Below are 132,715 nucleotides of genomic sequence, written 5' to 3'. Positions count from 1 at the left end.
AGAAAAGTATCAGATGACCCCCCATCCCTCCTCCTCCCCCCCCCCCCCCCCCCCCCGAATATCAAATTGTCGTCCCCTAAGCATGCGTAGTAAAAGCTGAAAATACAATATCCGGAAAAACATTCTATAAATGTAAGAGGGGGTCCATTAACAGGTTAACAATTTTTGATTATGCTCAAAAGAAAACAGATAACAGTAAACTAAAAATAGTGATATCCGATAACAGCAATTTAATTATCTTAAAATGAGGAAAACAGAAAACAGTGAATTAGAAAATAAAAATAAACAGTTAGAGTGGGTGACGCATATTCGCCGCAAAATTCGTTCGTTTCCACCTACATTCGAATATTTGAAACTTTTTATGTAGGTTTCAGAAAGTTTACTATATGAAAAAAATGTTTGATAAAGGAATTCTCTTCAAAACATTGGTTAAATGTTTTAAAAATGAACGCAAACTCAAGAGGAAATCAAGTTGTTCTTGTACCATGGGGGACACTGTGACATTTTCGCCGCAATGTATGATATGACCATCCTCATTATCCTTGTATATTATAAAAACAATTGTTTGCAATTGCATGAATTAGCTCGAGAGATCATTCTTATACGATTTTTCTAACAGATATTTACTTTATGACTGCGCATGCGTGCCATATAAATCCAACATAATATGCCAAAATCGTTCAAAAACTACTGCGTATTTCTTTATATGTGCGAATAACATTGGAAATGGGGTAAAGAGGAATATATACAGTTCGAACATTACAAACAGTGTTTAGCATCTTTTTATGCAAGTATTGGGAAAAGGCACACGAAATTTACAGAAAAATAGCAAAAACGGCGAAAATGTGTCCACGGCGAATATGCGCCACCCACTCTAGATCTAAGACCTCAGTTGAGATTGGTTATCAAAAAAGTTTTAAAAATGCATAAAACACCTTAACAGAAAAGATCTTGCCCCCATGTAAATATGTAAAGGGGAATTTTGTAGACATTGCTTCTGCTAATCATACTTGTTCTACATTTAGGGAAAATCCCATTTGACGTCACTGCACGTCGTTCAATTGACGTCCCTTTTCATTGGTTAGTTGAAATAAATTACAGACTTCCGTCAATAAGAACATGCCACTGTGAGCAGCGAGCAACTGAAGATTCGTTAAAATGGACAGTCATATGAGCAATGATTTCTTGATGAATTATTCAGAGGTATTTTTGTCGATTGAAAGTAGTCGGACAACATATTTATTTGTTAATCACAATGAATGATGGAAATGGTATGATGGATCAACCGAAGAATTCCATTGGACCATTTCAGAAATTTAACTTCCGACGTTCCCTGCCAGTCTCAACGTCCTCCTAAATGACCTTATATTGACTTGTGCTTGAAGTGCACTGAATTATGTTTACAAAAAACTTTTCATTGATAAAAATCTACGATATGGTGGTGTATGACCGTGCCATTAAACAATATTTGACTGATATACAAATTTCTCAAATGTTAATTCTATATTGGATTCAAGTTTTCTGTCCGTATTTTTTTGTGGAAAAAATGTGGAAACATGTAAATAAGTGAATGAGTCAAAGAATGAGATTGTTAAAAGATGTAAACCAAATTAAATCAATGCGACCATGAAAAACTAACAGCAATAAGCAAAACCAATACCACATAGAGTGAGAGACCCATATTCGCCGCATAATTCGTTCATTTCAACTTACACCCGTCCTACATTCGAATATTTGTAACTTTTTATGTAGGTTTCAGAAATTTAACTATATGAAAAAAATGTTTGATAAAGAAATTATCTTCAAAACATTGGTTAATTGTTCTAAAAACGAACGCAAACTCAAGAGGAAATCAAGTTGTACTTGTACCATGGGGGACACATTTTCGCCGCAATGTATGATATGACCATCCTCATTATCCTTGTATATTATAAAAACAATTGTTTGCAATTGCATGAATTAGCTCGAGAGATCATTCTTATACGATTTTTCTAACAGATATTTACTTTATGACTGCGCATGATTGCCATATAAATCTTACATAATTGCCAAAATCATTTAAAAACACCTGCGTATTTCTCAATATGTGCGAATAACCTTGGAAATGGGATAAAGAGGAACATCAACAGTTGTAATATTACAAACAGCCTTTACCATTTATTTAGGCAAGTATTGGGTAAAGGCACACAAATTTTACAGACAAAAAAGGAAAACGGCGAAAATGTGTCCAAGGCGAATATGCGCCACCCACTCTAGTAAGCTTTAAAATGCCCCGAAATGACAAATGATGAGGATGATTGATGGCTGCTTAACGTCCAGCGGCAATTCAATATGCATATTCAGGACGAGAACATGTTAATGTAATATGAATATTTACCCTGCTTTGTAAACTAGACCGACACGCTAAGCCGGATTTTTAACGTTCTAGAGTGGGGTGCTCATTTTCGCCATAATTTTCCATGTTTTCTGCAGTTTATGTTCAGATCTTTAAGTTTTTGAAGTATACTGATATTTCTATATGAAGATAACATCAAAAGCAAAATATTCTTAGCTTGAAAACGTGTTTCTCTGAAAAAAAAAATCATCTGAAAAGTTAGATTAAAGGCTATTTGAAATTTTCTGATGTTTTGTCATAGGGGACACATATTCGCCGTTTTTACACATCTTTTTAAAACCAAATAACTGCAGCTTTAAACAATATTTATCAAATCAATTTCATTATAGATGAATAGCAGACATTTCAAAGGTGTAAAGAACTGAAATTTAGGGCAATCAGTCAAAGAATTAGTAAGAAATACTCCTTTGAAATCTTTTTTCATTCAGGAAATTGGCCGAAAACCGTTGTCCGTTTTTCGGTCCTTTGCGGTAAGTGCCGAAATTTTTTCAAAGTTTAAAAAATAATCATAATTGTTATAAAAATATAATTTACCGGCATATTTCTTCCATTTCAGCAATCCTTTGAAGTTTCTACACCTCAAAGTCATAAAACGGCGAAATTGTGTCCCCGGCGAATATGTGCGCCCCACTCTAGCTCACAACGTAACAGTCCGTAGGAAGACATGTCACCTTACCCGGACACATTATTCTGACTCCGTCTCCGAGCCGACCAATCGTTTATCTTACTCCTTAATGCCGCGTGCTTGACGGAGAAGCAGCAAATATCGATTTTAAAGTCTTTGGTTTGACCCGGCCGGGGTTCGAACCCACTACCTCCCGCACTCGAGGCGAACACGTATTTACACTAGTATGCAAATATGTCCGCCATTACGTAAAATCACACAGGTTCCCGTAAACTTTGACATCATAATTCGAAACATTTGACGTCATAATTAAAAAGTGATTGTTGCCTGACGTCAAAAGGTGATTCGGAGAAGATCTAAGGTCATTCGGAGGCAACATATAGCTAAATACCAAAAGTGTAAATACAAATGAGCAATGAGCAAAACCCATATCACATGGTAAGCTAAAAAATGCCCCGAAATGATTAATGTGAAACAATTCAAATGAGAAAACTAAACGGCCTGATTTGTGTTATCAATAAACGAAAAACAAATATCATGTACAGCAAAAAACGACAACCACATGGCTTTGGACTTTGAACGGGCACATACAGAATGTGGCGGGGATAAACATGTGTTCTGGCGCCAAAATCCTCCCCTAACCTAGGACAGTGGTGTAACAGTACAACATAAGAACAAACCTGTTATAAAAATCAGTTGCAAAGGGTTTAACTCATCAGATGGATACAAAGCACACAAAAAAAAACTAACAAAAACACAAATGACACTAAGTACAGATCTGAGAGTACTCGCAGTTACTGAAAGCTACAGTGTAGTTCAAAGCCGGGCGACCTATATTTGCGCGAATTTATATTTTGACAGGTATTACGTTTGTGTTTTTACTTGAGTTTTAATTCCGAGTATAACTCAGTGTGACCTGAGTATAACTTTTCTTGTTCAAAGCCGGGCGACTTATAATTTGACAGGTATTACGTTTGCGCGAATTACCTGTAATTTACCTGTGTTTTTACTTGAGTTTTAATTCTGAGTATAACTCAGTGTAACCCGAGTATAACTTTTCTTGTTGGAAAAATGGATAAATATATAATTAGAGATTTGAATTGAGATGGAAACGGGGAATGTTACTTGTATCAAAGTGACAACAAGTTGACAACCCCACCAAAGAGCAGAAAACATCACAAGGCCACCAATGCAGTGATTCGGGTTTGGGTGGGATTGCCCCCCCAAGAAAATTTTAAAAACTTAAGACTCCAAATGCTGCATTATGAGGGTCTCTGCCAGTGTTGAAATCTTTTTAAAAACGCAAGTTTTTAACTGGAAAAAAAAATATTAGAGAAATTGCATTGTTGTCATGTTTCAGCTAGGGGTAAAGCGATAACCATTTGTCTTGGAACTTTCTGGTATTACTTGGGGCTTTTTCTTTTGTTTCGTCCAGCGTGTCGTCTTCAATTTCGGCACGTCGTTTTCAGAAATTCCATCATGATCCGACACCTTGCTGACCTTAAAGCCGATGTTCGTCAGGGTTTTTTTTACCTCCGGGCAGTTTTCTTTTTTTGTTTTCGCCGAACATGTTTACATGAAACTGGTTATTTGGGGAACCAGTCACGACAAATTCGTAACACGCGCCACGATTGGCCGTAAATTAACAACGGAAGTAGTTTATTTTTAGGCATTGGAATTCCGAAACAAACAAAATAGATTTATCGCGGGAGGTTTCTCTGCCGTCGTAGTTGATCGTCGTTGGTCTGATTCGATTTAATTTACATCGGCCATTTCGTCACAAGTAACCAAAAATAATCGGTCACACTGTAAGCTTGGACAAAAAAGTATCAGTCATTTTTGATTTATAACGGTCAATGACCAATGACCGATGGCAATCTGATACCCCGATTCAATGTGTCTTCAACGCAGTGAGAAAATCCCTCAACCGGATATTTATTCGTTTACATAAACATTAAAAGCACTACATAGTCTAGAATAAATTAAGTGCGTTTTTCCCGGAAAGGAACACTCTTAATATTTAAAATACAGTACATGTATGTTCTTGATAGAAATAATCTATAAGTCAGTCCTTTCCTAGTACTTGTACCCCAGCAATTTAAGATAACATTTGCGTAAAAGATGTATAAATACGCTGTCACGTTCGGTCGGAATTGCCAATTGGTGTAGAGAGTGCACTGTTCGTTGTACGTTTAATTTAAAGAACCCCTTGCATCAACTCTTTAAAGGGTCTGTAGGTGGCTTGACGTTGTTGCAAAAGTAAATTTCGATTCCTATCTAATATACCCTCAATTTCCAGTGGTAGTCCTAATTTCCTGCCCTTTATCCCGGTCTTTCCTTATTACAGGACTTACCTTTTGTATTCATTTTAATTTTGTTATTGTCCTAAACATGCATGAAATACATGCCACTGGACGTAAAGCAAATCAATCAATCAATGCAGTTGCAGATGGCAGTATGAGTTGAATCGTTATAATGGATGTCAGGGTTTAACACTAACTAAGTGTATGTACTAGCCTGCAGGGCTAGTGAAATTATTATTCTACTAGTCCTCTTATCAAATCACTAGCCCTCCAAGTGCCGAACACATTGACGAAGGCACTTGGACGGTTGTGCCAACGGCACGACCCTATCTAGGAGGGTTTGGGGGCATGCCCCCCCAGAAAATTTTGATACAAATGAAGCAAAATCCTGTGTTCTGGAGCATTTCCAGAGGGTTTTGAACATGTTTTGTTTCATGAAATTTCACTGGTTTGCTAATAAAAAATACAAAAAAAAAACAAAAAAAAAATCATATTTTAATCATCTATATTAAGAATGTGTTCGACTTATTTTGAAGACCCCTTTAGATCATTACTTCATCATCCTCCTCATTTTACTTATCATTATTACTAGTGCCTTTAATGAAGATGGGTAAGTAAGGGATTTACAAATACACCAACAAAAGAGGAAAGGTTTGCCCTTGCTGTTTTTTGTCATAATTCTTCATGGACTCCTTCTTTTCCCTTGTTGTTTGTCAGTTGTTGTTTTTTTTTTGCAGGACGAAATTTTATTCCTAAAAAACTGTATATTTTTACCAGAGACCTATCATTTAGTATATATTATATGTCAGTGATATTGTTTGCCTCAAATTACATCCAAAATACAGCTTTTTCCCTTAAAGAAAATTCCCAATTACTAAAAAAAAATGGCTTAAAATTCCTCCCAATAAGTTGTACAATTTTCCCAAACAGTGATGGCATCGGTAGTAATGTATGTAAATTTCGTATTCATGTTATTATTTGGATATTCTGAAAGCACTTTTGAGATCCAGGTTTCTGATCAGAATCATCACGGCGTTTGTAACACACATGGTTTTCAATGTATTAAGTACCATCATTGTTTCAGTTCCTTTCCCCTCCCCAAAAAGTACCTTTCATGTTAAAAATGTCTGAGGTGACAATCAAAATATACGTGAATAAACTGATAAACTGTACAATAAAGACAGCAATGGTCAGCAAAAAATGTGGGATTTGTTGACAATTAATATTTTGTAAAATTCCTAGTTATAAACAAAATTTTGACTAGCCCGTCGGACTACTGTGATGGAAACTTTACTAGCCCTCCCTAATTTTTACTAGCCTCGGGCTAGCGGACTAGCGTTAGTGTCGAACCCTGGATCATGTGACTTGAAACGTTCTGGACACTGTTGAAACTGATTTCAATTGTCCATATTGGTCGAGGAAATTAAGACTAAATGCATGGCTTCGTAATTTCAACTAAGCAGTCGGAATATTTTTTCTCGCAAATGTAGGACAAATTCGGGCAAACGTAACGCGCCGTCAAAGCCAATAACAACTAATGAAAAAAATCATGTATCTAATAGATATAAGAAGATGTGGTATGAGTGCCAATGAGACAACTCTCCATCCAAGTCAAAATTTATAAAAGTAAACCATTATTATTATCAAAGTACGGTCTTCAACACGGAGCCTTGGGTCACACCGAACAGCAAGCTATAAAGGGCCCCAAAAATTACTAGTATAAAACAATTCAAACGGGAAAACCAACGGTCTAATCTACATAAAAAAAAAACGAGAAACGAGAAACACTTATGAACCACATCAACAAACGACAACTACTGAACATCAGATTCCTGACTTAGGACAGGTGCAAACAATTGCAGCGGGTTTAAACGTTTTAATGGCACCAAACCTTCACCCTTATCTGAAACAACAGTGTAACATCACAACATAGAAAAACACACTATAAAATATCAATTGAAATGGCTTAACTCAATCAAAAGACATATTAACACCAGTGAACATACACTGAACAAATAAATTTGATCTATGATACAATGTAAATACAAAATAAATAAACTAAGGGAAGAATAATTAAAGTAACATGTTATACCGCTGTGAAATGTTAAATAATTTAAGAAAATAATATGCTTGAACAAATATATCAGCCATATGCAATTAACGTAACATGTTATACCGCTGTGAAATGTTAAATAATTTAAGAAAACAATATGCTTGAACAAAAATATTAGCCATATGCAATTACTTTAAACACAGGTAAATGAAAATAATTTTGTTGTTAGGTATACGTGTACAGTTCAAATGGAGAAAGGAAATATTTTTACAAAATAAATAATTTTGATGTTCATAGTACGAAGAAGTGAAAATTTATAGTAATATCAAACACTTATCAAAGCTACTATATAGACCAGATATAGCCCTGAATAACATTAAATAACGAAAAAAGCATAACAATTAGTATCAACAGGTCAAATAAACAAGAAAGTACGATTTGGGAGTACTCACAGTTACTGACAGCTAGTTAAAAGCCAAAAACAATTAATAATAAAAAATCATGCATCAGAGACTAAGACTATTACAGCAATCAAACTTTTTTTTTCGCTTATCACTTGCCGAAGTGTGTCCCCTCTTTTCAGTCTACTCCTACGCCACTGAATTTTCATCATTCACATTGTTAATTTCAATTTATTTTTCTTAAAGAATGAACATTCAAAATCTCATTTATGATCATTTATGGTAATAAACAACTCTGATTGTTGTGGAAGTTTTTGCTTATTTCCATACATATTGTGTTCCGTTCACATGGTGCATTTATTTTCATCTTGTTATTTACACCACTTACCACTTACATAGGAAGGCGTCACAGCAAAAAATATATAATAGCCTTTCAAGACGTCATAATTATTTTTTAACGTGCTCGCATGTCACTCTACACGGACAAATTATTACGATTCCGATCCCGAAAGTCTCCTCACAATCCTAACAATCACGTGCTTAGCGGAGAAGCAGCAAATAACATTTTTCAAGTCTTTGGTTTGACCCGGCTTGTGGTCGAACCGCCAAGACCTCGCCTCCCACACCAGAGGCGAACATGCTACCACGAGACCACCGAGGCGGTTACAAAATTAAATCATTAGCATATTAATATAAATGGATTGTTTAACATGAAGCGGAAAGTCATTGATATCAATCAAAAATAAACGAGTACCGAAAATGGAATCTTGTGCACTCTCTCTCTCTCTCTCTATATATATATATCTTACAAACTTTCTCTATATTTTACAAACTTTCTATCAGATTTAATATTTGCTTGTTGAACTTCTTGCTCACATGCTGTCTGTCAGATAAGTTGATTTTAATATCCATAAATTTAGCATGTGTTCTTTCACGATTAACAATATTGTCAATGGACTGATTACTGGAATCGTTGCCCTTTTATATAAGAGTGTAACTTGTTACATTTTTTTAATAATACACGAGCTTATATCGTGATGTTCTCGAAATAATGATATAAAGTAAACTTTTTAAAGATTTGTTTTGGTCAGACTGGTGATATTTATGGATTGATTGGTTGATTGATAGATTAATAACGTCCAGCGGCAAATATTCAAGGCATATTTTCAAAACGATAACAGAAACTAAAAAAGTTGTGCAAGTTCGTTAGAACCGTAAAAAAAAATGGATTCTCTCTGATAAAAAATTTTAACCTTCAACCTATACATCCGTTTCTAGTCTAATAAGACTTCATCTGCTACATGTACCACCCCATAACATGTACCATATGTATTATAATATCATGATGTTTGTCTCTCTGTTTCTGTATACCATTGTATCAATAAAGGTTTTTCAGTTTAAAATACATAAGACGCCATAAAAGAACATACACATTTGTGAACTGCATTTCTTCAGAACAATAAATTTAAATTATAGAAAAAATAACACGTTAGTTAAATTTGAAATAATAAATAAAAAAGGAGTCCCAAGACTACAACCTTGTATATATTATGTATCAGACATTATAATATCAATTACCTAACTTGTTGTATACGTTCAAAATTCTTTAGGTTTAAGTATTCCTCCTATGTATCTGAAGATTATTTACTGTCTTCGCAACATAACCTTTGTACCTTTATTTAAAAAAAAGTGGAAAAATATAATATGAAGTGCCCAAAATTTGAACTGATGGTTAAAACTATGTACGTTGGTTTATGGAGTAAATGAAGGTGATGAGAACAGCTGGAGTGAGCTGTTGCCTTTAGTCAACTGAAGAGGCAGTAACTGGTTTTGTTGGAAGCAATTTCATCGGGTTCTAGAATATGGGAAAACAAATATTTATATGCATTATGATCTTTTAGTTTTGTAGCTGGAATTTGTTTATATGTGAATTTATGTTTTTTTTTGTGGGTTCTACTGTCAGATGGTATAAGATTGGTAGATGGACTTCATTATTGCTACGATTTTATTGAGTATTTTGTAAAACAATCTTGTGCGTAGTCTCATTTCTTGTCGTGTTGGCCAGTCTAAGGTGTATATCATTTATGTTACCTTTCTGATGTTATGATATCGGTTACAGGCATATCTGTCTACTCTTCCTTGGGACCATCTCAATTTTTGTAGTCTATGTTACCGAGTTCTCAAGGGTCCCATACTGAACATGAATATTCTAGTTTTGATCGATAGGTATGCCTGACTCTTGATGACTTGATTTTTAAAAAATTTCTTTTGAAAAGCCTTATGAATTATTGTCGTTAGGATTGAGATTATCTTTTATGTTTTTTACCTTTTAAGTTGTGTCACGCGTAGTTATTTAGTAGTTAAAGAGACAAGTTCAGGTTGTGTTATTGAGAATAGAGTCGTGTTTGAATGTTTTTTCTTTATTTTGTGATACTGTAAGGACTGTGTATTTGACAATGACATGGTATGGTTTGAAAGCCACCAAACAGTCTCGCTGTTACCTACCTCGGCTGTAGATCTAGATCTAACTGCAGAGCATAGCAGTCATTGTAAAATCTAATGGATTTGTAGATGATACTGTCATCGGCAAACAGTCTACGGTCGATTAAGTATTCTGGTAGACATTCAGAATAGGATTGGACCCAAAACTGTGCCTTAGGGGACACCTGAGGTGATTGGAGCCAAGTATGTCAAGTATCAAACCAATCTAGCCGGATAACAATTTGAAATATATTCAAGTTTTCTCAACAACTGAATTATATGAATAATCAACTACCAGATCAAATCTTTATTTGTATTTTAGAATACAATTCATTTATCTCTCTATTATCTATGCTTAACCATTCATCTTCCAGTTTAATAAGTGCAGTGGTGTCTGGAAACTGACTGCGAATTATTGAGAAGGTAATCAGTCTTATTCAAATATATATATGTATATTTATTAGCAATGTTTCTTTCACTGATTTTGGAAATTCAGGGTAGATCAGATCTGCTAGGGTCTATCAATATCAGGATTACACACATCAACAATTTCATTCGAAACATGACGCAGTGATGATGATGCTGACGATGGCCACTAACGATGAGGATAACGATTATCATTATTGTTATGATTATTACTATTATCAGAGACATATAATACGTGTATGCATTATATGTCTCTGCTGTTATTATCAATTCTCTTCGAAATCTAATTAGAAATAAGAATTCTTATGCCTTAGAATATTGTGTTACCGTCAATTTCTTATTTAACAATAACCTACAAAAATATTTTGTAACTCTTTTTATTAAAGGTAGAAAGAGTTTTAGTCAACAATTTTCCAGAGCAATGCCTTCCACCTGACTACGTTCTCCAACAGTTTGGTCATGTACACAACGAGGAAATTTTGTTTGAAGATGTGATTCTTGTACCTACACATTCTAGCTTGGTTGATTTACCATTCAGGATGAGTATGGAGGACGAAGAGGGACTTTATGCGGTAAGGAGAATATTGACCTAATTAAACGGGCACCTGCCAGCCTGCTGTTGATTTTTTACAGTTGACTGGACAACAATTGTCAATCCAGTACATCAAGTTCTAAAGATGTAATTCAAAAGAATTTATCAACCAACCATTAACATATTAATTACTAACTTTGTCAATCTACCTTTGAACGAACTTCTCCATTTTATGACAATCAGACAAATTTATCAACACTTGTCAGTCCCTGACCGTCTGCTATGACACAGGTCGCTCAAATATAAGGCGACAATAACAAACTTAATAACTAACCAAATAAATCAACATATTAACATTTCTTACAGACTTGATGCACTTTTGTGCAAAAGTATTTTTGTACAGCAAATGTGTATACATGTATCCTATACGGATGTTAATTGGGTACCTCAAACTGTTTTCAAAAAAGAGAACTCAAACCTTTATATACAACTTAGGGGATAACCATTTTATTTTCGGGGGGGGGGGGATGATTTTGAAAATGAGAATTCTGGCATGGTTGGCAGACTGGTTGGTGAAAGACAGGATAAAAATGATTATACTGCATCACAAAATGCAGGAAATATATATGTGTACAAAAGCGAAAGTAAATATTCGGAATGAAAAAAAATAAGCATGATGCATACATGGTGTAGCAAGAGATAAAAATGAATTTTCAAATGCAAAAAATTCTCCTGCCGTTGGTTTGTGATATTTTGGCTGGATTTATTGTTGCATGATAAATTTACCACCAGTGTTTTCCCTAATTTGTCTCTGAAATGAAGTACTCATGGACAAGATTTTAGAAAATAAAAAAAAAAATTAATTCAAAAGTAAAGACATTTCAAAAGATCGGTTATCTAGGTTAGACAAGATGTGGTTTGGGCTTCAATCAGGTTGGAATGAAGAACATGATAAATAGAACAGAATATTTTTTGTAACGTTGTCATTAAACATGTATTGGTGTAATATACACTATGTCTAGCATGTCTGGAAGTAGAAAATATTTGTTTCCCCCCTGTACATGTATACTACATTGTACTAGGGGTTTATTATCATTTGTTGAATACCAATTTTCATGGGTGCATGGGAATTACTGTAAAACAAATTTAAATATTACACGAATTACAAATTTTCTATATATGCGTAGGTGAACTATAAAATAATTGTACAGTGAGATATTCAACATATTGACAAACAAATTCAACAATTCACCTTTTTCATTTTGTATAATAAGTTAATATAATGCATTAATAAAGTTTTATTAAAACTATAAAATTACCATGATAATTTAGGTTCTGAGAATAACAGATTTGGTTTCAGTTTCTGCTTAATTAATTTTTCCTTGAATTGATTATCAGATAAGTCATTGTAAGTACACCTCAACAGTTTTTTATGTAATTTTTTTAGACAGATGGATGAACATATTATTAATTTATTAATAATTAAATTATTTCCTTCCTGTTGTCACATTAAGTCTGGCAGAGATTTAATTGTTAAAAATAATTTAAAAATTTTACTGAAATGTCTCTTGACATTATCTGCAGTCATCACAATTAACTTTTACAGCCACTGGCCTGAACGTAAATTTGGGAAAATTTTGTATTCATTTTATGGGCTTGTAGAAGAAATTCTTACAGGCAGGTTTGATTGAAATTTTACAAACCTAGGCTGCTGGCTGGCCACCAATCATGAATACTGTATCTGTCAGTACTGTTTATCATGAATTGTTTGCAGACTTTAGGTCTGACAGTTTTCCCCCAGTCCAGTTTTTGGACTGATATATGAATTGTTTGCAGACTTTAGGTCTGAAAATTTTTCCCCAGTCCAGTTTTTGGACTGATATATGTATTGTTGACACAGGAACGTGTGAAAAGAATTGGCTTCTACAAAGTCATTAAAACACATATCAAAAGCTCATGTGCTTGTTCTTGTATGTTTATTTTTTTTCCAGAGGAGTCAGGTGGTGGGGTCTATGTGTTTTGTTTTGTCTATTTTATTCCTGTTATCCTTTTTATGATATATCTGCTTACCCTTCCGGAGCACCTGAGATCACCCCCAGTCTTTGGTGGGGTTTGTGTTGCTTAGTCTTTAGTTTTCTATGTTGTGTCATCTGTACTATTATTTGTCTGTTTATCTTTTTATTTTTGGCCATGGCGTTGTCAGTTTGTTTTCGATCTATGAGTTTGACTGTCCCTCTGGTATCTTCCGTCCCTCTTTTATGAGTTATAGAATGTTCTAGTGTTTTATTTGTTTTTACGTTACTATAAACTTGTATAAATATTTTATGAAAATGGAGTTTTTATATTTTTGTTATTCTTTCAGTACATGTATGTAACAAATGTCTTTTGAATGAAAAGATTTTGTCTGTGGTACATGTATGCCCTTAAAGAACTTACAAAGTACATTCATTAATTGACCTTAAGTAAATATTAAGGATATAAAGAAATTAAATACCCAGATTATAAAGTTTATAAAAGGGCTGGATGGATCACTGGACATTTGGTCACTCAGTGGATAATTATATATAATTACTACTAATATTACAATCATAATTTTCTGGTTAGATGGTTGAGTGACTTGCTACTAAATTTTGAACTGAAAATGATAAAAAATAAGGTATTTTTGTGAAGTAGCCGACTCCATGATTTTGGTAACCTTCTGTAAAATGAAAAACATGAAAAAATTCAGCCTTCTGGGCCCCAGCCAGTTTTCATCCCTGCTATGACTACATGTATGTACCTGAAGGCTATGGAAACAAATTATAAAGATATTGACAGAAGTATTAATTTTGACTTTGAGCCTCATGGTTTATAAAATTTCCTTTACACTGTAACTTTGAAGTTTCCTATTATTAAATTTTCCTGAAGACACCACCACTGTAAGTGGCATAACATGTAGACTAGAAAAAAGTATTTCATTGCAGTAATCCAGGATGTTGTTGTCTTTTTATAGTTTCAACATTGAAGTGTTTAAAATTCAATACTGTGTCTACTGTAAGCGTGATTTATAAACTAAAAGCGATATCCATACTTATCCTTATATATATAAGAATCTACCAGACTCATATATATATATTCAATTTAGACTTGTATATATATATTTTTCTATTTGACTTTTCTATTTGACTACCTTAAAAAGATTTTATTTTTTTTAAGAACAAGACAGCTCTGCAATGCTATTTTTGCTACAAAAGTAATATATACCATCGGTAGTCCTCTTTTTGTGGGACATTCATCACAGATGAGTATCACAGAATGACCAAATGGGCAACATGTGGACAAAGGGAGTCTACATGTTATGCCACTTACAGTCTTTATAATAATTTTCAAAAGGGGGAGGGGTAGTCAGAACTCCCTTTGGCTATTGGTATGGACTGATTAAACATTTTCCCAGTTCAGTATTTATTATAAAATACTGCAGATTTCTACCATTCCTCTTCAGAATTAGAAGTCAGTGATATGCTTAAATTTTTTAAGAACAAATTTTTGTAACAAGTAATCCTTGTTTATAGTAGGATTATGTTTAAAATGCATGTTTTTTTCATAGTAAACACTATTTCCATTATAAAGTAGCAACATGATTTTGGAGTTCTCTCCCTTTGTCCACATGTTGCCCATTTGGTCATTCTGTGATACTCATCTGTGATGAATGTCCCACAAAAAGAGGACTACCGATGTTATATATTTCTTTTGTAGCAAAAATAGCATTGCAGAGCTGTTGTTGAGTGTGAGCTTACCTTGTTACTTTATCATTAATATTATAAATGATTAGTCAAACATTAGTTTGAATCTCAACTTTAATAGTCTTTTATAGTATTTTTTGTTTTCAAAAGGGGGAGGGGTAGTCAGAACTCCCTTTGGCTATTAGTATGGACTGATTAAACATTTTCCCAGTTCAGTATTTATTATAAAATACTGCAGATTTCTACCATTCCTCTTCAGAATTAGAAGTCAGTGATATGCATGACTCATCGATATTTGGTAAACAGTTGCATTAATATCCATGTGTCATGGAATAGAAAGTTTTATATAATAACAGTTCCAAATGGAAGAATTATTCTGGAATATTATTTTAACTGGAAAAAATGTGACCGTATTTATTCCTTACAGAATAAAGGGTATACAACATTTGTTCCAACAGGAACAGATATTATAGCATAGTTTTACAAAGTTTTACATTAGCTAACATGATGTCCCAGCCCCTTGACATGCTCCAGTGACTTCAGAATTGAATGTTAACTTTTCTGATTGAAACAATTTTAGATCTGTCACTTATCCACTTAATGTTTGCTGCATACATGCACATGATGTATATGTACATGTACATTGCATGTTTTTGTCATCAATGCAATGAGGCCAAATAAATATATATGTGGTACTGGTTTCCTGACCGACCTTATTTAAACCCAGTCCCTAGCACTTTCATTACCCTTCTGATAAAAATAAAAACTTATGTCAAAGATGATTTTATCTCAGCAACTGCAAGGCAAAGCTTCTAAATATTTGGTACCAAGCTTCATATTACAATTGGTAGCCATAATGTGTGACACATAAATTTATAAAGCATGAAAGATCATAAAAGGTGAATGTCACTCATCTACTTCCCTTTTGCCACAAACATGTAGTTATGTTCTATACATTTGTGGAAATAAAAGAATACCAGAAATCTTTTGGCATTTTTTTAAAGCAGCTACTAGCCAAATCTGCTTGACATCTAGTAATAAACTTAACCATGTGCTTCTTTTCTTTCTGATTTTTATGCCCCTGCCTACAATGGTGGCATTAAGTGTTATCTTCACTGTCTATCTTTCTGTCAGTCTGTCCATCCCATTTTCGTTTTTTTTAAGCTTGAGCGGGGGCATTCGTGTCCTCAGACACATTCTTCTTTTATTTATTTCTGCTTCCACATTCCTTTCACTCAAAAGCAAGAGCAGGAGTATAAACTAGTGAGCAGTAGCTCACAGAACAGGGTTAAAACTAGTGAGCAGTAGCTCACAGAACATTTTATTTTTTTGTTGAACAGGTTCAAGTTCTGATGAAGATTTATGTTAATTTTCCTTGTAGCACTGTTGTATAGATAGTCTGACAATTTATAATGAAGCACTTTAAAAGTAGAAGAGCCTATTTAATATAGTGTGCATAGAAAAAAAATAATCCTTATCAGAGTTTATATCTTAAAGATCAGAAAGTTATTTTGCTATCCTCTTAGTGATCACTCTCCTGTGAACTATATTGGAATTAGTGGTCATTACTGAAATACTTGAGAGGAACACTGACTTTATTAATGACAGTGAAGCAGTTTTCATCTAACCTGGAGCACCTAAACTTAGTCCTATAATTATGACATATTCCAGTGGTCAGGTAGGTTTTACATAATAAGGCCTGTTTAACACAGTCAATGTTCATAAAATGTCAATGGGTACACTGCTAGCTTTATTTCATTACTCTAGAGAAGCTCCTGTATGAAGGTGTGCAATTGATACTAGACTGAAGAAATACTAAAGTGACTTGTTGTGAAAACTTATAGCCACTAATTGACACATTGAAATGATACACTCATACAGATTCTGACAATTACAGAGAATAATATTATTGACTTAGTAGTTAGTAACATGTAGTAAATAAACAGTCTTGCAATAGATAAAAAACTAGCTGTTCTGACATGTTGGTTGTTTATAACAAGAAAGTGGTCATGTATTTGAAATGAAATATACATCTGCAGAAATTGACATATGGAAATGATACAGAAAAAAATAGACATACACAGTAAATGACAAGTCTGGTAAATTGGAAATGGATGTAGCAATTCTGAGATAGAAAGGGGTTATGTTTCTTTAGCTTTTAGTTGGTTATAACGTCTTTGTTGGTTATTCCCGGTTATTCTGAGATAGAATGCTTGTAGCCTGTCATTTTTTTGAGGAGCAGTTTCTATTGCATACATAATTTCTGTTGCTTTTGAACACCTTTATTTGCTTCAAAATACTGTAAACATGGAAATTTTTGATTTTTTCACCTACTGCACAAACATATATATCTGTTACTGTAAATTCATAAATTATTGTGTGCATTTACTATTGCGATTTTTCAGGAATGGACAAAAATTCGAGATTTATTATTGCGATTTCAGGAAAATATGCATACATACATATGCATCAGATATCAGAATGCGAGTTCTTATTATTGCGATACTCAATGAGTTATATATTATAAGGTCATCACAAGGCTTTAGAAGACATAACATAGAAAACTAAAGACTGTGCAACACCAACCCCACCAAAATCTGGTATTATATCAGGTGCTTCAGAGGGGTAAGCAGATTCTACTCAAGATGTGGAATGGGTATATTATAAAATGATTGGCCCAAACTTATGACCATATTTAAATCATTTATATTTTTCTGACGTGTTGAGTTTTCAATATAGTAGCAAAATTCTTTAAAGCTTTGTCACTATACTGAACATATTTCTTTAACTTTTTCTATCTCCATATTTCTGTGGATAATGATAAAAAACATTGATATCCTTTACAAAAGGTCATATGTCCTTTAAGATATTTTGTTTCTAAATATAGGCTGTGAAAAAACAATCAGTTAATGAATGATTTAATTAATCTACATAAAATATATACATGTCATGCGTTCCACATGATTAAATAACTTCTGCAGCCAAAAATACAAAAATACTCTATAAATATTTATTAATGTATAATCATGACTATTGAAAAACACTGAAAAAATATGTGTACCACATAATTAATTACTAGTAACTTCGGCAGCCAAAAATACAAAAAAAGTCTATAAATATTTATTATTAAATGTATAATCATGGCTATCATGACTATTGAAAAACAATGAAAAAATATGTGTACCACATAATTAATTAACTTCTGCAGCCAAAAAATACAAAAATAGTCTATAAATATTTATTAATGTATAAATCATGACTATTGAAAAACACTGAAAAAATGAAAATGATTATTAATACCAGAAACTATCAGAAAGATTTTGTCCTGAAATCATTTCACAATTCAATTCAATTTCAAAAGTTTTTTGAAACATATGTTACCAAATTTAATGATAGATACAGTCAGAGATAAGAAAATTAATTTCTATTTATGGTAATTAAGGCTCTACATTTTTATCAAAATATGAATAAGGAAACGAAAGCAATAATAAAAGACAACTTGATGACATCAGGCAGTTAACTTAGTTTTCTTGAATGAATTGTTTTACATTCGTCATTTCACGGCCTTTTATAGCTTACCATAGGGTATGTGTTTTACCCATTTATGAAGGCCATACTGTGACATATTATAGTAGTTAACTTCAGTTCTATGTCATTTGGTGGCTGGTGGAGAGTTGTCTCATTGTCAGTCATACCGCATCTTCCTTTTTACTTAATCTTTTTCAAAAATGCAAGTTAACCCTGGAAATTGTGACGAAATTTTAAAGACACCTTAACTTAATGCAGACATTATATGTCATATCGAAACAGTTCATGAATATGCGTTTGAATCCTTAATATAATTCTATTGATATGAAAAGATTTACAGACACACTGAGTGATATTCTTTGTGGTATGTGACCCCCCCCCCCCCCTCCAAACACATGCACAAAAAATCTGACTAAAAGTTGAAATAGCAGGTGCACAACTTCATGTCCCATCGAATCAGTGCAAGTTTCTGGGAATTCCTTCAATTTGTTTTCCGGGAGTTGAGGCAATTTGTATTCATAAACGAATTTAGAGGATCTAGTTGAGTAAGTGACAGACGCTTAGCATGGTTTTGGCTAAAAAATATGGCAATATATTTACAAATTATGCGATACAAAAATGTTTTTATTCATAAGCAATAAAAAACCACAATTTAGTAACATATTGTTTTCTTAAATGAATATCTGTATTCAACGGATATGCGATTGCAAAAACAAGATTTTTAAATTGCATACTGGACATGAGTTATACTAAAGTTGGCACTGCTATTTCTACTTTCCTCTGTCTGTCACACAATCCTATAAAACAACAAATCAACAACTTCATTATATTTTGGCTAATTCACCAAAGGACAAGTTAATAAATGAAAAATTGAGAATTGTTTGAACAAACTGATTTAAGTATAAAGTTGAGGTTTCAAATTGTTTCTACTCTAAAAGTCTGAATGGAGTTTGTTGCCTTGGGTATAAATAAATTGAGATCAAGCATATCTTGAATATGATAGCCAATGACCAAACCATATAAACCAGTGTAATTGGTTTTCCAGAACTGTTTGAGTACGGGATTAACAAATAAGAATATATTATAGCTTAGAGTTTTGAACTTTTTTCAAACTGGCTACAAAAACAAATAATCATGATTCATTTCTTTAAACTTCTTGAAAAAAAGACTGTTTTCACATTTACATGTCGACTTTAGCCCTATGGGGCTGCCATTTTGAATGATGCTGTGGTATATTTTGTCAGCATAATATTTTTGAAAATTTGCAAATAGTAAGACAAAACGGACATTGTTTCTATAATGTTATGGCCATAAAAAAAAAACATCAGATTGGTTTAAAAAAAACTAGTTACTTATTTTTATCATGATTCTAAGAATATGTGATTTTGTCAGGAGAGATAACTTTTTTCCAACGTGTATAAATGAATTAAGGGGAGGTAATTATAATTTGATATTACTGCAAAGCAAATCAACCAAACTATACCTTATTTTGTTATATTTCAAGGAGCAAGAATAGGTACACTCAGTGTTTTTTGTTCCATGAAAGGAATTGATTTATATGACCAATCCAGCAAAAAGTTATCAATTTCTAGTGACACATTTTTGCCTTTTATTTGCCAAAAGATTGATTTTCCCCTCTTAGATTCACCTGAAAACACCCCCAGTTTTTGATGGGGTTTTAGTTTCTATGTTGTGTTTTGTGTACTGTTGTTTGTCTTTTCATTGTTTTTTGCCATGGCATTGTCAATTTGTTTTTCGACTTATGAGTTTGAATATCCCTTTCGTGTCTCTCTTACAAATCATATATATGTTTTTCGGATTTCTTTTTTCTAAATATTGTTTGTCTTATTGTATGACCTATATTTTATACACCAATTCTATTGTTAGACACAGTCTGACCATGTGTTGTAAGATGGTCATACAACCCATATTTTACAGATCAGTGGCTGGACTTAAAAACCTTAAAATTAAAGTAACATCCTGTCCACCAAGTACCAAATGAAAAATCTTTTAATATTTTATCATTCATTTTTTCAATTATTTCTGTTTATATGGTAATTTTCTGTGACACTTTGGAGGAATTCACCATGTGGTAAATATTAACTGGATTTATGTTTAATTGAAGTAGTGTCTAAATGATATTCAGGACCATGGTGGCCCAGTAGTCTAAGTTGTTCATCTACTATATATCACTAGCTATATATATAGCCTGTCAACACTGAGGTTTGGGATTTCGAACCCTGCATGTGGCAGGACTGATGTGTTTGACTACAATCTTTAAATAGACTGGGATTGTCAGTTTTCCTGCTGAAGGTATGTGGTTCTCTCCTGGCACGCTTGCTTCCTCCACCATTAAAAATGATTTCCACGATATAGCCAATCGTGCTGAAAGATGCTTTAAACACCAACAGTCAATCAATCTAATATTTGTCGGTGGATAAATCAGTAGACTCTGGTTTTTCAAACCTTTTCAAAATTATATTTTGATATTTTGCTGTGTTGTTTGAATACTCGGGGATAATTTTTTCATCTTCTATTTTTACTTTGGAATAGTTTCCCATATTCAATCAATCTCTGTGAAATTGATCTTTATTATTTTGTTAATTATCCCTTGTAAGGAGTGATTTACAATGCATCATGAATGACTTAACTTAATCAAGATGAATTGCTTCTGATTATTAAGATTTCCGTTTGTACTTTATAATGCCATATTTTGTAACTTCTGGTCATTTCAAACTCAAGCTTTTCTCTGGGGGTCACATTTGATTTACCTTGGTGGTTTACCAATTCCAGTATCTGAAGAGACTGAGTCCTGACTCACACTGCCTTTAATATCAGAAGGCCTTTCCAGTGTCTTGAGAGACCGTGTGTCTCCTTTGAAGTTTGGCATTTGATTTACTTGTATATCAATGACTTTTTGTGTTTTATCACATTTATGGGTCCTACAGTGGCTGAGTATTCTGTGTAACTTTTTTGACATTTATTTCCTTATTTATTGATCAATTTACCAGCAACAGTGGACCTTTTGAGGCTCTGAAGAGGCTGATTGTTCCTTTTTTAGCTGTTTTTTTTTAGTGTCCCAATTGCTGTTTGACATGTGAAGTTAAGTGTTCCAAATAGCTGTTTGACATGTGAAGTTAAGTGTTCCCAATAACTGTTTGACATGTGTTCCATGTAACTGTTAATTTAATTGAAGAAAACGCATTAGCCTTTTAGCATTTCAGTAGGTCTTTTAAGTGTCACCTCAGTGCATGGCTGTTGAGTGTTTCAGCTATCTATTTGAGATTGCTATTTGAGATTGGAGTGTATATATGAGGGGCTGGAAGGGGTTTACAGAAAAGAGAATAATAGGCCAGAAGTACAGAATAAACAACAACAAAAAATAGGGAATAATGGGCAAAACTAATAAAGAATAGAGAATAATGGGCAAAACAAATAAAGAATAGAGAAAAATGGTTTAATAAATTAATGCATAAAGAAATGAATGACCCCCCATCCAAAGCCTCATATCTTATCAGCCTATAAGCACATCAGTAGATTTTCTGAGTGTCAGTACTAGGTTCACTCTAGGTTTCCTCCAACAATAAAACGGACACTCCGACAGCCATGAAATTATTACAATGTGAGGTATATACATGTATCATAATGTCATATGGACATATTCAAAGCTATACCTATATTGTACAGACACCTGTCTATTGTTGATGACTACGTGCTGCCCTCTAGATGTCTTTTGGTTATGTAGATCATTGGGTTGCTGTCTCATTCATGTATAACCAACATCTCCTTTTACTAACAACTTGTGTAAATATGATGCAAGCAATTGTTATTGGGTATATAAATGAATCTGACTTCTGCTAATGACGATTGTGAAGGGGTTAAAAGTTCATGGTACAATGAATGGAATGCAAATTTATATGAAGATGGTGACGGATAGCTCACGGTTTAACATCAAGTGACAAATTAAATGCATTTTCAGGATGAGAACATGATAATGTGATATAAATATAAACCCTGCTTTGTACTAGAATGCTGCACCAGATTTTTCACAAGGAAACAGTCTGCAGCTAGACATTTCACACTACCTGAACACATTATTCTGACCAATCTTTGCTCTTATTCTTAAATGCTGTGTGCCTCAAGCACGCTACCATGAGACCACTGAGGCAGTTACAAGAGGTTCAGAGTAAATGGTAATAAAATGCTCCTCTGGGCGCAGCTTGATACGACCGCAGAGGTCGAACCCTGAACAGTTGGGGCAAGTATGGACACAAAATTCAAGCTTGATACAGCTCTGAATTTGGATTGTGATTAAATATTTGACACAGCATAGCTTTCTGACACAGAATGGATGTGGTCTAAGAACTTAAAAATTTTTAATTTACCTGTTATGGTCCAATATCCAAAATCTAAATACATACATGGTTAGATTCAGCATATCAAAGAACCCAAATATTTCAATTTTTGATGAAATCAAACCATATAATTATTATTTGCTTTTATATATAAATAAAAAATAACCAACTTAAAATGGAAATTTAAAAGAAAAAAAAAAGGAAAAAAAAGGAAAAAAGATCCCCCCCCCATTTTTTGTACCCCCTTATGATTCATCACCCCGGCGGCCCCAAACTCAATCCCAGCCTTCCCTTTGTGGTATGGTACCTTGCAGTACAATTTCAGAGAGATCCATACACTTGAACACAAGTTATTGTCTGGAAACTGTAAAAATGCTTGTTTTTTGGCCCCTTTTTGGACCCAAATTCCTAAACGTTTAGGGCACTTACCCCCAAACTCAAACCCAGCTTTCCCTTTGTGATATGGAACCTTGTAGTACAATTTCATAAAGATCCATACACTTACACACAAGTTATTGTCCTGAAACTAGAAAAATGCTTGTTTTTGCCCCTTTTTGGCCCCTAGTTCTTATAATGTTGAGGCAATTACCCCCAAAATTAATCCCAGCCTTCCCTTTGTGGTATGGTACCTTGCAGTACAATTTAAGAGAGATCCATACACTTGAACACAAGTTTATGTCTGGAAACTAGAAAAATGCTTATTGTTGGCCCCTTTTTGGCTCCTTATTCCTAAACATTTAGGGCAATTACCCCAAACTCAATTCCAGCTTTCCCTTTGTGATATGGAACCTTGTAGTACAATTTCAGAAAGATCCATACACTTACACATAAGTTATTGTCATGAAACTAGAAAAATGCTTGTTTTTTGCCCATTTTTTTGCCCCTAATTCCTAAAATTTTGAGGCAATTACCCCCAAAATCCATCCCAGCCTTCCCTTTGTGATATGGAACCTTGTGATACAATGTCAGAGAGATCCATACACTTACACACAAGTTATTGTCATGAAACTAGAAAAATGCTTGTTTTTTGCCCCTTTTTGGCCCCTAATTCCTAAAATTTGGAGGCAATTACCCCCAAAATCAATCCCAGCCTTCCCTTTGTGGTATGGTACCTTGCAGTACAATTTCAGAGAGATCCATACACTTGAACACAAGTTTATGTCGGGAAACTAGAAAAATGCTTATTGTTGGCCCCTTTTTGGCCCCTTATTCCTAAACATTTAGGGCAATTACCCCAAACTCAATTCCAGCTTTCCCTTTGTGATATGGAACCTTGTAGTACAATTTCAGAAAGATCCATACACTTACACATAAGTTATTGTCATGAAACTAGAAAAATGCTTGTTTTTTGCCCATTTTTTTGCCCCTAATTCCTAAAATTTTGAGGCAATTACCCCCAAAATCAATCCCAGCATTCCCTTTGTGATATGGAACCTTGTGGTACAATGTCAGAGAGATCCATACACTAACACACAAGTTATTGTCTGGAAGTTACAAAAATGCTTATTTTTGGCCCCTAATTCCTTAACCCCCAAAATCAATCCCAACCTTCCTTTTGTGGTATTGGACCTTATGGTAAAATTTCATAGAGATCCATTCACTTAAACTAAAGTTATTGTGTGAAAACCAATGTGTCTTCAGACGACGCTGGACGACGCCAACGTCATACCAATATACGACAGCATAATTTTTTTGGCCCCTAATTCCTAAAATTTTGAGGCAATTACCTCCAAAATCAATCCCAGCCTTCCCTTTGTGGTATATATATATATTTGTTTTATTAAAGTGCAACCTGATATAACATGATAATACAAATATAAAACATATTTTATAATGTCAGCCAGCCTTCATAGGCTTATGATGCACTGTACTTCTAAAGTTCTCATAATTATCTGTTATAAATATCAAATATCAATTTAATTGTACAATAAACAAGTAGTTAATTTTTTCTCATTAATGTTTGTGTTCTAATATTAGAAATGTTAGTGATAAATTTTGACACTATTTTAACACCGGCACTGAGTAAAAATTTGAATGGTATGGTACCTTGCAGTACAATTTCAGACTTGAACACAAGTTATTGTCTGGAAACCAGAAAAATGCTTATTGTTGGCCCCTTTATTTTTATACGACCGCAAAAATTTTTTGAGGTCGTATAAAAAAGAGTGCAAATTTATATGATGATGGTGATGGTTGGCTGTTTAATGTCCAGTGGAAAATTAAATGAATATTGAGGATGAGAACATGATAATGTGTTATTGACTTTGTACTACACAGCATGCTGAGCTGGATTTTTATGCCCCACCTAGGGGCATTATGTTTTTCAGTCTGTGTGTCAGTTCATTCGTCTGTCTATCCGTTCGTTCGTTCGTCCTTCCGTCCATCTGTCCGTCCGTCCGTCCGTCCGTCCATCTGTCCCACTTCAAGTTAAAGTTTTTGGTCAAGGTAGTTTTTGATGAAGACAGACTCAAGTTGATGTCCAATCAATTTGAAACTTAGTACACATGTTCCCTATGATATTATTTTTCTAATTTTAATGCCAAATTAGAGTTTTGACCCCAATTTCATGGTCCACTGAACTTAGAAAATGATTGTGCGAGTGGAGCATCTGTGTACTATGGACACATTCTTGTTAAATTCAAGGTCTGCATAAAGACATGTCGCCCCACCCAGACACATTATTCTGACTAGCAGCCTACCAATCTTTGCACTTACTCATCAATGCTGCTGTTGTAATGTTACACTACTATTTCAGGTTAGGGTGAAGGTTGGCGTCTATTAAAACGTTTAAACCCACTGCATTTGTTTGCACCTGTCCTAAGTCAGGAACCTGTTTCAGTGGTTGTTGTTTGTTGATGTGGTTCTTAAGTGTTTCTCGTTTCTCGTTTTTTATATAGATTAGACCGTTGGTTTTCCTGTTTGAATTGTTTTACAAGTCATTTTGGGGCCCTTTATAGCTTGCTGTTCGCTGTGAGCCAAGGCTTCGTGTTGAAGGCCATACTTTGACCTATAATTGTTTACTTTTTACCCGTTGTGTCTTGGATGGAGAGTTGTCTCATTGGCACTCATACCACATCTTCTTATTTCTATATATGCATGCTTAGCAGAGAAGCAGCAAAAACCAACTTTCAAGTCTTTGGTTTGACCCAGCATGGGTTCAACCCACGATCTCTCGCACTTGAAGCTACACATTATCACTAACCACCAAGGCGATTATTTATTATGTTAGTAATGTAAGTTCACCTGTATTTGAATATTTATATCATTTGTTTTAGTTATGTGAAATAAGAAGACCTAAAGTACAAATATATATGTTAACTTTGTACTTTAAATTTATATATATATACATAATGCACTCCAGTGAGTTTCTGTTTTTGTGTAGTTGGAAAGGACTTTTGAAATGTTTAAAATCAAAGGTCTTTTTAAATTGCAGGTTGTGTTTTATGGAATTTGCATACATATTCAATGAATGAATTACTTCCAGCCAGCTCAGCATATCCATAATATGATAAGGCAATGCCCTGAAATTTAATATCATATTATCAATTTGATTAATCAAAATCAGTGTAAATGAAATGCTTCATTTCTACTTTTTAAATCAATAGGAAGTAAATATGTACCAAACGAATATATATGTACCAGACTAACGCTGTCCAGTCTGGTTTCAAAAGTCGGTCAAGCTATGCTAGGTGATTAAGTAAGGTCTTTTTTTAAACAAGGATGTTGAAGATTCTTCTGTAAATCTAATCAGTGCAACTGAAGGATTCAAATTAAAACTGATTTTGACTTTACACTAATAAATCTATTACCTGCATTAAATGACCTTGTTAACTTTCCTAAGTAATGTTAGATGAATTAAAGCAGATCATTGGTTTCTTCATTAAATATTGATTTTTGATAAGCTTGTGTCATGAAAAACTTACTGTGTTATCAGATTTTTACCAATCTCTACTGAGGGGATTAGCACTTAATACTGATGCCTTAAAATATCTTTGTGACATGAAGGCTTTTAGTAAAGTCATTGACATCATTTTACATTTTTCTGTATCAGACATTGTATCGCTTGAAGCAAACACATATATATATGTAAATGAATTTTTCCCTTTGAATCAAGAACTAAGAAAAAATCTATCCTGGAACAAAATGTCTGAAAATTCTTTTAGTTACGCCTACGTGATTAAAAACTAGCAAATTTTATGTAGATGAAATTTGCTTCCCCTTATTGAATTAATAACAGTATTGGTGATTGTCACTTCTATGCCCCTTTTTGTTCATATATATATCTAAAAGATTCAGCCACAGAAAAGAATTTTTTATGTATAAATAAATAAATAACATTTTTAAAAAAGATTGCATCTAACAAAGAGAAGACCTTGTAATCCTTTTTTCATTGCATAACTTTATTACCCCTTCTCTGCATATATTAATACTCTGACAGAAAATATTCTGGTCTCATGCACCATATTATTTGATTAAAATCTAGATGCTTTTATGGATTTTTATACGACCACAAAAAAAATTTTGTGGTCGTATATTGGTATGACGTTGGCGTCGTCATCGTCGTCTGGCTTTGTCGTCGTCCGAAGACACATTAGATTTCGTACTCTAACTTTAGTTTAAGTGAATGGATCTCAATGAAATTTTACCATAAGGTTCAATACCACAAAAGGAAGGTGGGCATTGATTTTAGGGTGTTATGGTACCAACAGTTAAGGAATTAGGGGCCAAAAAGGGACCAAAAATAAGCATTTTTGTAACTTCCAGACATAACTTGTGTGTAAGTGTATGGATCTCTCTGACATTGTACCACAAGGTTCCATATCACAAAGGGAATGCTAGGATTGATTTTGGGGGTAATTGCCTCCAAATTTTAGGAATTAGGGGCCAAAAAGGGGCAAAAAACAAGCATTTTTCTAGTTTCATGACAATAACTTGTGTGTAAGTGTATGGATCTCTCTGACATTGTACCACAAGGTTCCATATCACAAAGGGAAGGCTGGGATGGATTTTGGGGGTAATTGCCTCAAAATTTTAGGAATTAGGGGCCAAAAAGGGTAAAAAAAACAAGCATTTTTCTAGCTTCATGACAATAACTTGTGTGTAAGTGTATGGATCTTTATGAAATTGTACTACAAGGTTCCATATCACAAGGGGAAAGCTGGAATTGAGTTTGGGGGTAATTGCCCAAAAATTTTAGGAATAAGGGGCCAAAAATAAGCATTTTTCTAGTTTCCAGACAATAACTTGTGTTCAAGTGTATGAATCTCTCTTAAATTGTACTGCAAGGTACCATACCACAAAGGGAAGGCTGGGATTGATATTGGGGGTAATTTCCTCAAAATTTTAGGAGTTAGGGGCCATAAAAGGGCAAAAAAACAAGCATTTTTCTAGTTTCAGGACAATAACTTGTGTGTAAGTGTATGGATCTTTATGAAATTGTACTGCAAGGTTCCATATCACAAAGGGAAAGCTTGGTTTGAGTTTGGGAGTAATTGCTCTAAAGGTCTAGGAATTTGGAGCCAAAAAACAAGCATTTTTCTAGTTTCCAGACAATAACTTGTGTTCAAGTGTATGGATCTCTCTGAAATTATACTGCAAGGTATCATACCACAAAGGGAAGGCTGGGATTGAGTTTGGGGGTGATGAATCATAAGGGGATTCAAAAAATTGGGGGGGGGGGGATTTTTTTTTCCTTTTTTTTCTTTAAAATTTTCCATTTTAAATTGGTTATTTCTGATTTCTGATTTATATATAAAAGCAAATAATAATGATATGGTTTGAATAGGTAAATTAAAATTTTTTAAGTTCTTTCATTCTGTGTCAGAAACCTATGCTGTGTCAAATATTTAATTACAATCCAAATTCAGTGCTGTATCAAGCTTGAATGTTGTGTCCATACTTGCCCCAACTGTTCAGGGTTCGACCTCTGCGGTCGTATCAAGCTGCGCCCCAGCAGAGCATTTTATTTATAAAATCACAGCATAAATATGAAAATTAGGAGATGTGCTATAGTTACCAATGTTATAAGCATAATTTTTATTCATTAGATATTCACTTGAGTCATTGTTGTAACTATTTATCCCCTTGTTGGTGCCTTGGTGGTAGAGTGGTCTAAATAGATTATCTTCTATATCACTGAGGTTGTGAGTTCAAACCCCTCCTCACATGTGAGGTTCATTCCAATCTTAATTGACTCCACCAATAAAAAGTACCGGTAGCCACCTCAAAATAGAAAATAGTGCTGAAAGTGGCTTTATACACCAAAAATGGATCAGTAATCCCCTTGTTTACCAAAATTTTATTCAATTTTTATAAATGATTTTAAGATGTCTTTTTAAAACTACTTAACAAATATGTGAATAATAATCCAATTGTTTTGTTTTAAATTTAAAAAAAAATAACATTGGAATTCATGAATTCAGCAGTACAAGATTATTGAAGTGACAAATTCAGATACATATAGACCAAAAATAAAAGAAGTTGGCTGTTCAAAAGTTATAAACCTCTCAGGGGGTTACTGAAATGACACTAAGTGGTTGTATGGAGTAGTACTTTATAGCAATATTTATTAAGGGAAAATGACAGATGTTTGCTGACCTGTTTTTTAAGGGGTACTACAGAACACTTAAGGCAGTTAACTCTTTAGAAATCAGCTTAACGTTTTAATCACATTCTATTAGTATTGAGAAATCAAGCTTCTCAATGATGTATGTCAAACTGCTATAATTCAATGAAATTATTCCTGTAAATTGTGTGGTTCAAATTTCTTAAAATTTTTATATTTTTGTCAACAGGTCAAAGTAAATATTTTGTCAAATTTTATGAAAATTAAACGAGCCAAATTTATTTTAGTCTATGTGTTGGGTACCCCCTTAAACTTATTTATAAGAAATATAATTTTATATTGGGACCTCTGTGGATTTTCAACACAAATTGTAAAAGAAAAAGAGTAAACCATGCCAACTTTTGGCAAGTCTCCCATGCTATTGTTTATTTTCACTGCTATATGCAATTATTGTACTGTAATGTCAAAAGATTTTTTTTTAGATTAGATATCTTTTCTATGATATAAGTTATCAATCTCATCTCCAAGGGAAATTCTTGTACAATTACTGAAGTTGTCATATATACATTTAAAGATCTGTTTGAGGTTTCAACTTGCCAACCAAACACTTTTTATACATGCACAAAATTTTAAAACTTGCCTTGGTATGAATGATGCACTTAATATCCAGCAGCGCTGGGATAATCAGAATCAAATGTTAAATTAATTTACTTTAGTTTTGGTTTACAATCAACACTTTTTATGAGTTAAACAACAGCCATAGAATACATACAGGGTACAGGTAGTGAACATCATCCCAATGTTTTGTCAATGAAAGGAGGTTGCTAAACAATCGATTGATAGATTGTTGATTGCTAATCCCCCTCCTCCCCCATTTTCTAAACAAAGCAGTTTAAATTCAGTATAAACCATTAACAGGAAATGTGACTGGCAAACATCTCTAATTATCAGAAAGCCATAAGATGTCATCACGACATTTGAAATATAAATAGGTGATTTCTCCTTCTTATTGTTGACTTCCATCAATTCAAAAGCTGATATTTTTTACATTAGTGCTTCTCAATACTACTTATATCTCTGCAGATTATATTCTAATGTACATTTTTTTCTTCCAAATCAAAGTAAATTATCTTGTTAAGCTGTAAACCATTCATCAACTAAATTTTTTCAAATCTCTCTTACTTTCTTATTTTCCACAATTATGTTGTCTATTTATATGGACAAGACTAAAATTTTTACTTTCAGATAGTTGTTACCATAGTTTCCAATCATCCAATTTAGGCGAAGTGTACTTCAATACCTTAAATGAATATTACAGCTAATGTGCTATTTTTAATTGTCAGAAACTTGAAAGGCAGAAAATTCTTGATGTCTTTATACAGTACGGATGTACTTCAATGCTTATTTTAGTTCTAAATTAGAAATGTGTATATCTCTGCAGATTATATTCTAATGTAATTTTTTTTCTTCCCAATCAAAGTAAATTATCTTGTTAAGCTGTAAACCATTCATCAACTAATTCAAATCTCTCTTACTTCCTTATTTTCCACAATTAAGTTGTCTTTATATGGACAAGATTGAAATTTTTACTTTCAGATAGTTGTTACCATAGTTTCCAATCATCCAATTAAGGCGAAGTGTACTTCAATACCTTAAATGAATATTACCGAAGCTAATGTGCAATTTTTAATTGTCAGAAACTTGAAATGCAGAAAATTCTTGATGTCTTCATACAGTACCATGTACTTCAATGCTAATTTTAGTTCTAAATTAGATATGTGTTTGATGTGTTTATTCCATGCCTGCAAATTTATGCAACAGAACTGCAGCAGGAACTTGTAGTTAGTGCAGTTTTACAGGTAAACTTCTAATCATGTTGCAGCATAAACCAATAAAGTATTAACTTCTCTTATTCCTTTTGATCATTCATTCTTTGTGATTATTATAATTCAATATAACTTGAAAAAAAAATAACAGTTTAAATCTAATTGCATAATTAACTTGAATTTAAGGCCAGGGTTTTCTAATTTGTTGGGTTACGGATTTTTCATGTGAAAATGTCGGGTCGGGCTGTCTGGGGGGGAAAAAAACCCAAAAAATTCTTTCAAGGCAGAAAACTTTGTATAAATTTGATAAATGTTTCAGCTAACTAACAATAGTTTTGGTACGCTTTTTCTTAATTTTTAGTATCAAACATTATTGCACAGCTGTTTCAAACGTACAATGCATACCATCGCCACACAAGTTTACTAAAAAGGGGTATGTCCACGGACAATCAGGAAATAAATGGTCATTTCACGAACGAAAAAAAAAGTTTAAACCAGCTACCGGTTGCTTTTTATCAACTTTCAGGAAACATATTAATAAACTTCAAGCATGAAAACACGTGAAATAAAAGTTGGAAGCAAGTCGCACGAAAGTAAAATTTGACCATCAGACTCCAACGTCGTAATCGAAGTAGACCGGTCCAATGGAAAAATGAGGATACCGGTTTCATCCTTTGGCAGTCATTGTCATTTTTTCCCACTTTTGATATCCAAATGGACGATTCTTTTGTTTAAACTATAAACTTGAAGATTCAAAACTGGTCATAGATATTTGTTTCTTTTAAATTGATGTCTTTCACGTTTGGATGGGTCCATTGTCCATTTCATCTATGAGATGAATAATCATACGGAATTATGAAAAAAGGGAAAACGAACTTATGGTAATGGGCTTTTAACATAGATTTCTTTTCGCAAATTTTTTTTGTGTAAACAACATTTCAAGGTCAGTTTTCATTGTCTATTTTTATGCACACAAACACAACAGATTATTTTTAGAGCTTTTAATATTTTTTTAGATGTTTTAACATGCTAAAATAATGCATTTAATATCAGGAAAAAGTGGCTACGCAGATATTTTAATTTTTATTTCAGGGACAATGTATTTGTTAGGGTCGGCAGGAATAAAAAAATCATGTATTGTCAATTTTTTTTCTTCCGAAAATCGGAAAAATAGGGTCGGCAGATCCGTAAACCAACAAATTAAAAAACCCTGGCCTAATCCAAATTTCAATAAAGCTTCTCTAACATTCTGTAGAGAAAATTAGTGTACTACAATTGGAAACAAAAGACATGTCTCAAAACAAAATGCTTGTTGCTTGCCAGTTTGTTTTCAATTTTATCAAGAACTAATTACTTTTGATATTGATCATTTGAGGCAGATTTTTCCCCAGTTGACTTTTATCCTGAATTCTATGTGGCTAATTTTGGGATAAGCACCTGATATATAATAAAAAACGGTTTAATAAATAAAAAATAGAGTTAACCAATTACAAGGAAATTGGTTTACCGGTAATCATAAAAATTATGTATAATTTCTATTTATTATCAGATGCAACTGTTCACAAAAAATTACTTTCTGGCTCATCAGGAGTTACAGTTTTCCTATCAGTTACCATTCATCGGTAATCATCTTTGGCCTGAGCAATAATTAGCTTCCATCCACATATATCAAATGTAAACTAAAGTCAATCTATGTTGTCATGGCATGGTCAGTTTTTTTCCCAACTAATGAGTTGAATGTCCCTTTGGTATCTTTCACCTCTCCTTTCCCCTATGTAATGAAGTAAAGGGCATGCCAGATTTTGTGATTCTAGATTAGTAAATGCTTCATGGAATTTTTACATTTCTATATCTTGTACATGTATCCCTATTTTAGAGATAATTGTCTGCACTGTGAGAGTAATTTCTTCAGAGTCATAATGTAACAGTACATTAAACTTAAAAACAAACATTTGAAAACAGGGATGTCAAACAGTACAGTACAATAATAGAATTTCATAATTATTCCATATGCAACCACTTCAAATTGTCACTCTCTTAAAGCATAATGATTGTTAAGATCTCTAATGAAAATATTTAGAAAGCATCAGACTTCCTGGTAGAGCGATACTGTCTATCCTGAAAATTATAATTTTTAACAATGGTTAATAATAGTTGAAAACCAACTTAAACAATCAGTAATTTTATAAAAGGAAAAATTAAGAAAGAAGATATATTTAGTCGTGATTCTGGAGTTTGTTGTTCAGGTATTGCCATTTGCCCCAGTTGAAAATACTCATGGATTCCAACGAGGATTATTCAGACAATGGGCAAATCTTGTAGAAGACAATACTTTTTCTGAGTGGAATTACCCATTTAGACAGTCTATTCAAATGAAATAGTTCTCATTCTTGACATTAAGGTAGATTCTCTGTATACCGCCATCTTGGATTGTACAATAGAAGTACACAATCGGTCTAGTTCTTTGTCTAAATCTGCAAATTTTGAGAGAGATTTGCAATTTATGTGTAAGAATGTTTATTTGTATAAAGAAAAATAAGTGATTTTGCATAATCCAAAATGTATAAAGAAATGCCAAATATTTGTGTTTTTTAAATCAATTTTTCAACTTAGCCATTTAAGGAGAAATAACTCTTACAGTAAAATTTTTATACTGGAATGATAGTGAAATTTTCATTTTTGTTGAGCCTGCGACTTTTGTCGCAGAAAGCTCGACATAGGGATAGTGATCCGTCTGTGGCGGTGGCGTTAGCTAACTTCTTAAAAGCTTTATATTTTAGAAGCTAGAAGACCTGGATGCTTCATACTTTGTATATAGATGCCTTATGTTACGAAGTTTCCGTCTGTCATATGTCCGTCCTTGACCTCATTTTCATGGTTCAGTGACTACTTGAAAAAAAAGTCAACATTTTTTGTAATGTTAATTTCTTTCTTATTATGAGTAATAGGATAACTATATTTAGTATGTGCATACCTTGCAAGGTCCTCATGCCTGTCAGACAATTTTCATTTGACCTCGACCTCATTTCATGGATCAGTGAACAAGGTTAAGTTTTCGTGGTCAAGTCCATATATCAGATACTATAAGCAGTAGGTCTACTATATTTGGTATATGGAATGATTGTAAGGTGTACATGTCCAACTGGTAGGTGTCATCTGACCTTGACCTCATTTTCATGGTTCAGTGGTCAAAGTTAAGTTTTTGAGTTTTACTCTTTTTTTCTAATACTATATGCAATAGGTCAACTATAAATGGTGTATTGAAATATTTTATGATGTACATGTCAGTCTCACAGGTTTTATTTGACCTTGACCTCATTTTCACGGTTGATTTCTCGGTGTTAAGTTTTTGTGTTTTGGTCTGTTTTTCTTCAACTATAAGCAATAGATCAACTATATTTGATGTATGGAAGGATTGTAAGGTGTATATGTCTGTCTGGCAGGTATCATCTGACCTTGACCTCATTTTCATGGTTCATTGGTCAATGTTAAGTTTTCATGGTTAAGTTTGTTTCTTAGATACTATAAGCAAAAGGTCAACTATAGTTAATGCCTAAATTGATTGTAAGGTGTACATGTCTGTTTGGCATGGTTCATCTGACCTTGACCTCATTTTCATGGTTCATTGGTCAATGTTAAGTTTTCTTGTTTAAGACTGTTTCTTAGAAACAATAAGCAATAGGTCAACTATGTTTGGTTTATTGAATGATTGTAAGGTGTACATGTATTTCTCGTTTGGTTTATCTGACCTTGACCTCATTTTCTTGGATCGTGTTAAGTTTATGTGTTACTTGTAGTAAAGCTTTGTATTTAGGACTATCAACATAAAATCAATGCTTAGTAAAGAAGGCGAGACATTTCAGCGTGTGCACTCTTGTTTACTTGTAGCAGAATACCATTTTTTTATTTATTTTCTTAAAACATATTATAAAACCTATCTTCTCATATTTTATTTCAAAATTCTATCTCATAGATTTCTTTTTATTCACAAAAATGTGTTTTTTCATTTTCATTTCAATCTATGCAAATTTTGGCAATTTTGCACAACTTGTAGCTTGAAAAATAGCATGGTGACCCATACTTTTTATTACATATTTGAAAAAAGCATGGTTAAGTCTTCATTTTGGCAAAGTATAAGAAAATTCTATCTGAGGAAATATATACCGACAATCTACCTTAAGTCTTATTAGACAGGTTGAAAGAATAGATCCAACTACATTGTATGTTTCTTAAAAAAGGATGGCCAAAGTACATTAAAATGTAGATATAAATATTTTGTTTTAGGGAGGCACAAATCATACAGTACTTAGTGCAAAAAAAACCTGTTGATTATGACAAAAAGTTCTCTGTCAGACATCATCAAAATGCATATGGACTTGCATTTAGAAATTGGCAATAAGGGTTAGCTGGGCCAGTAATGGAACTTAACTTTATGACAAACCAGATGTTTTCAATTTTCCCTATATACTTTCCAGTCCTTAATGAAGCAGCATTCCAGCAGCACTTGTTACTCATGAGTCATGTCCAAACTTAGGTGAAAGTCATTTTCATTGAAGGAAAGAATATTTAATTGCAAATATACAAAAACAAAACTCACTATATTATATGGTCATCTATTATGCAGATATTGGTAACTTGAAAAGAAAAAAAACTAAAGTATCAACTGAGATTTATCAACACTTCATATGGCATTGCTTATAGAATATTGCTACCTACATATATAATAAATCTGTATTGGAAGATTGAAATCATCCGTTTTGTTGTAAAGTTTGTTCTCAGATGAGACAACTATATGTATGTATCATATCAGGGATTCTAAAATAATGGTTTTGATATATGTATTATCTCAACTTGAAAACAAACATGTGTGGAAATTAGACTTAACTGTAACATGTAGTGAATAGTAAGGCCATGTAAGGCATTTAAATATATGTCTTATTCATATTAATAAATTTCTAAGATTACTGGGCCCTTTATAAATTAGTATTATTTAACCTCTTTTTACAAAAATACTTTTCATTCATTTGTATGTTTTGTGGTTCAGTTTGGCGTCCATTTTGCTGAACTAGTATACATTATTGTTTAGGGGCCAGCTGAAGTTTGACTCAGGGAGTGGGATTTTTTCACTGCGTTGAAAACCCATTGGTGGCCTGATGGGCTGTTTTTCTGCACTTTGGTTGGTTGACACATTCCCCTTTTCCATTCTCTATTCTATTGCTTATATAGCCTCTATTTGCTCCCATAGTTAAAATAATTTGATTAACTCTCTGATTCAAAGAACTAATATTAACAATTACTTATAACATTGTAATCTATTATAATACATAATTTTTTATGCCCCCGCCGTAGCGGAGGGGGCATTAAGTTTTACCCTTGTCCGTCTGTACGTACGTACGTCCCAAAATTGGTTTCTGTTCTCTAACTTTAGTTTGCCTCAACCAAATGTTATGAAACTTAAACACAATGCTTATTACCACAAAACACAGATCAAGTGTGAATTTTGGTGTAGTCACTTTAACCGTTCTAGAGTTATGCCCCTTTATAAATGGAAAAATTGCAAAATGTTTAGTTTCTGTTCTCTAACTTTAGTTTGCCTCAACCAAATGTTATGAAACTTATACACAATGCTTATTACCACTAAATACAGATTAAATTTGAATTTTGGTAGTGTCACTCTAACAATTCTAGAGTTATGCCCCTTTATAAATGGAAAAATTGCAAAATATTTAGTTACCGTTCTCTAACTTAAGTTTGCCTCAACCAAATGTTATGAAACTTATACACAATGCTTATTACCACAAAACACAGATCAAGTTTGAATTTTGGTGGCGTCACTCAAACCGTTCTAGTGTAATGCCCCTTTATAAATGGAAAAATTGCAAAATTTTTAGTTTCAGTTCTCTAACTTAAGTTTGCCTCAACCAAATATTATGAGACACAATGCTTATTACCATAAAACTCAGATCAAGTTTTAATTTGGGTAGCGTCACTTTTACTGTTCTTCAGTTATGTCCCTTTATAACTATATAATATGCATGCGGGGGCATCATCTGTGTCCACGTGTGGACACAATCCACATTTATTTATTTTAAAAGTACTTTTTTTCAGTCTGAACACATTTATAGATAACCTGACTTGAAATTTACATTACTAAACAGGTAAATATCAAAGCAATTTTAAGTGTTATGGCTGGTAACATTTTTTTGTTATATTCATAGAATCGCATTTATGATACATTTGTAAGTGTTGAAAGAAATGAAAAAGGACTTATTTATAGCTATGTAAGACCTATTTTGAGAAAATGCATATTAGTTTCTTTGTATGGGAAAGCTTAAGGTTGCTTTAATTGCAATTTTGATGTGTGTAAGTTTGAATGGACCAGCTGTTTTTTCTTTTCATTTTGTACTGTTATGACTTATAGGGAAAAAAGTACCCGTAGTATTACATTTCTTGGCTTAATAAAATAAAGGTTGGCCTTTTGTGTACCCAAGGCAGGTGAAGGAAGTCAACTTTATAGAGTACTGTGATTGGATGTATCAGGGTATGATATGTTTTTTTTTTTTATCTATTTTTGAATTACTGCAGTGTGGATATTTACAACATAAATTTTGAAATACAGGGAAATACTTTCTTGAGAATTATTTCTAAAAAGGCTTCCAAATTTTCATAAATGTGATGTAAAATGACTGTGGCCATGGATACTATAAACAAGCTCTGTTTGAGGATGGTCATGCCTCCATTTGACTTCAATTTCTAAAACAGAATAAGAGAGTTAAAACTTATATTACACATTACTCTGTCGTCTAGGTTTTATTATAAAGAGTGATAAATTTACGAAACGTTAGTATTGTCGCCTATGAAGGAAAAAATACTACTGTTTTCCCTATAATATGATGTATGTGGTACCTTTTTTATGCAATATTTGTATCTGCAGTTTTTGTTTTTCTAACTTTACAATACATCTCTATTAGGCAATGCGTTGGTTTATACTATCTTTCATTATTTAATATACTTTGATTTAACAATTATTTGTCAGAAAGAAAAAAAAACAGTAGTTATCTAAACTTCTAAGGTAAATTAGTGATCACCTTTTCTTTTTAATTTCTGTTTAAACTCAACTTTATCCTTAATCATGTTAATAGTTTTGTTCTTAAAATTTTGTAGGACTTTAAGGCTACACCTGGATATATTTCCTTTTTATGTCCCCCCTCCCCCTCAAAGGAAAAAAAAGAGATAGTTCTAAAGCATATTACAGCAGCCTTTTCCTGTCTGCCTATCCATTAGAGAGAAGATACCCAAGGAGATAAAAAACAAATCATAAGTGCAGTACTGGGTTGATATTTCTACCATGCAATGCAGATTAATTCAGTGTTTAATGTTGCAGCAATTCAATACCTTTCTAAACTTTTCATTGATTGAATCAGTCAAGCAGTCACTCAATATGTTAAACTTGAACAGCTATTTCAAATGTGAATGAACTTTCATATAGTTTGAATAACAGTTCTTCTTATAGTACATTGCAGTATGTCATGACTACAAAGGTTTAAAAATTATTAAAAATCTATAGATTTGAAATTTATTTAGGAATGGTCAGCTTTTTAGTGGAAATTATTCCACAATATGGTAAACTGAGATTCATTGTTGTGATACAGAAAATTTCCTAGTATGATTATTTATTTCTAATAATTTTGTCAAATGCACAATGAAGCATGATGAAACTTGTTATCTTAGATTGCCTATAAAATCTCTATGCCTAGTAGTGCATATTATATCACTGTGACTTTCTCTTTTGACTTATTTGATATGTAGGACCTAAGTATCATAATTCACCTTCCCAATCTATCTGTTCAACTTTTTTCTCATGGTTGTTTTGGTCTTGTTGATTTTTACCATAATAATTAACTTTTAAAGTACCTTTTACATTTATAATTTATTGCACTGCATTATATGATCTTATATATTGCTTGAGTTCAAGGATCTTTAGTTTTTTAATGCCTGTTGCATCATTACCCACACTATGACAGCTATGTTTCTGAATACAAATCTCTGTTTATAGCTGTTGTATAGCAGTCTTCTATTCAGACATTTGTATTGAACAGTTACACAGTGGCAGGTGACAAAATATGCTACAGCATAGCAATCTTGTTAGTTTTAGCAAGAATTGGTTCTCTGACATGTTGGATGGTTGACTCGCATAGAAACACATTGTTCATTAATGGTTTGAAATGATTTTTTGAAGCAGTGTAAATGTAAAAAAAACAACAAATTTAACATTTACAGTTCTATATTTTGGAATTGTGGGACCATAATATTTCAGTAATTTAATTTTGTTTTTTTTTAGTTTATTAATAATTTAATATATTGTGACCATATATTTTTGAAGTTTTAGAGTGTAAATTTGACACTTTTTCATCATGAGTCATTGGCTGAGGCTCTGATTCCATCAACTTTGATTTGCTTGATTTCTTTGATCTTTTTGTTTTAATTTCGATCCTTTTTCAATGTGTTAGGTGTTACGATAGGGTTCCCCATTCAAGGATCATTTGTCAGAATGCACATTTGGTGCATCAAATTGGTGACATATAATATAATACTCTTACCTTTGATGTTTGACTGTAAGAAATGTAAGTTCAAGAGGAAGTTACATCCAGTAGCTCATTTACTTAGGTGCTGGCATTGGAAAAAGACAAAATAAAAGAAAAAACTCAGCTAAAAGAGATAGTGACATAAAAAGAAATTTATTTGAAATTCAGGATTATTTCTGTCATGGATTTAGTTCTTTCATTTTCAAGACACATTTGGCTTCTCCTCAGAGACATTACAAGTCATACACATATGCTAAAAGTTTTATATTCTTGAATTTTCTGGCAATGTAAGTAATCCATTAGCATCAGTATTTGTCAAAATTTGTGTCTTATACCTCTGGCTTCAAATCAGGAAAACAGGAATTTCTATGATTTGCCATCATATATGATCATTTCAAAATTAATAGGTCCTAGATTATCTAAGGCAGGAAATTTTCAAACCCTTAACATCAGCATTTAATAGTATACAATTTACATTTATAATGTTGGTGACCTTCTGCTGTTGTCTGTTCTATGGTCGGGTTGTTGTCTCTTTGACACATTCCCCATTTCCATTCTCAATTTTATAATTTACATTTATAATGTCACATTTACATGTGTAATGTCAGCGTGGCTTTATATCATGTAATATAGAGTTCATAAAGAGATATGTTAGGAAAATCAGGTACTTTGATTAAATTTACGTTTCCAATTTCTCAATACTAAAACTGATCAGTTATGACCAATAATGATTTTTTTTAGTATTTTATGACTTTTTTTTGAATGCACAGCTTTAGTAATGAATTATATTGTCATGGATATATGTTCACTATATCTTAATATAGATGTAAAAAAAAATATCAATGGATCTATATTAAGGTCAACGTCCTCAATGGCTGAGTGATCTAAATTATGTATGATTTGCATCAGGACACCATCTTTAAGCTAAGGAATTCAGCTAATACTAGGGAGACATACACAGCTGATGAGGGAAATTGTAACAATCAATATTGAAAAATTCTGTGGTGTTGTTGTTTAGCAGGTCATGGAGAAAGAATCGTAGCAATGTGGGGAATCTTTCCTTCTCAATCGACATCATCATATTCGTCTTATATCAGGTCTAAGGTAAATAATTTTGTCAACTGTGTGATGGGGAATTATAAGACAAGGAAGGTTATTTACATTTTTGTTATTAGTGTGATGAAAGTGCTAATCATGCTAATTGTGGTGTGTGGTGTAAATTGAGGTATGTCATATTTATTATCTCTTGTATATACACATCAGAAGTTCTTTTACTCATGCATTTCTTTTAATTGATGTTTTTAATGCTAAAAAAAATAATAATAAGAATAATTAACTGTGTTCATATTATAAGTTAAATGTTTAAGGATCTAAATTTAACCTTGGTTATAATATAGCACAAAGAAGAAAAGGACTGAATGGGTTGATTATTCTAATAACTTCATATGATTAGAAGATGTCAGACAGTACATTAATTGTTAAAGCAATTGTTACATGAATACATTTGTTGTTGAGTATGATATTACTTCTGTGTTATTACTGCTATTTGTTGGGTATGCAAATACTTTGAAGTGATAAAACTTAATTATAGTATGACAATTTCTGGGGGAGGTCAGACATGCAGGCAGGTTGGGGAAAAGTGGTTACCTATTTTGTTTTAGTCAACACCTACAGACTACAAAATTATAAGACTGATATCTTTGATGAGTTTTTACAACCACTGGGGGAGTCCTCTGCTGGGGGAGTCCTCTGCTGGGGGAGTCCTCTGCTGGGTAGACCTTTTGCCCCCGAGAGACTATCAACTGTTCTCAGACCAGTTGTCAGATCTCGTATGTTGACATCGCATATCATTGATATGTTTATTTTCTTTAAATTTACTGTATATGAAATGTGGAATTATTGGAAACACTAAGGTTTTCCTACCTATAGGTATTTTTAGCATTTTTCCAGACTTTGGAACTTTAATAAATTCATTTTCAGGAAATTTACATAGTCCAGTATCAACATTCAGTCTGGACTTACATTGGATGATCTAGTTTATATCTAACTTTGAAATCTAAATGCTGTTTATGATAATCGATAATGTTTTTCAGTAATCAAAAATTATATTTTTACATTGATATTAAATATTTCTGTTGTTTTCCTCAACATCAATTTATCACTGGTCATTTTTGCCTATCTTTCATTCACCTGGGAAAAAAGGCTTTGTTAATGTCTATCTTACTCCAGCCTTATTGTATTAATGCCTGTTGGCTTGTCTGACTGCCATGGTTGACAAGTTTAAATGGTAATGCAGCAAAAACAAACTATTATTAGTTTAAACTTTAATCATGTTGATTTTGATCAAATGTTTCTAATAATATCTTTTTCATCTGAGATTTATTAAGGAAATGCAATGATTTGAAGAAAAAACCCCAAACAATTCTCCAGTATTAAAATAAAAATTGTTATTTAACCTACTTATTCATGTTGTATGTGCATTCATTGCAGAAAGAAAACAAAAATAGTTCAAAAGTAATTTATCACTATCAAGACATAAATTGTAGACATAGAATAAGAAAGTCACACATGTTACACATTATATATATATTTTCTAAACTTTTTTACTTGACATATTATTTAATCTTGTACATGTTTCTTAAGGCATGTTTACACTAAAATCAAAATTTTGAAGAATTACTAGCCTTTGTTAGTCTTGTATTATTTTTAATTTTAGTTTCTTGTGTACAATTTGGAGTTTAGTATGGCGTTCATTATCACTGAACTAGTATATATATTTGTTTAGGGGCCAGCTGAAGGACCCCTCCGGGGGTGGGAATTTCTCGCTGCATTGAAGACCTGTTGGTGACCTTCTGCTGTTGTCTGTTCTATGGTCGGGTTGTTGTCTCTTTGACACATTCCCCATTTCCATTCTCAATTTTATTTGTCAAATTATCTTTCCTACAAGAACATATATATATATATGTACGTATAATTACATTTTGAAGGAAATGCTAATTCAAACAAAATATCACTTACATAAATGTATAGGAAGCTTTTTTTTTTAAATTTGCAGCAGCACTTTTTACTTCTGGTTTTTATTTAGACCAAAATTTCTTTGACAGCAACAATTCTCGCTTCTTATGATGAAATATGACTTTTCGAAAATTCCAAATTTTTGTACATGTTTGTCAGTTCATCAAGTTGTTTCTTGTAATTCTGTTTGGAACTTGCTGGACTGCAGTTCTCTTGCATGTTTGCCTTTTTACGTTGTGGTTTTGACAACTCATTATGGTTTGTCTGAGTTCCAGTCAAAGTTCATTAGAGTGTTTAGAAAAATAAAATATATTTTTATTCAATCAAAGGCTGTATAAGTTATAGTCTTCTTGATGCAAGTTTACACAATGAGAAAAGTTAATTTGTCAAAGTTTTCTTTGAAAAAAATTGTGATGAAAAACTTTGATTGAGTAATTGGTGTGAAAGGTTATCATTTGATGTTTTATTCTATACATCAAACATCATATCAATTATCATTGCCAAAGGGCTGCTCACAATCACAGCTGCAGACAGCTAGAGGTGTCAGTCACATGAGATTGGTCCATTGGATAATTATTATTTACTAAACAAAATTTCACTAAACAATCATAAAAATATAACTAAAAATTCAGTTCAGACATTTGGTCCAGTAAAAATCTCCTTTTACAAGTCTGATAAGCATTTTATTGATTTTTTAAAATTGTTGGACCAGTATCTTTTGCAATTTCAGCTTCTGTGCAAAACTGTACTTGATGACCTTTATGATTCTATTTATAAAACAAAAAAGAACAACATCTGCTTGAAAAAAAGTAAAAAATTGAAAGTGTGAACATGTGAAGAGAATATTGGTGAAGAGCTTTTTCACTGTGTGGATTTTAAATATCCAAATTCTATGGCCCACCAGTATTAGAATTTTACTGCTTTGCAACAAAAATACTGGCAAAAGATAAGGCGGAATGATTTCCCAGAAATAATTCTTTCATCTGGCAAAAGATGTCCGTCATCACATTATTGTTGCCATGCTAGCATATTCATTTTTGTCTGGTCAGGATGTTCTTGATTGAAAGAAGGTTTCCACTCACCAGTACCATGGATGAGTTCCATAATCAGAAAATCTGAAATGGGGAACCATTCTGTTGAGAGGGGGACTTGCAAAATTAACCAACATTTAATTTTTGTTGCGGGAAAGAACATTATTTCTTATCAGGTCATCTTCAAATTTTTATAAAGGTTTACACTCATCATAACTACAGATGAGTTCGATAATCAGAAAAATCTGGAATGGTGGACTTCTTTTCAGAACGGGGTCTAATAGTCTATTTCATGTGGCCAACCAAGGGCCTTCATTTATTGTCAAATTTGGTTATATGGCACAGATAGGTTCAATAATCAGAAAAGTCTGAAATTTGGAAATATTTGTTTAGAAGGGGACTCCTATAATTGTTTATATCAATGTCCAATGGTCTCATGTGGAAAGGATTCTCAAATGACAATCATGCTACATCTCCTTATTTTTATTCAAGAAATAAATGCTTCTTTTTGTAATTTTATTGGGGTGGAAAAGTGCTTCATTCTAAAAATGTGTGCATTATCAACACTTTTACGGGTACACTCCAATAAAATGACAACAAGTCACAAGAAGCATTTATTTCTTATAATTTACATTTTTATGCTAATAAGACCATGAAAAAAAAGTTTTATCAAGTTTTTCTTTTGTTTACCTCTGCACTTTTTTTGTGGAAGCACGTGTCATTACGAATGTACCATTACATTTTGATATAAAGATTAGTTTTTGAAAGACACGCGATTGTTGTTAGCCAATCAAACTAACAGATTCTTCATGTTAGCACCAGATCCTCTTCAAATTTGGATTAAGGTTTCTACTTATGAAAACCTCAGATTGAGTTTAATAATCAGGAAAATCTAAAATGGGGACTTTTTTCATGTGGGGGACTCAATGTGAGATATATGTTATATTACTTATGTTAACGTTGAAGTGTGGAGTATATGAGCTTGCTTGCTGAAGATTTTTCAATATAACATGATATGACACAATGTAAAACACTGATATAAAACATATATATGTCAATTGTCAAATCTATATTTGTAAGGAATTATGCAATACCAGAATGTTGATAAGCAGGTACTGACAATGCACAAGAAAAGTTTGATTGACAGGTCAGATGGCTACCTATATTGTAGTTCTAAAATGTTGCTGAAATGACTAAAGAATTGGGACTGAATTTTCTGATTATTTAACACACAAACTTATGGGCTACACTAGGTTCGGCTTGCTGCTATCAGTAGTTGTGGAAGAGTTATTCTCCTAGTATCATGTTAGATATAAACAGAGATATCTGGCTTATGTCATGAGTGTCATGCCAGATATTATAAACAGACATCTCAGGCTATGACATGAGTGTCAATGTCAGATATTGATAGAGATCCCTGACTTAAGTCATGAGTGCCGTGTCAGAAATAAACTGACATCTCAAACTTGAGTCTTTAGTCTCATATAAGATATAAACAGAGATCGCAGGATTAAGTTATAAGTGTCATGTCATGTCAGATATTGACAACACACTGGATTGAACATAAATAGTCATCAGTCTCTTGTAGATTTTACACTGCTTAATAGTTTTATAAAGTCTAATATCTTCTGCATTCTATACATAAAACTTAATTATAGCATAAAAGAGGTTGTTGTACCATGACTTATAATTGCTTAAATCGCTTTCATTTGGATAGTTGTCTCATTGGCAATCATACCACATCTCCTTAATTTTATATTTACATTAGGTTGAAAGCTGTTGAAAAACTGTTAATGAGAACTTATGAACGCAAACACTATTCATAAGATAACAGTAGTTACCTCACATTGGTGGATTATAAATTAAATGGCCTTGTTAAATCTTGATCTTTAAGGAAATTGTTCAGATTTATAGTGTATGAAGTGAAATTTAATGATATGAAAGTTACTAGACCATTTTGAAAAAAAGAAGTCAAGGTTATGGATTTCATGGCAGTTAGGCCATGCAAAAAAGATTGTTGCTTTCTCCTAACCCAGTTAGGCCATGCAAAAAAGATTGTTGCTTTCTCCTAACCCTGCTGGGTCTGTTTTTACTCACTGGGTCAATAAAACTAGACTCTCTTAAAGACCATTATCAATGATGCTTTCATTGTCTGATAATTTCTTTAAAAATGTATCATGTATCATTTTTATGCCCCACCTTGGGGCATTATGTTTTTCGGTCTGTGCGTCCTTTCGCCCGTTCGTCTGTTTGTCCATCTGTCTGTCTCGCTTCAGGTTAAAGTTTTTGGTCGTTTCAGGATAAATTTTTGGTCAAGGTAGTTTTTGATGAAGTTGAAGTTCAATCAACTTGAAACTTGGTACACATGTTCCATATGATATGATCTTTCTAATTTAATGCCAAATTAGAGTTTTGACAGTTTTGACCCCAATTTCACGGTCCTGACTCAGAACATAGAAAATGATAGTGCAAGTGGGGCATCCGTGTACTATAGACACATTCTTGTTAAAGTTGAAAATAGCTGATACATTTATATCACAATTTAGATCAAGAATAAAAAAAAAAAATTTGTAATGTCAAATAAGCTTTTTTATGCCCCCGCCGTAGCGGAGAATGCTTTAAGTTTTACCCTTGTCCATCTGTACGTCCGTACATCCCAAATTTGGTTTCCGTTCTCTAACTTTAGTTTGCCTCAACCAAATAATATGAAACTTATACACAATGCTAATTACCACAAAACTGAGATCAAGTTTCAATTTTGGTGTAGTCACTTTTACCGTTCTAGAGTTATGCCCCTTTACAAATGGAAAAATTGCTGAATTTTTCGTTTCTGTTCTCTAACTTAAGTTTGCCTCAACCAAATTTTATGAAACTTATACACAATGCTTATTACCACAAAACTCAGATCAAGTACAAATTTGGGTAGCGTCACTTTTACTGTTCTTGAGTTATGTTCCTTTATATCGTTATATGCAAGCAGGGGCATCATCTGTGTCCCATGGACACATTCCCCATTTATTTTCAAGAATTTCCTGTCAGTGGTTTAGGAAAAAATTCTCTGTAAAGCCAAACTGCATGTACCTTGTTAAATTTTTTACCAAAAAATAAATAAGATAAAAAATATTTCCTGCTTGCCAAGCCTTTAAAATTTTCTTGTGTTATGGAAAACCAACATTTAATTTTCAATGGCCTTACTAAGATTTGTCACAACCTTCGGATTAACTATCAAAATTTGAAAGGCCTTGGTGGCATATGGCTTTATTATGCAGACTATATTGGATGTTAGGAATTTAACATAATATTCAGATTTTTTTATGTAATAGCTATATACCACAATTTTATTTTGTTTTATACATCTGCATTTAAAAAGATTTTCTGAAATCATCAAGAATTAAAAAGGGCTGCCATTATACTTAAAGTGATGTTCTCTACTTTGAAATATAGTACTCCTTTTTCTTACATGTACTAAATGCTTTTTAAATGTGTTAGGTTGTTTAGACAAACAGGCTACATATCAACATGTTTAATATGTGACTAAATGTACTGAATATTCATTTGTAAAACTTCAGTGAAAAATTATTGTAGAAGTACTGAAATTGTGTATAGTTGTATAATGTATTAGTTACAGTTTTGGGTTTGCAATAAACATGATAATTGCTACTAAAAGAAAAGTGGGAATACATTTAAGACATATCCCAATTTCAAACAATAGAAAAGACAAGTTGCTTTTTAAAAAAAAAGAGACAATACGTGAACCTTAGAACTTTTTGATTCTAATTATTAATTCAACTGAATAAGAAATTATATATCAGTGTTATCTTGGCCATGTGTGTGGAGGATAATATTTTCTTTTCGTTGTAAATAATTACAATTTTGGCATGTTGAGAGAAGTGTTAAATATAAAGCAAGGAGAGAGAAAAAAAGATTCCCAGACATATAATTTCTTAAAGAATGATAATAATTCAAAACATGGAGGACACATGTACCTTCGTCCAAAAATTCATAAAATTAATCTAGAAATAAGTAATTAGGCATTGCGAACTCAGTGGTCAGCTAGCAGGACACATAAATGTTCGTTACCGACCAATCATCAATAAGTGTAACTCTCCCTCGAGAAATACTTAACTTGATCTAATTATGAATATAAAAAAGAAGATGTGGTATGATTGTCAATGAGACAACTATCCACAAGAGACCAAACGACACAGAAATTAACAACAATAGGTCACCGTACGGCCTTCAACAATGAACAAAGCCCATACCGCATAGTCAGCTATAAAAGGCCTCGAAATGACAAATGTAAAACAATTCAAACGAGAAAACTAACGGCCCAATTTATGTACAAAAAATGAACGAAAAACAAATATGTACACATCAACAAATGACAACCACTGAATTACAGGCTCCTGACTTGGGACAGGCACATACATACAGAATGTGGCGGGATTAAACATGTTAGCGGGATCCCAACCCTCCCCCTAACCTGGGACGGTGGTGTAACAGTACAACATAAGAACAAACTATAAAAATCAGTTGAAAAAGGCAAGTTAACTCATGAGATGGATACAAACAGAAATACTACACAGAGTGGACGTGGCCGGGTACTTGTATATCCCAACAACAAATAGACACTAAGTACAGATCTGAGAGTTACTGACAGCTAGTTCAAAGCCACTAACAACTAATTAAAAAAATCATGCATCTAAGACTAAATTATCAATAAGTACAAATCTAACATCCAATTATTGAAGAGGCATAACTTTTACATTCAAGATACAAAAAATTTCATTAATAAAATAGAGTCACACGAGGTAAAAAAAGTATGCATTCTTATTGCCTATGATGACCATCATGTACGTCGATGTACACACATGTGATCATTGATAATTTAGAAGAAACTGTTATCAATGCATTAGAATTTAATGACACACAGGAGAATATACTTTAAAGATTCTCAACAAAATAGATTTAACTGCATTTGTTAAATTAATTCTTAGAAACAATGAATTTGAGTTTAATGGACTGTTATACAAACACATTATAGGAGCGCCCATTGTCACCAACATGCACATATCTGCATCTGTCTGCCCTATTCATTAAAATCTTAGATAAGTTCCAATGGAAAGAAAACATCAAATTACACTGTCAATAGGGATGACGGTTTTATGGTCTTCACAGGCAAATTAGAGCAAGTTGAAGATTTCTTTAACCTTGCAAACGAAATTGACCATATACTTAAGTTCTAATATGAGGTGTCGACATCTAGTATGGCCTATTTAGAGGGTGGTAAAGGGTTATTCACGTTCGTGCAACGTTTTCGGCCTTTTTTATTTCACGTGTTTCTGTGTTTCGACGTTTTATTTCTCGTTTTCTCGTGTTTTGTTCGATGTGCGTGTTTCGTGTTTTCCCTTATTTATTTTCCTTGTTTCGTGCCGGATCTCTTATTTTCTCGTGCTTGTCCCGCATTTGATTATAAAGTAAACCGGGACTAATTCAACATCAGCCCAAATATTGTTTTAATTATAAAATAATTAACTTGTCCCAAGATATTTATTAAAAGCCTATTGTATTACTAAATTGGATGCAACTAACGGACGCTAAAAGGTGACCACATGCAGGGCCGCTATGTCCATTTATAATGACTGCATGATCTGCAAGAACGGCTGAGTAATAACTTTTGGTACTTTTTTCCTTAATATTTACGATTTTATTCCTTGGCTCCGTTTTTCCAGAGTGTTTTTTTTCCGTGCAACGTTTTTGTGATTTGTTATTTCACGTGTTTCCGTGTTCAGACCCTCCCTTTTGCCACCCTCTATTTAGATACCGAAGTGTACAAAAGTGAATGATTCCATAATAATGGAATTCTTAATGTTAAGTCACATATATTAAAAACACAGAAACGTATCAATATTTACCAATCACTAGTGCACATCCAAAGCACACATAAATTTAAGAGCATTACAGTGTGTGAATAATATAAGAAATTTCTACTTCAACCACTAAGTGACCACCACCATTTGGTTGACTATCCTGTCACTGTTTGGTGTGCGCTTGCATACTTAACAAGTCCAAAAATAATTTTAACAGAAAGGAAATAACTTGTGCTGTACATAACATTTATACATGGTGCAAATAAAAACATGGGACTTGAAATTTAATGTGCATGCAGTAGTCACTTGAACGAGTCAAGACTTTCTGCAGCGGTCACTGAAATAATAGTGACATCAATGAATTAAATAAACATTTAATTAACTTACAAGATAACTTAATTGATAGAGAATACTGTAAAAAGGAAACAGTAAAAGTTTGTAAAAATGTATATTAACGAACAGTCTTTGTTTTACTTGTTTTATTTTCATTTGAAACAGATTTTTTTTTATCTGATTTGTCAAAATTACAAGTGTGCATAATGATTTTATTGTTACAAATCAAATCCCAAAAGTCCACTATAACTCATTATATAGAAACCACAGCACTATTTTAAAATATCTCTCTGTGAATATTTAGACACAGATGTTTGATACCATAGGTCGTTATAATTAAATCTTGACCATTTAACTTTCACTTGTTTATCAAAGGGTACAACTGTCAACTTTGTTGGGCAACCCTTGCAATGCATAAAATGTAGCTTTACAATAAATACACTTTTGAAAAGGATCTATAGATTGTTTATTATCATATATCAGATAAGTGAATTAGCGATCTGTGAAAATTCTTTATTGCCATGTTTTAAATATCTTAGATATATACGTATGGAGGTGCTCTTAATTGCAGGAAGCTAATACAGATAAGATGAATAGGTGTTCCGAATGAACAATAATTTAGCTTCCGAATATTCCTCCATAGACTATATTTCTAACTAATAAATATGCGTGAACCCTCAGGGGTTCACGCAATAACTCAAGATTAAATTTTACTGTAGTAAGCAATTGAAAAATTGAAAACTGTTAGTAAATCATTTTTATTTGAGGAAACCAATTTTCATAAATTTCATGTGAGTAGCTCCGAACCATGAATCTAAACTTTTGACAAAATACAAATTTCTATAGGTTTAAATAAAAATACATTAAAACAATAATGTCAAGAATCAAGGAAAACTACATTTTTTCTCAATCAACAAACATTGGTATCCATGAAATTAAATGAAAACATTCAGTAAATAGACAAAGGAGAAAGTACATTTTTTGATTTGTTGGGACCAGTATAATCACCCTGAAAATACCAAATTTTTAGTAAAATGTTAGTTGGTCCATCAATGCTGATCACCTTTTTTAAACTTCTAAAGTAGGCTTTCAGAAAATATAAATATTATTATCCATTGCTTTGATTACACAATTAGACAGTAACGTCATAATAACACGACAATGCATTAGGCAGATTTTTCAGATTTTTAATAAAAATAGGTATATTTCACCATTATTTTGGCCAAATTAACATGCAAGCATATTACTGTCAACCAAATTTTATGAATCTTATACACAATGCTTATTACCACAAAACACATCCCCATTTATTTGTCTTCTTGTATGCATCTGGACAACACCACTAGTAAGAAAAAAAATATAATAACAAAATAAAAAACATTTGATAAATATTTTATGTAAAAAGTATATTTTGGCCTCAACATTCAAGTAAAATAATGTTGAGCAGTATATATATATATTTATAAGCATGAAATCCTGAATATCATAATTTTTATCAGAACATCAATCAATCTCAGAAGTCAAATTACAACTCTTAATACCAATGTAATGAATCCATCTGAGGGAAATTTAAATTAATATCTAAGCAATCAATGGAATGTTATGTTCAGAAATAATGAATGACAAAAGATACCAAACCTGGAAGTTTATTTTAAAAATATTTTTGTTAATGTTAATACAGATTGACCTTAACATGTTTTAATATGTACATTTATGAAAAGTTGTACACTAATGTTGTAAATGTTAGTATAAGGAATTCTGTAAATGTTTTTTTTTTCATTGATGAATGATTTCTATTATTTACATGATATTTCTAGGATATGTCATATTTTATAAGGTTATAACCTATGGGAGATTCAGTGCAAAAAGGTTAAACTGTATATATTATTGTTTATGACTAGAGTATATGGCCAATGGCCAGCTTTTGTAAATAGAAAACAGGTTTTGTAAGAGTACATTTATGAACACTGAACAAACTTTTCCATGTTATTGTTAATTTATTATCCACAAAAATGAACCATGTTTCAAAAGGATGACGAGCAGGTATAGGTGAAAGTAAATTATTTTGATGTTATGTGTGATATTTGTACTTTATTGTTCTGTTTTAGAAATTGAAGCCAAATGGTATTGTGACCATCTTCTAACAGAGCTTTTGTTTATGGTATCCATGCCCACCATCATTTTACATCAAATTTTGAAAATTTGGAAGCCTTTTCGAATAATTCTCAAGAAAATATTTCAATGTGTTTCAAAATTTATATTATTAATATACACACTGCAGTTATTCATAAATAAATAAAAATATATATTGTACCCTTACACCAAACACAGCCCTTCTAAGTTGACCTCCTCCACCTGCCTTGGGTACACGAAAGTCTGTCCCCATTACTTATAGAAACATGGATAATTTTATGTCCCCACCCCTACATGCTGGTTTACCTCTTTCTGTACTTTTTTCAGATAAGGCATGATAAACTACCTGTATCCAATCACATCTTATCTTATTTAAAAAGAATTGTAAACAGTACCATTTAAACAGATAAAAATTATTGTTCCATTCATTTTGTATTCATTTTATCCAAACTTCACAACATAAGCACAAATTCAAGATTTTTCTTACTAATCTGAATAATAATCTCCATTCCGTGCTTTAGTATATTCCATTTTGTGGTCCAAAATTTTAGAGAGTGTAATAAAATCCATTATTCTGTCTTAAGATGATAAAGACAAAGATGTTTGACACTTAAAACATTAAATATGCATAAAACACAGCTGTAAAGTTGCCTTTGTTGCCTGTCTTAATCTATAAGAAATCTGAATCATGTCCCTTGGGAGTATTCATTTCCATTATAAGTCCTTTCAAATTGTAGAAAATGAAAAATAAGATATGTTTGATATTTTAAAAGACAGACACGATAAAATAAAGCTCTATTGAAATATTTGCTGCATGAACTGCCAAGAATGTAAACAATTCATTTCGCAGGAGAGTATAAATTCTATCTAAATTTAGCTGCAATTGGGTCCTTTTTTCCTTAGATGGACAACTTTAACACTGAAAATGCTTCAATTTTACCCAAATATTGCCTCACTCCATAAACAGATTTAACCAGACAGTTTCCAATTTCAATAGATTATTTCTTGGAAAATACCTAAGTGGTACATTTGGGGCATTAGACAGCCAAAAAGGCTAATATTTCTGTACAAAATATTTGTTGTGACTTGAATTCTGGTGTTTCCAGTTGAATCAATCATTGCGAAAAGGTAAAACAAATAAAAAAGAACTAGAGTTTGGTGCATTCTATACAATATAGCTAATATTGGATTTCAAGAATAAAGTTTTATATCAGTATCAATCATTTTGACTTATCGTGATGACTCAGCACTTTTCTCAACACACTCACAGTATTAGTCTCTGTGAATAATTTCTATTCTTGGTGATAAAAATCAAATGTACAATTCAAAATCCTTAAAATAGTACAATTTAACTGAACTCTGATTGATTTTGATTTCCCTTGCTATCTTCGGTATTTATTCTTCCAAAGACGACAATTATACTAACATTTTCTAAATTTACCACTTTTTATAATAAAAACCTGGACAAAACAGTTATGTGTGATATAAGTACTTCATTATTCTGTTTTAGAAATTGAAGCCAAATGGTATCATGACCATCTTCAAACGGAGCTTGTGTTTATGGTATATATGCCCACCATCATTTTACATCAAGTTTGTGAAAATTTGGAAGCCTTTTGAATAATTCTCAAGAAAATATTTCAGCGTGTTTCAAAATTTATATTATTAACATACACACTGCAGTTATTCATAAATTAATAAAAAAATGTATTGTATCCTTACATCACAGCCCTTCTAAGTTGACTTCCTTCACCTGCCTTGGGTACACAAAAAGGCCAACCTAAAACAGGGAAAATGTAATACTGTTTTTTTCCTAAATTCACACAGCTAGCTGGTTTTACTATAACTGAAGTATAACTTGATGTTAACTAGACTAAAATATTGGTTTAAATTTACATGTGAAGTGGACTAAGGACATGAAAAAGGGGAAATCAACATGATTTATTGTTTCAGCTTTATTAAAGGAGATGTCAACAACTACGGTTTAATTTACTTTAAATGTATGCCTTTATATCGAATATCTGCTTCACACAGGTCAAGCCTTTCTAAATGGGCAAGCTGGCAGGGAAAAATTGGTACATAAATTGTGTAATCAATTCCTCCTACAGTTTTCACCCATGATCCCTGAAACTTCACAGGAAGATTGCACATACATTGAAACTGTGCAGCTGTTATCATGGAATTGTTTTGGGGATTTTTATCTCATACTTCCAGACTTGGGAACTTAGTCTTTTTTTTCATCAAAAGTATGAAAAAAAGAGGTTTCAAGTTTCGTGTAATCAACTACTCCTAGAGTTTTCAAGTCAGATCACTGAAACTTCACAGGAATATTGTATATATACATTGTATGTTGAAGTTGTGCACCTGCTATTATCAAATAGTTTGAGGAATTTTTTCCCATTTTACCAGACTTGGGAACTTAGTCAATTTTCACCTAATTTTATGAAAGAGGGTACAGTTTTGTGTAATCAACTCCTCCTACAGTTTCTTAGAGAGAAGCCAGTTTCCTGAAATTTCATAGGAAAAATGAACATATTAATCAAAGGTATTCGTGTTATCAGGATTTAGATTTTGTTCATTTGAAAAATAAATGTTTGAATGTTGTACTTCAATTGGACAACAAATTCCGAGAACACAAAAAAAACATTTTTTTCTCTATTGAAGTTTTAGGACATAAATTATTTTTTATTTTGAACACAGTAAATTAATTTATTATATAGATGATAATTCAGTATTTTCTCCTCAGTTTCCTTTGCTTAAAGTGGTGTGTTACTAAGGTACATGTTCCGAGTTTAGTGTTTTGTAATCATATAATCAAATTTGCTGAAATATTGACTTTCAGATTGTCTGAAATGTCAATCACCTCAAAATAAAAAAGAAAGTTGCCTGACACCTACTTCCTTAAAATAAATGAAGAATATAAAATTGAATTAAGTTATGTTTCAGTAAGTTCTTTGATCAAGTGAAGTTAAACATGATCAATAATGCTATATTAGTACACGGAAGACATGTTTGCGTACTTGAATGTCCAAATGAAGGTCATTTTCTTTACACTACAAGATTTCGAACAAGGATTGAAATAAAAAAGAAAATTGTGTTTGCCTAAAAGGTCTGTTTAATTTTAAGCTCAACTGGCCAAAAGTCTTAAGTGAGCTTTTCTCATTACTTGGCTTATCCGTTGTCCTTTGTCGTCCGTTAATAACTTTTCCTCTGAAACTACTGGGCCAAATTTAACCAAACTTATTGGGGTATCTCATTTAAAAACTGTGTCCGATGACCCTGCCTGTCAACAAAGATGGACGACATGGCTTAAAATAAAACATAAGGGTAAAATGCAAGTTTTGTTTATTATCTTGAAAACCTTTACGAATAGAGAAAATCCGACAAGGACAGAAATGTTGATATCTAACTGCTGTCCATTTACGTCAAAACTGTGAGACGGCTTCTTATAGGAGTTATAGCCCTAAAATGTCAAATTTTATCATTTTTTTTTCATTTTGTCTTTTATCTTAAAAGTATCTATATTAAGACTACAACTGTTGTAAAAAATTTTTTAGTAGGAAAAATGATTAGCAAGACAAGATCCACAAATAAGTCAACATGTCTAAAATCATCAGATGACTCCTTGTCGGAGGTTTTGCTCTTTATTGACGATTTTTACCAAATTTTTTTGTGTTTGCCTTATTATCTGAAAAACTGCAATAGGTAGAAAGAAAGAAACTGTCAATAGCAAAAATGATCAACAAGTCACGATCCATAAATAAGTCGAACAAGACGGAAATCGAAGGTTGGCTCCTTATTGAAGACATTGTGCTTTAATGACGATTTTTTCCCATTTTTTTTTTGCATTTTTGACTATTATAAATTTTGAAAAATATAACAGATAGATAAAAACTTTATATAGCAAAAAAATGTCAGTAAGACAAGATCTGCAAATGTCTATTGTTGAAAATGCAGGTGAGTGACACAGGCTCTTTAGAGCCTCTAGTTTATCTATGCTACTTAGTTTTCCTGAATTGTACTTATAGTCCTTTCACTATTCATAGCAGCAGTCTGTTTCTGCATAGGATTTTTGTGGACAGAATATTCCTTTTCACCTGTTACTCGGAGGCAGGCTTACATGATGCATTCCTATATCTTGTGGTGAAGAATATCCATTTAAGCCCTGTCTTGAGAGAGTATATTTATTTTCTATTCTTATCAGTCTATCATATTCATTTCCTTATTACTTTCATCTTCCATCTGTGTAAGTTTTTGTCATTAGTAAATTCAGAACTGATAGATACTCTGTTAACTTTATTCACAACTTCATGAGACTTGGGAAATTTAAAGTTTGTCATATTTTATCAGTCACTTGTCTATTGTTGACCACTAGACCTCATTTAGTTTTTTTGTTTCTAAGCTTACATTGTTGTTTACAACTAACCGTTCTTTTCTTTTAATTAGTTCCTTACTTTTACAAATAAAGCACTAAGTTACTTATAAAATTTTGTAATAAAACATATGAAAATAATGAAATAAATTATTTTTGGAGTGTTTAAGATAAATCAAGTTCTTTAGATGGTCGTTTCAATTAGGTTGGCAGTAACACGTATGTCTTTTCAACTGTCTACACTTCACTTCCACACAATCTTATCAAACAGAAATTTTCTTATTTAATTGAATGGTCCTTTGAAAAGCTGATTGCAAATTTATTGCTGCCACTTTTATAAAGTGTTCATCTGTAATGAAAATGGTAAACATGCTAGATAAACTTACTGAAACTGAGCTATGATAAATGATTAAAACTGTAAATTTTCTACTTGACATTACTGTGATCTATGTACATTTCTTAATGAAGTTAAACTTAGTTTATCAACAGATTTTAGGTACTTCTTTGGGAACCAATTGTGCACCTTTAATAACAGACTTGTTCCTGTATTGTGAATGAATCACAGTTTATGGACAAGCTCAGTTAAGATCTGGCTGAATAACATTTAAATAAAATATAACTCTTCAAAAGTTACCTTGACGATATTTTTACTTGAAATAATGGAGAAATCACTAATTTGACCACGAAAATTTACTCAAGGGAACTTATTTTAAATAAATCTAATAAAAGCAACAGTTGTTGTTTTCTAGATTTGGATATTTTAGTTTCACATGGGAAACTCTACACAACTGATAATTTTCCTTTTTGGACATTGATGTTCCTTTGGCTCGTACTTGTAATTTCCCAACTCGTTTGCTATGCCCTTATCTATTTGGCCTTTTTAGATTTCATTGAACTTAATCTACGTGTAACTGTTAAATTTATAAGTAGGGGATTCCATTACCTTGAATTACTTAAAATCTTTACTAAATTTGTTCATAGATACAAAGATTTGGTTTAGAAGTTTGTCTGTATCTGTATAAAACTTGTTTCAAACAGGATATCACATTCTAATTTTGACGGTGATGTTCTTTATAGAGCCTGTAGATTTTTATAAATAATTCACATAAACTTATTAACCTTTTGAATATATACTTACTTTTCAATTCAACACTGTAGAAAGATCTTTGAATATTGTCTAACTTGGATGCCTTAAATCTATATCTGTCTGATATGCATTGACTGATATATTTGTCTAGAGAAAAACATGATTTATTTACGGTATTAATTGAGATTTGAAAATCTTAGCATTCAGTAATTGCAGTACTCTAAGATCTGAGTACTTTGTGTCTTTTGTCTATTTGTTAGTTGTTTTTTGTGCTTCATACTAATCTGATAAGTTAAGAACTTTCTCAGTCACTCACTGCTTTTTAAAGTTTTATCTTATGTTGTACTGTTTCCACTGTCCTAGGTTTATATGGGGAGGGTTTAGTGCTAACAAAACATTTCTACCCCGCCTCATTCTTTATGTGCCTGAAATTCAGTGTTTGTTGTGGGTACTGCCATATTTTTTTTTATGCCACCGCTAATAGGCAACGGGGAATTAAGTATTACCCTTGGCTGTCCGTCCGTCTTTCCGTCCCATTTTTGTTTCTGCACTCTAACTGAAGTTTTCCTCTTCCAAATTTTATGAAACTCATACACAATGCTAAGATCCAAATCTTGCAGACAGAATTTGAATTTGGGCAGTGATTCAAGTACTGTTCTAGAGTTATGCCCTTCTGCTCTCTAACAAGTTTTCCACATCAAAATTTTATGAAACTCATACACAATGCCAAGAACCAAAACTTGCAGACAGTTTTTGAATTTGGGCAGTGATACTCTTACTCTTCTAGAGTTATGCCCCTTTATAACTAGGAAAATTGCAAATTTTTCGTTTCTGCTCTCCAACTTAAGTTTTCCACATCCAAATTTAATAAAGCTTATACACAATGCTAAGAACAAAAACTTGCAGACAGAGTTTAAATTTGGGTTGTGAGTCATGTACCATTCTAGAGTTATGTCCTATTTAACTTGGAAAATTGCAAATCTTGAGGGGGAGGGGCATTCATGTCGTCAGGCACATTCTTCCTTTATTGTTTACTGTTTGAAGCATAAATAAGATGGTTGTTTTTCTCTTTTGAAATGTATGATGGGGCCTTTCACAGTTTACTATATATGGTTTGTGTTTTGCTGATATGACATATTTTGTTAACAACCTCCTACTTTGGTCTCTGGTGGATAGATCATACTGCATTGATAGTTGTCTTCCCACATTGTATTTACTGTGGATAGATCAAACAGCATTGATAGTTGTCTTCCCACATTGTATTTACTGTGGATAGATCATACTGCATTGATAGTTGTCTTCCCACAATGTATTTACTGTGGAAAAATCATACAGCATTGATAGTTGTCTTCCCACATTGTATTTACTGTGGATAGATCATACTGCATTGATAGTTGTCTTCCCACATTGTATTTACTGTGGATAGATCAAACTGCATTGATAGTTGTCTTCCCACATTGTATTTACTGTGGATAGATCATACTGCATTGATAGTTGTCTTCCCACAATGTATTTACTGTGGATAGATCATACTTCATTGATAGTTGTCTTCCCACATTGTATTTACTGTGGATAGATCATACTGCATTGATAGTTGTCTTCCCACATTGCATTTACTGTGGATAGATCATACTGCATTGATAGTTGTCTTCCCACATTGTATTTACTGTGGATAGATCATACTGCATTGATAGTTGTCTTCCCACATTGCATTTACTGTGGATAGATCATACTGCATTGATAGTTGTCTTCCCACATTGTATTTACTGTGGATAGATCATACTGCATTGATAGTTGTCTTCCCACATTGCATTTACTGTGGATTGATCATACTTCATTGATAGTTGTCTTCCCACATTGCATTTACTGTGGATAGATCATACTGCATTGATAGTTGTCTTCCCACATTGTATTTACTGTGGATAGATCATACTGCATTGATAGTTGTCTTCCCACAATGTATTTACTGTGGATAGATCATACAGCATTGATAGTTGTCTTCCCACATTGTATTTACTGTGGATAGATCATACTGCATTGATAGTTCCCATATTGTATTTACTGTGGATAGATCAAACTGCATTAATAGTTCCCACATTGTATTTACTGTGGATAGATCAAACTGCATTGATAGTTGTCTTCCCACATTGTATTTACTGTGGATAGATCATACTGCATTGATAGTTGTCTTCCCACATTGTATTTACTGTGGATAGATCATACTTCATTGATAGTTGTCTTCCCACATTGTATTTACTGTGGATAGATCATACTTCATTGATAGTTGTCTTCCCACATTGTATTTACTGTGGATAGATCATACTGCATTGATAGTTGTCTTCCCACATTGTATTTTCTGTGGATAGATCATACTGCATTGATAGTTGTCTTCCCACATTGTATTTACTGTGGATAGATCATACTTCATTGATAGTTGTCTTCCCACATTGTATTTACTGTGGATAGATCATACTTCATTGATGGTTGTCTTCTCACATTGTATTTACTGTGGATTCTTAATTTTTCAAGGGGTACCAATTTTTGTGGATATTTGATTTCGTGGTTTAACAAAAGTCTGCATACAAGCCTATACAAAATTTGTACTTAGTTGAATATTTAAATTTGTGATCCCACATAATCCACTGATAATAATATCCCACCAATGATATTCAATCCTCAGTACAATTTGTCTTACAACCCACATCTCCTTATATTCATATTCATTTACATCAAAATAAAAAAAAATTACATGTTAACATAGAATTAAATGATGAGTTTATTTTATTGCTGACTGTGTGTTTTGATTTGTAGTGGTATGACATTTATTCTCTGTTAAAAAGATACCTGTTGTTTGGGTTATGTAAGACCATGGTGGAAAGGTAAATGCATTAAATAATTTATTGGTTGTTAGTGCTTGTGTATGAAGAAATATACAATAATAAGACAAGGATTATATAAATGTACATGTAACAAATCTTGCTGGAATTTTTACTTCTGAGTTGTATTTATGATTGAAGGATTAGCTTGGAAAAAGGTAAAGATGATAGATTTTAGATAGAGTAATAAATCTTATTTTAATGAGGCTTTGCAATTTAAGATTCCATTTTCTGCATCCCTGATACATGTTATCCTTACAGAAAAGTTAGAATTAAGTTAATGCTGGGGTCTTTTGGTGTGTCAGTTCTGTTATTTCAGGGGTGGAAATTAGAAGTGGACCAGTTACGCCCATTTATCTAGAATTTAAGCTGTGATACTAATTTTTTGGTGCTTTTTTATATGACCGCAACAAATTTTGTGGTTGTATTTTGGTATCACGTTGTTGTGAGCGTCGTCCGAAGACATTAGGTTTCTGGACAATAACTTTAGTATAAGTAAATAAAAATCTATGAAATTTAAACACGAGGTTTATAACCACAAAAGGAAGGTTGGGAATGATTTTGGGGGTTATGGTCCCAACAGTTTAGGATTACGGGCCAAAAAGGGGCCCAAATAAGCATTTTTCTAGTTTCCAGACAATAACTTGTGGAACAGTGTATGGATCTCTCTGAAATTGTACAACAAGTTTCCATACCACAAAGGGTGGTTAGGATTAGCTGTGGGGGGTTATGGCTCAAACAGTTTAGGAATTAGGGGCAAAAAAAAGGGAAAAACAAGGTTTTCTTGGTTCATGGACAATTACTTAATTATTATACATAATTTAAAAGCAGTGTAAGGGAGGTGATTCAAACATAACATTTGAATTACCTCCCTTACACTGCTTTTAAATTATGTATAAAGAAATGGTATTGTCTTGAGGTGATTAGCTGTCAATTTATTTTTAGAAGTTACTATTAAAAATGCTGATTAAGGTATATTAATGATTATGTATGTCATTTTCTATTTTAAGACTTTTATGATGTATTTAAATGGGTAATTATGGTTGCAAACTCCATTGGAAATTTGAATTGAGATTATGACCATATCTTGAGGGAAAGAATTTTTTTTTGGAAAAAGGGGGGGGGGGGGGGGGGGGGGAGAGAGGTGAAAAAAAATTGAGGGGGGGGGGGGAGTAAAAAAGAAGTTGTGTGTCCATTTTTGCCGCACATGTTCAGGGTTGGACCTCTGCGGTCGTATCCAGCTGCGCTCAGCGAAGCAATTTATTTTATTGCTTGATCATATAACACTTAGGTGATTGGACAACTAAAAACATTGCTTGGGATTAAGTACAACTTCAGAATTTTTATTTTCATTCCTGTATTTTAAAAATTGCTACTTTCAAAAGACATTGTGGTTGAATTTGTCTCTAGTAAAACCATTTTTCCATTATTCTTCATTTTAAGAAATTTTTTGCGAAAACAAGATTTCAATAATAATGTCATCTTTAAAATAGTACTTGCAAAACCTTTCCAAAAAAATATTATTTTTCAACTTGTCTTGGAACTTTTAAAGGTTTAGACTCTAAGGTGGTTGAGAGCTTGAAGTTTATTATGCAGTCTTGTCTATTGTTTCAAAAAAGTTGACAATCTAAAACCACAAAGATAAAAAGCAGTCTTCACAAAAAACTTTTTGAATTTCAAGCCAGTTATCAGTCTGTGACAAATTACTCCTTTCGATTACATGACTTGTGAAAACTCTTTTCATGAAAATTTTACTGACTCGACAACATTTTAACTGTCCTTGGGCGTAGGGCTTGTGGTTATCGGTTAAACACTCACGAAGACTGAATTTTGAAATGATTTTATTAGTGAACACTTTGAAGTTTACCTTGACATATATGTTATACAGACGTTACATAACAGTCCTTTTGATTTCTATCATATATGGGACAGTAAATGCATATTTATTAATAGTTTACTGTTATTCATTAAATGTAGCATAAATTTTGTGCAGCCAACCTATTTTTATATTAAAAGGTCATGAATTAAATTTTTCCTATGATTAATTGATAGATGGTGTAGTTTTCATAAATGTATTTTTCATTCTGCACAAATGAGCATGTGTTTCCATGATATATCGTGTGATTAAGATGATGGAGGTTAAGCTATTTCTTCATTGCACAGGTCAGGCAAGGTTGCATGCACATGGGTTGATATTGCTATATATTGTAATGGATTTCTTCTGACAGTTTGTATTGTCATATTGACATCAGGCTTAAGAAGACATATTTGTTCCTTAGCTAATTTGAAAAGGATGTTATTTGTAGGAAAAGACATATTCAATTTATTGAATAGAATTACTGTTTATAAAAAAATCTAGCTGTGAATGGCATTATGTTGCATGTAGAATGGGAATAAATGTATTTGCTCATCTTTTGTTAAAGAAAAGAGATAAAAATTGTTTTTGTTTGCAATCAAAATAATTTCTTTTTTTAGAGATTAAGGAAAGAGAATGGTGTAGTTCCGTTTTTTCACATTTATATGTCTTGACATCAACAGACATGTCCTTAAAAGAATAATCTGATATTTAAAGTGCATGATCAATGCATAGTTGCTTATATCCCTACATCAGAAACGAAGTCAGAAACGAAATGACGGACAGATGTCTCATTTATGTGTCTCATTGCCAATTACAGTCTACATCTTATTTTTATAATGGTTACTTGTTTATATGGTTTACTTATTAAAATATACATGAAGTATAAATTAAAGGTATGTCAATGGGACAGCAACCCAACAACTCATAAAATACAAGAAAAAACATAATTAGAGGTAAACTGATGGAGCCTTCCACAATAGATAAAAGTCAATATCATATGATAAGCTGTTGTTGTAAATGAATTCAACACAGAGTCTTCCACACTTGGGTCTGAATCCTAATCACCTATATTGTAAATGGGCAAAAAAGTAAATGTTTTGACTTTGAATGTTCCACAGCGAGGGTTGCTAACACAGTTAATAGATATTGTATAGCAAATATATATATGTATTCTGTTAATTGATTGCTTAAGTTACTGTTTAGCAGAAAAAGATACAAACACATTTAGAATAATGCAGTCATTGTGTTGATAGTGTTCTAGGCCAAAAGCTTTTGTATGATTTTATGTGCTAGCTCACAAGATCATAACCTTTGGTAGGAAGACATAAAGTGTCAGCTTACTCTTTCAAATTCTGACCAGTCTATATTTGGTTTCTGGTGGATAGATGTCTCATTGGCAATCATACCACATCTTCTAATTTTTATATTTGATCATTGATTCATTTGGAATGTTGTTTACTTGACCAAAAGATACAAACAGCCAATTTTAAAGTTTTAACTCGTACAGGATTGGACTCTCAACCTCTGACTCTCAAAGCATGAAAAGACATTCACATTACTTGCAAAAATATGACTGTATGGTATAGCCCTTACCACTCTTACATGAATGTTATGGTTGGTTATTTGGTTGAACCCCCCCCCCCAAATCTTTGACAGTAATTGAACTTGTGCATGCATGCAATTTCTATGAAATCTGGTTTTTAGATCATTGGTATCTCCTTCCCCAATCTTTTAATCAGGATATCGCTTGGCATAATTGATTCAATTTATATAGAAAAATTATGACCCAATATATACAACTCTCTTTAAAAAGATCATAGATGAATGATGGGGATGACAATTTCTGAATCTGACTCAAGGAATATGATTTAAACAATCATAACTTATTAAAGCAATTATTTCCTTTTATGCAATGTAATAGATTTTGAGAAATATGATAACATTCTTTTTTTATGTATCATGCCAGCAGTCTAGAAACAAAAAAGTAGGTGTTTAATGATTAGAAGTAAAGGACAGATATCACTTGTAAGCTAGATCTTTTTAATATATCTTCTTCTATTTTGTGTCTAGAAATTTTATAAGAAATATAAGTGTATAAATAATGCTAACATATAACACGTCAAAGCTATTGAACATACAACATCTTGATAGAAAATACAATATTAAATAATGATACGCATGATATGATCTCCAAAGTTTAAAAAAAGGTTTTCTATTTTTTACAAAGCCTTTTCCTTTCAAACATGATTTATCTATACAATTTTTTTTAATGAGGTCTAAAAAATGGAAATGAAAGAAAGATTACAATGATTGCAATCATACAACATAATAAGAGCAGATAAATTGTATTGAAAATTAAAAATAAAACAAAGAAAAAATCAGGAGAAAATAGCAAGAGTTAACAACAAAACTTTTGGAAGTGTTAACCTATTTTCAAGTGGTCATTTCAATTTGAATTTTAGTTTCAGCTATGGAGACAAGGTATTGTATTAATAGGAAAAACAGCTTGCTTTAATTGACTTAAGGCTAGAAAACATCAGGTCCTTATGTGAGTTTTTGGTTTCAACCCTTATGTTATACATGTTATAGAGTTGACCACTTACAAGAAAATTGATCATAAAAATGATTTTGGTGAAAATGTTTTATTTGTATTATGGATGCAGCACATACTTGTTTATTTTTATGATTGATTTAATTGACATATGCAAATGGAATGAAAGCAAAGATGAAATCATTCAATTACTTGCAGAAGTAATAAAAACTTGCACATTTTTTGAAGAGGAGTTGCTGTTGAAGGGTAATTTTAAGAAGGCTTCGGCTCAATATCTATGTGTCAGCTATTTTTCTACAAAACATCTTTATTGCTACTTATAACTTGCTTCAGTTTAAAAATTGTAATCTTTAAGAATAATATATAACCAAATATTGATTATCATCAAAACATTTTCATGTATATTTCCAAATAAACTTGGAACTTATAAATTGCTTTCTTAGCTGAGATCAACACCCTTTTGATAGATTGAATGATTCAAGTCATTGTTCACTTCTTAGTATAAATATTCTTAGAAAGAAAACAAACTCATTGTTGTATAAATTTAGACTTCAATTAAATTAATTTATATTAAAATAAATTTAAAAACATGCACACTGGTGTTATTGGTGGGTACACTGCAGGACCAGCTTAGTGCCCTCGTGCAAACAAACAAGAGAATGGATTAATATCCTGAGTTCTGTTGTTGTTTCATCAGTATAACTTGTGAAGCAATAGAACATTATTACTATTACAATAAAATACAATATGGAAAAGCTGAAAATGTAGACAATGCATGCCTCAAAATTGTGAACATTGATATTGAATTGATAAAAGATTATTATTATATAATACCTCATCCTGCTTTAAGATTAGAAACTATATAGGATGTACAAGTTCTGCTGCTGGCTCTAAATTTAATAAGAGAAAAAATCCAAACATCCAAAAATCCAGAAATGGATTTAAAACATTATAAACTATGCAAAGAAAACTGAACAAAAAGTTGAAATGCAATATGATATCATACAGTTCACATTATTTCTGTCATTAAAAGTTTGTGAAATTTTTTCATAAATTTGAATTCAAAATTACCTACAAATAAATGATAAGTTTCAACAAATGGAAAGAGTCATTTAACTAAATTATTGATTGAATTATGAATGAATTAAGGTGATTAGTAAATAGAGTCTGGTTATGCTTTTTAGAAATAATGAAGTGTTATTGTGTCATGAAATTTACTGAATCAACTTTAATTTGAATCCAAATTCACATTTAATTGCTCTAAGAGGCAAAGGCAGTTGAAATAAAAAACAAAACAAAGCTGACTTGAATACTGTAAATTCAGAAATTATTGCATGCATTTGTTATTGGGATTTTTGAAGAAAGGACTAAAAAGCGAAATTAATGATTGCAATATCAGGAAAATCAGCATAGGATCAGATATCAGAATGTGAGTTTTTATTATTGCGATAATCACGAAGTCGCATTATTTGTATTAATAAAAACCATTGCAATAATTTCTGAATTTAAAGTATTTAGTTTGTCAATCTCTGTATGTGCTCTTCATTTCCTAGGTCTAAATGTGGTTGAAATACTGGCAATTTTTCTAACTTTCACAAAAAAACTCTATTGTAGGTCCACAACAAAAATAGATTATTACCATTTCAGAAAAAGTTGCATTATAGATATAAATATAGATAAATATAGATATAGACCCCTCTACCAAGCAATTTGTTTTACATGCACACGTATAAAAATTGCGGTTTTTATCCAACGCAATCATAGGTTTGAACGTTGTTTTCAATTTAGACTTTTATATATTTTTTCGTTTGGGCTTGTATTATATTTTCCTTCGGATTTATATGATCAGTTCATCCTATTTGGACTCTTTAAAATTCAAGAGTCTTTCCTAAATTGAGGTAAATTATATGGCCTTCCAAATACCGTTTCGATCCATTACATCACTGAAGAGACATTAATTGTCGAAATCCGGATATGGTGTACAAATTTTTGCACCTCATGTTTGTGGTATACCATCTTTTCCACAAGTTTATTGTTTTCTGTTTGGTATTAAATTAATATTAAGATCCATTTTGTTAGATCTGGTGATCAATTTATTTGGCAATCGCCAATGGCAGTCAGCAGGGTTTAAGAACATCAGTTGTTCGACCTGTTAGTCAAATGCGTTTTGTTAAAATAGACTTTTTCACTTTTTTTGGTCTTTTGGAAATAGTTGTTTGTGCTGTATTTAGACCCCTCTACCAAGCAATTTGTTTTACATGCACACTTATAAAAATTGCGGTTTTCATCCAACGCAATCATAGGTTTGAACGTTGTTTTCAATTTAGACTTTTATATATATATATATATATATATATATATATATATATATATATAAGTCTAGAGATTTGCACAACGATACTAATATAAGATGGTATTATACGAAGATGTTGTTAATAAATCGTGTTGACAAATATTTCGGCTTAACAAATAGCCTTCTTCGGTGTCAATTATTTTAACAATACTGATAATATGTATAAAAATAGCTCAATAATACAGGTAAGTTTTGGTCTATTGATTTAATCCAAAATCCTGAACATCATAATATAAAACAAAACTCAATACTCAAATATACGTGACTGTGTATATTTACAACCCAAAATGAGTGAAAAATAAAACTTAGTATTTTTTATTGATGCCGTTTGGATGATGTACATTTAGTTCCGTTATCCAAAAGCTTTCCCGAACCTGTCGCTGGGCATCACTCCAGTGAATGTTCTGTTCAATCACTAGGATCTTCATGCGGTTAAAGTCATCAAGTGTGTGACCAGACTGTCTGAAATGCTGAGAAACTGGGAGAAGTGGCTTCTTAGAGATATCACTCCTATGGCCATTGAGGCGTTTGTGGAAAGGCTGCTTTGACTCACCAACATATTGGAGGCCACAAACCGAACATTCCAGAATGTAAATAACATTCATACTTTGCAGTTAACATTGCAAAATATCTTATAGTTATTTTCGGTTGCCTTACTGTGAAAAGTTGATGAGTGATGCATCTGTAGGCAGCATTTGCAGCGTTTTTCATCACACGAACGACATTCTCCAGAACTTACCTGTATTATTGAGCTATTTTTATACATATTATCAGTATTGTTAAAATAATTGACACCGAAAAAGGCTATTTGTTAAGCTGAAATATTTGTCAACACGATTTATTAACAACATCTTCGTATAATACCATCTTATATTAGTATCGTTGTGCAAATCTCTAGACTTATATAATTTTTTCCTTATCTGCACAGTATCGTCTATTCTAGACGATCCGGTACATAGTAAATTTGCTGGTTGGTCCTTTTTATAGACTTCTATATATATATATATATATATATATGCACACGTATAAAAATTGCGGTTTTTATCCAACGCAATCATAGGTTTGAACATTGTTTTCAATTTAGACTTGTATATATATACATATGCATCAAATATCAGATGTGAGTTTGTACTATTACAATAAGTTATTATTCACATTAATAAATACCATTATTAATTTTTGAAATTACAGTAAATTGTTAATGGCCCAAAATATTAAACTCAAATCAGTACATAAATACTTTGAATTAGGGAACTTAAATGAAGTGTTTACACAAAACCGTGGACAATTACAAACATAGTGACACCACTTATACAACCAAATTTTGTTGTTGATACATATGTATAAATTGAAATCTCAAAATGACAACATGTAAATCATTGCAGAATTGATTTTTTTTAAATGATTGAATGTTTGTTAGTCATCTAATAACCCATAGTTAATTAATAAGGAGATGTGGTATGATTACCAATGAGACAACTATCCACCAGAGTTCAAATAATGTGGCTGTTATAATGCAGTTACTGTACAGACATTAACAATGAACAAAACTGGTACATCATTTTCAGCTAGCATAGGAAAAAGAGGAGTTGTGGCTTGGTGGCTTTCCAGTGGGTGGCTTACAAGGGGTACTCTAGACTCAGAAAGATCAGAAAAGACAGGACTTAGACACTTGACTAATATACAAATTGTCTCCTTACTTTACCTAATAGGGCCAGAGCCAGGAGAATTTTTAGGCATAGGAACAATTGATTCAAGTAGGTGCGGGGCCACTATATATATATATATTTGCCTAAATATAGGTCTAGCTAGGTCCCTGTAAAAAATTGAGGCTATAATGATGTCAGTTTACCATGTTCACATTACAGCTGCATTTTTTGGCATTTGATATATTTTATACATGTTCATAGAGAAAAATGGACACGTACATGACTTAAATTCAAGACCTAGGCATTTATTTTCATAGGTGGTTGCAAAGCTTGCAGATTGGCCTTTAAAGTGTATTATATATAACTCTTGAAAGCAATAAAATACCATCAGTAAATACTAATTATATATATTGTTAAACAATAAGAACAAAAAAGTGGTTAATTTGCTTAGTAAACTTTGGAATCAGCAATTTTGACACAGGAAACAAACTCTTTTTCAATCTTGGATTTAAGGATATTGCGCCCATTGCCAGCATATCATGCTAATCAGTCATGTGAAAATATATCTTTAAATTTGTTTTCTACACTTACTATTCTATGTTTCAATTAAAATTTAATTTAATGTTTTAATTTCCTAAAGAACAGGACATCGTTCAAAAAGACAATGAAAAACAAATATAGGTGGCACTGTTTATGGGCGTAAACATTTTTACACACGGGTACTTTTTGTGTCGATAGATTGACCTTGATCTGTCAAATACAGGCGTTTTTGCCATTCAGCTGAATGGACATTGAATGAATGAACATTTGCCTAATAGGTTATAAAGATGATCTGCTACACCACTGTTATACATATATGTGTATTAAACAGTACAAACAGTATTACAGTGAGATTAAAATCCCTATCATTTATTCATTAACCAACAGATCTTGAGGTCATCTAAGTAGACAGTACTTCAGTACTTTGATTTATTGTACTGAGATCTGATTTTGGAAGCAACACATAAAATAAATGTCAATTAAGTCATTCTAACAAGTCATTATAACTGTAGACATACATATTGGTTTTGGGGTATTTGTACCCTGTGAATTTGAGTGATTGGACTATTTCCTATGACATTTCCTATTTTCTGTTTGATAATGTATGATGATCTTCTGTGCACTTATAGTTAGCTAGCATCTGAAATAATGTCGGCATGGAAGATGACCTACAATGTATATGATGTCTAAGGTATTGTTTTATTTCTAGAATTAAACATAAATATCCGTTGGTATGACAAGGGTGATAATTTATGATGTCTGTATTTTTAGTACTAGTTCTCTTTAACTATTTTAACTCTTACACAGTGAGTGTGGCACACTTGGTCATGTATTTTATTCAAACTTCACACACTTTCTCAACTTGATGAAAGAAAAATAGTATGACTGTATTGCTATTTTATTATATATTTCTCTCTTTTTCATTTTCAGGATGTTGAGGCAGAAACAGCTGACTCTGTTATGTCTCTGTCCTTACAGAAGAAGGACAAGACATGCCTAGTGTGTGGAGACAAGGCCCTTGGCTATAACTTCAATGCAGTGTCCTGTGAATCATGTAAAGCATTCTTCCGTAGAAATGCTCACAAGGTACTTAAGAAATGACTATTCAAAATACAGTACTGTTGCTACTAGTAACACATTTTAAAATGTATAAATATAAAAATAAGGAAATATGTTTTGATTGCCAATGAGACAACTATTCACCAGAGTTCGAATCAGGAAAATAAAAACAATTATAGGTCACTGTACGGCCTACAACAATGAGAAAAACCCATACTGTATTATCAGCTATAAAAGGACCTAACACAGTAAGTGTGAAACAATTCTAACAAGAAAACTAAGGGCCTTAATTTTTACAATAAGATTATATTACCACAAACACAGATCAAGTTCGAAATTGGATGGCGTCACTTTTACCATTCATGAGTTATAAGCCCCTTTATAAATGAAAAAATTGCTAAATATGTCGTTGCCATTCTCTAACTTTAGTTTGCCTCAACCAAATGTTATGAAACTTATACACAATGCTTATAATCACAAAACGGTCTTAACTACATGAATCCTGCATCTGTATGTGGAAGTCGACTCATGCATATTTACAAGCAGGGGCATCTGTGGCGGGGCATAGACACATTCTCCATTTATTTTTTATGAGGCTTAATGATTTACCAAGCCTCCAAAAGTTTTGTGTTGAATGCAAAAAAGTTGATATTTTTCTGACATTGATTTAATATTGTTTTTATACTGCAACTAAAAATGACTACAGCTATATGTATTAAAGTGTAAACACATAATTATGTATTCTTATTTTCCATCCCTAAATGAGCCTCTGATTGTGAAGAAAAGTGATGAAAGACAACAATTGTGCTAGATGTAGTATAAATGTTAATATTTTAAAATGAATTGTTCATACTGTCCATAAATGAGTCTGTTGTTGTTTTGAAACAGGTGAAAATGTTAATATTTAAAATGATTTGTTCACATTGTCCATAAATAAGTTTGTTTTTTTTTATGCACAAGATAAAAGGTCAATGTCCTAGAAAATCCTTCCATGTATAGGTTGATGCAAGAAAAATACATTAAATTGTCTGACTTTTTGACATTAATGATAGGGATCATAAGCATTTTTATTGCAAAGAGTTGGAGTCAGGGAAAGTACCATATAAGCTTTTGATTTAAAATTAGTCTGACCATGGAATGATATATTGATAGGAACTATAACTGCTTATTATCACTTATTAAAATGAAATAAGGGGATTTCCTAGTCAAGTAAAAATTGACAATTTCACATGTGAAAGAAATCCATCTTAGGTCATACAACAATAGGCGTTGTCAATGATGTTGCATCAAAGTGAGAAACGTTAAGCATCCAACAATCAATCAATCGAAGTGAGAATACAGTTAAAAAGATACGATTGTTAAATTTTCTATTTAAAAGTCAATGTAATTAAAAAAATAACTTATCAAAGAATTTTTTGTTCAGTCATTTGTTCCATATTTTTCGATATTTACCAATTAATTCTTGGATAAGTGATTCTATAATTGTCAATGGTAGAAAAGATATCGTTTAATTTATAGATGTATTATTAGCATGTTATCCTGGGTATTCCTCTTTGACCAACTGTGTTGCAGCTGTAATACATTTACCAGAGATACTATTTTTAGTCACATGGTTTTATACAAATCAGGCTCACTTCATTATTAATAGTATTGAAATTTCATTATGTCAGTAAATCGATAAACTTATTAAAACAAATGATGCAAAAAAAAAGCTTTAAATCATACTAAAATTATGAATGTTAATGAAGGACATTAAAGTTACAATATTTTTATATATATATTAAAGGGTTAGATTTAACTATGTTTTTCTTAAATCTGAAACAAGATAATTATGTATGATATAAATAGTAATGTCAAGGTTTATGATGTCAAGGTTCCTATAAAGTATATTGTTTATGTGTAGGATGGTGTAAGATAGTAAAAAAAATAATTCAAAACCTTAATAATTAATAAGATTTATTACCTCATGCTTATAAATTATGGAGATTTTAGTGTCTTTTTTACAATTGACTTTTGTCTAGTAATTTAACAACCAGAGATTGAGTGTCACTTGTGATTTTAATGACATAGAAGTCTAAGCATCTGTATAATATTTTCAAAAGTTTCTGATTTAATTTTGCTCAAGTTTAGTTAACAGTAACACCAAGTTTATCAAAGGTCTTTAACCAGACATCTTGCATAAACCCTCTTCTTCAAACCATATAAGATGTTTGTAAACCAACAAAATTTCTGAAACTGCAGTGATAGAATCAACATTTTTGGAAGACAAAAGATTTCTGCAGGCATGTTACATGCAAATACCCAGGTTCAACCTAATTGATTGTAAAAAAAGTCCCAGGTCCTCTAGTCTGACATATTATATAAGAATAAGAAGATGTGGTATGATTGCCAAAAGAGACAACTCTCCACCAGAGACCAAATGAAGTAGAAGTTAGAAACTATAGGTCATGGTACGGCCTTCAACAATGAGCAAAAGCCATACCTCATAGCAAGCTATGCATGAATAATACTGGTTGACTTTTCAATAATTTTCTGAACTGGATAGTATTGTAGATGCCTTAAAAAATTTGGCTACAGTGTCCTACATTTTTTGCACGAAAACATTTCATTAAATGACTGTACCTTATTTTCTTAAGTTTTATATAGATTTCAAGAAATTATAATGTATACAATGATAGAAATGTTACATTTTTATATCCCACAAATATAAAAATATTAAAAAACACCTTATAAAAATTCTATTATCTGTTAAAACTTTTAAATTCCTTTATGTCTTTTTGTTTAATTAGCCATTAAATTTTTTTTAAAGAAAATTTGACCAAAATAACAACAATATATAATTACATGCAGTATATAGATGTGAGCTGTGACTGTCTAAGCCAGAAGCACTTTTTAACCGAGTTTTCCATAGGAAAAATCTGGTCATTAAAATGGTGAAGTATGGTGGGCAGCTGCCAACATTTTCTGTGCAATTATTTATGAACATACAAACAAAGCTTTTCAAATTTGATATGTTTTAACTGATGACAAAATGGAGGTAGAAGTTCAATATTGATGATTTGATTTTCACATTTATGGTTCAGAAGTTAATTTGTCCTTGATTGATTGGAGTATGGTGCTTTACATCATTTCCATGCAATAGCTTATGAACTGTTCATCCAATTCCTTAAAAATTTTAATATGTCATTAAAGTTACTGATGAAACATCGAGGTCAAGTTTGAAATTGACAATTTTCATTTTTGCCATTCAGAAGTTATGATCCTTATGGACAGAATGTAGGTCAAACAAGTCTGGCAGACTGCCATACATTAGCATACATCTTTTTTCATTTTACTGTAGCTGCCTCTGAAGTTGAACAATGGTTACCCTCAAAATACAAAAACTCAGTTGGCTGTCCTGTCAATTTGACAGCTCATTTCTTGTTTTGTTGTTGACTGCAATTTGGTTGACAGGTATCTGGTATTTATGTAATTATAAGTGAGTTAATTATTGTCTTAAGTGTAGCAGTTAAAGTAAGATACAACACAACTTTAATCCTATTTCCAATCCATTCATGTTAAAGCTGACTGAATACACCTTGCAGTTTCCATACAACTACTTCAAACTGTAACTCAACAGTAAGTCAGTTTAAACTGATCAGAAATGAGAACAAATTTCAAAACATGTAATTGCAAAATTTGAAGGTCACAAATCAGATTTTTGGCTTGGATTGTTTGATAGACATCTATATTCTTTTTGTCTAAATTTATTTGGGTTAACAAATTTTGAACTAAAATTGTTATAACCAAAATTATATATTAATAAGTTAAAAATCAACCAAGTTGTACAGTAATATCATGTATGTGAATTATTCAAAATTGATCAATTTAGAAGTTATGTTTCAAAGACATATATAATTTCTGTGTTATCGATGTAAATATAAAAAGATAGGGAGATGTGGGTATATTTAACAAGAATGCAAGCTGCTGATGCAATATAGCAAAGGACCCCTAGAGGTTGATATTCTGTCTTCCCTAATAGACAAGTCTTAAAGCCCACAACTCATTTGTTCATAGTAAAATTTATGAATAAAATTGTACTGCAATCTCATCACAGCAAATGTCTTTGATAAGGTTATCGCTTCTGCACAGCTGATACAAATCATTTGCTAACAATTTTAGAATGTAAGAATTGAAATGTCACCTGAAGAGTCAAGTGATTTGAGAGCTTCAAATTTCTCTTGGGGTTTGAAAGACTGACTACTCGTAGAGTAAAGATAGCTAAAACATTAATGAAGATTCATTGTATCCAGTGTTAAAACAGTCATTAGATGACATACTTCAGTTATACCAATATATAGTGACTTACTGACTTACCAGTGAAAAATTATGTTGGAGGTGGGTGTTAAAACAGTCATTAGATTACATACTTCAGTTATACCAATATTTACTAATTTAGTGACTTACTGACTTACCAGTGGATAATTATGTAACAGTCATAATAGATAACATACTTCAATTATACCAATATATAGTGACTTACTGACTTACCAGTGGAAAATTATGTAACAGTCATAATAGATAACATACTTCAGTTATACCAATATATAGTGACTTACTGACTTACCAGTGGATAATTATGTAACAGTCATAATAGATTACATACTTCAGTTATACCAATATATAGTGACTTACTGACTTACCAGTGAAAAATTATGTAACAGTCATAATAGATAACATACTTCAGTTATACCAATATATAGTGACTTACTGACTTACCAGTGGAAAATTATGTAACAGTCATAATAGATAACATACTTCAGTTATACCAATATATAGTGACTTACTGACTTACCACTGGAAAATTATGTAACAGTCATAATAGATTACATCCTTCAGTTATACCAATATATAGTGACTTACTGACTTACCAGTGGAAAATTATGTAACAGTCATAATAGATAACATACTTCAGTTATACCAATATATAGTGACTTACTGACTTACCAGTGGAAAATTATGTAACAGTCATAATAGATAACATACTTCAGTTATACCAATATATAGTGACTTACTGACTTACCACTGGAAAATTATGTAACAGTCATAATAGATTACATCCTTCAGTTATACCAATATATAGTGACTTACTGACTTACCAGTGGAAAATTATGTAACAGTCATAATAGATAACATACTTCAGTTATACCAATATATAGTGACTTACTGACTTACCAGTGGAAAATTATGTTGGTGGAGGGTGGATTTGTGTCATTCCAACACATTTAGTATTGACAAAATAGTTTGATATGATATCCTTTAAACACAGAAACAGAGAATTAAAGTAAATTCACATGATTTAAATACCACTTATCAAATTAAAAGGTCTAGTTTTAGCATTGAAACAAATTAAAACCAATTTAGGTATTTTAGTTGTAAAATAAGTTATAAGTTCAAGGACTGTTTTTATGAGTAAATATATTTATTAAAGAAATTCCAAGTCTTATGCTGTTTTGCATTCACCATGACGTTTGATGAAGGACTTAAAATATTTGTTGACAGTCATAAATTTAGGGAGATTTTGGCTAGAATATGGTAATAAAAACAGTTCCAGAGATAAATTTATTACAATGAAATAAGCAAACTAAATTATTGTTATCTAGTGAAAATTTAGAAATTATTGCGAGGTTTTTATTAATGAGAATAATACAACTGGGTATGTATCACAATAATAATAACTTGTATTCTTGTATCAGATACATATATATCTGTATGCAGCTTTTCCTGAAATCGCAATAAGGTTAATCTTGCATTTTTGTCCATTCTTTAAAAATCGCAATGATAAATGCAGTATTAATTTCTGAATTTACAGTAGTCGTCTCATATCTTTGTGGCTGACACCACTCAGATATGAGAAGACCACCCAGACCAAACTGTGGTACTTGCAGAATCCTAGTCACAAACTTTCCACATACATGCTAAGTATGCAAATATCTTTTTATTGGCATGATGCTGGCTGTATGCTATTAAAAGATTTTGGTACTTTCTGTGAGCAAACTGCATGAATGCGCGACTAGCATTATGCTTGTCACAATTATCTTTTACATGTCTCGGTTTTTTTTGCAATACATCTGTCAGAAGCTTAAAACTTATATTCATATGATCTTTTTTTTTTTATTGTTTTGCCTAATATGAAAGTCCTGAATGCAAGAGATAGATAATTTTATTTCTCTACTTGTCAGGCATTGTAAAGGTGTGAATTGACAAATAATAACAGTTAAATAAAGTCATTACATCTATTTCCATTTTTGTGGGTTTTTTTTTAGTGAAGCTAAATTAGTTTTTTTCAAACTAACACTTTTTTAAACACTCCTAATAAAGTTTTTAAAGACACATATTTTGTTTGCCAAAAATAAAGTAATAACGTTTTTACAACTTGATTGAAGAAAGTGCTAAGTCATTAAATTTTTATAAAATTTTATGGCAGTTCAGTAGAAATTTTGATGATCTAAATACAGTCAGCGATGTAAAATTTAGCAAAGGTATTTTCTGTTTTCTGTTTTTTATTTGTTTTGAATCTGGATCATATTGAATTTAATACACTCTTGAGACTTGATGTCCAATGCTTAAAAGTTAGATCTCCCTTGTTATAAAGTTTTGAAAGTGCCTCTTTTAACTATTGGGATACCAATTATCATGGATTTCTTGGATATCGGTGGACCCCAAATTCATATTTTCAACTAAGTACAAAATTTCTAAAGGCTTGTATTTGTACTTCAGCAATATGAAGAAATTAGATATCCACAAAATACAAAAATTGGTACCCATGAAAATAAATGAATCCACAGTACATGTGAAAAAAAAATCTGCTGAAAACATTGAAAGTAGGCGAGACATAAGATTCCCCTCATGAATTTTGGAGGAAATCTCAACATTTCTTTCAGAACATGCATGAAATATTTGCCACTGGACATTAAGCAAGCAACAATCATCTGAATCTTGTACAGAAATCAATCTTTCAGATATGAAATTCAGTTGATCAACATTTTAAATCTACTGTTTGAACACAGTTTCCCAGATGTACAAGTATTACTATTAGATGTGTTAATATAAGGAGACATGCTTCTGAAACTTGCAGTGAGGTGAGAGTTTTTTGCTCTGTGTTAAAGGCCTCACTGCAAAAGCAATAAAAGTGCTGTTCCTTTGCTTTGTGTGTTTTTTGCTGTGCATGTACTGATTTTGTGTCATTGAATACCCCATATCCTTTGTTTTTCTATTGTATGTTTTCAGTTGAAGCCATTGCATTTGCTGACTAGATGAATTTCTAATTCACTTGAACAAGGCTATCTATTTTTCTATCAATTACAAAAGTTATCTATATAAATTTTGAATAAATAAGTCAAGTGATCCAACACCTTCTGGCGGTACAAGCCGGTAAAGTTATCAGGATTGATACCCAAGTATGCTGCAGTTATTTTAAAACCTCATTGATCAAAAACTATATAAGGACAACTGAACTTCCTGGTTATGGCAAGAAAATATTTTATTGTAGTCGACATGTTTTGCCACTTAGAAATTTTGATTAGAATGCAACCCCTTCATTTTAGGATCAACCTGCTACACAAATATTCCTGAAAAACACTGCATTTGTATTTAAAAATTGAATGCTTCTTTTATAGGGTGTAAAAACGTTGACTGAAGCACATTTTGTATGAAGTGCAGAAACACTTCATTCTAAAAATGTGTGCCCGATCTTTTACAAATCCTATGAAATTACAAAAAATGTCCTGTGCATTGTTTTGACGTTGCCATGGGAAGCACATGCAGTCATGAATGTTGCATTTTATTGAGAAATAAAATAACATTTTGGAATACATGTACCTCACCTCGTAATTATTGTCAGCCAATCAAAAGTACAGATTATTATGAAACAAACAAACATGTAATGTAATAATATAAATATATATGTGCTAATATAAGTTGTGTGATTTTCTTTTTCTGTAGACAATACGAGGGCGATGTGAAGGAACATGTGAGGTCACAGTAGACTCAAGGTCATTTTGTAAAAAATGTCGTCTCCACAAATGTTTTTCTGTTGGGATGAGAAAAGATATGATATTAAGTAAGTATAAGATTAGAATCAGGATTAAAGACTATTAATACATTAGTTGCAATGAAATAGCGTGATTTCATAGTACTTTTTGATATGATAATTTCACATGTGAAATAAATAGAGAATATCATTTGGCTTTTTCAATATCACATCTGTGTCAACCCAAGACACCAATATAATCCCAAGACGGTTGATACGGTGTGTCAGTGTGATATTGAAAAAGCCATATCATATACACTTTATTATATATACCTCAAGTAGACATTTTTCATGTGATTTGACGTAATACAGATAAGGGGTTTGATAAAGCCTTTTAAATTGTGACTGATATCGATATCATTAGGGATGGCTGATACAGCACGATTATACCATTGATTGTATTACAAATACAATTAACCTGTATTAACAACTAAGTATATAATAAATCCTATTTTTCCACTTCTCTGATGTCATACAACAATGGGTGTTGTCAAGACATTGTTGATGATGTTACATCGAAACAAATTGAGAATGCGTAGAAAAATATAGTTCCTTGTATTTTCTATATAAAAATAAAGAGATGTCGTATTGTAGCCAATGAGACAACTATACACCAAAGTTCAAATGAAGTGGATGTAAGCAATTATAGCCAACAGTACGGCCTTCAACAATGAGAAAAACTTATATCCTATTGTCGGCTATAAAGGGTGCTGACATGAATAATATGCAACTATTCAATTGAGAAAACCAACAGCCTAATTTATAACAAATCAATTTACGAAAAAACAAATATGACAGACATGAACCAACAACAACCACTGAACTACAGGCTCCTGACTTGTGACAGGCATATAAAGAATGTGGTGGGGTTAAATATGTTTGAAAGAGCCACCCCTCCTCCTAACCTTGAACAGTGGTGTAACAGCACGATACAAGAACAAACTATATGCAAATCAATAAAAGAAAAACAAATAGGCCATTAGTTTCTCAATTGAATTGATTCATATTTTTCATGTCTAGGCCATTTATAGCCAACTATACTGTATGGGTTTTTCTCATTGTTAAAGGCAATACGGTTACTTATAATTACTTACATCCATTTCTTTTGACCTTTGGTCGATAGTTGTCTCATTGGCAATCATACCACATCTCCTTATTTTTATACATGTATGAGAAATAGCAAAAAAAAGATAACCATTCAATTACAGGTTCCTGACTTGGGACAGGCACATATAGAATGTGGTTGGGTTAAACATGTTTGAAGGTGCCAATTTATCTTTAAAATATATGGGAGTCATGGGATACAGACATTTGTGAATTAATGTGTTGTTAGGTCATTCGTTGAATTTTTTGTTTTTTTACTATATTTGAATTCTTCTATAATTGTTCTGGTTTATTTAAAAGCTTTTTTATGACTGTTTTTAAGATAAATTTACTTTAAAAATATACTTTTTTTCTATAAGTAAGCTCACTGAAATAAAAAGAATAACTATTCCAAACATAAAAAAAAAATTCAACTCATGATGGAACAATACCGACAATTAACTCATGGGATACAGGCATTTGTGAATTATTGTCATTCGTTGAATATTTTTTCTATAGATGAATTCTTCAATAATTAACACTATAATTATTCTTGTTTATTTATTAATAAAAGCTATTTTATCTCAGTTTTTAAGATAAATTTAGACAGACTATTAGTAGTTGATTCCCAATGGTACAATTTGATAATTGTGATGTTTTTTCTTGTAAATTATGCTGGAGTGATCTTGAAATTGAATATGAAGATAAACATGGAAAATTTCAATAACATGTAATCTTTTGAACTTGATACTATAAAATCATCGGCCATCAGTCTTCAAATAAAATGAGTCTGGATCTAAGTCAGTAATGTATAAACAGGTCTAATTCTTAGTCAATTGACACTTTTATCGACCAGTTGATTTTTTTTATTATAATCAATATGTGGTTAGGTTGATCACAGTTCTTCATTGGTCAAAATTCAATTATGGCATAACATTTTCTTGCTTTCCTCTAAATTTCCTATCCTGACGTCACAAATAAAGGAAACTATGCCTAATGGCATCACATAGAAAAAAACATCTTTTTGTTAAACATTAAAAAGAAAAAGAAAGTTTGTCTACATATGGTGTAAAAAATAATTAGATAAACCGATTCCACCTCTGAATCTCTTGGAGTACATTTCTCCACTGACTCAACAGTTGAATTTTAAACTCTCCATAAGTCTCATGTTTAAATCTCAAAATTTAACTGTCTGAACTGGGAAAAAAAATTGTATGTACATCTGTAGGTCCCCAAAAGGAGAAGGAAATCAGGGGCGGATCCAGCCATTTTAAAAAGGGGGGGTTCCCAACCCAGGAGAAAGGGGGGTTCCAACCATATGTCCCCATTCAAATGCATTGATCGGCCAAAAAAAGGGGGGGTTCCAACCCCCAGAACCCCCCCTGGGTCCGCCACTGGAAATAAAAGGATGCAACATTAATATAGACAATCACTCAGTATCGCTGTCATCTTACATATATACAGAAGATGGAAGAACAGTCTTTAGTGTTGAAAGCTATAGCTACTGAAGTATTTCTTCTGGTTTTGGGCTCCCATTCCTGAACAAGAAATCTTCCCTTATATATATCTTATATATCACTCTTGCACATCTATTGACTTGGATAAGTTTTGAGTGTATGCTATTACTGTAAAATGAACCAAATATAAATGAATGAAAGAGGCAAATGGTTCATATTTATTATTTGTTCAATTCATTTCCTTATGATGCATATATATAAATCCCCTTTAATTGGTTGGGTCCCAATTAAAAAATAGGAAAATCATCTCGACATGTTATGCTTGCATTGACATGACATATTTGGAGAAATCGTTGTTCATTGAACTCTACTTTTCAGTACATTTTTTATTGGGAAAAATCACAACATCTGTTACTGACTTTCGTCATTTCATAGACCAGCTTGTCTATTTCTGAGCAGAGTGACATCTGGTTAAAAAAACTTCCTGTTTGTGAATAGTAAAATATTTTGTAATTGAAAAAAGAACTTGATGGATTCCAAAAACTGGATCATCTGTTGTTTTTCGCCAAAAAATTAATCTTTAAAACTTAAAGCACAAATCAAGAAATTTTTTTATATTAATTGTATAATATTTTTTCAAATTTTAATTGAAAATATTTTATTAAAAATGTATATATATATACACTTAATTTACTATTCTTGTGAATATTAAAAAAATTCCAGTCTTCTGAATATCCAAGATGTTATTTTTTGTCGAGCCTGCGACTTTTGTTGCAGAAAGCTCGACATAGGGATAGCGATCCGGCGGCTGCGGCGACGGCGGCGTTAGCTAACTTCTTAAAAGCTTTATATTTTAGAAGATGGAAGACCTGGATGCTTCATACTTTGTATATAGATGCCTCATGTTACGAAGTTTCCGTCAGTCACATGTCCAATGTCCTTGACCTCATTTTCATGGTTCAGTGACTACTTGAAAAAAAAGTTCAGATTTTTTGTAATGTTAAATTCTCTCTTATTATAAGTAATAGGATAACTATATTTGGTATGTGCGTACCTTGCAAGGTCCTCATGCCCGTCAGACAGTTTTCACTTGACCTCGACCTCATTTCATGGATCAGTGAACAAGGTTAAGTTTTCGTGGTCAAGTCCATATCTCAGATACTATAAGCAATAGGTCTAGTATATTCGGTGTATGGAAGGACTGTAAGGTGTACATGTCCAACTGGCAGGTGTCATCTGACTTTGACCTTATTTTCATGGTTCAGTGGTTATAGTTAAGTTTTTGTGTTTTGGTCTGTTTTTCTTATACTGTATGCAATAGGTCTACTATATTTGGTGTATGGAATGATTGTAAGGTGTACATGTCTAGCTGGCAGGTGTCATCTGACCTTGACCTCATTTTCATGGTTCAGTGGTCAAAGTTAAGTTTTTGAGTTTTGGTCTTTCTTTCTAATACTGCATGCAATAGGTCAGCTATATTTGGTGTATGGAATGATTGTAAGGTGTACATGTCTAGCTGGCAGGTGTCATCTTACCTTGACCTCATTTTCATGGTTCAGTGGTCAAAGTTAAGTTTTTGAGTTTTGGTCTTTTTTTCTAATACTATATGCAATAGTTCAACTATATTTGGTGTATGGAAATATTTTATGATCTATATGTCAGTTACGCAGGTTTTATTTGACCTTGACCTCATTTTCAAGGTTCATTGCTCAGTGTTAAGTTTTTGTGTTTTCGTCTGTTTTTCTTAAACTATAAGCGATAGGTCAACTATATTTGTTGTATGGAAGAATTGTTAGCTGTACATGCCTGCCTAGCATGGTTCATCTGACCTTGACCTCATTTTCATGGTTCATTGGTCAATGTTTAGTTTACTTGGTTAATGTTAAGTTTATGTGACAGTTGTAATAAAGCTTTATATTTAGGACTATCAACATAATATCAATGATTAGTAAAGAAGGTGAGACATTTCAGCGTGTGCACTCTTGTTTTTACTCAGTACCTGATTTCACAGATATTGTATAACATTTTTTAATATTCACTAGGGAGTATAAATGGTAGAAGGGTTAATTTGAGCCTATAAATCAATGTTCCTGATCAACCTTCAACAACATCAGTGCATGGGGCCATACATTTTCTTTTTTTAAACTTTTTTTTAGGGTAGTAATATTCTTAAAATGTAAAAGAACATACAATTTCCCACAATTTGTATTTGAATACATGCTTATGGAGCATCCCATTCTCCCCAAACTTGTATAACTTATTGCTGAAATTATTCCCAAATATTTGAAAGCATGCATTAAGGCATAATTAACTTAAAATGAAAAAATTGTGTACAGTTTTCTTGTTTTTTACTTCCTTAGTCCTTAGAGAACTTTGTGACACAGTAATAATCCTAATATTTCTGTCTCTTCGTCTGAAATGTGTGCATCTCACACAAATTGTTTAAATAATTTGCATTTCTTCTGTCTGTTACATAATAAAATGATTAAAAAATGCCTTTTTAATATATATACTTTTATAAGATAGGAAACAAGATGTGTCTTTAGGGAGAATTAACATAATTGATAATGCAGATTTATTACATGCCGACATGTCTATCTGCATGGTTTTCATTTACAATTCTTAGAATTTTGATTGAATAATATCTTCATAGGATAAAAACATAAACTGAAATGTATCTTCCTTTGTTTACATTGATCATGTTAATAATGATAAATATAAAAATAAGGAGATGTGGTATGATTGCCAATGAGACAACTGTCCAAAATACTTTATAGCATGACCCAATATCAGAGTTGTTTCCGTATTTCAGTTTACTTTTGTCTACATAGATTATGCGAGAAATTAGTGTTTTTTGTTGTTGTTTGTTTTTGGTAAACCTGGTTACTTATTGTTGTGGCAGCAATGATGAAGGGTCTTTCTACTTATGTATATATATAACTGAATATTTTTTTAATATTCTTTTTGGTAATATCATTACACAACACAGAAAATAGTTATTCCATTATTAATATTAAACATACAAAATCATTTTATAAGTTTGATTTTGATAAAAGTCAATAAAGCTATTTTTAATATTGGCTACTTGTACAGACTTTGTCATTCCATGGGAAACACTTATCTCGTATTAATCTGTTCTTTGCAGACATACTGTTCATAAATCAGACATAGCTAATTTAGTCTGAAAAAAATAGAACAAAGTGGGAGGTGAAATTGACAAGTCTCCTGACATTGCGGCTGACTTAAAGCTACATGTAACATGCAAAATCCACTTGTTTAAAACCAATAACCTCCAGGAGCTCATCAGCTTTCACATTATTTGTAGCCTGTCCAATGTGTGTTACACAATGAAAATAAATACCTTATTTGGAAATAAATATCTAAAATATCTAAATCTCTGAAACCACACGGAGTAAAGTTTTGAAATTTTAAGGGGTTAATCATGAAAAGAAGCCCATCCAAAGCAATAAAGCTAAAGTCAGAAGTCATCTTCTCTAAAACAATTAAATGAGTGGTAAATTTACAAGGTGAGCAATTTGGGCTCTTATGACACTCCAGTTTAAAAACTGCTACATCTTATTTTGAAGGTTCCCTTGTGCTGATGGAACTAGAAACATGACTGTTAAAGGAATCCTTTGGAAAATATGCAGAAAAAAATTCTTGGTCAGATGATTAATACAGGCTGGTTTCAGCCTCTATTTTTATTTAATTGATTATCTAACAATTTGTTTGTATTATCAGAAAACATTTCACTGTTTAACCCGATAATGAGGTCAATATAATCAGAAATTTATTGACAGATGACACAGCACAAACTCATTATTTTCATAGACCATAATTTAAAAATAAATCAATATGGTTGCTTATACATGCCCATGATATTTCACATATGCTGTTAAAAATCTGCTATATATATACAGATGCCTTGAAAATAAGGAAGTTTATACCTTGCAATTCTGTTATATCTTTTTTTTACTGAGGAGAAAAAAACCAGGAAGTAGATAGTGAAGGAAAAAGGAAGAGGTGAGGCCTGAATGTACTCCAAATAATATAATGATGTCAAGTTATTTATACAACTATGTCACAAATCATGATAGAAAAACATACAGGCTTGTGTTATTCTGTATAAAGATGGATATGGTCACAATTTTAATTTCCGCATGATATAGTAATAGTACCTTTTGATCAAATCTGTCTAAATTTAAACACTATAACATGCCGCCATTAAACACAGGTCAAGTTGTTTTTTTGTGGTATTGACAGATATTTCAAAAGTCTTTATTGATATTCTAGGCCCTGACTTACTAAAAATAATATTTAACAAAGGATAAACTGGGATTTCTTTTGTTTCCAGATGATAATTTAAGAAACTCTTTTGTTTCCAGATGATAATTTAACCAGCTCTTTTGTTTCCAGATGATAATTTAAGAAACTCTTCTGTTTCCAGATGATAATTTAAGAAACTCTTCTGTTTCCAGATGATAATTTAAGAAACTCTTTTGTTTCCAGATGATAATTTAAGAAACTCTTTTGTTTCCAGATGATAATTTAAGAAACTCTTTTGTTTCCAGATGATAATTTAAGAAACTCTTTTGTTTCCAGATGATAATTTAAGAAACTCTTCTGTTTCCAGATGATAATTTAAGAAACTCTTTTGTTTCCAGATGATAATTTAAGAAACTCTTTTGTTTCCAGATGATAATTTAAGAAACTCTTTTGTTTCCAGATGATAATTTAAGAAACTCTTCTGTTTCCAGATGATAATTTAAGAAACTCTTCTGTTTCCAGATGATAATTTAAGAAACTCTTCTGTTTCCAGATGATAATTTAAGAAACTCTTTTGTTTCCAGATGATAATTTAAGAAACTCTTTTGTTTCCAGATGATAATTTAAGAAACTCTTTTGTTTCCAGATGATAATTTAAGAAACTCTTCTGTTTCCAGATGATAATTTAAGAAACTCTTTTGTTTCCAGATGATAATTTAAGAAACTCTGCACTGAATCTATTGAAATTTGAACACAATGTAATGAACCATTAAATACATGTCAAGTTTTAATTTGATTGATTTGACATGCATCCTTTAAAAAGTCATTTCCCAGAGTTACCATAAAAATTAATGATAAGGCCAAAAAAAAATATATGTCTGTTTCCTGTTGCCAAGGCAAATAAATCCAGGTAGGTAGGTAGGGATTTTTTTTTTTTTTTATTGCACGTTTTTCAACATGCACTCCGTGTCAGATTTGCAGTCGGTTCAAAGTCATGTTAATCTCAATATCTCTATCAATTTTCCTTTTCTGAGCAGCAATATTCTAGTATCACCTGCATATATGTTTAATACAAAGAAGATAACAGGACATGCCAACAATGACAGACCATACAGTAATAGGAAAGGAAAAATAAACCACTATTCACAAATTGCACACGACATATAATGAACAAAAACAAACATAAAAATCACAGAGAGTCGGGATAGCCTGTCAGACTTGGTACAGACACAATTGTGGTGGTTTATGGGTACACAAACCTCCCCATTATCAATCCTGACCCTCTGGAATTTTTAACACACAATAAAACCCATACAGTATGATTACCAACATAGTGACCACAGGCCAGAACAACCAAAATAGGCAGACGATACTTAATTTTAATAGATAGCTGGGTCAAAATGTGTCTATATTTCTAAGTAGATCCGGTATTCTAGAGCTTGTGTTCACTACAGGGACTTTCTTGAGAGAGCTAGGAGACTGACAAATAAACTGCTGAGGCAAGGATACATTCAGCCTCGACAAACATCATCGCTTAAAAAGTTTTTCGGTCGACATCATGATCTGGTAAATCGCTATTAGGTGAGTGTGTCACAAACGATCATTGACATATACCCTGTGTGATTCCAGTTCTCTTTTGATGTTTAAACATAAAAAAATGAGGATTCATAATTATTTGGACTATTGCAAACCCTAAGTGCATAAATGTGCATTCAAGGATGTGGATCAGAACATGTGCATGTACATTGAATTTGTACACATGCATGATGCACAGCTTTTACAAACCCATCTCATTTCTCATATTAAAATTTTTTTTGCTCATTATTGACAAAAAGAAGTCAGTGTTCTCCCCAGGATTTTTTAATAGTGCTGTGATAAGCGCGCGATATTAGATTGATTCACCTTTGCGTTTGCAACGTAATGTTACATTTACTTACAACTGCTATGTTGGTTATATTATATTAAATAGAAAAAGACCTGCATTTTTATATACATATATATATATGCATTATCACAAATGAAAATAAGTTACAATTTTATTATTAAGCTTTTAATTAAAATGCCTAGATAGTTTTAATGATTTGATTTCATTTACCATCCCTCTCCATCTTTTCTTATAAGAGTGATTATTTACAATGTAGCACAGTAGGTATACCTTTTCTCTTACTTTTAGTTGTTTAACTTTAATAAACTAGTTATGTACTCATTTACAGCTTCATAATTAACTGACACTTGTTTTAAAAGTTTCCAATGACCAAATTGGACTGTTTTCATTAATCTAAATTAATATTTACATCTTTCAAATTAAAAAATCACAAATAAAATCAATATTTTATTTCATATCAAAGGAAAAAAATGGATTACCCTTTCTATAAGTAATTAAATGTTAATGCAGACATGTTTAAATAAAAAGGCTAACATACTGTGGGTTATTAATGAAAATTTGTGTTTGATAACTTTATAAATGTTTGAATTATTGCCACCAGAAATATTTGACAATACAGGTTTTAGCACTTTCCCGCCTAAATTGTCTCCCTTCTAGCTCGGAGCGTCTTTTTACCACAGAACACCACAGAATACCACAGAACACTCAAAATGTACCACAGAACTACACAATTTACAACAAAACTACTGAAATATGCCACAGAACAGTAAAATTACTTTATAAAACGCAAATCTAATAATTCCGAATTATATTATTTCTTTAATTCGGGTTACACCAATGACATGATGATTGACTGGATGAGATAAAAATGATCATAACTTTTTTGTTATTTGGCATATTTTGTTTACATTTGGAGACCTTTGAGACACTTAACTAATGCATTGTAATAATGAAAATCTAAAATAAACATTTAAAAAAATAGTTTTTAGCAAAAAAAAAAATTACAGTATGGTTTTCTCAGTCGCTGATCAATATACGCTTTGAATATATTGAACTGATTGATAAAAAGTGTTTACAATATTTTTTCGTGAAATTAAGAAAGAGTTAATATTTCTCATATGTAACTATTTATTCTGTGAAATTAATAAACCTATAAGACATTATTCTGTGAAATAAACCTATAAGACATTATTCTGTGAAATTAATAAACCTATAAGACAATAATTTTAATTTTTCAACTAAAATGATCGTGATCATGGGTTCACATTTTAATCTTGAATTTTTATTATCATTTAAAAATTGTATTCTTGAAATGACTTGACAATAATTAGAACAGGAAGAATGCTTTCAACATTCTATTTAATATAATATATATATCATTAATAATTGAATATTTACAAAATTCTTCATTGTTTGGATTCTAGTTGCCACCTGATTATATTAGGTAATCCAATTAAATGTATTTGATGTCTCAGGTGTGATAATTTAAATGACATGTTAATTGGCTTGATTGGTGATTTCCACAAGTGTCAAAATTGGTTAATCTAATTAAATTTTCGGTACTTTAATTGTGTCTGTGAACTTGCTATGGTCAACATTAATTTTGGACTCAAAAATATAGAATATATATGTAAATGCTACATATACCAGTTTTTTTCCCGATATAAAGTTTCAGTTCAACGATTTCTAAATGCATACAAAATTTTGTAAAAATTCAAAATATTGTTAAATGATTGGAGAAGATACACACACAACATAAGATTCAAAAACAGTCATCGAGCTTGAACTTTTAATTGTCAATTAAAAAGACACATTTATAATATGTTATAAGTCAACTCAAATATTACTATCCTACAACAACTTTAGATATCTTTTTGAAGTTTTATATATAACTCTATAAATGGAGAAAACTTTGATGTACAAACATTAGCCAATTGTTTGAACAACTCTAGATATCAGCTTAACAAATTACTTCATTAATGACTTTAATAAAGTTTAATTATTTGTTGACAACAACTTCAATAAAATGTCACATTAACCATTTTGATTATTTATTGTAACAACTCTTAACATAGAATTCATAAAAAAGTGACAAAAAAAAAAACACCTGGTAAAACAAAATAAATTTTAACAAATAATTACGTAATGCATCTTAACATTTTCAAAAATGAATTAAAATTACAAAAAAGATTAAAATGTATTTAAAATATAAATGTCACAAATATAAATATATTATGGTTTTAATAGCTAGGGGTTTTCGGTATGATCCCAATTTATATTGGCCATTCAGTTGGGGGCGTAGCGTTAGTGAGTCAACCCTAAATAGAAAAATTAAATTTATTTGAATAATAAATGTCAAATTATAAGAAAGAATGAACAATAACACGATAATAATGTCTGAAGTATTATTATTTCGAAGTTCTGTGGTAAATTTGGGTGTTCTGTGGTGTTCTGTGGTATTCTGTGGTGTTCTGTGGTAAAAAGACGCTTCCCTTCTAGCTACAACTTCCTGTTCCTATTTACACTTTGACCAAGTGGATGTTTCTGTGTATCATTAAATGCTTTTTCATATCCAAGCAATCCCCTGTTAATATCGATTCTAAAATAAAATTTAATCAACATTTATTGATAATTGGATGGCATACATGTAACACAATAATTTATATTTATTTACGCGATTTTTTTGTTTTATCCTCTTCGATTTTGAAAAAAGGAAAACGGTTCAAGGAAAAGTAATCGTAAAATACGGGCTTGTAATGAATCCCTGGACAACGGGAATACTTCCTTCAAGCAATGAAGGTTCAACTGTTTAGTTGTGACCACTAAACAGTAATGAAATAATCATAAATGATTGAAAAAGTAGACAAGACCACGTTGTCAGAGAAAGGTTAAACTTTTCCTTAAATACTTTGAGAATGATTTATTGAGCACTATCCACCCATTTCATTAAGTTTCTGCACCTTTTAATTCTTAAAAATGACAAACTCGGGGAAATAAATAGGTCATTTTGATTGTTTGGGCACAGTAAGATCCGGTTGGGAAGGAAACGATTTTTTTCCGGAATTTAAAGAAAAAATCCAGGTCGGGGGTTTTGAGTCCAGGTCGGTCGGGCAACAGGAAACAGACATATATTTTTGTTTGGCCTAACTGAAGTACCATTTGACTAAATCTTTTTATTTTTTTATTTTAACACAATTTAATGAACTAGGATATGAAATGTTTTAAGATTTTGATAATTTATCATACTCCATAAAAAACAAGTCAAATTTGATTTAAGGGTTTTGACATTTATTGTTCAAGAGTAATGCCTGTTTATTATTTTAATTAGCGTTTTTTTATGCCCTGTCCATGATAATAGGGATGCATTATGTTTTTCAGTCTGTGTATCTGTCTGTCCCATTTCAGGTTAAAGTTTTGGTTTAAAGGAAAGTCATTAAAGTTTTGGTTTATAGGAAAATCACTAAAGTTTTGGTTTAAAGTATAAGGTTAAAGTTTTGGTTTAAAATATGAGGTTAAAGTTTTGTTTAAGATATGAGGTTAGAGTTTTGGTTTCAAATATAAGGTTAAAGTTTTAATTTAAAGTATAAGGTTTAAGTTTGGTTTAAAGTATAACTGGTTACAGTTTTGGTTTAAAGTATAAGGTTAAAATTTGGTTTAGGGTACTTTTTGGTCACATCAACTTGAAACTTAGTACACACGTTCATTATGAAGTGAAATGTTAAATATATACATGCTAAATTCAGGTTTGAACCAGATTTCTTCGTTCATAAGGGTGCATTAAGTTTTTTGGTCAATGGGTCTGTCTGTCCCATTTCATTTTAAAGTTTTGGTTTAAGGTAGTTTGTGGTCACAACTTGGGACTTCTTAGCACACATTTTTCTGACTAAGTGAACTGTTAAATGTACTGTATACGCCAAATGGGCATGGCATCCTATGGACACGACTTCTTCTTTTATTGGTTTCCCAATAATGACTAAGGTACCATTGGACAAAATATTGATGAAGAAGGAGGAGCCTTTCAAAATTATGTACATTTTTTTGATAAATGAACAGGTTAATATGTTTGCATCATTTAGTGCAGAAAGATCACTTATGATGTCATAAACATGTTGAAATTAACATATTTTAGCTTAAATGGCAATTTCATGCATAGTTTTGTGTCAAAGTAAATATGTGCAACAGCTTTAGGCACACAAAAATTTTACTCTCATTAGCATATCAGTAAAATATTCTTTTTTGCAAAATATCTTTTTGGGTCAAGCAACTTGATCATATCTAAATATTAATGACTATATCTCAAAATGAGGCTATTTTGGCAGTTTTTGCTGTTTTGCACTAATTGATAGGAGTTTGAAGCCCAAATTCCAATCTTTTAGAAAATTCAAAAATATAAATATGAATGCCTGAAGGATGTTATTTGGTTGATTTACTATACGTTTTGGTTTTATGAAATCAGGGGCCAAAAAAGTGGCTTCATCCCTTCTCCTTTTACATAATATCATGGACCATAGAATATAGGTCAGGTTAGATTTTGTTAGTGGACCAGTTTTTATACGACCGCAAAAAAATTTTTGTGGTCGTATATTGGTATGACGTTGGCGTCGTCGTCGTCCGGCGTCGTCGTCGTCGTCCGAAGACACATTAGTTTTCGCACTCTAACTTTAGTTTAAGTGAATGGATCTTTATGAAATTTTACCACAAGGTTCAATACCACAAAAGGAAGGTTGGGATTGATTTTGGGGGTTATGGTAATAACAGTTAAGGAATTAGGGGCCAAAAAGGGGCCAAAAATAAGCATTTTTGTAACTTCCAGACATAACTTGTGTGTTAGTGTATTGATCTCTCTGACATTGTACCACAAGGTTCCATATCACTAAAGGAATGCTGGGATTGATTTTGGGGGTAATTGCCTCCAAATTTTAGGAATTAGGGGCCAAAAAAGGGGCAAAAAACAAGCATTTTTCTAGTTTCATGACAATAACTTGTGTGTAAGTGTATGGATCTTTCTGAAATTGTACTACAAGGTTCCATATCACAAAGGGAAAGCTGGGTTTGAGTTTGGGGGTAATTGCCCTAAACGTTTAGGAATTTGGGGCCAAAAAGGGGCCAAAAAACACATTTTTTTCTAGTTTCCAGACAATAACTTGTGTTCAAGTGTATGGATCTCTCTGAAATTGTACTGCAAGGTACCATACCACAAAGGGAAGGCTGGGATTGAGTTTGGGGGTGATGAATCATAATGGGGGTTCAAAAAATTTTGGGGGGGGGATTTATTTTTTTTTCCTTTTTTTTCTTTTTTTCCTTTTTTGTTTCTTTTAAAATTTTCCATTTTAAGTTGGTTATTTCTGATTTATATTTAAAATCAAATAATAATGATATGGTAGGAGATACACACCAAACAGGATGTGTAAATTATTATATAATAAGTATTGTGCAATAGCAAGAAATTTTCAATTGCACAGTATTGCACAATAGCAAGAAATCTTCAATTGCACAGTATTGTGCAATAGCAAGAAATCTTCAATTGCACAGTATTGCGCAATAGCAAGAAATATCCAATAGCACAATATTGCGCAATAGCAAGAAATTGTCAATTGTACAGTATTGCGCAATAGCAAGAAATATTTAATAGCACAGGATTGTGCAAAAGAAGATACTTCCTATAAATTGCTTATTTCTTGACCAATTTCAATGGGGTTTTATTCTTGATTTCATGGGGTTCTTTAATATGCTGAATATAACCGTGTATTTAGTTTTTGGATTTTGGGCCCCGTTTTTAAATTGGTCCACATTGAGGTCCAAAGGGTCCAAAATTAAACTTTGTTTGATTTCATCAAAAATTGAATTATTGGGGTTCTTTGATATGCCGAATCTAACTGTGTATTTAGATTCTTAAATTTTGGTTCCGTTTTCAAATTGGTCTACATTAAGGTCCAAAGGGTCCAAAATTAAACTTAGTTTGATTTTAACAAAAATTGAATTCTTAGGGTTCTTTGATATGCTGAATCTAAACATGTATTTAGATTTTTGATTATGGGCCCAGTTTTCAAGTTGGTCCAAATCGGGGTCCAAAATTAAACTTTGTTTGATTTCAACAAAAATTGAATATATGGGGTTCTTTGATATGCCGAATCTAACCGTGTATTTAGATTCTTAATTTTTGGTTCCGTTTTCAAATTGGTCTACATTAAGGTCCAAAGGGTCCAAAATTAAACTTAGTTTGATTTTAACAAAAATTGAATTCTTAGGGTTCTTTGATATGCTGAATCTAAACATGTATTTAGATTTTTGATTATGGGCCCAGTTTTCAAGTTGGTCCAAATCGGGGTCCAAAATTAAACTTTGTTTGATTTCAACAAAAATTGAATATATGGGGTTCTTTGATATGCTGAATCTAACCATGTATTTAGATTTTTGATTTTTGGGCCCCGTTATCAACTTTGTCCACATTGAGGTCAAAAGGGTCCGAAATTAAACTTTGTTTGATTTCATCAAAAATTGAATTCTTGGGGTTCTTTGATATGCTGAATCTAACCATGTATTTAGATTTTGGATATTGGACCATAATAGGTGAATGTCCAATTTAAAATTTTTAAGTTCTTAGACCACATTCAATCTGTGTTAGAAACCTATGCTGTGTCAAATATTTAATCACAATCCAAATCCAAAGCTGTATCAAGCTTGAATGTTGTGTCCATACTTCCCCCAACTGTTCAGGGTTCGACCTCTGCGGTCGTATCAAGCTGCGCCCTGCGGAGCATTTTATTAGGGGGTGATATTTAGATAATTGCATAGGTGTCAACTCTGCTGATCTCGTTGGGAACCTAATATTTTTTCAAAATTTTTTAAATCACCCTCTTCATGGTAGTCTCTAGCAATGGAGTCAGAATCTGCTCTGCGGAAATTGTCGCACACTCATTTTGAACTATCATTTAGTTGTGTAAAAGAATATGAAAACATGCTTCTTGTCAATACTTTAACCAGATGTTGACTTCCTTTTTCAAGCATTGTTTTAAGTACAGGTAAAATCAGAGGGAAACGAAAATGAATATTAATTGATCACATAATTTGCCTATGCTAATTGGATAAAACCTGAGGAAATCGAAATTTGTTTACTCAGTACCTTTAAACAGGAATAAAGTTGTCAAAGGAAGCCAATTCATGAAATATACAATTTGAAGTTAAAAAGACCAATTGCAATGTATTTAATTTCTGCAAAATTCAATTACTTTTACATTTCCATTTGCATTTTGAGTATTTTTCATTATGATAAAACTACAAAATTTTGATAAACTAAATTGATTTTTCAACAGTTGCACTTTAAAAGTGTACTTGTTAATTATTATAAATGGATGTAAAAATAAGTTCTAATGAAGATGGATTGGTATGAGATGTTTACGATGTAAACACCTAAAGGCAAGGATGTATACCACTAGTATAATAAAGTCTAAATTGAAAACAACGTTCAAACCTATGATTGCGTTGGATAAAAACCACAATTTTTATACGTGTGCATGTAAAACAAATTTCTTGGTAGAGGGGTCTAAATACAGCACAAACAACATTTTCCAAAAGACCAAAAAAGTGAAAAGTATATTTTAACAAATCACATTTGACTAACAGGTCGAACAACTGATGTTCTTAAACCCTGCTGACTGCCATTGACGATTGCCAAATAAATTGATCACGAGATGTAATAGGATCTTAATTATTAATTTAATACCAAACAGAAAACAATAAACTTGCGGAGAAGATGGTATTCGGCAAACATGAGGTGCAAAAACTTGTACACCATATCCGGATTTCGACAATTAATGTCTCTTCAGTGATGTTAGGGATCGAAACGGTATTTGGAAGGCCATATAATTTACCTCAATTTAGGAACATAGGATTTATGTTGTTATTACAAGTAACAGTAAGAAGGTTAGGAAATGGCATAGAAAATGGTGTGCTACGGTATAAAATCTCCTCTAAAACACTTTTGTTGGGGGTAAATCTCCCCCTTTAGAGGCTTTCAAAGTTGATACCTATGGATAACCTAATCTAAGTTTAATTTTGATTTTACATCTCAGCTAGCCTTTTTGGGGGGTTCTTTGTTTCAGAACTTTAATTACACCTAGATACATTTGTATGTAAAACTCTTCCATCTGCTTGAAACTTGCATTACAAAAATATGTCAGTAGGACCGTACACTATTGCATGAAATTAAATTCCAGATATCAATGTGAAATTTTATAAGTTAATAAAGTTATTGTAAGAAATTAAATTAAAGGTCAAGATCTACATTGCGTTTCTTGTCTTGTAATTTTAACCTATATATACTAAGCTGGTCTCCTCCTTGTAAGGAAAGGTATAACCCTTGGAAGATGAATTTGTTAGGATGTAAAAGGAAACCCCACAACTGTCAAAGTCATGTGATCATAACTTCCAACCAATCAGAAACATTCCAAAGTTTACCAATCAGAAGAAAATACATTTCTAATTAACAATTTAACTAGTGTGAAATGAAATGCAAAGCAGAAAATTTATAAGGTCTTTTGACTGGAAAGAAACAATGTTATACATGTGTATCTTTTTAGCTCACCTGGCCTAAAGGCCGACATGGCTAAAAATAGAACATAGGGGTAAAATGCAAGTTCTGTCTTTTATCTTGAAAAATGTTCAGAGTAGCAAGATCTATCTTCTGTACAATTTGACAAAAATTGTTAGATGACTCCTTATAGAAGTTATTGCTCTTAAATGACAATTTAATAAAAAAAAATTTGCATGTTTTTCAAGTTAGATACAAAAATTCCAATATGACCAAACTATTGAATGACTTTCAGGAGTTATTACCCTTAAATGAGGATTTTATCCATTTTTTAATGTTTTTTTTTTAGCAAAAATGATCAGCAATACAAGATCAACAAAAATGATATATGTTGATGATTGTATTGGGTTTGCCTTGAGTGCAGGAGGTCATGGGTTTGAAACCAAAGACTTTTAAAATTGATATTTGCTTGTTCTCTGTTTAGCAAGCGGTATTAAGGAGTAAGAGCAAAGACTGGTTGGCTTGGTGTCAAAATAATGTGTCTGGGTAAGGTTACATGTCTTCTGGCGGACTTTTACCTTGTGAACTAGCACGTTAAAAATCCGGTTCAGCGTGTTGATCTAGATCAAATCAGGGTCAATATTCATGTTACATTAACATGTTCTCGTCCTGAATATGCATATCAATTTGCTGCTGGACGTTAAGCAGCCATCCATCATCATCATCATCATCGGTTGTATTGGTGTATTATGTTTGAGAGTGGCAACTGTTGATGAGGCTCATAGATCCAGGTTTGTGACACATATTCTTTATAGTCACTAGTTAATTTTTTTTTTCTAAAATCACTTCTGGAAAATACAAAGTTTTGATTTTTTTACAGATGAGGAACAAAAGAAACAGAGAAAACAAAAGATAATTATCAACAAATTACGTAAACATGGACAACTACCTCCAGAAGACACTTATGCTGCTTCTCCTCAGGATTTTGCTGATACATTTCAGGACCAAATACGAAATCAGTCATTTGAGGATCTTCGTTCCACATTCCCAAGATTATCAGACAGTGATTTGTTAATGCTCATGAAACTAAAATCAGAAAATGAAAGTGAATCATGTCCTGTAAGTGCAGACATTTCCAGTAAGTATCCAGCTTGGAATGAAAGTCAGGATCTTGTGCAAGATATTATATCACAGTTTCCTGATATGGAGAAAGGAATTATTATAGAGTTGAGACGAGCTCATGAACAAACAGAATTCTTAGGAAATACACAGACAGTTTTGAAAAGCTCCCCAAAGAATAGTACCGATTTTGTCAATGTTGCCGAAGGCTTTGTTCGTCGAATTATCAAGTTGTCCAAATATATAGAATTTTTCAAGATGATAAATAAAGAAGATCAGATTGGATTATTAAAAGGTAGTGTTGTAGAAATTTTGATGTTACGGTCAGCGGTCAACTTTGATGCTCAGACAGAAACTTGGTCTTTGAGTACAAAAAAAATGTTGACTCCATCTCTAAACGAAAGAAAATCATCCACATCCACGTCCACATCCATGAGTTCTGAGATAAGCTCCCCTGTCTCACCAGATTCTGCCTCATCTTCTGTTTCTGAAACAAAAAATTCTTCTTTCCGAGGAAACAGTGGAGGAGTTGATATGGATATGATCAATTCTATGAGAGAGCATGCCCAGAGGATGGGTTTTGACATAGAGAGTCTAAGGGAACGTGCTGCTAGCTTTGGCTTCGATGTATCAAAAATGGCAGGAATGGGAGTTTCTGAATTCTCAAGGAGTGCTGATGCATCTGCTCAATCTGTTGGAATTGATCTCTCCAAAAAAACTGGAAACGTAGAAAAAGAAGAAATGAAATTAGAAGCCAATATACTCAAAATGGGAAACCCTGAAACACAGAGCATGTTTTTGACATATTCCAAATTTGTGAAGTCCTTGATGAGAATTATACATGGAGATTTGTTAATTCTGAAACTGTTAATTATGTTATCTTTGTTTTCTGCTGACAGACCAGGACTGCAGCAGCAGGATAAGATTCAGGAAATACAAGAATGTTATGCTAAAATTCTTCAAAGATACGTCAAAGATAGGTTTCCGGAGGATAGTACATTGTTTGCCAAGATCATAATGAAGCTGACAGACCTAAGGAATATAAATGAAGTTCATACTAAAATGTTACTGAAAATGAAATTAGATTCTATAGAACCTTTATTGATAGAAATATTTGACTTGCCAAGTTAAGAGAACATTTGCTCAATGTGATTGTGTTTTTCACAAATATTGGGAGAGGATGAAGGGGATTATTTTATTGTTATTATTTTACATTGTTTAAATACCAATTAATTTTATTGACAACATTCTCTATCTATAAAGTATACCAAAGTTTTTATGTGAAAAAGCATACATTTAAAGATTGGAAATAGGTTTTGAATTTAAAATTGAATTTGAATTTTGAAATTAGTCATTTCAATTTTGACCTTGATTTTAAAATATCACTTCACATGTGATGTAAGAGAGAGGCAAAAAATTTGGTTATGAATACTGGGTCTGCATCATATCTTTCTGTGAATGCACAACAAAAACATCAATAAGCCATATATATATTGCATAATAATTTAAGCATATATAAGTTAGAGAATTATTGCCCATTCAAATGTATTAAGTTGAAAAAAAAGTATTGGTTTATGATATATCAAATTCCGACTGTGCGAGGGCTTTATAGCCAGTCAAGGTCGTTAATAACCCCCATTATCATCGATAAAGCAAAACTTTTCACTGTTTTACAAGTATTACTTTTTGGCTGTGAAACTAAAACTAATTAAATTTGTTTACAAATGATGAAACCTTTATTACTTTTACAATTCACCAATTCAGCCGTTGAAGTCTTTCCATACAAAAGTCTGCTCTGCAGTAAAGATCTCAGAACAGAAAATTATACATAGACACACTCCTATAACCTTTTGCATAATAACAACAAGACTTGTTTACTTACTCAGAGGAACTCTGGAGATAATTAACTATGTATGATTAATTAATGAGAGAGAGAAAACTATGGGTCAGTTTACAGTAAACATGTATTGATTTGTTAGGTTTGTCATGGCATGCATGATACTAAGTACAAGTGTAGGTAACCAATCATTAAGCTTAAGGTTACATATTTTTAGGCTATATTTGAATTTACGAATATTGATTTTTTCAGCACTTATCATAACTTCTATAGTTTCTGTAAGTTTTACATGAAAGTTTTCTGGATTTTGACAGATTTCCTGATTTTGAATATCCCCACATTATCTGATTTTAGCCCCTTCTGTATTTTCATTTATGATGATAAAATTCTGATAAAAAATTGACAGAATATAAAACAGAATCCTGACAGTGAAGTGAAAAGTTATAGAATTAGGATTACTAAGTGAAATAAAAGATAAAATTCCAATAACAAAGTGAAAAAATGGTAAATTCAGATAACAATGTGAAATAAGATAGATTATTGATTACTTAGTAAAACAAAAACATAGAAATACATTAAAGATAGATTTAGATAACTAAATGTAATAAGATTAGGGTAAACAGACTGACAAAGTATTAAAAACAAATAAAATATAAAATTTGGATAAAAAAAGAGATTTTAATTTATAGATAGAATTCAGATCACAATATTAAATGAATTAGGATTAAGATAACAAAACAATACAAAAGATAAAATAACTAGGTTTAACAAATAATGGAATAAGAATGATAAAGGGAAATAAAATATTTAATCAGATTAGGCAGGAAATGACAGAGTTATCTTTCTTTACTAGTTAAAAAAATTACATGTTTAATTTATTTACATGTAATATACAGTTCAGGTGCTTTATTAGACTTGCCATTGATAATAGCTGAAATGAATTAAAGGGATGAATTGTGATGAATTATGGGTAGGATTGTGATGAATTATGGGTAGGATAGTGATGAATCATGGGTAGGATTATGATGAATTATGGATATGGTTGTGATAGATAGAAAACTTGTACTATGAAAATTCCTTCATAGTGTGTGGATAGTTTTTTGGGTGTTCAACTATTTGTCTGATTCAGTCACGTGACTCTCATTCCTTTGAGAATTACTGTAACATTTTGAATTTTCAGAGAAATTGATGACATTTTTATACGACCGCAAAAATTAAAAATTTTTTGGTCGTATATTGGTATGACGTTGGCGTCGTCGTCGTCGTCGTCGTCCGAAGACACATTGGTTTTCGCACTCTAACTTTAGTTTAAGTGAATGGATCTCCATGAAATTTTACCATAAGGTTCAATACCACGAAAGGAAGGTTGGGATTGATTTTGGGGGTAATGGTACCAACAGTTAAGGAATTAGGGGCCAAAAAGGGGCCAAAAATAAGCATTTTTGCAACTTCCAGACAATAACTTGTGTGTAAGTGTATGGATCTCTCTGACATTGTACCACAAGGTTCCATATCACAAAGGGAAGGCTGTAATTGATTTTGGGGGTAATTGCCTCAAAATTGTAGGAATTAGGGGCCAAAAAAGGGGCAAAAAACAAGCATTTTTCTAGTTTCATGACAATAACTTGTGTGTAAGTGTTTGGATATTTCTGAAATTGTACTACAAGGTTCCATATCACAAAGGGAAAGCTGGAATTGAGTTTGGGTGTAATTGCCGAAACGTTTAGGAATTGGGGGCCAAAAAGGGGCCAAAAATAAGCATTTTTCTAGTTTCCAGACAATTACTTGTGTTCAAGTGTATGGATCTCTCTGAAATTGTACTGCAAGGTACCATACCACAAAGGGAAGGCTGGGATTGAGTTTGGGGGTGATGAATCATAAGGGGGTTCAAAGAATTTGGGGGGGGGGGATTTTTTTTTTTTTTTTTTCTTTTTTTCCTTTTTTTTTTCTTTTAAAATTTTCCATTTTAAGTTGGTTATTTCTGATTTATATTTAAAAGCAAATTATAATGATATGGTAGGAGATACACACCAAACAGGATGTGTAAATTATTATATAATAAGTATTGTGCAATAGCAAGAAATTTTCAATTGCACAGTATTGCACAATAGCAAGAAATCTTCAATTGCACAGTATTGCGCAATAGCAAGAAATCTTCAATTGCACAATATTGTGCAATAGCAAGAAATATCCAATAGCACAATATTGCGCAATAGCAAGAAATTGTCAATTGTACAGTATTGCGCAATAGCAAGAAATATTCAATTGCACAGTATTGTGCAAAAGAAGATACTTCGTATAAATTGCTTATTTCTTGATCAATTTCAATGGGGTTTTATTCTTGAATTCTTGGGGTCTTTAATATGCTGAATCTAACCGTGTATTAAGTTTTTGGATTTTTGGCCCCGTTTTTAAATTGGTCCACATTGAGGTCCAAAGGGTCCAAAATTTAACTATGTTTGATTTCATCAAAACTTGAATTATTGGGGTTCTTTGATATGCCGAATCTAACAGTGTATTTAGATTCTTAATTTTTGGTTCCGTTTTCAAATTGGTCTACATTAAGGTCCAAAGGGTCCAAAATTAAACTTAGTTAGATTTTAACAAAAATTGAATTTTTAGGGTTCTTTGATATGCTGAATCTAAACATGTATTTAGATTTTTGATTATGGGCCCAGTTTTCAAGTTGGTCCAAATCGGGGTCCAAAATTAAACTTTGTTTGATTTCAACAAAAATTGAATATATGGGGTTCTTTGATACTAGTATGCTGAATCTAACCATGTAGTTAGATTTTTGATTTTTGGGCCCCGTTATCAACTTTGTCCACATTGAGGTCAAAAGGGTCCAAAATTAAACTTTGTTTGATTTCATCAAAAATTGAATTCTTGGGGTTCTTTGATATGCTGAATCTAACCATGTATTTAGATTTTGGATATTGGACCATAATAGGTGAATGTCCAATTTAAAATTTTTAAGTTCTCAGACCACATTCATTCTGTGTCAGAAACCTATGATGTGTCAAATATTTAATCACAATCCAAATTCAGAGCTGTATCAAGCTTGAATGTTGTGTCCATACTTGCCCCAACTGTTCAGGGCTCGACCTCTGCGGTCGTATCAAGCTGTGCCCTGCAGAGCATTTTATTGATTTTGTGCTGCCATGTAAAAAATTAATAGAATCTCAAAATACTACATATAAAAGCTATTAATTGATCTGAAGGAACTAAGACTTGGAAGGTCTGATGATTCCTGAAATTAAATGGATGAAGAAAAATATGAAGAACAACAATAAAAGGACTGTTTTGGATTTTGTGATCAGGTTGGGATTTTATGTCATGAATTAATGTACCAAATCACATCTTTTCCACAACTCAGCTATCACTTCCATTTTGTCTTTCTATTTGTTTAGTTGTCAATGTAAGCCATTAATATCAGATTACATGCTTTATAACTTCATTACTTTGGCATTTTGGAATATTGATTTGTTGATCAAAATTTTTATTTCTCTTCAGGATTAATAAATTCATTTGCACATATCTTACAATCAATATGTATTAGCTTAATGAACACTTAAATTCTTGCCATTAAAATCTTGATATTTTTAGAGCATACATAATACACAGTACTATACTGTCCATTTTCACTTGGTGTGTAAGATTAAATGTAAAAAATACTAATTTTTTTTGTATAAATTAACATTAAATCCAGAAGAGGACTATCCTGACATTACCTTGATTATTGGGGTCAAAAGGGCACTAATTTACTTAAAATTGCATCATCTAGAGTAGAACAAATCAGAGGTTACGGGAGATAATTGTGCTTTTTGTTCTCTCTGTGATATCAATTCCTACATATTTAATTTTGATTGTGATTTTAAATTCACAAGGTAGACATAATATATCTATTATTTTTAAGACTCTTCCAATTAAAGTGTTCATATTAGTTTGGTATGGTTATTTAAAGAGTTGATCTCTTGCCTTAATGTTATTGTAAAGGTGTCAATATATTTGTTGTGTTATTGACTTTGTGCTGCCTTAATTGGTATGACTACAAAAATATGTTGTTTCTAATACATTATTATGTTCATTGCATTTAAATATATGATCCATTGCATAGCATACAGAACAAAAGTGTTTAATTCAAGAGGTTTTTGATTTTCATTAATTCATCTTACCATTTCAGAATCTATTGCATTCTGGGTATTAAATTTCAAAAGAGTACTTCAGCTAGGTATTGTGATTTTTTTGATGCATGACACCTTGTATTAGAAACCATATATGTATGGTTCATGGTGTAAAATGTGGGACTGTGATTTCTGAATTTAATTGTGAATACCTTATTATTGTTATTGAATTATATACATGTACATGTACATGTAATGGTCAACAAATGTTAAATTGAAATTGAACAAGTAAGTTTTATTATTTTTTATTCTAACAGTATAAAACATGTTTCCAAGTTACAAGAAGCAATTTCCATTGTATGATTACACAACATAATGTACTGTGCCTGTGTTCACTATCATCTAGAGATTGAGGGCCTCGGTGGCCGAGTGGTCTAAGTAGTTACTACTGTAATCACTAGCCAGTCAACACTGAGGTTGTTAGTTCGAACCCTGTTCGTGCAGGTGCACTCGACTCCAATCTTAATTGACTAGGATTGTCAGTTTTCCTATCGAAGGTCGGTGGTTTTCTCGGGGCACTCCGGCTTCCTCCACCAATAAAAACTGGCCGCCATGAAATAGCCCATAAGTGGTGCTTAAAAGTGGCGTTAAAAACACCAAAAATCAAAAATCAAATCATCTAGAGATTTGAATATTTCCGTCACTTAGAGAGAATTTCATTGGTAAACCAACACAGTTCACTGTTTATTTTTAAAACTGGCAATGGTTCACAAACCTCTTTGTTTTTCTTCTACATTATTTGTAGAAATAAAATAATTTTGGAATTTTAGCTATATGGCTTGATAGTTATATAGCAGAAATGTAACAATCGTATTGGCTATTAAAACTTTCAGAACTGCTTTCTGACATAATACTCCAATTTCAATCGTTCAAATTGAGAAAAGGGGGAGAGTTCTCTCCCTTGAATGTCACGAGAAAGATTGTCTTTCGGGTAATTCAGGCTCCCTTGGAAGAGTTTATCACAAGACATGAGAGGGTTAACACATATTAAACAAAGATTGCTTGCATTTATGGAAACACTATTATCTTAGAAAGCATTTTTGATTCAACCATGCTGGATCTATGTGATCACTCTGGTTTTGGAGATGGTGAAAAATTCTAAGTTGAAGACATGTCATGAAAATAATTATGTGTTTCTATGACTTGCAAAAACTTTATACACCATTTTAATCATCAACTGCCAACTTTTGATTTGTTATTTGTCCTATAATTAAGAAAAGGTCGGGTGAACAACATATTGGAATTATCTCAGCATTAGGTATTCGTACATGTATATTTGAATACAGGAAATGTAGTTTTCCTGAAGAATGAAAACCAATGTAGTTAAAGTTAGTTTTTTTTTAATTTTTTTTGTTTTTGAGAAAGTGCATTTTTGTAATGCCTCTTTCTGGAAATTATAAAGCCAATTATTATTAATGGCATATAGAAAATATGCTACACATTTGAAGATTTCCCTTAACATTCTTGTCAAAATCATTGAATTTCAAATGTTTCTAAACAAAATATGTAAAAAAAATCTGACGGTGTCTTCAATTGAAATACCAAAATAATTTGCATCAAAATTTTCCATCTTTTGGCAATAGAATAGAAATTTTACAGTGACATTATGGAAATGAAGATAACAAAATAATTATTGAAAGTTTGGTCAGAAAAAATGTCAGACTAGCAACAAAGTTGGCTGAATCACAACATCCTTCATGCTTTGATTTTGAGTCTTTGACTCTTTTTCATCAAGCATAAGTTATAAAATGATGAGTTTATTTGCATTTGATCCTCAAACAGCAGTAGGATTAAATTTTGATGTGACAAATTTTTATAAAGTTTTATGTAAATATAAGGATTGATCAAAATATGTTACAACACCCTAAGTTAAGCTTTAAAATGTAAAATTGTTAACATACAACTTACAGCCAAACTCAGATGAAAGTAATCTTGTTTATTCAGAGTTACTGTACTTCTAAAATTGAGAAAAAATAGATGAATTTTCAAATATTAAATTTTTCTTCTCTTTTTGTAATTTTTTTTTAGGAAAAACAGTGTGATTTTTACATTTCAAATTCTTGTGACATTTGAATTGATTAAAATCATTCAAGCAAGCAGTTACAGCTGTTGATTTAAATATTTTTCTAAAGTTTGTCAAACAAGCTACATCCCTGCTTTTATGGATCTTTGTTACAGCTTAGTGAGTGAGCCATGTGGGTTATGTTAGACAGGCTTTCAAATTAAAGCTGTCCACATGGTTATTACAACTTATTACCTTAAATCAGGTCAATAGTTTTCTATGTTGAATAGTGTCACTTTTTATATGCCAGGTCCTTTCATAACTTAAAATAAGATATGGGTTTTGCTAATTTTTTAAGGCCATTATGTGACCTGAAGTTGTATAAATCAGTGATCTTTTGTAGATATGTATGTCATTGGCAACAATTCCCCATCGTCTTATTTTTATATTGGCACTGAGGCATAAAATTGATTTAACAAAAAGATATCTGATGATTAGTGTTTATAACTGGAACAGAATAGCTAAATAGAGTAAATTTATTTCTACTTAATTGAGTTACTTGTATCGGTTTTTATTATCAACAGTCTGGTTTTTTGATGCTCCTATTTTAGAGTTGATTGTAATTTGTCTTTCTGAAAAGTAATATTACATTTGTGCTTGAAAAGCCACTGAATTCTGTAAGAAAAAAATGTAATGGATTTATTTATATAAATAGATATTGATAGGTAAATATTTGAAAGGCTGTCTATGTAAATGAATTATTTTATCTTGTTATCCGACAAATACATTGACATATTTAAAAAAAAAGTAATATCTTGGTTAATTTATTTATTTGTCATAAAAGTCTCGTCAAATTATCGGAAAACCATAGTTCCAGCTTGCCCAAAAGCTGCCTGATCTTTCTCATCTTATATACCCAATGAAGTTCTAAGCGTGATACAGATCAGTCAATTACCAGCAGATTTATGACATGTTTTTCCGAAATGTCTCTCAATTGTGTTTTTATGTAAATTGAGAATTAATATAATATCTTATCAAAAGCTTATAATATTTGTCAGATATTCCTTCAGGAAATTTATCATGAAAGCTTTTATTTGTCAATGTATTATTATGGAAATTATTTTCTGTAAAACATCAGCGCTACATCTAGTTGTCATTTATCAATGAAAATCAATAAGTTGTATTGTTAGATGTGAAATATATTTAGAAATGGAAGATGCCTTGAGCCATTTGAAGGAAATATTTTTTAGTGATTTGGATTTTTTTTGTTATTATTTGCTGGCTGCAGACAGTTATGATTAGAAAATTTAGTTATGTTTTATTTGATACTTATAACACAGGTTTTTAGAATTTAAAAATCAATACTGGCAAATTTAAAAGTTATAACGTCAAGGTATCTTTCAAATTTAATTCAATTGGATGAATGAAGAAAATTAATGAGGTACTGTAGGATTTGAAGAAATTCCTGTTTTTTTTCCTTTCTTAAACTCAATAGGGAAAGTTGAATACACTACAGTACAGTTTTCTCCCTGTCAATTAAAATGCTTTTTCCCTTTTTATGGTACCCTTGTACTCCTTTTTGTCAGTTTTTTCATGGCCATGGTGGATGTTTCAAATAATGGCGAACTAGGTCTAGAGAGATGTGGATATTTTTGGGATACATTTTGTTTTGTGTTGTTGAGCTGCTGTCTTGCTGTTACCCCACATCTTTTATTCTTATACAATTATAAATCTAATATTCTGGATTTGTGGGTAGCGGTTGCACTTGCATAATGATAACATTAACATTTATAAAAAAAAGTAGATGTCCTTATTCAGCCATATTTGTTGTCCTTACTAAATTATAAGCCTGGTATCTTTAATGAATTATTGTGTATAGTTTTGTCTAAACAAAATATTGGTCACATAATCAACAATCTAACATCTGAAAATAAATTGACCCCGTCTTGATGTACTTTTATATCCTTGCTTGGTATTCAATAAAAATTGTGAATGCCAATTTTCTTAAATAACAACACATCTTAAAGTACAGTTGAAGTTTGAGTTATATCAGTGATCTGAATAGCAGTTTATGTCTCAAGATGCAAATTATTTTATTTACTAAATTCGCCATAAATAGTCACGTCATCAGATTTGAAAAGGCTAACATGTGATTGATTATAGGATTATGTGACGAAGAACAAGAACTTGTTAATTCATACATTTCCTTCTGGTTAATTAAATCTTGATTAAAATCAGAGTAGAAAACAAAGTTAATGACTGAATAGCTGCACTGTTATTTTACATAACTTCTGTAATAAAAATTTGCAGATTGTATTCTTCACTACTTTACATGATAAATTAAAAGTACATTATTTTTCTTTTGATAACCAATATTGATGAAAATTGTCATTTGTCTATTGCCAAGGGAAAGAAGGACAAGCAATCTTGAGGCCCACTTAAATTTTTCCAATTAAGATGGAATGCTTAATTGAAAATCTATTATTCTCTGAAAGAGGCATATTTTGCCTGGAAAATATGTCAAAATTTCCTTTTTTCATAAATATATTAATAGACAATGTTAAAAGTTACCTATTAAGATCACCTTTGAAACTGAATGGAGTAAATGAGTTTCTTTAATGATTATCCAGGAAAATAAATAACTGAAAATCAGCTTAGTTTCTTTTATTCTATTTATGTCTTATTTTCCATTAACTTATGTCTAATGCCCCACACCGCCATGAACAACATGGCATACTTATTTTCACATTTGACCATAAAATTGACTGCTTTAATTTTTCATGATCAGGAAGATGATTTTTTTTTGTACAAATCATTTTAACACCTACTTGTGTCAGAAGAACCCGAGTTCTAACATATTGATTTTGGCTTGGAACTCTTTTGTGTTGTAATTAGAGAGAATTTTATTCCAATATTTAACGCAGCCATAATGCCACTGGCGGGTTATAGATAGGACAAAATAGGAGTGTTTATTTGTATAACTTTAGGTCATATGTTCTTCAGTTGGTTGGTGATATAATATCTGTTATCGCGGTAATTGGAAGAAGCCGCTTGGTTATTCCACAGTCTCAGCAAGATGTTACACATTTCTAAAAAAAGAATAATTTCACAAAAAATGATATGACCATTTTAATTTTGTATAGTAAAGAAATTGAAGAATTTTAAGAAGGATTATAACAATATTTAGATCAAGCAATATCAAATGTCCCTCCATTGTTACAAGTGTTATAAGTTGGCTGAAACGATATGTAGTAGTATGTTGTTCATGACTTTTCCTGTTAATCTTTTTGTTTTACAATATATCTGAAAGCCAGACACACACTGAACCTTGCACCCCTGTATTCCATTTTTTCTTAAATTTAACATTACCATGACATTAGTTGTAAGCTATATCTGTAGGAGTTTGAAAACCAACATTCTGTTATTAACAAAACAGGAAATTTTGTACTGACTCCATTAATTCTTATTGAAATTGTTTTAAGATGTATGAGTAATTGATCTTATTGTACCATTCTTTTAAAGGCATATCATGATTAACATAAAGTTAAAACAGTAGAATTGCTTAAAGCAAAAGATTTTTTTTCAGTAATCTTATTTTTTTTTTCAATAACAAAGAATTGGTGCATTTGGTATTTTTTTTTACTAATTTGTACAAGTTAATGCTATAGTAGTATCATTGTAGATGTTATACTGTGGCAGTACATTTATTTAAATCTTATTTTCATGGTTTGCAGAAATATCATTAAATTTTGTTTAAGACACGACACATACTAAAAACAAAGGTACATTGTAAAAGACATATATTTTGGTCATGAAATTTGTAGTTTTGTTGTGATGCAAAATCAACAAAATTTATACCTTGAAAAAACCATTGAAAATTTGAACTACTTGAATAAAAGTACTTTTTGCAGTAACCTTATTTGCTCAATATTCCTTATTCCCGGTGGAATCAAAGATTGTTAATAAGTGTTATGTATATATTTTCTTCTTTTTACGATTTAAACAATTGTTTTTAATACTGTCTTTCAATTTTTATGTTATTTTGATGTTGACAATATTTTTATTGTGAAATACTAACTATAGAATTGATACAGGGTAAAACGCTTAATTGACCTGATGGTCTGAATGGTCTAGAGGGTAGGTAATTACGGTTTCCTCCAATAAACTTTGTAAAATATAATGATGGTAAAGAAATGATGTTTAGAAAAATCAGAAAAAAACAGTTTTTAAGTATGTGAACATGATGAGTAAAGATTCAAGTAGTTTATTCAGTAAAAAATGTTTTTTTCCTTTGAGTGTTTCAACTTGTAATTTTAGATGTTAAAATGAAAACATTGATTTTTCAATTATCCAATTTTCGTCCAAGGTTGTTCTTTCACAGCGTATACGGAAGAATTTGTTGATTTCGCCACTTTCAATCAATGTCCCACCGATTATCGGTATTGACAGCTTTCAGAACTATAAGTCAATTAATATTGTTGTTTTGATTTTATCAAGGTTCAATCAACTCTTGATAAGTACTCTTCAGTATTTCCCTGTCCAATTAAAAGTACTATGTATTTTTAAGTAAATGAAAATTGATCTTTTTGAATGTTAATAACTGATTTTAAAATTGTTAATGTTCATTGCAGAAAGTTCTTTTTACTGTAATAGCAATTAAAAGTTAAAACTTAATATTTTATTGGTTTGGGTATTATTGTTTTCAGAAAACATCGATTTGATAAACACTTTAAGCTAATGGATGATATATTTATTTGGTATTTTTATTGCATATAAATCTCATAAAATGAGAAAGATTGTTGAAAAAGGAGTAATACTCAATAAAATTTATGACTATTTTTTAAACAGCTTTTTTAATAAGATGAGGCATCTAGTCCAGTTCCCACAGTTTTCTAATCTGGTCACACCAAAGATTTAGAATCAAATGTGATGACACTAGTAATGTTTTAATGGAAACATGAAACAATAATGCCCTGTTCCAGGAGAATGTCATGCTCAAAATATTAAAGACTACTTTAATCAACATCCTCTAAAGGTCAAATGGGGGCTAGCTGCAAGGCAAACTTTATTACCTACCAAAACACCTTAGTTTTCAGGTGGCAATAAAAATTTCCAGAGTATATTTTCCTGTCCATCCCAATTTTCTTCAAAACATATAAATGGCTTTCTTCTTGATAGACATTACATATTTGCCTCAGTAACTGCACATTTAGCAAACATACACAAAAAATACAATTCTTCAGAAGATAGCAAATGAATACTCAGTGATAGTGATTTAGAATTCAAAAGTTATGTAATTAAATTTATCCTTATTCAAATACTTATTTTGATATTGAAAATTGTACTAAATACTTATTTTTATTGTTTTTATATAAATGAATGTACATAAAACAGTTCTGTTAAACAACATTTAAAGATTTATGTAGATTCTTGCCAACAAATATCATACAATGTCAAGAGAAAACTAGAATATTTAAGGTGACTAATTTAATGATAATAAAAAAAATATTGTAATTAGTTGTCAAAAGATATGATACTAAGACTATATATAACTTCAAATTCTAGGTAATTTTTTAGTCAGATTGCAGAAGATGTAATCTTATTTTTTTTTAAAAGTTTTTGAATAGAAAAACCTCATTGTTCACTATTCTCTTTAAAGCAGAAGGTATGAATATGTAATTAAGTTTTCTATAGATTTTTTATATAAAAAATGATATCTGAACTGGAATGAAATTAAAGTTGATTGCATTAACTCCCAATGAAAACCTTTCATTTTAAGTTTTTATGTTTGAGGTGTAGATATTGGGGTATAACATTTGAAAATCTATAAATGCAGATGTCCTGGCAATGTTTGTACATATTAAGAGGTAAAATTCATCACTTGTTCAACATTTTTTACAATATTTGATTTCTCATTCTCATTTTTATTTGACTACAGAATATGAAGTCTATTTTCTCTGGTAAGCATTTAGGTTTTTCTTAGATATTAAAACTTTTGCAATATACCATAGAGATTAAAATGAAAGAAAATTGACAGGTGTAATTTTGTTAAAGTGTATACATTTTCCCAACAGACTGTTATCATATTAAATAAGTTATCATTGTGTTTAAGCTCATGTAAGTACTTTTTTTATTTCCCAGCAAGGTGAAAGTTGCCCATTGATTTTAAAGTTAGATTACAACAGTTTGTGGAAAAAAGTTAACAGCAATTGTACATCAGTCATTCTTTTAGATAAATCACATACTTGAGTCTTTAATGTTTTACAGTAGGATGATATGTCCAGTGGGTCCCCAATCATTTTCAAATTACACCATTGGATTTGAAATAGCCAAGTTTCCCTAAAATTATATCACCACAGTTATGATACATTATATTATAAGATCAATTCATATAGCACCATGAGATTTGAAATATCACTATTTCCCTAAAATTTGAGCACGATGTTTATGTTACATAATAGTATAAAATCTCTTCATAAAGCTATGTGTGACCATGGTGCTATAAGGCCCTGGAAAGACCACATTATATCCAGTTATTCAAATATTTGTATGTTGCTTTCTTTGAATTTAATTTAGCTGATAAGGATCAATTCATGTTATTTTAATGATGTTAAAGAATGTTTCCACTTTATAGGTGTACCTCAAACATACTCTACCTCAGGTTTTTATCTGTAGTGGAACACATATGACAATATAAACACATTTAGTGCTAATAAATTAATATTCATTTATTTATGTTCGTAATTTTATTCCATGCATGGTGTACATTTTGAACAATACTGAAGTGGGATTTTGTATAAATGTATAATCATTAAGATTGTATTGTATATGTAAATAAGGTCATAAAGTGAAATGGTCAGCTTGTCTTGTTATGATTGGCTGTTCTTTTCATTCAAATTGTGAAAAATGTGAAAATCTTGCCCAATTTAAAAAAGCATTTTCAAAATACTCCTTACACTAAAATTGATATTTACTTAGAAACCAAAGCAAAACAGGAAAAAGAAAAGAAAAAGAAAACTACCTGCTTTTTGGCAAAGATAATTACAGATTCCCTAAGTAGATTTTTATTTATTTATTTTTTATTGGTATCAATAAGGTTTTAGCTGTCTGTTCTGCCTTGGTTAATTATCTTTATATTTTTGAATTTAGGATTTAAAGGTATATAATATTTGTCCTAATCTAAATTGTTTGTTTTTTAAATGATTATGTGTATGGACTTTATAGAATAGAAAGGAAAAAAATAAACAAATATTAGAATGGTTGATAATTGAACAAAGAATAGAAAGAGATAAGTTGATAATAAAAACAGATTTTTGAGTCATGAACTACCTCCATTCCTGATATAAGTTAACAATTTTAATTTATGAGTAATTCTTGGATGGGTTTTTTAATACTTATAAGTCAGTTTACTTAAAATTAAACTCAAGAAAAAAGTTTAGTCATAAAAGCAAAGTGTATGACAACTTGTTAAATTTGATGAAATGAAAAAGAAAAAAAAGAACAAAATCATAAAAAATATATGTATTTTAGATATTGTTTTAGATGTTTTAGACGCTTCAATTGTAACAGCTCAGGAAGAGTTTCCCTAAATGTACATTCATTCATGTTTGTGTGTGTTTGTTTAAGTAACTACATTTTTATTATTAACAATGATCAAAATGTACCTATCCCAGTGATTTAAAACCAAATATAGGAGCCTTGGTAACAATATTTCTTTTATTTTATTCTTGTTTATTTAAATCATATGATTTGTTTAAAAATATGGTTTAATTTTCTAACATAGAAGAGAAGAACAAAAGTTAAGGAGTTATGAATAAACTACTATATTTTTTTAACCAGGAGAATGTACAGTCAACGATAAGATGTACAACGAAAGGTTGTGCATATTCCATATCAGAAATAGTAGCTTTTGTTATCTTGTTGAAATGTGCTTTGTTAGAAGCTCAGATGATCTATTTCTGTTGTATAATAAAACTGCAATAACTTAATTGTGGTGTTTGACTTGTTTCCTTTTGAAATGATCTAAATGGTTTTAGCATTTTCATTTTGCAAACATGCATAGCTTATTCGATAAAGCAATTTAGATAAACCCTGAGAAACCAAGGATTTATAACACACATAACATAACATGAGATCAAAGTCAAACCCAACATTCAAATTAAACTAATAAGAACAATTCCTACAGAATTCTATGATTGACTTTCACAGGCAAATGAGAAAGAGTTTACATTGTTAGTTTCTGAAAAAAACGAAAACAACACGTTATAAATTTCATGCCTCCAAAGCTCTTTTCTTGATTCACCATCATCAGGAACACTCAAAGTTGAATATTGAAAGCCAAGGATGTATAAGAACCAAAACAGTTAAAATATAGACAATCTAATGTTGTTGAAAAATACGTTAAGTGCAAATGTATTAGCCAATGCTGCAGTAACAATGTATTATATGAAGATATATAAAAATATATGTATATGTCAGTGTGACAGCAAAGTTAAATATACATCTTGTTAAGCGGAAACTGCAACCAAAATATTCTTTAGAACAGAAAGAAAGACAGTCACAGATGACAATCATTGCTTAGGCATTTATAAAAATATCACCAAACCCCTCCTACTATGGGAAGTAGAAAATAACAAAAGATAGGCTACTCTCACGATTTTTCAGCCTTATCAAAATCTAGTCTGGTTTTGAGGAGAGTTGCACGGATAACCCATTCGTATAGACATTACAAAGTTAATGTTTTGCCATGGGAATCTCAAATAATCTTTCAAAACAAAACAGCAGACATGATGGCATATCCACAATGCTTTTATGTAAAAGTTCCAGTGAAAGTTTCAATGAAATTCTTGTAAATGATTTGGAAGAAAATTAAAATACTAGCTTAGATCAAGGATTTACTGTTTGAGACCTCAACAAATATTTTGATGACCTATTTGATAACAAAAAATATATATATGAGGTGTTTGATGTCATCAGGTTCTAACTTTTTCTGTGCTGAGATTTTCTAAGTAGTTCCACTTCAGTAGACGAATTAAAAAGCGCATGAGGAGTAGATTTGTTCTCAGTAATTATGCATGATAGGTCGACAATTTTATTTTAAAATTTGTAAAGAGGAGTATATGACCGTCCCAAAATGTGTCAAGATTAGGTCTGTTGCTCATGTTAGTACACACCCTGTGATAATGAATCAACTTGTATGGATTTGTTGTATCGTGTATACTGTGGTTTCATTATTATTCGTTGGATACCAATTTTCGTGGATTTCGTGTGCATGAACCACGAATTTTAAATGTTCAATGAACTACAAATTTTCTATAGGGGTGTATGCAGATTTGGGCAAAACCACGAAATCAAATATACACGAAAATGCAGGTTTTCATCAATCCACGAAAATTGGTAACCACGAAAATAAACGAATCCACAGTATTCGTTTGTGAGATTTTTTATGGTGTTGACCCCTTTTTCACAGGCTAATGGCAGTTCAATATTTAATGAAAAGGTATGTTCTCCAGTAACTATGCATGATAGGCCAATACTTTAGTATATAGAGCTTTAAGTTTTTTGGTTCAGGTCTATGTTTTTGTTCAGAATTCAACACGATTTTTCATGTGACTACAATGTTCTGTTAACCAACAGGTTTTATGTGGCCTTGTCTTAACTTTTAGAGCAAAATACCCTAAAACTGCCTTAATATACATTTTTCGTAATCCAAGTAGGGCAATAGGCGACGCATTTTTCCGTACTTTCTTTCTAGCTATTTATTTATTTATTTATTCTGTAGTGTTTGTTTTTACATTCTTTAACCTGCTTTCTGTATGGTAAATTGTCATTTGATTCAAAACCACGTGACAGGTAACATTTTGGCGTCTTCAATACAAGATTGCGGAAAGGTTTCATGGTACCAGCTTTTAACAACAATTATGATTCTTTACATATTACACATTTTTTTAATACCAAGGGCAAGGAATATGTAAAAACCAAATGTCAAAAAAACATAAATCTTACAACTCTTTGAACAATTTCGTTATTGAAGTACACGAGATGGTCGACGAGTGGAAAATATTTGTTTAGATTTCAAAGAAGGAACTACTTGAAGCAAGTCAATGTTAGCAAATATGCTTTTTATTCGAAACCCTTTGAACAAGATGCATAACTAATTGAATTGAAATGAGTGTTTTTACTAGTTGTTATTGGCTTTGAACTAGCTTCACGGTAACTGCGAGTACTCTCAGATCTGTACTTTAACAGATTCTGTTAACATTTTGGATATAGTTTCTAAAACAGTACGTAAAAATCGTTCTCATGGGCGTAGAATACATCGCAATCAAAGAAAATTTCGTAATAACAATACAAATATTTCGGACCTAATTTCTATTTCAAAAAATAACGGTAGACACTATCTATGAACCAAGCTCTGTTCTTTGCCTGTTAATAAATTACATCAAATTTTGGAGGAATGCAACACAATTCCATATTGCAGTCCTAAGTATGAAACCGTCCAAATTATAACTGCATATTGTTTTTCTAAATTGATTCCCAAAATTGATCGCCCTGAAGATCACTAAAAAACATTTGATTAAAATTAAATATGTCAATAAAGGTTTTGATTTTGTAAATATTGCCGGTATTTTTAATGATCATTCTGTTAAAGAACAAATTCCTGGCTATTTTGATAATACTGAACTCCCTCTTAATTGTTATGTTTACAAAAAATCTACCCGAAAATATGTGTTTAATTACAGCGAAGTGTGTAAAGATGTTAATATCAGTGACAATACACCTACCTCATGAAAGTGCAGTAAATCCGAATACATTTATGGCCCCAGTTCCCATGTTATAACAGGAGATCTTAACATCGTCCGTGACCGAGAGTTGAAATCATTCCCCAGTAAAGGACCTAAATATCGTCCCCAGTCAATTATTGATTGGAATGAGTGTCGTAACATCATCCACGACTCACTCCGTAAACTCGTTGAACTGCATCAACAGGAGTGGTTAAATGCGTTAGAAGATATGCCTAACTTACGCACTTACAAAAACATTAAAACTGACTACAAGGTAGAGCCATACCTGAAAACATGTTTATCAAGACAACAAAGATCTGTGATAGCCCGGATGCGAAGCAGAACTTTACCATTAGAGATCGAAAAGGGCAGATTTCGAAATGTGCCACTTGTCCAACGCTTATGTATAAAATGTGCAAGTCTCAATCCATAGAGGACGAATCCCATTTTTTGCTGTATTGTAAACGCTACGAACAATTGAGAACAACACTATTCAGTGACATCCAAGACAATTATAACATAGATTTAAATACGCTACCAGCGCACATCAAATTAAAACATTTATTTTGTAATTACAGCAAGCTTGTTTCTAACTTTATTTTGAACTGTTTTACAATCAGACAATCTGTGGTATCGTGCCTTACTATATTTTCGTCTAAATTTGAACTATATCTATGTATATATTTATTTTTATTTTCAATAATGGAAACATAATGTGTATCATATCATGACAGTGCATCATAAGCCTATTTGGCTGGCTGAAAATCACTTGTATATTTGAATACAATTGTTTGTTATAATTCAGGTTGCACTTTAATATTAAAATATTCATTCATTCATTCATTCATTCGTACTTACTACTCTAAATGGAAAAACGAGAAAAAGCTGACAAGAAATCATTAGATTCTCTTTTTAATTCGGTAATGAACATAGCTGATATACTTATTCAACATTTTAAAGATCATTTTACTCTTAACAACAACCATAATAGCCCAATTTCCCGTATCAAACATAAGCTAAAAGAACTCTCCAAGAAATATATGTTTGTCCCGGCTGATAAGGCTGCTAACAATATCATTATTGTTTGACGTAAATTTTACATTGATGTTCTACAAAAGGAAATCACGAATTCATCAACATTCCAACTGACTCCATTTTCGGAAAATGACATCTGTAACAAACATAAACTTTTAGCTACCTCTTTACAAGCAGAACCAAATACAATGAAAGTTCCAACTATGTACTGGCTTCCGAAGCTGCATAAAACCATACAAATATAGATTTATTTCGTCTTCAAGCCATTGTTCCACTACTTAACTATCTATTCTACTTACTAGTACACTTGGTACAATCAAAAACCTGGTAATAAATTGTTCAAATATGGCCTTTGAAAATAGTGGAATTAATTTCTTTAAGAGTGTCAAAAATTCGTTGGAAGTACTTGATAAATTGTATGCTTATATTGGTGATTTCGAATCTGTTCAAAGTTTTGATTTTTCTACCCTATATACCACTTTGCCTCATAATCTTATTAAGAAAAAATTCAAACACCTGATTAAATGGGCATCTAAAAAGTCGGAATGCGAATATATATGTTCAAACTCTTTTATGTCATTTTTTAGTAACAACAAACAAAAGAACTATGTCAATTGGACCTGCTTTGATACTATAACTGCCCTTGAATTTTTACTAGATAACATTTTTGTTCGCTATGGAGATTCCGTATATCGTCAGTTTATCGGAATTCCCATGGGGACTAACTGTGCACCACTTATTGCGGACCTGTTTCTGTATTGTTATGAGTTACAATGTATGACTAAAATCAGCAAAGACTAATCGAAACAACATCGGATTGATGATATATTGGCTCTCAATAATGACGACTTCAGTATGTACACTAAAGAGATTTATCCTGCCGAACTAACTTTAAATAAAGCTAATACTAACAATGAACACTGCCCTTTCCTGGATCTTGATATCTTTAACGGGAAGCTTAATACCAAAATTTATGATAAAAGAGATGATTTTTCATTTCCTATTGTTAATTATCCATTTTTAGATGGTGACGTTCCCTTGTCGCCATCTTAAGGTGTTTATATATCTCAACTTGTTCGATTCGCTCGTGTATGAGACAACGTATTTGATTTCAACGAAAGAAATCTCTGTATTACTGAAAAGTTATTACACCAGGGTTTTCGATATCACAAACTAGTCAAAACATTTACATAATTTTATCATCAGTACAAGGACACTATTCCTAAATATAAATCAACATGCAGACATCTTATACGTTCAGGTATTTCACATCCAATCTTTTATGGTAATATTCTTTACAAAGCACAAAAATGTCGGCATTCACCTCAAAAGCTAACCAAACCTTTAAACAGACTTATTCGGAAAGGATATAGTTACGATACTGTTGTCAAGTAATTAAGGATTGCATATTTTGGTATTTATATTGATTCACTCATAGGGTCTTTGCATCGGAAATAAACACATTTATTCTAAAACCAGTTGTTGGCATGATACGGGTTATGTTCTTCTCATATATTTTATGATGGTATGATACTAAATCCCTAACGGAAGGGATTGTACTTGATTTTCATATGATGAAGACATAATCTTTCAATCAGTTTAATTGAGGTCTGGAGCTGGCATGTCAGTAACTGCTAGTAGTCCTTTGTTTATTTATGTATCATTGTCATTTTGCTTAGTTTCTTTTGTTACCTTTTCTGACAACGGACTCGGACGTCTTTTAAACCGAGTTTTACTGTGCGTATTGCTATGTGTTTCTTTATTCTACATTGGCTAGAGGTATAGGGGGAGGGTTGAGATCTCACAAAACATGTTTAACCCAGCCGCATTTTTGCGCCTGTCCCAAGTCAGGAGCCTCTGGCCTTTGTTAGTCTAGTATGTTTTTTAATTTTAGTTCATTTATATGTTTTGGAGTTTAGTGTGACGTCCATTTTCACTGAACTAGCACACAATTTTAGTTAGGGGCCAGCTGAGGACCACCTCCGGGTGCGGGATTTTCTCGTTGCATTGAAGACCCATTGGTGGCCTTTGGCTGTTGTCTGCTCTTTGGTCGGGTTGTTGTCTCTTTGACATATTCCCCATTTCCATTCTCAGTTTTATTAGTGTTTTACAAGGTGATTTTGTTGTTTGTATCGATCTGGTGAGTTAAGCACTTGTCAACTGATTTTTCTAGTTTGTTGTTATGTTGTACTGTTTCACCACTTGTTTCACCACTGTCCCTGGTTAGGAGGAGAGTTGGGCTCCCGCAAACATGTTTCGAACTTGATTTTGGGAACCGTAAAGACTTCTTATAATTGATATCATCAACCAGAAGTTTCTGAATATGGAACTTACAAGAGTGGTAAATCCTAAAAAGCGCTTCGTGCGGACGAAATTTATAAGCTATTCTTTTATATTCATTATCGTAAAAAATGAAAACAGCACTTTATAAATTTCGTGCGTCCAAAGCACTTTTATGGATTAACCTTCATTAGGAACGCTTTAAGTCAAATATTTGAAAGCCAAGGACATTTTTATGCTTTATAATTTCTTCTTCTCCTAGTAAGTTCCTTCGCTACCCGTGTCAATATTTGAAGTGTCGGGACCATATTCGCAATGAAAATCATAGGGACTAAACTATATAAAAATAGGAAGATGTGGTATAAGTGCAATTGAGACTAAAATGACGCAAAAGTAAGCACCTAAATATAGGTCACTGTACGGCCTGCAACTATAAGTAAGACCCATACCTAATAGGAAGATATAAAAGGGTCCGAAAGAATTCAAACGTGAAAACTCACGGCCTGATTTATATACAAAACAACAAACGAAAAACAAATATTATATACAGTAACAAACGATAACCATTTTGTCGCAGAAAGCTCGACATAGGGATAGTGATCCGGCGGCGGCGTTAACTAACTTCTTCAAAGCCGTTTTTATATTTTAGAAGGTGGAAGATCTGGATGCTTCATACTTTGTATATAGATGCCTTATGTTACTAAGTTTCCGTCCATTGTCCTTGACCTCATTTTCATGGTTCAGTGACTACTTGAAAAAAAAGTAAAGATTTTTTGTAATGTTAATTTCTCTCTTATTATGAGTAATAGGATAACTATATTTTGTTTGTGCGTACCTTGCAAGGTCCTTATGCCCGTCAGACAGTTTTCACTTGACCTCAACTCATTTCATGGATCAGTGAACAAGGTTAAGTTTTGGTGGTCAAGTCCATATCTAAGATACTATAAGCAATAGGTCTAGTATATTAGGTGTATGGAAAGATTGTAAGGTGTACATGCCCAAGTGGCAGGTGTCATCTGACCTTGACCTCATTTTTATGGTTCAGTGGTTATAGTTAAGTTTTTGTGTTTTGGTCTGTTTTTCTTATACTGTATGCAATAGGTCTACTATATTTGGTGTATGGAATAATTGTAAGGTGTACATGTCCAACTGGCAGGTGTCATCTGACCTTGACCTCATTTTCATGGTTCAGTGGTCAAAGTTAAGTTTTTGAGTTTTGTTTTTTTTTTCTTATACTATATGCAATAGGTTATCTATATTTGGTGTATGGAAATATTTTATGATGTGCATGTCAGTCTCGCAGGTTTTATTTGACCTTGACCTCATTTTCACGGTTCATTGCTCAGTGTTAAGTTTTTGTGTTTTGTTCTTTTTTCTTAAACTATAAGCAATAGGTCAACTATATTTGTTGTATGGAAGGATTCTAAGCTGTATATGTCTGTCTGGCAGGTATCATCTGACCTTGACCTCATTTTGGTGGTTCCAGTTTTCATGGTTAAGTTTGTTTCTTAGATTCTATAAGCAAAAGGTTAACTATATTTAATGCATAGATTATATGTAAGGTGTACATGTCTGCCTGGCATGATTCATCTGACCTTGACCTCATTTTCATGGTTCATTGGTCAATGTTTAGTTTTCTTTGTTAAGTCTGTATCTTCGAAACTTTGGCAAATAGCTATAGGTCAACTACATTTAGTGTATTGAATGATTGGCAGGTGTACATGTATTTCTCGTTTGCTTTATCTGACTTTGACCTCATTTTCTTGGATCATGTTAAGATTATGTGATAGTTGTAGTAAAGCTTTATATTTAGGACTATCAACATAATATCAATGGTTAGTAAAGAAGGCGAGACATTTCAGCGTGTGCACTCTTGTTCTTGTGTCTTCTTTTTCCTTAAAACTACATGCATCAACCTCTTTGATTTTTAAAGGCATGGACATTTTTTCATTTAACGCATTCTAATGACAGTTTGACTTATGAAAGTCCATCTGGAAGATAAAAAAAATCTATCGTGCTTTTTTAAATTAGAAAAGAATCCTTTAATAACTGAATTGTTGCCAGAAAACTCAACATTGGTATATATATGAGATCATATTGGCGTCAGACAAAATGCTATTTGAAGAGTTAATGAGAATGTGTCGTCTACCAGTAGTCTGCAATTGTTGCATTTTGTATCAAGGATTAGTTTGATTTATTTGTTATTTGTCACTTCAAATGCGTCTTGTAGAATGATTCTTCCTCCGACTTATTTTAAGCACCTATGGACCTATGTGTCTATTATTACAGATAAGTAATGTCGCACAAGAATCACAACTAAGTATTGTGTTAATAGCTACACAATTCTCTTTTTTTCTTTCATCAGGAAATTGATAACATACACCCATCACGAAAAACTCATAAAAGATTGAATTCTGTCCTTAATCATTAGCAGACAAAGGGATATAAAATAGTCATTCTACTGAAAAAAAATCGGTAACAAAATTATGTTTTGTAGATGGTATCAACGAGCATTTGAGATCGTTAATAGAGGCTTATTCAGCATTTTCCTGTGTCGTCAAAAATCTTGGAACTGGTTAAGTATTTAAATTCTCTGGTGACGTTTAAAATGGTGTTGAAAACGACAGTCATAATCATTTATATAAAAATTAAGGAGATTGCTAATGAGACAACTATCCACCAGAGTTCAAATGAAGTGGATGTAAGTAATTATAGGCAACAGTATGGCCTTCAACAATGAAAGCAAACCATACCGTATAGTCGGCTATAAAAGGCCCCGACATAAAAAATAGGAAGCAATTCAATTGAGAAAACGAACGGCCAAATTTATAACAAAACAATTTACGAAAAACAAATATGACCGACATGAACCAACGACAACCACTAAACTACAGGCTCCTGACTTGGGACAGGCACATAAGGAATGTGGCGAGGTTGAACATGTTTTTGAGCGCTCAACCCCTCCGCCCCCACCCCCAACCACCCCAACCTGGGACAGAGGTGAAACAGCACATAATAAAAACAAACTATAAAAATCAGTTGAAAAAGGCTTAATCAAACAAAAACACAGACCGGACGTGGCAGGGTATTTATCCATCCCTCATCCCTAACAACAAAAAGGACACTAAGTACAGATCTGAGAGTACTCGCAGTTACTGACAGCTAGTTCAAAGCCAATAACAACTAATAAAAAAATCATGTATCTAAGACTAAAATATCATTCAGTACACATCCAACATTCAATGGATTTAGTGTAAAGACGTCATTAACAGTCAGAGAAGAAACATGACCTTACGCAATGCCAAAATAAAGGTATCGACAGATTGAAGTACCGTTACAGTGCAAAAAAAAAATTTAGTATGATTTTAATTTACTGATAACAAATTCAATATTTATACCAATAAAAACAATATTCAAAGATTTAATTCCTGTGTTGAATTGGTAACCTTTTAGAATAAGATTATTTAAAGGATTAATAAGTTTACCCGGATCGTATATAAATTTCCAGGCTCGGTAAACAACATCACCGTAAAATTTAGGATGTGCTATTCCGTCTTAAATAAGTGTTTTACAGGTAGAGCCAAACTTGGAAACCAAATCTTTGTTTCTATGGAAGAATTTAGGAAAGGTTTTAATTAATTTGTGGAAACGAAATCCCTGACTAATAATTTACCAGTAATACATAAATTACGCTCATTGAAATCCAAAACGTCACAAAAGACACGGGCATAACGAACGAGTTTTAATATATAAACACCGTAAGAGGGTGCCAGAGGAACATCACCGTCCAAAAAAGGAAAATTAATAATAGGAAAGAAAAATCATGCCTTTTATCGTAAATTTTTGTGAAGAGTTTCTTGTGTAAAACTGAAATGTCTAAATTTAGGAAAGGACACTTATTGCTGTTAATATTTGATTTACTTTAGGTAAGTTCCTGTGGGTAGATTTCTGTAGTATATTTAGAGAAGTCTTGATTATTTAACGAAAACATATCATCAAGATAACGGTAAGTGTTGCTGAATTTATCAATTAAATGGAATTTAGACGGTCTTTACTGAGTTTGACCATAAACTGTGATTTATAACAGTACAGGAACAAGTCTGCTATTAAAGGGGCACAATTGGTGCCCATAGGAACACATACAATCTGTCTAAACTTTATTGCCGGAACGTTCATAAATGTTGTTAAAGAGAAAATTTATGACTTTAATCATCTCATCACACCTCCAGTATTTATACCTAGCATATTTACCGTTCTCGTTAGAGAAAAAGGCTTTATATGAGTTGCAGTCAGATTTATCGAACGACCATTCAATAAAACTTTTGTTCCTTATGTCGTAAATACAATACCCTTCCCTTTTCACGAATGTGATCTCCCGAATTAGACTATTTACCGGATTTGTAATAACATAAGCAACACGACGGGTGCCACATGTGGAGCAGGATCTGCTCACCCTTCCGGAGCACCTGAGATCACCCCCAGTTTTTGGTGGGGTTCGTGTTGCTTAGTCTTTGGTTTTCTATGTTGTGTCATCTGTACTATTATTTGTCTGTTTGTCTTTTTATTTTTGGCCATGGCGTTGTCAGTTTGTTTTCGATCTATGAGTTTGACTGTCCCTCTGGTATCTTTCGTCCCTCTTTTTTTTAATAAGATTGTGTGGAAGTGTAGTGTAAAGAGTGAAAAAGTCAAAACTGTCAACCGAATCAAAAGGACAATCATAGCACGTGATTTATCTAAAACATTCAAAGAATTTTTACACTCCAAAAATGATTAGTTCCACTATTTTTATATGTTTTATTACAAAAATTAATTATCAGTTCGTTGATAGTAGTTAAGGAACTCGTTAAAAGCACCGAACAACAAGTAGTAGAACACTTACTAGAGGCCGAGATGAAACGATATTTTACGGGATTTTTGTGTAGCTAGGTAAAAAACATAGCAGGGACCTTCAAATGTTCAGAAGAGGCCTTAAGCTGAGCTGTGGTTGTGACATGATTATTTACTATATGACTCTCTGTGGAGCGTACGGCCTTAAATGTAGTTGAATGTATAATTTCATTCTTAAGGACTTCCGTGTAGTATTTACGTCATACCACCACCACATTGTTGGCTGCTTTGTCGGCCGGTCCGAACGTAAAACGCTTTGCGAGTACTTGAATTTTGTTTTTAATCCTATAAATGGGCGTATTACTTGTCTCTATTCAGTTAGTAGGACACCATATAGGTCAGCAAAACATAAAAAAACTTCAAAAATTATAATTTAATACGCCAGATCGTGCGTCTTCTCCACACATGACTCGTCAAAGGCGCTCGATAATAAGCAGTTGTAATCAATTACAAAGTTTAAACACATTGATGATCAAAAATGAAAATAAGTTGTGCCAAACCAAGCTAAGGCCATATGGGTAGAAAAACCACAATGTACATTTCATAGACAGTAAGTCAACAGAAAATGTTACAGTTACTGTATAAATTAAGGCAACAGTAGTTTTATCCGCCAAGCGAATTCACAATCAGTCAAAATGACACAATCGGGAATGGGACACAATCGGTGAAATTACAATTTAGACAACTATTCTAGTATCTTAACATCTAAGACATATGGTGTCGGCCGACCCATTCGTGATGGTGATCTTCGATTCAGTCATTCGTCCTCATAATTCTGTTGGAGTGGTTTTTGTTAAAGGAGCCCACTCCTGCAAAAGATGTCTGTATAGTGTGAACATGCACGAGTGTGATGTATAAATTGAGATATGCAAATGCTATACGATGGGCAGAGTTTATGTTGACGCTGAGAAATGGAAAATTGACGATTGGAAAGTTGAAATCATGTCACCCATTAGAATACTGCCGGTCTGTTGAAATATCAATCCAACAAACTCAACCAATATGTGTATTCGTTTTTGGAATGAGTGCAATTATTCACAAAGTAAGAATTTTCATGGCCTAAAATAATAAGATTGAATCTACGATCCCCGTTTTTGTAAAAAAAGCTCTGTTTAATGAGACGATGTATTCGATCTTTTAATCGATCGTGGGGAATAGCGGTGTAAAGCGTATGAAAATCATTTTTTTTATTTAACTGCAAAATTTTGAAGATTTTGCAGTAGAATTTTTATATTTTTAAAAATTCCCTCCCGCGTGACACCTCTTGACAAATATACCCCATCAAAATATTTCCCCAGACCATCTTTTACAGTAGAAAGAACGGTGATGATAACTTTAAATTATGTTTAGTAAAACATTCTGAAGACCCTGTTATATATCGTTCTTTATAAGGTTTTTTGCGAGTTAAAGTAGCCAGTATAAAGACGGGCGATTTTCATCGTCCTTATGTTCATAAATGCTTTTTCGTGAATGATGTAGGAGTGTATGTGGGATTTCCAGTTTTGTTTTGAATTCCAAGTTCTTTTTGTAAACATTACTTGCTTTTTTGCATATAAAACAATAATGTTTGAGGGTTTTTGGAACAACAACATATTTGTAATGGAGGGACGATAAAATACCAACAACCTCGGTTTTCTTGAAGGGGTTAGAAACCCGTCCGCTCATTGTAAGTTTGTAGATACTTAATACGCTTCTGAATGCATGACCAAACTGCTTTTCCATTCCGATAGAGTTTCTTGTTTTGGTTCATCTGGCTCGCGCTTTACCCATTTTCTGACATAGTCCTCAAACTTGACCCACAGTGACCTGAAGTTCTTCCAGTTGATGGGCTTCGGAATTCGATGCTTCCAGACTTTAGCTGACAACTCTCTGATATGTTCATTGTTAACGATTCCACGGTATCCAGTAAGAACGTTAATATCAACATGACTAGCGGGACTACATTTTTATGAGAACGATGAACAAGAGCGATCGAGAAGATCGGATTTTACATCCTTGAGTTCTAATACCTTCTTGTAGTTGAAATCAATAGGTTGGGTGCAGGTATTTGAAATGGCAGATATAGTTCAATCTTTGAAGTATTCAGGTATTGTTTTCTGCACAGATGCTTTATGGAAAGTATTGCTAATATTGATAGCATTTAAACCGTCCTTAGTGAATATTCTACATTAAAAAAACCACGTCTTCATCTTTCGAAGTAGTTATCACGATTTGAATAGCCTGTGGTTAGCAATGTCAACAACAATTGAAAATAATGCAAACTTGAATTTGAATGAAAAACTGATCAAGCCTTCCAATTAACAATCCCCTAGGAAGTGAAAGCTACTTGATTAGCCACTATCTTAAAATTTACAGGCGAAAACACTCTACTTTTATCATAAATGACAACAGAAATATAAGGAAATTTATTTCAAGATTTAGTTTTTTTTGTTTGCCTATTTTATATACCAAACAAAATAGAAAACAAACGGCACCAATCACTACTTTAGTTTTCAAGAGGTTATTCTTAAAAAGAAAAATGGAAAATAGAGATAAAGATTTTAAAAGTACAAATAAATAATGAGGTTAATAACATGGTAAAAGTAAAATTATTCATGATGTGACATAAACATATTTTTTTGAAACATTACATCATTGTTCAAGTAATAGAATCACGATTCCAATGTAATTGAAATATTTGGATTTATTTGACCCGCAATTATCTACATAGTAATACTAGTATGCATCGGTCTAGATCTTTAGAGTGTAATTAATCAAATGACATACTTTATATTCATTTTTTCAGTCGGGATAACTTTTTAAATTGTAAAACAGGTGGTTGATAAAAAGCCCACAGTAAAATGTGTTCAACATTCAGTGGCGAATATTTAATGTTTTTTTTACAACAACGCTCTAGAAAATTTTAAAACAAAAAAAAGTAGGTTATCAAATATAGAATTAAAACAGAATCACGAGGTTAATTGTTACCTTTTGATCAACAAATCTGTTCTACAATTTCAATATTTTACTTCAGATCAGCCAACGTGTTGCTCATAATGAGTTGATGCAAGGGTTGTTTACGGAAAGGGATACCTTGTCCAATCTGTAAGATTTTTGAAGATATCTACGTAATTATACATAATAAGGCGTCATATAGAACTTTTGGTAAATATGTGATTTATCTTCAATTAATAATGTTTCAAGCTTTGATGATTATTGTTGGCATCCTTCTATTGCAAAAGACAGTTTTGAACTTATAATTTTTTTTTCGCTCAGTCCACAGAGTATGGGATCGGTATCGACAACACAAAAAAATCACTTAATCACTGACTATTATACATATGATCTAATTTGGTCATCAACCACATCGAATAATGATTGCATCGCCTCAACTAGGATTGTCGTATAGTTTTTCTTATTCTTTTTTACTTGAGACTTCCGAAACAAATTTCATCATAACTTGTAATGAACCGCCCTGCTGCTCCTAGCGATCTATATTCCAGCATACATATGTGCTATGGAGCAGTCACACATCTTAATGAATGTTTGACCTTGTTCTTCAATTCTAACAAAGCTTGGTTAGCGGTAGATACCTTCCATTTCAGTTTTATTGATATTTCGTCTTTTTTTTCAAAGATCTGTACTACCTAAGGCAACTTGCCATGCTTTTATTACAACTGTTTCAACTGTACCAGACAACATTTCTTCGACATACTAAGATATGCCTAATTTAGTTATAACAATATTCGATGTAATAGACTTTAAAATACAGATATCGCTTAATTTGGGGCAAAAGGGGAATAATTATGTTTGAGAATCGTTTCTTAACAGTGAACGAAAAATTCCAGATTTTCGTGCATTCTCAGCACTTGTTGGTTCATCAATGTCTTTGAGTACGGACACACAGTTGTGGCAAGGACTTATTAAAAATGGAAAGAGTAATGTTTAAAGTCGATGATAATGTGTTTAAACATATCACCGAGATAACATTTCCTTTTAAAATTAATCTTTCAATTTGTCATGCTTTTACCGGAGCCAAAAAATCTTTAATTTTTTCATACATCCATACGTGCGACCGATTTATTCTTTAAAACCGATGTTTTTCCTATGTTCATAATGAAATGAATATCAAGAGATGCCTCCTCGATGAATTTGGCTATTTCAGGACTTAAAATTAACTGGGAGTAAAATGCAGTAGTCTCCCATTAAGAACAGTTTTGTGGTGGACCAAATATTTTGTAAGCTTAATTGTCATCAGATAACAGTAATATAATAAAAAAATCAAGTAAATTCCACCCAATTAAGGTATTTCAAAACTGTTTATGCCAATACGTTGACAGAAAATAAAAAAAAATACAAGTTTGAGCTTTCTAAAAAGCTGAGGACTGCTTCGCTCTATCTTAATTTAATGATGTACTTAGGTGACATTAAAAAAATCAAGAACTTCAAATTGATACTATAAGTCAGAAGTGTATTAGTTAAGGAAAAAATAAGCTAAAAATATAGATAGATTATGGAGTTCCTTTTCGAGATATTTATTTTTATTTAAATGGCGGAAAAAGTCTCACTTGGACTTTTACCTTATGTTTGCATTGGTATTATTAAAGTCTGAAATCGAATGAAAAGAAATCAAGAATCTGCTAAAATTTTGGTAAATGACCTTTTCTGTGCTATTGAAGTCTTATATGAAAAGAAAAAAGGGGTTATGAGGCAAAATAGTTTACCCTGTATTGATGGAAAAAAACCAAGAGAGTCCGAATATCTTACACTAATTCATAAACCTCACCAAGTACACCATTATGGTAATATGTGTGCATGTGGTTGTTGATTTAGTATTGGAAATGTGGTATTTTTAGATATTGATTGATATAATGCAAAGCAATAACATATAGTTGTAAACAGCAATAAATATTTTGTTTCAGTGAAAATGACACCCGTGCTTTTAAAATTTTGTTCACATTACTTGTTGTAAATTAAAAGATTTACAATTAAACGTAGTCAAGACTCTGGAGGTGTACCTAGATTAATAGAAGTTATAAAATACAGATAATGCATTTTTGTAAACATTGTATAGGAACATTGTTTAGCAAAACAAATCGTGCATATTGCAAATTAACAAAGCAAATAAACACGTATAATATTAATAATTGATACTTCAATATTGAATTTCATTGTGCAATGTATGCATAATAAAACGAACATGAATTAATGACAGTTGATCGGAACTGAAATACACATATTTAATTTTCCGGCATTTGATGTCTTATCCTGAGGCGAGAAAAGTCTGTAATTCTTTATCTCATTTAAGCCAATAGCTGGTGCTGTATCTCAGCCGCATTATAATGCAACCAATCAGAACCTATGTGTGATAAGTAATTATTTCAAGATGGCGTGTATATCGACTGAAACTAATAGCTCTGCACCGTGATGCGAAGCAAAAAATAGGTGTTAAGGCTAGATATAATTTAACATGAACCACGATCCAATTAAAAAATGTGTTTGGCGAATACAAAGTATCACATTTTGACTTGCATATTTCAGACTAATCCGTTATTTTTTCAAATGTTTGTCTGTTCAATTTCTTTCAGTTTTATTGAGAAAATGTAGAAAATAAAAAAAAAACATACATGAAACTAGTAAGACAATGAAAAACAAACAGCCCTATTACAAAACTGACAAAAAGACAAACAGCCCTATTGCAAAAATAACAAAAAAAAACCCAAGCTACAATAAACAAATCACAAAGTACTTCACAAATTTACCAGATATGATTAAAAAATCAAATTACCACATAATAAAATAAACGAGGGTAAGCTCAGGTGCTCAGTAAGTATGAACAGTAACTATTACTTCTTCCTTATTAAAGTAGACCCTTCATTAACCTCAGAAAATGTAATACTACAATCGAACTTTTATCATGGCACTTCTAATGACAAAATAATGATTTATTTTTCTTACTTTTGTATAGTTCTTTCTATTGAATCTTTGTTAAATCTCCGAAGTCTCTGAAATGATGGCGTTGATATCACCACTCCTAGATTTAATTGGATGCTGCCAGGGGAATAAGTAATACTCCTATAATATACAAGATAATGGAGTGTGTGTCCGAGCGATAACATCTCTATGTTCATTAATTTAGGAATATTTATCTAAAACTCATATTTCACTATTCAGCCCCATTCCACTATTTAGTCAGCTACCCTGATATACCCTGTCTTTTGTTTTTGTCCTCTTGTTTTGTAGTTTACGTATTTTGTCGGGTACTTGATGACGGATAGCGTTTGATGTCTTTAGCCGAACAGTTTTATCTTTTTACTTTATTCAATACCTGTGTGTTGGTTCATATTCTGGACGCCAGTCTTTGCTCCTTTCAATTGGAAATACGGATAACAAAATGAAACTCAGAAATGGAAAAAATACTAAATACCAAACTCGTTCAAAGGGTATCTACACGTCTCAATCTTCAAAATCGCTTATCTAAAAACACTACAATCGCTAACATTTTTAATAATAAAAATCGTGGTCACCCTTCTATCGGTAAGCGTCATGCCAAGAAATGACTTACATGTCCCCGTCTTTCCACCAACAATACGGTAAGGTCCACGTTTAGTGGTTGAACATTTTCCTTAAATTTTGAAACTGATATGAATGGAAAAACTAACAGTATTATCTATTTACTCACATGGAACAAACCGGGATGCGGTATTCAGTACATAGTTGAAACCGGACGCTATGTATCTAAACGTGCGCAAGAACACCTTTATCGTTTTAGAAGACCCCATAGATTTAAAAGTATCATTTATCAACACCTTAAGAAGCACAATCATCCTATTAAATATTTAACAGTTCAACATTTAGAAGTAGTAAATAAGCAGCATGGGGAATCCTATTCAAAGTTTGTACGATAAAAAATAATTGAATTAAATTGGCTTAAAAAATACTAAGACAGTCTATCCTCTCTGTCTTAATGATAATATCATGGGAATTGGTAATATATCAAGAACCGATTCGGTTAACATTTTGGATTTAGCTTCTAAAAGTGTTCGTTAAAACCGTTTTCATGGGCGTAGAAGAAATCGCAATCAGAGAAAATTTCCTACCAACAATACAAATATTTCGGACCTAATTACTGTTTCAAAAAACAACGGCAGACATTATCTGTTAACCATGCTCTGTTCTTTACCTGTTAATAAATTAAATCAAATTTTGGAGGATTGCAACACAATTCCATATTGCAGTCCTAAGTATGAACTCGTCCAAATTATAATTGCATATTGTTATTCTAAACTCTTTCCCAAAATTGATCGCCCTGAAGATCATAAACAGGATGTGTTATAACAGGAGACCTTAACAAAGTCCATTTTTGTTCGCTATGGAGAATCCGTATATCGTCAAATTATCGGAATTACAATGGGGAGTAACTGTGCACCACTTATTGCTGACCTGTTTCTGTATTGTTACGAGTTACCATTTATGACTAAAACAGCAAAGACCCATCGAAACAACATCTGATATAAAAAATTAATAACACTTTTAGATATTTGGATGACATATTGGCTCTCAATAATGACGACTTCAGTATGTACACTAAAGAGATTTATCCTGCTGAACTGACTTTAAATAAAGCGAATACTAACAATGAACACTGCCCTTTCCTGGATCTTGATATCTATATCTTTAACGGGAAGTTTAATACCAAAATTTACGATAAAAGAGGTGATTTTTCATTTCCTATTGTTAATTATCCATTTTTAGATGGTGACTTTCCCTTATTTCCATCTAATGGTGTTTATATATCTCGACTTGTTCTATTCGCTCGTGTATGTAACAATGTATTTGATTTTAACGAAAGAAATCTCTGTATTACTGAAAAATTATTACACCAGGGTTTTCAATATCACAAACTAGTCAAAACATTTACTAAATTTCATCATCGGTACAAGGACATCATTCGTTAATATAAATCAACATGCAGACATCTTATACGTTCAGGTATTTCGCATCCAATCTTTTATGGTAGTATTCTATACAAAGCACAAAAATGTCGTCATTCACCCCAAAAGCTAACCAAACCTTTATACAGACTTATTCAGAAGGGATATAGTTACGATACTGTTGTCAGGTCAATAAAGATGGCATATTTTGGAATTAATATTGATTCACTCATAGGGTCTTTGCATCGGAAATAAAAAAATAAACACATTTATTCTAGAACCAGCTGTTGGCATGATACGGATTATGTTCTTCTCGTATATTTTATGATGGTATGATACTAAACCCCTAACGGGAGGGATTATGCTTGATTTTCATATGATTAAGACATAATCTTCCAATCAGTTTAATTGAGGTCTGGAGATGGCATGTCAGTAACTGCTAGTAGTCCTTTGTTAATTTATGTATCATTGTCATTTTGCTTAGTTTCTTCTGTTAGCTTTTCTGACATCGGACGCGGATTTCTTTTAGACTGAGTTTTACTGTGTGAATTGCTGTGTGTTTGTTTATTCTACTTGGCTAGAGGTATAGGAGGAGGGTTGATATCTCACAAAACATGTTTAACCCCGCCGCATTTTTTTGCACCTGTCCCAAGTCAGGAGGCTCTGTCCTTTGTTAGTCTTGCACGTTTTGTTTTAAATTTTAGTTCATTCATCTGTTTCGGAGTTTAGTGTGACGTCCATTTTCACTGAACTAGTACACATTTTTGTTTAGGGATCAGCTGAAGCCCGCCTCTGGGTGCGGGATTTTCTTGCTGTGTTGAATACCCATTGGTGGCCTTCGGCTGTTTTCTACTCTTT

General features: G+C 32.0%; 1 protein-coding gene across 1 annotated transcript; it reads left to right on the top strand.

Moving 5' to 3' along the window:
* The first annotated feature begins 11,083 nt into the window (after positions 1–11,083).
* LOC127702652 (vitamin D3 receptor B-like) lies at positions 11,084–100,670 on the top strand. Its single transcript, XM_052206942.1, has 4 exons — positions 11,084–11,256; positions 70,396–70,551; positions 78,508–78,625; positions 96,697–100,670. The coding sequence occupies exons 1-4, from the start codon at positions 11,224–11,226 to the stop codon at positions 98,064–98,066; spliced, it is 1,677 nt and encodes a 558-aa protein (XP_052062902.1). The 5' UTR covers positions 11,084–11,223; the 3' UTR covers positions 98,067–100,670.
* Positions 100,671–132,715: the final 32,045 nt, after the last annotated feature.

This window comes from Mytilus californianus, unplaced genomic scaffold (assembly GCF_021869535.1).
Source record: "Mytilus californianus isolate M0D057914Y unplaced genomic scaffold, xbMytCali1.0.p SCAF_5, whole genome shotgun sequence".
Classification (NCBI taxonomy): domain Eukaryota; kingdom Metazoa; phylum Mollusca; class Bivalvia; order Mytilida; family Mytilidae; genus Mytilus; species Mytilus californianus.
The sequence above is the reverse complement of the archived record's forward strand: the minus strand, read 5'-3'. Positions and strand labels throughout refer to the sequence as shown.

Excerpts from the sequence above, each read along its gene's own strand:
- LOC127702652 (XM_052206942.1), top strand. The coding sequence starts at position 11,224 with ATGAGTATGGAGGACGAAGAGGGACTTTATGCG. Across the intron at positions 11,257-70,395 it reads ACGAAGAGGGACTTTATGCG|GATGTTGAGGCAGAAACAGC; the intron begins GTAAGGAGAATA and ends TTTCATTTTCAG. Across the intron at positions 78,626-96,696 it reads GAGAAAAGATATGATATTAA|ATGAGGAACAAAAGAAACAG; the intron begins GTAAGTATAAGA and ends ATTTTTTTACAG.